The sequence below is a fragment of the Pinus tabuliformis genome, chromosome 9 (genome assembly GCF_031772625.1).
Source record: "Pinus tabuliformis cultivar Carrire ecotype Pingquan chromosome 9, CPIR1, whole genome shotgun sequence".
NCBI classification, from domain to species: domain Eukaryota; kingdom Viridiplantae; phylum Streptophyta; class Pinopsida; order Pinales; family Pinaceae; genus Pinus; species Pinus tabuliformis.
The window spans coordinates 223,611,966-223,756,144 of record NC_142307.1 but is presented as its reverse complement, the minus strand read 5'-3'; the positions used below and the strand labels follow the sequence as shown (position 1 = coordinate 223,756,144).

The 144,179-nt window shown below is 39.5% G+C and overlaps 1 protein-coding gene and 1 long non-coding RNA gene across 2 annotated transcripts; both read left to right on the top strand.

Moving 5' to 3' along the window:
- The first annotated feature begins 51,197 nt into the window (after positions 1–51,197).
- Positions 51,198–74,151, top strand: LOC149147971 (uncharacterized). Its single transcript, XR_016262671.1, has 5 exons — positions 51,198–51,340; positions 51,456–51,637; positions 72,720–72,770; positions 73,311–73,488; positions 73,612–74,151. It is a non-coding gene; the product is annotated as an uncharacterized LOC149147971 (long non-coding RNA).
- A 684-nt stretch (positions 74,152–74,835) lies between these two features.
- LOC149147970 (uncharacterized) lies at positions 74,836–122,520 on the top strand. Its single transcript, XM_089442027.1, has 8 exons — positions 74,836–75,123; positions 104,968–105,089; positions 105,561–105,774; positions 120,931–121,211; positions 121,247–121,256; positions 121,330–121,568; positions 121,650–121,950; positions 122,390–122,520. The coding sequence occupies exons 1-7, from the start codon at positions 74,836–74,838 to the stop codon at positions 121,909–121,911; spliced, it is 1,416 nt and encodes a 471-aa protein (XP_089298153.1). The 3' UTR covers positions 121,912–121,950; positions 122,390–122,520.
- The last annotated feature ends 21,659 nt before the right edge of the window (positions 122,521–144,179 follow it).

Sequence of the window (144,179 nt, the reverse complement as noted above, 5' to 3'; positions counted from 1 at the left end):
TATTAAAAGAATTAGCAAGGCTGCTGCTCTCTTTACTTGCGAGCACTCCACAAGACCAAGCAACCTGGAATTTGAATTATTTTTTGACTGTTAGTTTCATAGGGATGTTTTACGTTTTCATCAAAGTATATGTGTGTAGGGAATTTCACTGAAAAATCAATTAGATTTCAGTAACTTGAGCTTAGGATATGCAGAATTGGTTCTATTTCTTATCTTTTAGTATCCCATTAACCCCATTCTATTTCACAGGACTTGCGTTTTTTTGAGTGAATCAAATCATTGCTATATATATATATATATATATATATATGACATTTAAGAGCGAATCCAAGGATATGTGTATATAAAATATTTACTCAAATACGAATAATAGAGTAAGGTTTCTTTTTATAAGAATAATAGCATCACTAGAAAACAACCAAAAAGATTCTAATTATTGGTAGTTAGCCTCACCAGAAAACAACCAAAGAGATTCCAATTATTGGCAGATATTTTAAGAAAATTCCAATTATATGTTATTTTAAAAAGAGATAATGCTAAGCATATTAAAATATTATCATAAAATGCATATTGCTATTAAAAAAAAGCAATGTGTATCTGTCCAGAGTGCAGTTAGTAGATATTGAAGAAAATCTTGGTGATCTGGATGAATGTAAGTGAGCATTACACTCGGTCTTTGAACCAACCTTGCTCACAATATATTGTAAATGCTCTGCAAATATGGCGTAATCTGAATAAATTATCAAATACAATTTATAGTATTACACCATATTTTTACACCATATTTGCAAAGCATTTACACAGGATAATATGGGCAGTCAGTTCAACATGCAAAGAGGCTTCAAAGGCTAAGTGCAATCCTAGAAATATTAGCCAACTCGCGTCCTCCAATGTGAGTTGTAGAGTTTGTCCTCCAGTTGACGACCATCCTCTGATGTGGAATGCTTGATCATTGCATGAATAGTTACTGATATTCTCATCTATTATTCCTACTCATACATTTTGAACTTACATTTAGTAAATACATTGTTATATTTGGCTAATTAATAGTTAACTTATGTTTGTAAGTTATTTTAATAAATCTTACAGATAACTTAAGTTAAAATATTTGTTTTTTTAATTTATTTTTTAATTAATCTTTAAGAGTGCTAGCCACGGTCTCCTTAAAATTCTACCAATTGAACTAGATGGGTTAGTGTCAATGCCACGGATTCCTTCTAGAATTCCAAGATTTAGCTTTCTAATGAAAATAACATCATATATTTTAGCTTTTTGACTTAAAAAAACATCGTATATTTGTATACACTACATGACTGACCATATAAGCCACGCTACTTTGAAAGAAAGAATGAAACAAGCATTATTGGCAAACTGACCATATAAGCCACACTACTTGAAATAAACAAACAAACAAGCATTATTGGCAGGGACTACAGGCTACATGCAGAACTTGTTTAATGATACATCATGACTATATATATATATATATATATATATATATATATATATATATATATATATATATATATATATACTCATGATGTATCATTAAACAAGTTCGTTCTATAATATCTTACTCGAATGATCTACTCGACCTAGGATTCACCTATACATTAAAAAACTGCGCGAGAAACTTTGCAACAAGAACATAATATGTTAGAACATGCATCGCTCTATTTCATACAAAGCGCCTACTCAAATGATCTACAAAAGCCCTCAAATCATATGCCAAACCTACTTAGTAGGATTCAATTTAAAATGGGGCAGCCATATGCGTCATCAATGCCGTAACTCTGGATGAACCATTGCGCTGCCAATGTCGAAGAGTTAAAGCCAGACGAAATCCAAGGGGAACAAGGAGATCTGCGTCTGGCAAGGGCAGACACTACGAAATGACAACCTCTTACAATAATGCCTACAAACAACTGCCCAGAGAGGAATATGGACTAATGGGGACGACAACCATATGGTCATGTGATAATTGCAATGAAGAATCTTGAATGGGATCTATGAGGGCGCTTGTGCTAAGAAGAAGCCGATTGGACATGCTTGTTTTCCTAAAAGAAGCGGCGACTACATCGTGGCGCTTGAAATGCAGGTTTAGGCAATGCAGGCACTAGCAGATTTCTGGTCAAATTCTAATGCTCAAGCTTCTTGCCATGATAAAATATAAGATCGCCTGATGGGATCATGGGCGGCGCAAGCAGCAGGAGGCGGCGCCAAGAGCAAAGGGCCGCAAGCAGCTACCAAATCCAATTCTTGGGGTTATCTTGATTGGAGTGGTTGCAGTGATGGCAATGGATTAACTCTCGAGAGCGGTTGCAACGGATTAACTATCCACAAGAACACGTGAGGAAAAGTAAACACATTTGATTCACAAGCCATAATTCACGGCTGTTAGGTTGCTGCTCTCTTCAGGCTACCGCTCTCTTTACTTGTGAGCGCTCCACAAGACCAAGCAACCTGGAATTTCAAATATTTCAAAGAGATAGAACAAGTCTGGTGTTGTTTTGAATGTTGGCCGAATGGTGCCAATAGAATGGTCACGGGGATAGTCTGGGGATAGTCTGAGGTTACGGGGAGGATTGCTCTACTTTACGAAATTTGTTATTGGAGCAATCCACTGTAAATAGCCCATTGACTGTATTTTCACTTTTGACTATATGGAAAAGAGCCCAATCTGATAGAGGATTGTGGTGACACAGGTTTTATAGGTTACTGATGTTTGTTTTCTATGAGTATCAATTTACGTTTTTCCATCAATTTATGACTGTGATTTTTTTGTCTTACATATTAAAAAAATTAGGAAGGTTGCTGCTTTCTTTACTTGTGAGCGCAAGCAACCTGGAATTTGAAATATTTTTTTGACTGTTAATTGAAAATTTAGAGACTGGTGTTTGTTTTTCATGCTTGTTAGTTTACGTTTTCAATAAATTTATGACTGTGGAAAGAGCCCAATCTGATAGAGGACTGTGGTGACACGGGTTTTATTGGTTGCTGGTGTTTGTTTTCTATGCGTGCCCATTTACGTTTTCCATCAATTTATGATTGTGAATTTTTTTGTCTTACATATTAAAAGAATTAGCAAGGCTGCTGCTCTCTTTACTTGTGAGCACTCCACAAGACCAAGCAACCTGGAATTTGAATTATTTTTTGACTGTTAATTGAAAATTTAGAGACTGGTGTTTGTTTTTTATGCTTGTTAATTTAAGTTTTCAATAAATTTATGACTGTGTTTTTTTGTGTTATTAAAGCTTGCTCAGGAGCCAGCGATGTGCCTAGTGTATTATAATATGAATATTTTATGTCATAATATTTGTAATTTAATTTCATAACATGAAATTTATATGACTCAGCAGATTATAAATTAGTTATAATATTTCTTTATAATTAATAAATTTTTATTTCATCAAAATAATTATAAATTTGTTAATTGGTTATTATATTTTTTTTTCTTAAGTTTATTCTATTAATATGATACAAAAAAGAAGTTACAGAAAGGCCTGGCCTTAGAAGTTTTGAGCATCATCCATCACATAGTAAGATTGTCTAGCGTTGACTGCCCCAACAGAGGGGAAACTAGTCCAAGAAAGCATAAGAGCCATCGAAAGCATAAGAGCCATCAACCAGAGAGGAAACTAGTCCAAAAAAAGAAAAAAATAGAACATCAAAAAACATTTTGGACATAGCATAGTCCCAACCATGAAACACACTAACTTAACCATAACTGCCTAGTCAACAAGACGAAACATCCAACATCATTTTGGACATAGCATAGTCCCAACCATGAAACACGCTAACTTAACCATAACTGCCTAGTCAACAAGACGAAACATCCAACATCCACCTGGCAAACTCGACACCTGGCTAGTTTTTCCACAATCAGACACGTCTACTTGTCCGGATGGTCATCCTCGTTCGAAGTGCCACGACCATGTGCTAGATGGGCTCCCTCAACACTGCGTGAAGTCTCGCCACGACAACTGCCTGATGCCTGCGTGTTACTAAGCTTACCTTCCTCAGCATGTTGGTTGCCAGCCAACTCTTTACCACGCAGGGTGGCTCTATCTTCGTCTGCTCGTTGATCACCGAGGTTGCACCTGCTCCTGTCGCTTGGTTCTACTTTGTTTCTATTTTGTTCAGCTCATCAGTGTGCTCAACCAGAGGCACTAGCGGCTCAGTTTCTTACGTGAAAGTGATTGTAACGATGGCTATGATGACGGGGCAATTCAGGGAGCTACGATATCGAAATTGCGTGGTATGGGGAACTGGATGCACAGGTAGGGGGAAATTAGCAGTGTGAACCGTCGCTTCACCTCTTCCTGAGCCATGGAGCCAGGCTCTCCCTCATCCGCTGCAGGTGTCTGGGTAACGCCCAGCGAAACTAGGCAGATTGGGGTTGTGGGCTAAGGAAGCAAGGGAGACCAAGTTGGGGCTGGACATTGCAGGTGAGCGAGTGCTTCCACCTTTAGTGCCACCTCTTCTACTTCGCATATGATGGCGGACCATGGTGGGGTTGAAAGCAGGGGAACTAGCAGAGGGGATGGAGGATTAACCACGTGGGGAATGGACTGAGGAAGTGTGGACCTAAGCTAAGTTGCAAGGACTAGTGTGAGAATGGTGGAATCCATTGCCCAGGTCAATGCAGCTTAACAACTAGCATCGGCTGCTTGTTACAGTGCGCACACAAGGCTCTCCAGCCTGCGGAGGACAGACACAGTGAATCAGGGGGGGAGGATTTACAGAATAGTTTGCAGGCTCCATAGTTATGAGAGAACTGGCTCTGTCTCGGCTTGTGCATTCATCAAATGGCGCATGCAGGGTGCCTTGAATGCAATTCAGATTGGCATGGGGGAAGTTGCAGGGGGCCATGTGGCCAGCCCTTCCGCTGCCCTTCCGTCTCATCATCTTAATGGCTTTGGTGATCACCCACATCCCGGTAATTGGTTATTATAAATTAGTTATAATATTTTTTTATAATTAATAATACTTGTTTTCAGCAAAATTACTATATTATAAAGAAATTTTTATTTCATCAAAATAATTATAAATTAGTTGTTATTATATATCATAAGAACTATAAATTGTTAAAGATTAAATTTTATTTCATGTCTTTTATAAAAGTGAAAGGGTTTTAGCTTGAGTGGTTTAGCTAACTATTAGCTTTCATAATCGCATTAAGATATAAGACAATGACATTCACATCTTCTCTTTTTCCTTTTTCCTTTAGAATGTGTTTAAGTAAAGGCTTCACCCTGCCATTGGAGTTGTGTTGTCCACTTAGTGTGTCTAGGGTGAGGTAGCCAATTAGACACTAACAACAAGATCTCAATAAGAATAAGAAGGAGGTTTTCATGCCACATTAGACTCTGTCTTGTGCATAAGATTGCCCACACAGCTTGCCATTAAAGTTGTGTTGTCTACGGTGAGGTAGCCAATTAGACACCTAACAACAAGATTTCAGTAAGAATAAGTAGGGGGTTCTCATGCCACATTAGACTTTGGCTTGTGCCTAAGGTTTCCCACACAACCTGCCATTGGAGTTGTGTTGTCTACCTCTCCTAGCCAACCCTTGTCTACATCTCATATACATCTCATATATTGTTGGCCATGTCAAAAAGAGGTAAAAAGGGACAAAAGTATTTTCCTACTTGAATGGTTGGAATTTATCCACGTCTTATTTGAATATGCCAACTTTATTTGGGATTCAATATTCCTTGCAATTGATATAGCTCTCTTGGGTTTCATTCATATCCATTTACATTGTTCCCCCAATTCCAACTCTAGCAAACATTTGTATCATTTTGTTTTTGATCACTTTGTGGTTATGATCATAGTGACACGCATCAAATGATTTTGGATAGATTATAAGAAGATCAAGTTGAAGCCAAAATATGCATATTTTGAACTTGAAAATTGGTGCAACAATCACTATATATAATAACATTAAGGATTTTCATTTTCCAAAATATCAAACAATATCCCATTTCCATCTTTGGTGCAATTCTCTATGTGGAAGGGTATAACTGTAAAATCATATGATTGGAAACTTAATTTCCATATTGGGTGTAACTAATTGATTAGCATTTATAATGAAATTTAGAAAAAGGTACAACAATCACTATATATAGTAAATGATTTTCACTTTCCAAAATATCAAACATCTCATATTACTCTATAATAATGAATAGAATATTTATGCAATAAACCTATTCAATTATTATTATAATTAATACAATATTCTTGCCATAAATTTATAAAATTATAATTGCATGTTACAATATTTTATATGTTAGAATTCTTCTATAATTTATGCCTTACGGCATTTCCTTTGCAACATTTGATGCAATTGCTAGTTATATTAAAAACGTTTTTAAGAATTTAAGAATTTATATCACGTCCCTTGTAATGTAGGTAAAGAAAGGTGAAGGAGAAGGTATAGTGGGAACAGGGGAAGGTACAGGAGGAAATATGTAAGCTTAAATTTGTAGCATATTCTGCTACATTATTCTACTACAAGAGGAGATATGTAAGGTTAAATTTAACTCATATTCTGTTACATTATTCTACTACTTTATTATATCAGAAGTTTTTTTAAGAATTTATATCACGTGCCTTGTACTTTAGGTACAGAAAGGTGGATGTGAACCTCACAACATTACAATAACATCATTTTCACCGTTTTCGCACAACGTCGTTAGTACAACATCCGTTTAAACCCACTCAAATGCGCAGTCGAATAGAGAAGGGTCCGGTGTTTGCATGGAAAAAGGAGAGAGGAGGATGGGCCGACTTTTTCCTCTTCCGTTTCAGGGGAAGTTATCTCTTAGATATTTACCAAAGCTAGAAAGAGATCCGTCGCAGGAGACGTCTTCTGTTATTCCCTTCTGTAGAGATTGGGGGAAGGTATCCATCTCCTCCTGCTTTCGGAGCCTATCCAGATGGCTAAGGTATGCTTGAATTATCATGACATTTGTTTTAAAGTTTAGAACAAGGAAGGTGAAGGAAGGAGTTGTTTAATATTTTTGGCCTCTTTTGAGACACAACGTCAGTCCTGTTTTGGTTCAAGAGAATTTTTGAAATCTTTTAATATTTTTTCAAGATTTTTTGGTTTTATTTTTCGTTAGGTTCAATGCGCTGGAAAATTATCTCCGGCCATAGCAAAGGTTGATGAAGATTTCACAAGTCACAAGTCCAGTGGGGGCAGGGAAGGCGAAGGAGGAGGTACAGTGGGGCGGGGGAAGAAAGAGGAGGTACAATGGGGCAGGGGAAGGCGAAGGCGAAGGATGAGGTATTTTCAGTTAAATTTAACTCCTATTTTGCTGCATAATTATATTAGAATCATTTTTAAGAATTTAAGAATTTATATCACGTCCCTTGTAATGTAGGTAAAGAAAGGTGAAGGAGAAGGTATAGTGGGAACAGGGGAAGGTCCAGGAGGAAATATGTAAGCTTAAATTTGTAGCATATTCTGCTACATTATTCTACTACAAGAGGAGATATGTAAGGTTAAATTTAACTCATATTCTGTTACATTATTCTACTACATTATTATATCAGAAGTTTTTTTAAGAATTTATATCGCGTGCTTTAGGTACAGAAAGGTGGATGTGAACCTCACAACATTACAACAACATCATTTCCATATTCCTTTTCATCTTCATATTTTCTTGTACATATGGTCAGTCCAAAATCATTAATTTCCTTCATCTCAGGACCTCTATTTGTAGCCAGAACATTTCTAGCACTAATTTCCAGGCCGAGCCTACCTCTTAACAAGCTTGTAACAAAAATTTCTAAATTTCCTACCCAAGCAAGTCTTACATCAGGAATTCTGAGCCAACCAGTCGACAAAATCGCGCACTGTTTCTTCCAGGTAGAAGATCTCTCCATAACTTAGCTTTTTACCGATTTAGAATTTCATTTTGATCTTTCATTTGATTTTTTAGAGAAAACATTTGTTTAAAAATGTGCCCTCGACCCTACGCAGGTTTTGTTCAATTGGGCCCGTGCAAGCTGATAAAATTTTCCACACGAAAAATCACGGCCTGCGTGGAATTATGCAGGGAAAAACCACGCAGTTGCGCCCTGTCTGTAAAAGGGCGGTTGCACAGGCACTGGGGGTTTATTTGTTAACAGATTTTGAGCTAGAAAAAACATAAGATGAGTTTTTAAGATGATTCTAATTGGTTTAAAATGGTCATTTCAGGTCATTTGATTGCTCAAAATGGAGTGGAGGGAAAGAGAGCATGAAGCCAATGATTTGGCAGCTTTGGTAGATCCGACCACCATGCAGCCTATAGGGACTTTTGGTCTCCTGAAACACTGGGTCATTCCTAGGATGAAAGCTCAGGTATATCTGATGATGTGGCTGGTAAAGACCTGGAATGTCCAGGAACAGTGCTTTGTGATTATCGATCATCACCTTACCATTGATGTTGATGACATCTACTTCTTGACTAGGTTGTCTCATAAAGGAGTCAATCTTTCACTATTCAGATCGAGGACAGGGGGAGATACCATTGATGGGTATCTACGATGCTTTTGCACGGGTACACCACCCAAGGATGGAAGAATTGATATTCAGACCATCGAGCTTTTACCCTTAAGGACCATTGCTTTCACTATTTGCAAACTATGTGGCAGTGTTGCCCTTCATCTAGCCAAACGAGCACACATGTAGACAACCGTGGAATGCTGGGAATCCACGGTATACAATTGGTGTGAGGCAGTGGTGGTGAATATGAAGGGCCAGCTAACTAGGTGCAAGAATGGAAAACTAAAGAATTTCGGTTATGGTGCCATTCTTGTTGCTTTTTCCCTAGAGAGGATTCCTATCCTTCGACCACAACAGATCTTAGCAAGCGAGGGGGGTTCCAGGGATCCACTCATGATGAGGTGGGTTGCACTGATGGCACACCATGGAGGTGATGGACCAGTAGTGATGTATACGATAGAGTTTTTTGATTGGTTCGGCCAATAGATTGTTTTGATTGAGGACTTTTCTTATGCCGAGATGGATTACAAAGGTGATCTTGATATCCCACTTCTAGTCGGAACTCAGTTGGGTGATCTAGGTGAGAATTTCTCATTTTTGATATATTTAAAAAAAAAAAAAATATGTGTTTTTGGTCTTCAAAGGCTAATTAACCGAAATGCATGTGCATATGTGGGTCCAACCCGACCAGCTGGGCTAAGACGATACAATGGACGAGATGAGCAGCCTATAATAGCTGCGGCAACGAACCCAAAGGTAGAGGATATCCTGACAGAGTTGGAGCATAACCTTGAGAGGTTGACTTCCAACATCCGAGAGACTGGGACAGATGACATTCCACACGCCTATCAAAGACATGTAGTTGGGGTTCGAGGGCCTCTTAGACGTTTGCTGTGTCGAGTTGTTCATGCTATCGTTTGTTATCATGAGCATCGTCATGCTTAGTTTTTCTAGTTTCTAGGACCACATTTTGAATTTTTGGTGTCAGCATATTTAGAAAATAAAAGGCCACGTGGCCTTATGTCCTCGGATGACATATTTTGTAGACACACACTTTTATACAAACTCTATTTTAATGAAATATCTACTACTTTTTACCTATGTTTATCTCGATCAATGTATGAATGAATATTTTTTTTAATTTACAAATGTTGCAAATGTCTATTTAACACATGATTCGCCAATGCATCTGTCAATGTGTTTAAATATCTTGGAATGTGTTGATATTCGATGTAATCAAATTTCCTTTCCAAGAGACGGACTCGTAAAAATACTCTTAACATGGTTGGACTCCTTACTGTATTGTTGAAGAGATAAATCCCCTCTGCGGACAGAGGCGATCCCACTAGCCCAAAATGGGTCTAGCAACAATCAAATCACGCTACTATGCAAGTTCCTAGTTGCATACTGAAAGTGGATTACGATAACCAACCTGGAGTCCAACGCTAATGTCGAAGAAGAGTTGATACTCCTGTTCCCTTGCTCCGGCAGGTCACAATCCTTGCGATCCCCGCATATGGATACCTGCACAAGCAAAGAACGAAACGAGAACAAGCATAAAATCCACTAAAATACAACTATATTTCAGTCAGAAAGGAAATAAATCAAACATTATCATGATGAACAATGAGATTGGAACCATAACAGTAGTCGTTTATTAATGAATAATAAGCAGAGAAAGATACAACCAAGGTTCTGACATTGAACCTATCCTCTGGCTGGGCGAGCAGCTATGTATGTCTTGCAATAGACCTCCTCTCTCTCAGACTTCCGGCATCATAACCTCCCTATGCTTCAAGACTCTTACTATCACTCAAGACAAGCATAATCACAACTAGCATTACTCAAAAACTAGCTTGTCTAATGCATGAGGACAGACTTTTATAGATGGAGAAGGGAGGAAGATACAATGCACCAGGACACCCATTATGGATTGAAATTATCTCCGAAAAGCCGTTGTGGATAGATTTCAAGGATAGATGATGACTCTCGACCTCTATCAGATGGATTTTATCCTCAAAAGACTTCGTGATCTGAAGGGAAAAAACATATGGGTGCGCGTTTGTCAAAAATCATTACCAAACTTGGTTGGCGCGGGTGTTGTTCTAATACAGAGCGCCAATGGTCGCACCCCCTTTTGAGGATCTCAGTGATTGGCGCGGGTAAGACACTGTGGACCCGCGCCAATGGAAAAAGGGCACTTTTCAGGGATAATTTGCAGAAGGTGTCTTCAGGGAACATGAAGTACATACTCAGGGGAACATAATGCAAGTGTTTTTAGGTTATGTCACTGCTCACAGGTCCCGGAATGCGTCCTCCAACGTACGGAAACAAGGGTGACAGGGACGATGACCAATGGTGACAAATTACTGTGTAATATATGCCCCCTAAAGCATGAGGCCCGAGAGAGAGAGAGGGGTGAAATGATTTACAAGAACACATGTAGCTGCCGCCAAGAATCTGCATTGAGAGATACAACTGATAGCTCATATACATGATGTATGTGGTATGGTCGCAGCCATCCATAAGAGAGTACATGATAATCTAGATCCATAGTATGGACGCAGCCATCTGGTTAGGATCAATGAATTGACTCAGGTATGGTCGCAGCCATCCAGTGAATGAGTCATGTATCAAGAATCACGCCTGGATTACAACAGACACAATCCAGGGTCTTGCGCTCCATCTCGACCCGAACAAAAGTACAAGTTCAAGCATGTGAATATATGAGCTAAAGTCGAACATGCATGAACATCGTCTGATTACCAGTCAATATTGAAAACTGTTAACAGACGCGAGAGGTACCACCAATAATGACAATGGCCCTCAAGGTACTATAGGTACAATCTACGGCGTGCAAATTAGTGATCTGACGTCGAACACCCGTAGAATCATTCGATCGGAAGCCAATGATGAAAACCTCACGTCGAACACGAAGAACTTGCCATTGAGGCATGCAGGCTCCAAGGCACCGGAAGGGAGTCTCTAGATCAACTTCCTGGATAATGAGCTGAAGTCGACAGGAAGTGACTTTGATCAAAGGTGGGCCATAATGTTTCCCACATCATCGACACGAGACAGAGAGATAATGTTGTGAATCAAGATTGTGCGAGCTATCAGAGGGAGGTTGTTTCTTTGCAGAGGTCAACTTCTCTTGAACATATCGGCGGCACGACAGTGGAATTGGTAGTATTTGACATCAATGTATCAGAGGTCATGATGACGAGGCAATGAGCAGATGAGAGGTCAAATAGGAGTACCCAAGTCCACGGAGGCAAGTGAAAAATATGAGATGAGATATCCCCACCCAGACACGAAAGCAGAGAAGTGCCATGTTCAAGAGCGACATACTGCCGACACGACGGTAATTATGGTTCCTTTTTTCCCCCGCCATTTCTGGCGAGTACCCCAATTATTTTTAACAAGCTTGATGGGGATATCATATGCTTGTGGTGCGTCATTTCGACAAAATCCGATGTCATCAGGTTTTAACAAGTCTGACAAGGGAAGAACTCGGCGTCTTTTCATGTTTAGAGAGTTTGAAAAGACAACAGAAAAGGAAACTCCAGGGGTGTCCTTTTCGGTAAAGTTGTGTCTCTCGGGCCCGAAAAAGTATAAAATAATGCCCGAAAGAACCGCCCGACCATTACAATCGAGGAGTACTTTTCATAAATAGTGATTTCGACCTGAAAAAGTAAAAAAGCGATCAAAACCACGTCGTTTCGTAACCATTAACGAGTCTGAAACGACAAAAACCCGGTAATCTTTTTATGTTTTAACGGTCGACAAAAAGAACTTAAAACGACCGCCTCTTATTAACGTTTAACGAGTCAAGAGGAATAACTCGGCAATCTTTTCCTCTTTAAACGGTCAGAAAAGAGCTGAAAGCGGACCTTACAGTAACCTTTTCTCATGTTTTACCGAGCTTGAAAAAGTCGAAAAGGAGCTCATTTCATTGCTTTGAGTTGCACCAACCCCTGTCATCATACAGAAAACAACGTAAAACCCACTTTGACATAAAAATATTCCAAAGATACTCAAAAAATATCATTTCTAATGTATTTTTAGGTCAAAAAATGTTATAAATAGTGAAATGGTAAAAAATAAATTTACTTTTCACTTTTTACCTTGTGAGTTCACCATTGAAGGGTTTTGGGTGCAAATTTCAACTGCTGATTGCGATCAATCCAGGAGATCATTCGAGCCGCCATTTGAAGCAGGTAAGAGGCCTCATCCTTAGCTTTGTTTTCATTCCATTCTTTCAGTTTTTCATCCATAGATTAGTCCTCTGCAAGAGGATTTGCAATTTCATAGGGTTGCGTCATTGGCGCGAGTTTCCCGCTCGGGATCGCGCCAATGGGATTTTCTACCCAAAGGGCGTGACCTTGGCGTGACTGTTTTAGAAACAGTCGCGCCAACCGCGCAACCTAAATTTCCCGCACATTTGACTGTTGAAATTGCAAATTTTCCTCAATATTGGTTTCACCAATGATCTAATGATGAAAAATTCGACTTTATGGTTGCAGGGATTCGTCAGAATGGCTATAGAATGGAGAGAAAGAGAGCATGATGTCGTTGATGCCATGACAATGGAGGATGATGCATGCATGGATGCTTTGAGAGACTGTGGCTTGAAGAAGTTCTTCCTCACCTCATACTTACGTGCACAACCTAAGTTGCTTCGATTTATCATGGATGCTTGGGATACGGAGGATCAGGTATTTTGCCTGAAAGACCAGACATTGGAGTTAGATGTTTCCGATGTCTACTTTATCACTGGTCTATCGCGACGAGGTGCACGGCCCATCCTGACTGGTAGCAGGCCTTCCGGGGAGAAGATGGGGGAGGTGATGGAACGAGTTTGTCCTGGGCCACAGTTTGGATCAAACAGTGCCAAAGTAGATATTATCACGGTTCCCGACCTGGTGATACAAGTGATTTTGTTCACTATCACCCGGACAGCTGGGGTATAGGCGCCCCACGAGGCCAGCAAGAATCATTTGCTGCTGGCAACTGAGTGTCTCCAACCTACACTGTTTGATTGGGCCACGACAGTGACGACAAACATTAAAAGGCAGCTTACCAAGTGTAAGCGTGATGGGAACAAAGTTCGGATACGGATCTATCGTGGTATCTTTCTTCCTGGAGAGACTGCCGATATTCTGGGTACAGGGGGTATAGTGGCAGATCCACTGCCACGGGAGCCGAGGTTGAATCGATGGGCAGAACTCATGCCCAGAGGAGGAGGGGGCCAGCAGATGGCCTGGAGGCCCGAGTTCTTTATCTGGCTCCGTCACCAGATGATCGTCATAGAGGACTGGCCCTATGCGGGCACGGATTTCACTGGAGATCCAGATCTCCCATTGCCTGCAGGAGAGGACTGGGACGAGGAGCTAGGTAAGAACTCTTTGTGTTTTTTACGTTTTTATGTATTTAAGTTTTTTTTGTAATACATGCCTGTCTCTGACAACATCTATATATATGTATGCAGATCTTGGTGCAGAGCGACCAGCTGACTTGCCTCATAACGCACGGAGAGCACAACTTGCAGCCGACCCTCAGGTAGAGGGTGATGCGGGTGACGATCTAGTTCAGAACCTTGAGGCACTTACTCGAGGGATTCCAGATTATGCCAGATTGGCAGACGTGCCTAGAGCGTACCAGAGGCACACGGTGGGAGTATCTACTCGCGTCCATCGTCTGTTGAGACGTTTGGTGCGAGCGGTGACATGCTATCATGAGAATCACCGTGATTAGACGCCTAGGTTTCATTTTTTGCACGTTTTTGAGAGACATATTGCCAACGACTGTATGAGTTTTGGACATGTATTATTTTTTGGATTATGTAATGCGCGTGGCGCAAACATTATGACACACACGTATATATATACATATGCCTATGGTTTATTATTGTGTTTTTCATGTGCTTGCTTGTATACTGTTTTGGTTACAAATTACGCAAATGTCTATCTAATACATGATTGGCCAATGCATCAGATAATGTGTTTAACTGTCGTGGAATATGTTGATATGTGATAAAATCAAAGTTCCTTTCTAACAATCTCACACATAAATACAACCTTAGAATACGATGATCTCTGACGGAATATTGCCCGTTGAGCTGGTGGACGACAAGTTGAGAGTCCAGGTTCACTACCAATGCACGAATGCCGAAATTAATTGCTTCAGCAAGTAGCTCGATTACAACACAGTATTCGGCGACATTGTTAGTAGTACGACCCAAACACACACCCTGACAATCGATCAGCTCGCCATGAGGATCGTAGATCACCCACGCCGCAGAGGACAAGTTGCGAGTACTGCGGCAGGCACCATCAGCGAAACCAACATAAGGTGTATCCGACATCTGCACAAGAAGCGAGAAACAGAATAAGCGGCAGTTACGCCTTTAAAACTGACACACACACACACACAACACACTAGCTAGAGTACATGTATGTACAAACTAAAATGTACCAGCATCACGCATAGTACTTTTTCAGATATAGCCCGTTTCGGGGCTTCCCAAGAGGGTTTCCTTCATAATCAATCAGCTCGTAGGCCCCTTTCTGCAGAACTTTCTTGACAATGTAAGGGCCTAGCCACATAGACTCGAGATTTCCTGCTCCTAGCTTATCTTTTGCCTGATCATAGAGCAGGACTAAGTCTCCCTCAACAAAAGAACACGGACGTACGGTCTGATCGAAGTTAGTCTTGACTCGCTTCTTTTGTGTTTCGATGGCCAAAGAAGCCAGGCGACGAGTCTCATCTAGCCGTTCCAAGTAAAGAAGGCGTTCTTCTAACGGAGTGGTGTTGGGAAGTAGCTCGACAGCTAATTTTAATGAAGGGATTTCACATTCAATTGGAAGGGTAGCCTCTAGTCCATAAACTAACTGAAATGGAGTGAAACCAGTGGCATCCTTCACAGAGGTTCGGTAGGCCCACAAGGCAGGGAACAACATCAAATGCCAGTTAGACTTATGCATGCCAACGGTACGTTTAAGCATCGTAACCAAAATCTTATTGATAGCTTCAACTTGGCCATTGGACTGAGGGTAGTACGGAGTTGAACTATCATGCTGTAAGCCTAGCTGGGTTGTTAATTCCGACATCATATGATTACCAAAATGCTTCCCGTGATCAGTGACGATGGCTTGAGGGACACCGAATCGCGAAATAACATGATTAAATAAAAATTTCCCCGCTGTGTGACCATCTTCAGTTAATGTAGGCATCGCCTCGGCCCATTTAGTAAAATAATCGACGACAACAATAATAAACCCATGCCCCCCGGCCGAGCGAGGGTTACAAGTCATATAATCAATGCCCCATTTGGCAAAAGGGCCGACGGCGACAACAGGGTGCAACGGAGCAGGAGGCACTCGCATCTTCCATTGGAGGAGGAGGAGCAGGAGGAGTTCGGAAGAGGGAGCCGATGAAGCAATAATTTCAACGTAGTTGAGTTCGGCAGGACTCAACGGCATCTGTTCGCCCCAAGAATCTACTTGGTCGGTGGGAGGAATGATCCACGGATCAGAACAAGTAGTAATCATATTAACAGAGGCGACGTTAGGAGGTGGGAGCGGAAAAACACCCATAAGGGCGGGATCTTTGAAAAGTCCGGCTCCCAAACTCTCAGATAATTTCGCGATATGCTCCACAAAAGGGATGTTACCTTCAGAAGAGGAAGCGAAGAAAGATAGCTGGTCTATGGTAACAATCTTCCCTTGATGATGGAAACGGATGATACAAAACAGAGATGAAGCAACAGCTTTCATCGCGTAGATCCAGCTACGTCCGAGAAGGAGGTTGTAGGTAAGAGTAGCATCAACGACTTCAATTTCCATTTCGACCGTCTTCCCTTCTAAAGTGATAGGCAAACGTTGGAGTATACCATAAGGACGAGAGGCTCTTCCATCAAAAGCTTCCAAGGTTGTGGGAGACTGGCTCAGCGTAGGAGATCCAATAGCTTTCCAACAGGCGACAGACATGATGCAAGTTGAAGCACCTTCATCGATGACTCTACGATGAATCGTTTTGGAATCAATAATAACCTGTATAAGGAATGCGATTTGAGGAGGTAGTCTCTCGGTATGTCGTTCTAAGTCAAAAGTAATTAAATCTGAATCGGCCGGGTCTATGCCACCAATAGCGGATAGCAAAGACTTCCTCTGAGAAGGGCAGCTCTGTAGAACTTCTAAAGCGGACATAGCCGACAGAGTCTGCACTAAGTCTTCAACGATATTGTAGTGCTGTGCAGCACAAGCATTTGGGTTGTAAGAAGATTTCCAGAGTACTCCTTTTGGAGGGGGTCGAAGAGGCGTCTCAGTTGTAGGTCTCTCAATGTGGAGCGGACCCGAACTAAACGGAGAAGCACTAGAGGGTATCTCAGGCTCCTTCCCGATAGATGGCGGCTAATCTTTTGTTCGAGTACTGATATTGATAGGTATCGTTCCAGCCATAAACACTTGAGAACCGAAGGAAGAGGGAGGCTGAGATGGGTCAGCCACCATTTGAGTTTTTTGAGTTTGTTGTGAGGGAAAGGGTTCTTTAAGCACCACAGGAGTCCTGGGAGCGCCTTTCAACAAACGACTAACTTCGGACCGCCTCGGGCAGTCCTTGGTATAGTGATCCTCATCACAGATAAGACAAGGATACTTTGGTTTGCGCTTAGCACCGTCCTCGGGTGGAGGTTTAGGGGCTTCCTGCTTAGGTTGATCTGGCTTAGTCTTCACTTTCCCTTTCTTCTTTCCTTTCGAGGCTTTATCTGCCGTGGTGGATTGGACGGCATTGACCTCGGAAGTAACATTCGAAGTGGGTATTACCTGAGAAGTGGGTTCATTCGAAACAGGTGGTTTTTGCTTCCCAGGGTTCGCGGAATTTTTCTTTGAGGATGAACTAACAGTACCAATAATACCGTCAACAGTAGGTGTTGGCAGGGCTTTGGATGTTCCTGGTCTAGGGGCATCAGGCAGATAATCATACAATGTACCTGACTGAGAATAAACCAAGTCAAGGTACTGAGCTCGCGCGATAGCTTGCTCTTCAGTGACACACGCCCCCATGGCGATGTCCCGAGCTATTGGAGGAACGAACGAAGTCATAAACCAATCGGTAAGAAGCTGGTCGGGAATCCAAAATTTGATCATACGTCTACGCCGTCTCCATTCATGAATATGATCAGAGATATGCGTAGCCGTCGTTTGTCTTAAGGATGTGAGGAGGTGTGTGCCCATTTCATAGCGAACGGGCAACTGAAAATGAGTGAGGAATGCCATAGCCAAAGAGTTAAAATCCTGAAAGGATCCGCGATTGAGCTCAATATACCATTTAGCGGCAGAGCCGGTGAGAGTCCTTTGAAAAAGGCGAAGCTGAATTGAATCATCAAGCCATGAATTGGATGAGCACCATAGGTGATAGGTCATGACATGAGCTTGTGGATCCTCGTTAGGCTTACCATCGAATTTTGGACAGTCACCGGGAATTTTCGTTGGAACCGGAGGCCAATATGGATTATGTAGAATAGGATCATTGGTCAACTTAGACACATCCGGTAATTCTAAAGTCGCTAAGAAAGGTAATTGAGGATTAAAGGGCATCTGGGGCTGCTGTTGGGATGGAGCACCAGGGGTCCAACCAACTGGCGGTTGCCCCCAAGGGCTTGGTCCGGACGGATTTGGCCCCATAGGATTTTGTCCATAAGGATTTGGGTTTTACCCCCCAGCACTCCATGGATTACCAATCGGTCCTGCAGAAGCACCATATGGTTGTGGATAATAAGGATTCATCTGCAGTTGTTGGTAATTTTGATACGGGGCAAACAAAGGTTGCCCTTGAGGTTGCTGGTAACCATAGGGTGGCTGGACTCCAAACTGAGTTTGAGGAGTAGGCGGAGGTTGATAAAGCGGTTGGGATTGAACCCCAGCTTGCATTTGAAAACCAGACGGGGGCTGGGGTCCAGCCTGGGGCGAAAAACCAAGTTGAGCAGTACCAGAAAGATGTCCTGTAGGTTGGGCTATCTGGCCGGAAGGATAACCTTGTTGATATTGGGGATGAGCTCCCTGCCCAGAAGGTTGTACCTGCTGGGAATGGAGTTGTTGTTTTTGCACAACTGAAGGTTGTCCTCACGGACCAGATGGCTGAGTGGGCTGGGCAGTTGGTTGGCCTGATTGGATTTGAGGCTGACCGACTTGCCCAGAAGGTTGACTATACTGGACAGTAGGCTGTCCCTGTGGTTGAACAGCTTGTCCAGATATTGGACCATACTGGACATTGGGTTGGATTGGGTTAACAGTTGATTGACCAATTTGTCCAGTAGGATAACCTTGCTGGATACCAGGTTGGGCTTGTTGAACAGAAGACTGACCTGAGTTACCAGAAGGTTGAACATAAGAAGAGAAAAACGGACCACCAGAAGCGAAAGGGTTTCCATGGAAGGATTGCCCTTGTTGGTCTTGAGGAGGTTGTCTTGGAGATTGCGCAGATGAAACTTGACCACCATGAAAAGAGGTGGAGCCCCAATCAATTGACAACGAAACTGATACCTCAACAATTAGTTGAGACGACAAATACGAATCGTATGGCCCCTGTGTTGGGGCATTTGACATGGGATCAAAGACTCCGAATAAGGAAGCTGAAGGACGACTAAAAATAGGAGTCAAAGAGGCTGCACAGACCGTTGGAGCGGTTGTGATTGAGGTAACAGATGTACTGCGATTTTGCGGAGTAAAAGGCTCCGTGGCTGGAAAAGTGAGTGGTGACCAAATAGAACCCGTGAAAGGAGTTCCAGAGGGCATAGTATCCCTTAAAGCTTTATAGCCTGGTGGTAGGTTTGCAATAGTGGGAGTGCTACTGACAAATATAGGGTCCGTTGCGGTGGGAATTTCACCGCTCGTCGCAACGGACTCATCAGTCGTTGTAGGGGACAGATCCTCCATGTCAGAGGAAGGAGGTGGGACTGATACACGAGGAGAAGTATAGTCCCAAAAAGGGACACCGTCCTCAGAAGGTTCCCAAGTAGGGTTCCAATGAAACTGGTAAGTCTCGTCGCCTGGGGCGCGAGAACTAATTGGTTGTATACTCGGAACCACAGGAAGACTCACAACTGGTATCTCGGAAGAAGACGAAATTGGTAATTCCGCCAGGATGAAACTTCACAAAACCTAAGGAATCTATCGAGATAAAATCCCTACTCAAACTAACGCAAACAAAATTTAACCGGGTAAATGTTATCGTGGCCGAATAAATTTTAGGACGCAAAGACACAAATTGACCTTTTCATGTTTTAAGAGTCAAGAAAAGGACAAAAGATGAATCTAGTCTCCTTCGAATGTTTAATGAGCACGAAGTGACAAGACGCTCACAGGCACCTTTTCTTTTAAGGAGTCCGAAAAGGATCAAAAGTGACTACTCTGGAGACTCTAGGCAAAGGGTTTACCAAACAATCCGTAAAACTGCTTATACACCTTGGTAATCAGATGAAAACCAAGGACTTCCTGTACTGCAGTCAATCTTCCCGAATGCTGTGTTCAGTGCATTACGGCTTGTAAGGCGACAGACTCGGCTTCCTATGGATAAAGGATGACAGCCTAGTGGGGTCTCCCGTATATACGCGACGGTACGTGGGAGCTCAGTCTGTACTGGTACTTATTGTCTCTCAGGAGGAATCACCCAATCATCAGCGAGGCAATAGTTAACAGGTTTTACGACGCCGGAACACGTCTCTAGCCTAGACCTCTAGAATATGTGCGTTAGGTTCCAATGCGTTGTTAGGATCATTCGGTTTATTTTACAGTGATCTTCAATTAAGTTTCGGTTTTTTGGTCCTATCGTATGTGATATCTCAAAACTTCCTAAATGCACACTATATGCGAAAATTATATCATTTCGTTCAATGAATTCTAACTACAGGAGAGTTGAGATTTTCAAACAAACAAAATGAACAATAAACAAAGATCCTAATGCAGCTAATAACAAGAAATGAAACTTTTTCTTTTCTTTTCTTTTTAAAAGCAACAAATAACAATAAATGCTAACTAATATAATGCAAAAAGATCTTTTGTTTTTCTCTTTTTAAAATGGCATAATGCATTTAAACAAATTTCAAGAGATATTAACAAGCATAAACAAACAAAATTCACTCCATGCAAAGAGAACCAAATCTGAAACACCAGGATGAACTATCAAAACAAGGAAAAGTGCACAAACCTTCAATGAACCATGTGATCTAAGTTCAAATGAAGTCAAGCAAAATCCAAAAAAGATAGAAGTGAATTGACCGAAGCACATAATAACAAGCTTTAACAACTACTAGACAGGTGCGGAAAACAACCAAAAAGTTGACTGGATAATCAAAAAGCAAAAACTTCCCACAGAAGGCTCAACATGCAAAGCCACTAGATGCTCTAGGGCTGGGATACAAAATCGATAGAAATAAGCAAACAAGTGAAGGATAAAGGTAACAACCAGTCAAACAGAGGTCCAACACACTTCCAGAAGCTGCAAAAGATATACAAAGACAAAAATCTGAGTTTAAAGAGCTTCCAACAAACAAACTGGCAAAATTCCCAGAGCTGGCACGACTGTCAGCCTGCAACTTGCGCTATCAAGGAATTGGCACGAGTTGCTGTTGTGCAACACGCGCCAACTGGCGCGACTGTCAGAGGAAAAAACGCGCCAACCGCGTTTGCTGGCCCAAAAAATAAATAAAGGAACCCAGGGTCTGGTCAATAGTACTGAGACAAATCGAACAGCAGAAAACAACTTCAAAGATGACCCAGAAAGCTCATTCATACAAGCAGGCAAGAAAAAACTAACATGCAAGACAAACTCCAAGCCGTTCGGTTCATAAACCAAACCGGAGATCGACTGAAGTGGCGTTGATCTACTCCGCTAATCCAAAGCAATAGCGTTTTAAAGGCTGCCTGGCCGTGCTTCAGACTCCGTCCAAGGTTTATGAATCAAACAACAAATAGCTCCTCCCTAGTGGAGTCGCCAAATTGTTGAAGAGGTAAATTCCCTCTACGGACAGAGGCGATCCCACTAGCCCAAAATGGGTCTAGCAACAATCAAATCACGCTACTATGCAAGTTCCTAGTTGCATACTGAAAGTGGATTACGATAACCAACCTGGAGTCCAACGCTAATGTCGAAGAAGAGTTGATACTCCCGTTCCCTTGCTCCGGCACGTCACAATCCTTGCGATCCCTGCGTATGGATACCTGCACAAGCAAAGAACGAAACAAGAACAAGCATAAAATCCACTAAAATACAACTATATTTCAGTCAGAAAAGAAATAAATCAAACATTATCATGATGAACAATGAGATTGGAACCATAACAGTAGTCGTTTATTAATGAATAATAAGCAGAGAAAGATACAACCAAGGTTCTGACGTTGAACCTATCCTCTGGCTGGGCGAGCAGTTATGTATGTCTTGCAATAGACCTCCTCTCTCTCAGACTTCCGGCAGCATAACCTCCCTATGCTTCAAGACTCTTACTATCACTCAAGACAAGCATAATCACAACTAGCATTACTAAAAAACTAGCTTGTCTAATGCATGAGGACAAACTTTTATAGATGGAGAAGGGAGGAAGATACAATGCACCAGGACACCCATTGTGGATTGACATTATCTCTGAAAAGCCGCTGTGGATAGATGTCAAGGATAGATGATGACTCTCGACCTCTATCAGATGGATTTTATCCTCAAAAGACTTCGTGATCTGAAGGGAAAAAACATATGGGTGCGCGTTTGTCAAAAATCATTACGAAACTTGGTTGGCGTGGGTGTTTTTCTAAGACAGAGCGCCAATGGTCGCACCCCCCTTTTGAGGATCTCATTGATTGGCGCGGGTAAGACACTGTGGACCCGCGCCAATGGAAAAAGGGCACTTTTCAGGGATAATTTGCAGAATGTGTCTTCAGGGAACATGAAGTACATACTCAGGGAAACATAATGCAAGTGTTTTTAGGTTATGTCACTGCTCACAGGTCCCGGAATGCGTCCTCCAACGTACGGAAACAAGGGTGACAAGGACGGTGACCAATGGTGACAAATTACTGTGTAACATGTATACATACCATTTAAATGTAATACCACAAGCTGTGAATCTAGCGTAACGATCAAAGACCAGATACCACGTGTGATGGGATAAGCTAATAGCTCAATGACTGCGCTATATTCCACTATATTGTTTGTTGTTTAACCGAGACTAGCTCATCACTGGGTGAATAGATAACCCAAGCTGCGAAAGATAAATTCTGGGTACTATGACTAGCGTCATCATCAAAGCCAATGTAAGTTTGAGAGAACATCAACATCTACAAATCAAGTGTAAAAACGAGATAAGCACAAGAAGTAGTAGAAAATGTAAAAAGCATTACCTGTCACACATACCTAAAAAATGGTAAATAATGTACAGATATTCACCAAAAATTTATGCAAAATATTTCTCTAGGTAAATACCATTTCTGGGTTTTCCCAAAGGAATATCATCGTAATCAACCAGCTCATAGGCACCTTTAGCTAATATGCGTTTTGTGATATAAGGGCCATGCCACATGGGCTCAAATTTCCCTGCACCTAACTTGTCATGAGCTTGATCATAAACCAAGACTAGGTCACCTTCTGAATATGAACGAGGATTAATGTTTTGATCATATTGGGCTTTGACACATTTCTGGTGAGCCTCGCTAGCGAGTATGAAATTACGACGATTTTTATCTAAATGAGCTAGATGTACAAAGCGTTCTTCATCCACAGAGGTAGTAGGTAATAATTCGATAGCTAGTTTCAGGGATGGGATTTCACATTCAATAGGTAATACTGCTTCCAAACCATAAACAAGTTGGAAAGGAGTAAAATCGGTCGATGTTTTTACAGTAGTACAGTAAGCCTAGAATGCTAAAAAAAGCATAGAATGTCAGTTTCCTTTATGCATACCAACTATCCGTTTAATCATATTGGTTAAAACTTTATTGACAGCTTCAACCTGACATTAGCTTTTGGATAATACAGAGTAGAGATATCATGGCAAAGGTCGAGTTGTGTGGATATTTCAACCATCATAAAGTTACGAAAATGACTACCATGGTCTGTAACAATAGCTTGTGGGACACCGAATTGAGCAATCACATTATTGAAAATGAAAATTGTTGCAGTTTCATCACCGTATCTATATGTAGGCATCGCCTTAGCCCATTTTGTAAAGTAATCAACTGTAAGGATAATGTATCCATGCCCCCCTGCCGAGTGAGGGTTACATGCGACGAAGTTGATGCCCCATTTGGCGAAAGGACCGATGGCTATGATAGGGTGAACAAGAGCTAGAGGTGCTCACATTTTGCGATCATAGATTTGGCAATTATGGCATTTGCGGACTGTAGTAATGAAACCTTTAAACATTGATGGCCAAAAATAGCCACCACGTAATATCTTTTGGGCAGTAACATACCCAGACATGTGACAGCCACACGCTCCAAAGTGGCAGTTGTTTAATATTTTTTTGGCCTCTTGCAAAGTTAAACAACGTCGGAATATATAATCGACACCACGACGATAAAGAGTGTCACCAATAATATTGTATTGTTGGGATTGGTATCGAATTCAACGATGATCAGTTTTGGATAACTCAGGCCTAAATGTTTGTGTTTGGAGATATATAATGATGTCTCCATACCACAGACGTACTAATAAGAAAGAGAGATTCATCAGCAAAAGAATCTTCTACTACAACTTATATCAATATGAGGAAAATCACACAATAGTTCGATGAAAATCAAAGTTTTCTCTGATTTGGATTTTTCAAATTCCAAATAAAACTCTTGTAAGATAACTATCCACTTGGATTATTGCCCCTCTAGCAATTGTTTAGTGAGAATGTACATCATAGGGTTGCAATATGAAATGACAGTTGTTTTTCAGAGAAGTATATAGTGACAAAATCATTGAACAACTTGCACAGTTGCCAAGGCTAGCTTCTCCACATGTGTGTATTTAATCTCAGTTTTAGTGAGACTCCTACTCAAATAGTAAATCACATGTTTGTTGCTAGAATATTCCTCTTGTACTAACACCATGCCAATGGTGGCATCGGATGCAGCTAAGTACATAAAGTAATCTCGATGATAATCAAGTGGATGTAGTAACGACGCATTGGTCAGTGCATGTTTTAATGCAACAAAAGCTTTATCAGCAAGCTCATCCCAAAAAAATGGAATGCCCTTTTTCAACAATCGAGTAAAACCCTGGGTTAGTTCAGCATAATTGTGGATGAATCTACACAAAAAGTTTGCCTTCCCTTGCAAACTTTGGAGTTGAGTAAGGCTAGAAGGAGTAGGAAAATTCAAAATTGCCTCTACCTTGAGGGGGTCGACACAAATGCCTTCTTTCGAAACGATGATACCTAGAATTCGACCTGATTGCACATAAAACACACATTTGTGCGGATTCAAGTTAATATTGTAGTGTCTGCACCTAATGAAAATTGTTTTAAAGTGTAATGGGTGATCCTGCTTTTCCATTGAATGAGTCGGTAGGTCATCTAAATAAGGCTAGAAAATATGCTTGATATCGTGGAATGCAAAAGACATGGCTCACTGAAAAGTTGTGCCAACATTTTTTAGGCCAAATGGGAGTTTGCGATAAGCAAAAGCTCCCCATGGGCATATAAACGTGGTTTTATATTGATCGGAAAGGAGTATGTTTATTTGATTGTAGCCAGAAAATCCATCCATGAAGGAAAAAATTTCATTTCCAACACAGCCATTGACAATTTGGTCGATATATGGAGTTGGATAATTGTCCTTGGGACAGGCTTTATTAATATCTCGATAATCAACACATACTCAAATAGTTCCTTGTTTTTTATTAAAGGGCACAATATTTGATACCCAATCGGTTAAAGGAATTGGGTAAATAAATCCTGCTTTTAGCAATTTTTCAAGTTCAATTTTGATAGCAGCAGCTTTTCGTGGATGTATAGGACACAATCGTTATCTAACTGGCTTAACATACGGATAAGTTTTTATTTCATGTACAACTATGCTAGGGTCGATTCTTGGCATTTCTTCGTAGGACCAGGAAAAGATGTCACGAAATTCCTGAAATAGGATTTGTAAGTCTGAATCTCTTCTAAGGAACAAGAAGCTCCTATATGAATATCTTCAGTTATCCCGGGTTTCACTGAGATGTCTATAGGTATCGTGGCCGATATGTTCCCTAAATTCTGTTCAGAATTGGAAGAAAGGATAGATTTCGAACATTGAGGATCACTAAGGGTGTCAGATGAAAACATAGACGATAAATTATTCTCAATTTTTTCAAAGGATGGCAAGAAAGTTGAATGATGATGAGTATAGTTCCATGGCATTTCATCCAAGGTCATAACTTACATAATCCCTTCATCAGTTAAAAAACCGTGTTAAAAGGATCGGTAATAAAGATTGGTTCCATACATGACAAATGAGAGTATTCATCAATAATCGTATTCATTTGATTGCTTTTAGACATTGATGAGTTGGAAAAAGACTGAGTTGCCTCATAGGCTAACACAAAACGGTTATGAGGCATTTCATCACCATATAAGATAATTTCTGATTCTGAAGGTACTTTCCACGGATCTCCCGATTCGAAAGTACTTGACGTAATCATGTTAATTTGTGCTTCATTATGAAGGAAAATGGGTGCAGGGAAAGCAAAAGTTCCCATCAAAGATGAGTCTTTGAGGAGACCAAAACCAACTTCTTCATATGGAGTGGTTCATTTTCCAACAAATGGGATACTAACTGTGGAATTAGGGTCTGAGGTACAGTAGGATAATTGGTTTACGTTCACAATTCTTCCTTTGTGAAGAAACATAATCATCCTAAAATATGACGAGACTACTGTCGCCATGGCATAAGTCCAGCTCCGACCAAGCAAAAGGTATAGTCAATTTGAGCATCAATAACCTCAATGTCTATATGTTATGAAACCAGCTCACAAAAAGATAGAAAATATAGATGAATGCCTTATAAATAAGCCTCTTCGAGGGGGCAAGCTCCTTTACATTACACAAATGAACAATTCTTGGATGATACAAATGACAAGACCTCCTTTCTATATATAGGAATCTAAGGGGTCATAATATAATCACAGCCGACATAAAAATAATAATGTCAGGGCACAATAATAACAATAGTGGGCTTCTGTGGGGCACAATAATAACAATATGGGGACTAGATGGGTACAACAATATACTAATGGGGTTGTACTAATAACAATAAGGGGTTACAATAGTAGTATAGGGGCCTAACATGCCCCTCTCCTTCAAAAAGTGTTGTCCTCAACGCTTGAGTAGTTATTGATGCTTCTGTATAGAATTATTTTCCTCCCATGTTGAATCTTCAGCAGGTAAATTCTTCAACTTGATGAGATACTCTGAAATTGATCGATTTCGTAGCTGTCGGGTTCTTATTTCTGTGACTGCTCCAGGTTCCAATATGATTTTTCCTTCCTCTTCAAGTTCTGGCAATATTTTTTGAATTGGCATCTTCTGCAACTTTTGAATGAGTGGCCACACTTCTTCTTCTTTCTTCCATTCATCCCTTTCTTCGTTTATCCAATTTGGTTGGATAATAGAAATAGCACAAAACAATGCTTCCACATCCTCATCCTTTCTTGAGAGTGCATTTGCAACAAAAATTTGCTTCCCTTTTCTATAGATTATGTCAAAGTCATAACCCAACATATTTGTGACCCATTTTTTCTGTTCTTCTAAAGATAATATTTGTTCTAAAAAGTATTTAAGACTATCACGATCCATTTTTACCTTGAAGTGACTTCCCATTGGGTAAGGTCGCCATTTCTTAAGTGCATGTAATATTGCCAACATTTCCTTCTCATAAATAGCTTGCTTGAGATGTAGTCGTAAAAATACCCAATCACCTACATCAAAACATTTTTCACTGCGATGTTGATCTACTTGTTGTTTCCTTCGATTCTGCACCAAAGTGGTGTTATCCTTTAAATGTTGGAGAACTTGTTGTTGATGCTTGATGTGATATTTCACTACTTGAACCTTTTTCTTCTTGATATTTCCTTCTATCTTTAGAGTTTGAGGAGTGGTAACTTCTTCCAATCCTTTACTAGATATGGTCGGATTCATTTCTTGATGCTTGATGTGATCTTTCACTTCTTGAACATTTTTCTTCTTGATATGTCCTTCTATCTTGATAGTTTGAGGAGTGGTAATTCCAGCCAATGCATTACAAGATATGGTTGGATTCATTTCTTCTTTCTCGATGTGATCTTTCACTTCTTGAACCTTTTTCTTCTTGATATGTCCTTCTATCTTGAGAGTTTGAGGAGTGGTAATTCTTGCCAATGCTTTACAAGATATGGTCAGATTCATTTCTTCTTTCTCTGGGATTGGTTCCTAGTGTATATCCTCTTCTTTTGATGTTTCTTGATCCTTTTCTTCCTCCTCTTCAAAATATATGTAAAATAATTTCTTCTCAGCACACTTATGACCTTTAGTGCATTTGCTATCACAATTGTAACAAATCCCTTTTTCTCTTTTTTCTTCCAATTGTTGTGGTGTCACCCTTTGTAGGTTGTGGACGACTAAGAGAAACAACACTTCCATGTTTATAGTTGTGAGGGGTAGAATTCCTTGTTTCCATAATTTTGCTTTCCGCTTTTCTTGCCAACCTGAATGCCTTCTCCAATGGATCAGGTTCCCAAAGACGAACCTCATGTTGAATGTTATCCTTTAAAGTCCTTATGGAGACATCAATCCTCTGCTTCTCTAGAATATCATTTTCCCTTATATTCAATTTTTGAAGTCCTTAATGTGCTCTGCCATTGAACACTTTTGTTTGAGATTTATCAATTAGCTAAAGAAGGTGTTTCTCTTTGTATCCTCATAATGTGATATCATTTCCTCCATGAAAATTGACCACGTGACAAGTGGTTTATAAGAACAAAGCCCTTTATACCATAAAAATTAATTCGGTTCTAATTAAATGCAATACATACCTTTTGTAACAGTGGTACACCATGTAGATCAAAATATTTCTCCATCTGTAGTATCCAATTTACCAGATCCTTGCCATCAAATTTCCTCATCTCGTTTTTTCTTGATTTTAGGAGTTCGATCTTGAAATGACTGTAAATCTGTAATTTAGGATCTCCCAGTTCTAAAATGGCAACCTGTAGTAGTCCTCTATGTCTTCTTTCTAGTGCCACCAGTCTGATCGAAATTGGATTCTCCAAGAAAGAGTTATGCACAATCTCCCAAGATGACCTGATTATACACCTTTTCAGAATAGCGAACTTGTATGATGTGCCACGTGTCACTGTTTTCACCTTCGGATCTGAAAAATACACACAAAAAACTACAGTCCATCCTCTTTCTATAACTTCTTATGAAATTTCAATCTGATCCTCAGAGAGAAAGTTATGACGATTTTCCCAAGGTCACCTGTTTAAGATGTAATTCGGGAGTCTTCAAAAACCCTAAGTTCCTCAAATCATATATCTGAAAATATAGTGAGACAAGATTTGAAATTCGGACCTCAGGTTCAAAATGATTTCAGCTCAAATGGGTTTTTTTGTAGCTTCTGAAACATCGCAGAAAAAAAGTTATAGCTAAACTTCCACGATGACCTGTTTGGAGCAGCGAAACCCTAGAATCCAAAGCTCTGATACCAAATGTTATGAAACCAGCTCAAAAAAAGATAGAAAATATAGATGAACGCCTTAGAAATTAGCCTCTTCGAGGGGGAAACATCCTTTACATTACGCGAATGAACAATTCTTCGATGATACAAATGATAAGACCTTCTTTCTATATATAGGAGTCTAAGGGGTCATAATATAATCAAAGCCGACATAACAATAATACTGTAAGGGCACAATAATAACAATAGTGGGCTTCTATGGGGCACAATAGTAACAATATGGGGACTACATGGGTACAACAATATAATAAGGGGGTTGTACTAATAACAATAAGGGGTTACACTAGTAGTATAGGGGCTTAACACTATAGCAACCATTTTTCCCTCTAATCCAATTGGCAAATCATTTAAAATTCCATATGAATGAAAACCTCTTCCATCGAAGGCTTTCAAAGTCATGGGAGATTGATTGATTGTTGAAGATCCCAAGGCTTTCCAACAGGCAATGGACATAATACATGTCGACGCTCCTTCATCAATAAATGTTCAAAAAACTTGTCGAGTTTTGACGTGAACTGGTATTTGAAAAGCCAGTTGGTGTGGGAGACGCAGGACACGATTTTTGAGATCGAAAACAATCAAATTGGAGTCTTGAGGATCTACTGCTCCTATGGGTGATAATACTTATTTCCTTTGTGGTGGACAAGTTTGCAACACTTCAAGGGTAGACATTGTTGAAGGTGACATAGCTAAATCTTCGACAATGTTATAGTTTTGAGAAACCCTCGCATGAGGATTAAAGGTTGACTTTCGAAGCATACCCTTAGGAGGCAGACAAATTATCATATTAGGGTTTGGTTTTTCAATATGTAACGGTTCAGAAGAAGGAGGAGTAGATGTGGAGGCTTGACCAGGTGAACTGGAGTCATCTCCATATTCAACAGGACTCTTTGACATGTAATCTTTGGATCTCGTTGCTACCATAACTCTAGAAGACATCATCATGATATCTGTTGATGGGGATGAGGAGGATTGGTCATGATAAACCATTTTACTTCTTGGGAAGGAAAAGGATCCTTCAAAACAGCAGGTGTGGGTGAACTTTTGACGAACTTGGAAACTTCGACACAATGTGGGCACTGCTTGGTGTAATGATCTTCCTCACAAATTAAGTAAGGATACTGAGGTTTCCTTTTTTCGTCAGATAGTTAGGTCTTGATTGACTTCTCCATTGAACAACTGTCTTGCTTATTTTTTCCTTTTCCCTTTTTCCTATCTCCAGATTACTTACCCTTGTTGGTAGATGACTCTACGACGTCAATTTCTGAAGTAATTTCAAGAGAAGAATCTTCTTTAGGTGAATCAGGTAGAGCTGAAATCTGAGTTTTCTTAGAATTTTTCTTTTTGTTCTTAGATTTATGGCTGACAGAACCAATCATGCCATCTACGGCATGTGATCTTGTAAGAGTTGGATTAGTTTGACTAGATTGGGGTAAGTATGGGATCTTTTCATACAAAGTACCAGACTGAGTATAAACAAGATCAAGGTATTGAGCATGAGCAATTACCTACTCTTCAGTTACAACACCCCCTTTGGCCACATCTTCAGTTATTACTGGTAAAAGATATTTTAGGAACCATTCGTCTAGAATCTGGTATGGAATGTAAAGTTTAACTAGGCGACGTCTTCGTCTCCATTCGTGAATGTGATATGAGATATGGGTTGACATTGACTGTTTCAAAGAAGTTAAAAGTTCAGTTCCATTATCATATCGAACGGGTAACTGAAAATGGGTCAAAAAAGCTGTAGCAAGGGCATTAAATGTATCGAAGGAAGTGTGCGACAATTCTACATACCATTTGGCTGCTGAACCGGTTAAGGTTCGTTGAAAAAGTTGTAATATAATAGAATAGTCGATTAATGAGTTGGACGTGCACCAAAGATGATAGGTCATAACATGGTTGGATGGATCTTCACTCGACTTACTTTCAAACTTAGGAATATCACTGGGAAACTTAGTAGGAATGGCTGGCCAAAATGGTAAATAAAAAAGTGGATCATTAGTTAGTCGAGAGAGGTCAGGCAAATCCAAAATTGCAATGAAGGGCAACTGGCGGTTAGGATCATGAGGTGGATACTGATAACCCTGAGGTACGAGCCCCGTACCAGGAAGAGGATATCTAGGATATCCTCAGATAGCCTGAGCAGTTGGAATCTACATACCTCCTGGATATCCAGGATGAGCCATACCATATTTTGGTTATATAGGTTGTTGAAACGTATGACCTGGGTATGGTTGATTCTGAAAAGGGAGACCCTGACCCATTTGACCTTGGACGAATTGTCCTTGAAAGGGTTGATTTTGTAAAGGTTGACCTTGGAGAAATTGAGTTTGAAAAGATGGTCCTTGAACAAAATGACTTTGGGGTAAAACTTGGAAAGGTAGCCCTTGAAACGGTACTTTCATATATGGGACGTTAGGTTGTACAACAGGTATTTGGGGTGTTGACGGAATTATAGGAATGGATTGAACACCAGATACCTGAGGTAAAGACTGAACAAGGGGTTGCATAATAACTTGTGATGTAAGTGGGACAATTACCTGCGATACTCCTAGAATGGGAGTTTGAGGCGAACCTGAACTTGGATTCTGAACAGTCGTTGAGACAATAAACTGCACCAATGTTTGAGGAGTACTCAGGCCAGGACGCTGAAGTGGTTGTTGGGTAGGTGTCAATGGATTAACCTGGACAATTGGTTGGACTTGAAAAGGCATACCTTGAAAATGTATTTGTTGTATGGGTTTTCCGAGAGGTTGAACAGGTTGGTACAAAGGCACTTGAGAAGCAACTGGAATTGACTGTTGATTTAACAAAGGGTTCCAGATTTTATTCATTCCAGGGTAATGCATTCCAACGGTGGGTTGAGGCATAACAGGCCGACCAAAATTGGTTTGAGGCATTTGAGCATAATTAAGGTAATTCTCGACAGAGGGTTTCCCCCCAGCTGTGGGGTAAGATCCACCAAAAAGTTGTCCTCCAGGTGGGGGATATGACAGTTTCCCCCCAGGCGGGTAATAACCACCTGTTGGGTTGGTTTGTGGATTACCAACATTACCGAAAATCATATTAATATATTGTTCAAATGTCAAACCTTCATTGGTAGGGTTAATTACACCAGTTGACATGTTTGAAGATGAGTTCGAGGAAGAAGCTCCTGGATAAGCTCCTACGAGAGAGTGATATCCTGGTGGTAGAAAACCACCATATGATGTTGACTATGGAAAAGTAGAAAACATAGATGTATCTGATGAGGTACTTCTAGAAGCCATCATAGACCAGTAAAAACCTTGTATGGTAGAATAAGAAGTCGTGTATCACGGAATACCTTGTCCTAAACAGTTCAAGGGTGTGAAATACCAAGGTTCGGGGTGAAGAGATCTAAACAAAAGCTCTGAGATATCTACAGGTTCACTGGTAGAAACTATGGGTTCTTCCTCTTCGTCTGAAACAAGTTCTTTAATGGCAATGAGACTAGGAGGGAGACTATAAATAATAATGAGTTTCACACGTGGTGAAAGTGGAGGATCTTGAATATGCTTTGTAGCAGATGTATGAATCTCAGGCTTGGAAATATCAAACTCAGGTTCATCAATATCTAGTTCAGAAATGGAGTTTCTATCTGAAAAGTCTCCAATACCTTATTTAGTTTGAACGAGTTTAGTAATTTGTAAATCAGTTACTTCTAACTGTGACAATAATCTCTGAGTTTGACCAAATTCAGTTTCTATTACTTCAAGGTCTAAAATAGTAGATGTTATTGGTTGAATATCTTCAATTCCTCTTACATCAGAATCTATTATAGTAGAAGTTTCAGTTTTTGTTGTAGTTGCTGATCCAGATGATTTAGATTTTTCGACCCTTTCTTTTCTAACTGACTCAGCGTATACTCAAGGGGATCCCCAAGTATCCTACGTGATTGTCTTGGTAATTATGCCACAATGGAAAATTTTCAATTAATCAATTACACAATATCTAAATTACACCTAAAATTTCTAAAAATTAAAAACAACACATAAAGTTACAGGCGCTAAAAATCTAAGAGTTCAAACCATACAAACTCACTCTTCACAGAGACCAATAATTACTTGTTGGTGATGAAATCCAACATCACAGAGATCAAGGTGAAAATATTTATAGAAATGAGTGTTTGGAACTCGTTAACCTGACAACCTACTTAATGAAACAGTCTGGTGCAAGTAACTCTGCTATAAACCATCTCGAGCAAAGATTACCCTCCAAAAAGTCCAAGTGAGTCTAGTCAACGTCTGTTCCAGGTACAACAGGACCTTCCCTCTACCATCACCTTAGGTAGAGCCCTAGGATTATAGTCACTAAGTTTACCAAATACAACAATTTTACCTGGGGGGATAGTCGCATATCGCATGTACATGCAAAGGCAGAGTAATAAGCTCAATCCCCTTGAAGACTCCTCGACATGATCAATTCGAGGTTTACTTTCAAGTCACCCCAAGTATCTTTCGGTACGTTGTAATACGTGCAAACCACTATATCTAGGTCGATGAAGTGGGTACGATCACTTCACCAGATTCGACACGATCTCATGCTTAACTCATGTATAACAAGAGCTTCCTAGAGAAAAATGGAAATAATTGGATTTTATCTCCCTAACTCAAGATTCTATTGTTTGTTTGTAGCTTTAGAAAGTTTACTTACTTCCCTATTCCAAAGCCCTACACTTAAGCTACTGTAGGTGACAAGAGCCCTAAAAAATGTAAAATTCTAGATGAATTTTAATTAACGTCATATTATTAAGTTGTTCTTTACTCAATGGGTGATGAAGGTGAAACGCATGATGCTACGACACGACTCGAAATCTTAATGCACTCTAAAATGCAATAGCAACTTTCAAATTCGATGAAATCCTAATTAGAGAAGAGGAAGAGTTTCTTTGATTTTTTGAGAAATGAAATACAAAAACTCACAACTTTTCCAATTTTCTTAAGCAACCAATTTCACTCTTATGTAATGAAAATGCAGTGAACAAACTATTTTCCAAATTTCCCTAATCATCAAATAAGCCAAAATACTCTTTTTCTCTAATCACTCAAAACTTTCAAGCACATAGAAATCAATCAAGAGAGTTGGAGAAAAGACATTTTCCCCTATGAATGCTTTGATTTAATGATAATAATAGTGCAATTGCAAAAAAAAATTCCAAGATGAAAGCAACAACCTCTTTTATCAAGCAAAAATAACTACAATTCTTTCACAAAAGCACAAGGTCTTAAGAAACCCTAATTTGCAATTCAAAGTGAATTTGACCACAAATAAGCAACAACTAAGGCTTAACCAGTGTATTTGATAGAACAAAATAAGAATATCATAAGCAAAAAAACACTCTATCTTGTTTTGATCAATCAACAAATCAACCAGGAAAAACCCTAAGTAATTCTTTTAAAATAGATATAATTCTAAAAAAACATTAACAAAGCAGTCAACTGAGTTCAGAAGAGACACAACACAATCCAAACAAAGGTAATGACACTTTCAGAAAAACAAATTCAGATTTGGGTTGAAGCAAAAGTAATATTTTCAAAAAAAATTGAGGCTTGCGCGAGTTTACAGTAGAAAATATAGAGCATGCACTCTGTTGCTACGGAAAAAAGGGCACAGAGCTGCACTCTATTAGCAAACAGAAACAATGCAGGGGAAGAAAACTCAAGAAAAATAAAAATTTTGAAAATTCAACCACTCAGACCTAAAAGGCCATTAATTTATAAAGACTCAAGTTTGGATAAATCAGAAAAATCAGAAAACAAAACTAAGAAAAAAACGAGAACAAAGACGCTCTCCAGTATGGTCGCCAATTTGTTACACCGAAAAATCCCTCTTGCGGATAAGAGCGATCTCCCTAGATCCTTGATGGAAACTAGAAACAAGCAAGACAATTGAACTTAATTTTTCCCTAAGTCAAACTCGTTTGAATTATAAGAATTAAAGCTAATGGATGAGCCTCTTACCTCTTTCACGAAATGCTCGATGAAGATCCCTTGTTGTGATTCAATGAAGCTCTTTAATGCTTGATAAGACCTGGAAACATAGACCATAAAAGGATCAAACGCACATGCGATATAATAATCCAAACAACTTAACCTAATGATCAAGGAAATTCAGAATTGAATTTGCCTCAATAAACATTATAAACAATTGTAAACCATTCATCATTCCATTAAGACAAATCAATGGGAGAAAGTGTTCATTTGTATTAATCAAATATTAAGAGGAGCCTTACAAACTTCACCTTGATGCCGTGAGGTCCCTCCCAAATGCCTTCAATCTCCTCCTTAGATGACAATATTTCCAATCTCAAACCAACATCATAAGTTTGTCTTCTTTGAGTTCTGACCTTCTTAATCACTCTACCCTCTAGTCATTTTATAGGACAAGAGGAGGAAGTTTCAGATCCACAAGAGGAGGATGAGACTCCTTCATTGAGGGATTAGGTTACCATGAAAAAAGGGATGGAGATGCATCATCTAAGGGTTATAGTTTGAATAGTCATCACCTGGAAGCTTTCAGTTAGGAAATATTTGACCAACTATGTTTCTAGAATGTACTTTTTATTTTTACTTTCTAAAATTCACCTGCGGGTTTATACGGTAAAGCCAAGAGGTGGATTTTCTCTTCGTTGGTCCTAGTGATTCCGAGATGGAATGCACGGTAAAGCCTAGAGAGTATGTCTCGGTGTAGGACCCAGTGATCACTGGATCAGACTGCAGATGCACAGTAAAGCCTGAGAGAATAGGAGGCACTCAAATTCCTCACGGTGTAGGCAGAGAACTCCGGTGGCATCCACATTGATTGGTGTTTTTGATGTGTTATATGAGTCCCATATTCATGCTTGGAATATGGCATGGGGTTGATTGGCTGAAGAGAGACTTGAATCAGTCAATCTATGGTTGGGTGGAACATGGTAGTCCCATCTCCAGTTGGTTCATTCCATTGATTAATGAGAAATTCATTCCATTGATTTTCATGTGTAAATTTACTGGTGTATACATGAACTTTGATGGCTGATATGTCTATTGTGTTTTTGTCCCTATTATGCTGGTTAGATGTATATTTTATGATAACAAATATGTTTGGATCTCGACATATTTGTACTTGTATTTGAATGGATACAGTATCTATGACCTAATAAGTGATAAGGCAACAGATGGCATGAGGGAACAATGATTCATAACGATTCTCAGATAAGTATGAGATCCCTAGACTTAATCCTGTTGTTTACACTTATAGGCTACATGTTGACAATATGTTTGATGAAATGCATGTCATGGCTAGTAGGGGTTTGGTTAAGGTCTTGATCAACTTATTTCTTTTGCATCCTTGTTTCCTTTTACTTTACTTGATTCTGAGCTTTCATTCCATTTTGGGCAGTGGCCTGGGCTCTGGGCCTGAAAAAGTGGCTTAAATCCCAGGGTCGTGCACAAGAGGCACAAACTATTAGGGATGTTGGTCAAGGTATTCCACGTATCTATGCAGCAGTGGACAATGGGCAAGCAGAACAACATGCATATAACATTGATATAGACAATAAGCTTTGTGATCAATTTATTTCTATTTTGATTAACCCTGGATCTAATTATAGTTATGTTAGTCCTGACTTGGTGGATAAGTGTGGTTTGAATAAGGAATTGCATGTAGAGTCTTGGTTCGTACAATTGGCTACAGGTACAAAGAAGCGAGTTCATCATTGGGTTATAGCTTGTGCATTTGATTTAAATGGTATGCCTACAACAACACATTTGAATGTGTTACCATTGGGATCATACAATATGTTATTGAGAATGGATTGGTTGTATCTACATAGAACCAAGGTTGACCGCTATGACAAAGCTATTGAGTGTGTTGATGACAATGGAGAATCAAGAGTCTTGCAAGGTAAGAAGAAAGACACATAAGTTAGGATGGTGATAACTATGCAAGCAAAGCGTAGCCGTAGGAAAGGGTGCAAGCTATTCGCAGTGCACATTTCTAGTGATAAGGGTAAGGAGGTTGAGGATGTAGATGTGTTGACTAGATATCCAGTGTTGCAGCAGTTTTAGGATGTATTCCCTGAGGACATTAAAGAGTTTCCACCTCTCAGGAAGGCAGACTTTTCTATTGAGTTAGTGTCAGGGGCAGCTCCAACATTGAAAGCACCTTACATGATGAGCACACCTGAATTGTTTGAGTTAAAATTGCAGCTAAAGGAAATGTTGGACAAGGTATACATTAGGCCAAGTGTATCACCTTGGGGCACACCAGTCTTGTTTGTGAGGAATAAAGATGGTACCCTCAGATTATGCATTAGTTACAGGCAGTTGAACAAAGTGACTATCAAGTACATATATCCTTTGTCGAGGATTGATGACTTGTTCGATCAACTGAAGGGAGCAACAATGTTCTCAAAGATTGACTTGAGATCCGAATACCATCAAGTACGCATCAAAGAGGAGGACATATGAAAGATTGCGTTCAAGACCGGGTATGAGCATTATGAGTTTTTTGTTGTTCCATTTAGCTTAACTAATGCTCTAGTTACATTCATGTGTTTGATGAATAGTGTGTTGCATCCGTATTTGGATAAGTTTGTTATTGTGTTCATTGATGATGTACTGGTATATTCTAAATATGAGGAAGAGCATGCCCAACATTTAGCAGTAGAGAGAGCATCAATTGTATGCTAATTTCAGGAAGTGTAATCTCTTTTTGACTGAGGTACATTACTTGGGGCATGTGGTCTCCAAGGACGGAATTGTAGTAGGTCCAAAGAAGATACGGGCCATCATGGAGAAGGTAGCTCCTAAGACTGTGGATGAGGTGAGATCTTTCATGGGTTTGGCAGGATATTATAGGAGGCTCATCAGGGTCTTCTCACAGATTTCTTATCCCATTACATCATTGCAAAGGAAAGGTAAGAAGTTCGAATGGACAAAGGAGTGTGAAGCTAGCTTTGAGCAGCTTAAGCAATTTTTTACACATGCACCAGTACTATAGATTGCAGATTCAGACAAAGATTTTGTGGTATGCGCAGATGCTTGCAAGAGAGCGGTTGGTGGAGCCCTTATGTAGGATGGATAGGTGGTATGTTATGAGTCCCAGAAACTAAACGAGCACGAGCAGAACTACCCGACACGTGATCTTGAGTTAGCATCGATTATACATGCACTGAAGATGTGGAGGCACTATCTTCTTGGCAGGAGGTTTATGCTTATGAGTGATCACATTGGGTTGACGTATTTGTATGACCAACCAAATTTGAATGCCATGTAGGCTAGATGGTTGGCCATGATCAAAGAGTTTGATTTTGAGATTAGGTACATCAAAGGTAAAGAGAACAGGGTGGCAAATACTCTCAATAGACAAGTACATGTACATCACTTGGCAGCTATGAGCTCCTGTGGGACAAACTTGCAAGATAGGATCTTGCAGGCAGTTCAGTAGGATGTCAGGTATATGGAGATTGTGCATAGGTTGTAGCAGGGTGATAGTACAAGTACATGTACATGCACATGTAGTGGTACAGGTACAGGTGGCAGTACAGGTACAGGTATAGGTGCACAGGGCATGGACGATTGTCTTACAATAGATGGATGTGTCAGGTACTAAGACAAGATATATGTATTGGATAGAAGTGAGCTCAAGAAGGTGATATTGAGGGAATTTCATGCGAAACCATATTCAGGCCACCCAGGTTATCAGAAGACACTAACAACAGTGAAGAGATATTACTATTGGCTGAATTTGAAGAGGGATGTAGCAAAGTTTGTGGCTAGATGTTTTGATTCTCAGCGAGTGAAGGCAAAGTGTAAACATCCAAGTGGACTGCTACAACTAATTGTAATTCCAGAATGGAAATGGGAGGTCATTTCCATGGACTTCATCATAGGGTTGCCAAAGACAGTGAATCAACATGATTCCATCATGGTAATTGTGGACATGTTAACAAAGGTTGCACACTTCATTCTGGTGAAGTCTATGTTCTCAGCTAGTGATGTGGCACAGGTGTTCATCAGAGACGTGGTTAGACTACATGGTGTTTCAAAGAAGACTATGTTGGACAAGGATGCGAAGTTCACTTCCAAGTTTTGGAAGGAGTTATTTGTAGATCTTGGTCTACACTAACTATGTCACGAAATGGGTTGAGGCAAAGGCACTAACCAGAGCCACGAAGTTATTGGGCATAGAGTTGGCCTTTAGCACAACTTATCATCCGCAAGCGGATGGGTAGAAAAAGAGGGTCAACATGATATTAAAGGATATGTTGAGGATGTATGTGATGCATCAACAGAGGAAGTGGGAAGAGTATCTCCCTTTGGTAGGGTTCACATACAACAACGATTATCAGGAGTCACTAAGGATGAGTCCTTTTGAGGCATTGTATGGGCGGAGTTGTAACACTCCTATCTGTTGGAGTGATCCAGTTAAAAGGGTATTGATTGGACCAAATATGTTGGCAGACATGGAACATGTAATGTAGGTAATCAAGAAGAATATAAAGGAAGCACAGGATAGGCAAAAGAGTTATGTAGATAGGAACAGGTTGTTCAAGGAGTTCCAGGTTGGGGAACGGGTGTACTTGCACATCAAACCGAAGAAGAGCTCCTTGCGGATTGGCTCATGTGCCAAGCTGGCACCACAATTTTGTGGACCCTTTAGTATCATTGAGAGGATTGGGCTAGTAGCCTATCAACTTGCACTGCCTTCGACAGTGAAAGTCCACGACGTTTTCCATGTATCTTTGCTTAAAAAGTATATTAAGGATGTTGATCATGTAATTGACTGGTCTGTATTGCAGGTGGAACCAGATGGAGAATTCCAACTAAAGCCTTAGTGTATATTACAGAAAAGGTGCTCATTGTCCAGAACCGAACAATCGAGCAAGTTAAAGTGCAATGGAAGCACTTTGGGCCCAATGAAGCTACATAGGAGATGGAAGATTAGATGCGGGCCATGTATCCTTCCTTGTTTGTCGGTTGAGGCAAAGCAACTTGATATGGTGGTTTGGTAATTGCTTATGGTGGTTTGGTATTTGCTTATGGTGGTTTGGTATTTGCTTTATGATGATTTGATATATTATATGTGATGTTTTGATATATGCTTAGACATGGTGTTTAGTATATGTTTTGATATATCTAGAATTTTCACTTGTAGATCAACCTAATATATGCAATGTCCTAAAGCATAATACTTGATCTGCTTCTACCATAAACTTTGCGGAAGCTTAAACAAATATGAGCATCACCAAGCATGAACAAATATAATTGAGAATGAGAAGTAATCAACCATAACACAAAAGATATATCACTAGGGAAAGCACCAGCCTAAAACCCCAACTCTGTATTATCATACAAGTGTAAATCTTGTTCAAGTTACAAAAAGAATTAGCTCTCAAGCTATCCTGATCTCTCTGCACTCAAACAATACAGCTCACAGACTCAATAGACATAGAATATATCTTCCTCAAGCCCTCCAAGCCTCCTATTTCCTTGCGTAGTTTTGATTGGGGTCCAATGATATCACATGTGTGAATTGGCCTCATCACACTCACTGTAACCTCAAGTCCAACTGCGCAATCCATAAGGAATAATATTCCTTCTGCATGTAAGGAATATTCACCAAGGAATATCCTAGCAACTAATAGTACAATGTCCCTCCATCTAATCTCAACTGGGTCTCTGACTGAACTGACATGCATGAGTTATCCATGAGTGAATACTCAGTTATCTAAAATACAGTAGTTACATGCATGCAAGCATTAACTAACTGAACTCTCATTAATTTAACAAACTGTTAAATTAATCTAATTGGACTTGACTAAGTTAAACTAAGTCAACTGATTACAACTCATCCTTATCTCTTTAACTGAAGGTTAAATTCCTCAATTAATGGAGAAACTGTTGCATGTCCTCACATAGACTTCAAGATTGAATTTCCTTAACTAATTAACTCAAGATGAATTAATTAATTAATTTCCAAACTGCTGTTGATATCAAATTCGAATTTTACTTCCTATGTTTAGTCCAGGGACTGACTAAAATAAGAAGGGATCCCGAAATGCTATTTTTAGAAAAGCTATTTTTAGCACTTTCACTTTTCACCCATTGTAGCTAAGACCTCCAATGGCTGAACTGCTATTTATAGCCCAGCTATTTATAACAGTGCTATTTTTAGCAATTTCTATTTTTAGCATTTCTTGTTGCACACTTTTCAACACTCCCTCTCAACAAGAAAGGGATTATCAGCAACCCCGATCCTGTCTCTGTGGAACTCGAACTTGCATTTTGACAATGCCTTTGTCAAAATATCTGCATCCTGTTTCTTGGTCGAAACATACTGCAACATCATGATCCTCTTGATCACACAGTCCCGTAGATGATGGTAACAGATATCTATATGCTTGGACCTATCATGAAACACTGGATTCTCAGAGAGTTTTAAGCAACTCTGATTATCACGGTATATCACTGTTGGATCCATCATCTGACCAAACAATCCCACTAGAATCTTCTGCATACAAATCGCCTCACATGTTGCCTGACTCGCAGCCATGTATTCAGCCTCTGCTGAGCTAAGTGCAACTAATCTCTGTTTCCTGCTATACCAAGAAACTGCAGCTGAACCAAGATTGAAGATTCCCCCGGAAGTGCTCTTCTGGTTTGATGGACTACTTGCCCAATCCGCATCTGTGAAGCCTTGCATCTTCACTCCCTCTATCTGTCTGTACCATAATCCGTACTGTGTAGTGCCTCTGAGATATCTCAACACATGATTTGGTGCCTTCCAAAACAACTCGGTAGGCTGAACCATAGCTTGACTTAGCTGGTTCACCGCAAAGCATAATTCGGTCGTGTGTTCACCAAATACATGAGTGAACCCACCAGCTACTGATAGACAGTAGCGGCTACTACCTCACCTGAAGTAACATCCTCCTTCCTCCAGTTCCCAGCTAGAGGAGTCTGCATGGGCTTGTACTTCTCCATGTGAAAGCACCTGAGTATCTCATTGGCATACTTGCTTTGAGACACAAATACTTCCCCATCTTTCTGCCACACTTCCATGCCTAGAAAGTAGTGCATGAGGCCCATGTCCTTAATCTCGAACTCTCTTGCAAGGTCCTCCTTGCAAGACCGTATCAGTTGGTCATCACCTCTCAAAATCAGATCATCGACATAAAGTACAATAATCAATGGCTTACCTTCTACCATGATGTGGTAAAGGTTCACATCTGCTTCACTCTTGGTGAATCCCAACCCGGTGAAATAGCTGTCGATCCTGGTATACCAAGCACGGGGTGCTTGCTTCAGCCCATACAATGCTCGCTTGAGTCGATAGACATGCAACTCGCGATCGAAGGTCTCAAATACTTCGCGTTGCTCAATGTATACCTCTTCCTCAATCTTCCCATTGAGGAACGTCGTCTTCACATCCATCTGATGGATCTTCTGACCCATCTGAACTGATAGAGCTAGCATCAATCTGATAGATGAGTACCTTGCTATGGGAGCAAGGGTCTCATTGTAGACGATCCCCTCAACCTGTGAGAAACCTCAGGCAACAAACCTTGCCTTGTCTTTCTCAACACTGCCATCAGCTGCCTGCTTTACCTTGTAAAGCCATCGGGAACTAACCACTGACTTGTCCGCAGGTCTAGGGACAACATCCCACACAGTGTTCCACATGATAGAATCGTACTCTTCTACCATTGCATCAACCGAGACTAGTTGCTGCACTGCCTCCTGAAAAGAAGAAGGTTCAGACGCTACACACTCCCCAACCAGGGCCATGTAGCCAGTGTATCTCGCGGGAGATCTCCTCTGTTTGCGCTGAGAGGATGGCTGCCCCACATTCTCTCTTGCATCCTGCATCAATCTGTCAGCTTCCCGTGAACATTTCCGCCCGTCTCTGGAAGACTCTCCAGGAGTGGTGGTCTCCACTACTAGATCCTCTGCATGTGGTTGATCCACATCATCAGGAGGCTCCTCCTCCTTTCAAACTAAAAGTTCCTCATCACCATGCAACTTGAGCTCCCTCTCAAGTGACACTCGCATGGCTCTTTGCTCGTCGAACTTCAGATCCCTGCGCACTATGGTCCTCTGACTGGCAGGTAGAAACACACGATAGTTTTGGGGTGTATCTGTGTACCCCACAAGTATCCCCCACTCAGCTGTTGGGTCTAGCTTCTTCCGAGCATCTTTGCTCGCATGACAGAAAACTGGTGATCCAAAGATGCGGAAGTGACTCACATATGGTCACTTCCCCGAAAAAGCCTCCATAGGTGTCTTCATCCCCAAAATACGATGAGGACTTCTGTTCTAAAGATACACTGCTGTATTGCATGCCTCAACCCACAGATGAAGTGGTAGGCTTTGGTCATGCAACATTGCTCGAGCAGCACCCACAATAGATCTATTCTTCCTTTCAGCCACCCCATTCTGTTGTGGGTTATGAGGTGCCGTCAGTTCCCATTTAATTCCTTTTGCAACACAGAAGTCTTTAAACTGCTGGGAAACATACTCTCCACCATTGTCTCTATGCAAGGCTTTTACTTTCTTCCCAGATTCTTTCTATCCCGAGGCTTTAAACTCACAAAACCCAAAGAAGGTCTGATCCTTCTTTTGCATAAAGTAGATCCAACATCTACAAGAAAAATCATCAATGAAAATAACATAGTACCTTTGTTTAGTAGTGGAGGCTGTAGAGAATGGTCCACATACATCTAAGTGAACTCGCTCTAGGATTGCTCTAGCTCTACTATCCCAATCCTGAAAGGAAGCTTTCGCATACTTACCCAGGGTGCATCCTTTGCATGTATCTGTTTGCTCCAGTTTTCCCTTGGGTAAGCCGGTAGAAATTTGCTGCATGATCTTCAAGGCCCCGTGATGCAAGTGGCCCAGTCTCCTATGCCATAGCTTGCCAACATCTTGGCTTTGCACCACCTCTGCTTTGGAACTCAGTGCAGCATAGTCATCTACCTCCAGCTTGTAGAGATTCTTTACTCGAATCCCTATTCGCTTGGTCTGTCCGGTGCCGATATGCCTCAGGAACACTTTTCCTTTACTAAAGACTACATCATAGCCTTTATCTTCTAGCATAACAATAGACACAAGATTCTTTTTCAAACCTGGTACATATTTAACAGCAGATAGGGTGAGAGGAGCAGCATGCTCCCTCTGAAACACAACTGTACTTTCACTTGAGACACAATATTTTCCATCGTCGCCCATCTCAATCCGCATCTGGAGATCCTTCTCCTCCAATGTACTGAAAAGATTCTTGTCACTCGACATGTGGAAAGAAGCTCCACTGTCCAAGTACTAAACACATCCCACCATGGATGAAACCATGCATGTGATAAGTGAAAAATCCAACTCAAATTGTGAAGCTAATGCATCACCATCAGATCCCTTTGAGGAACCCTTCTTGGATTTCTTCTGTGGGCAATGCATAGCATAATGGCCCACTTCATGACATTGAAAGCATCACACCTTCGACTTGTCAACCTTCTTCCCACCATGAGAAGATTTGGATTGGGACGCCTTCCCTTTCCCTTTCTTAGCTTTACTCGCTAAAGCTAGATTTTCTTCATCATCTTGTTTTGATGAAGATCCATCCCTAGTGCTCCGCCTTATCTCCTCCTGCATTAGGTCCGACCAAAGTCGTTCCCAATTTGGCAGTTTCTCTCTTCCATTAATCGAGTCCTGGTAGCTATGCCAGCTCTTTGGAAGACTGAGGAGTGCTAGGCTCACCATGTCATCATCAACAGTCACAACCCCTACACTTGCAAGCTCATCCTTGCAGGTGGTGAGCTTGTTCAGGAACATAGAGATTGTGTTGCCCTTTTCGCACTTGATCTTGTGAAGTTTGTCCTTTAGTGCCAGCTTACTCTAATCGCTGTTATTATGATAAAGATCCTTCAATGCTTTCCACATCGAAAACGGAGTCTCCTTCCCATGGAAGCTCGAGACAATGTGATCTCGAACTCCCTCCAGGAGGATTCTCCTTGCTCTAGCCACACACTTTTTCCATTCCGCTAGTTGAGTAGCATCGGTCGGCTTTTGGACTTCTTGATCAATGAAGTCCTTGAGACCGTTATCTTCCAATATTGCCTCCATGCGATCCTTCTAGGCTATATAATTCGAATTGCCATCAAGGGCATATTCGAGTCTTAAGCCACTGAATGCCATCGGTGAAATACATGTGATAAGAACTCAATTCAATATTCAGAAACCAAACTTCGTACTTCTCCTGCTTGTATACTGTTCTGATTTGATCACCTTTGCTCCGATACCATGTAGAATTTTCACATGTAGATCAACCTAATATATGCAATGTCCTAAAGCATAATACTTGATCTACTTCTACCATAAACTTTGCGGAAGCTTAAAAAAATATGAGCATCATCAAGCATGAACAAATATAACTGAGAATGAGAAGTAATCAACCATAACATAGAAGATATATCACTGGGGAAAGCACCAGCCTAAAACCCCAACTCTATATTATCATACAAGTGGAAATTTAGTTCAAGTTACAAAAAGAATTAGCTCTCAAGCTATCCTGATCTCTTTGCACTCAAACAATACAGCTCATAGACACAATAGACATAGAATATATCTTCCTCAAGCCCTCCAAGCCTCCTATTTCCTTGCGCAGTTTTAATTGGGGTCCAATGATATCACATGTGTGAATTTGCCTCATCACACTCACTGTAACCTCAGGTCCAACTGCACAATCCATAAGGAATAATATTCCTTCTGCATGTAAGGAATATTCACCAAGGAATATCCTAGCAACTGATACTACATTGTCCCTCCATATGATCTCAAGTGGGTCTCTGATTGAACTGACATGCATGAGTTATCCATGAGTGGACACTCAGTTATCTGAAATACAGTAGTTACATGCATGCAATCATTAACTAACTGAACTCTCATTAATTTAACAAACTATTAAATTAATCTAACTGGACTTGACTAAGTTAAACTAAGTCAACTGATTACAACTCAATATTACAACTCATCCTTACCTCTTTAATTGAAGGTTAAATTCCTCAATTGATGAAGAAATTGTTGCATGTCCTCACATAGACTTCAAGAATGAATTTCCTTAACTAATTAACTCAAGATGAATTAATTAATTAATTTCCAAACTACTGTTGATATCAAATTCGAATTTTACTTCCTATGTTTAGTCTAGGGACTGACTAAATTAAGAAGGGATCCCGAAGTGCTATTTTTAGCACTTTCACTTTTCACCCATTGTAGCTAAGACCTCTAGTGGCTGAACTGCTATTTATAACAGTGCTATTTTTAGCAATTTCTATTTTTAGCATTTCTTGTTGCACACTTTTCAACAATATATGTTTTGGTATATGGTTTGGCATATGTTTTGGTATCTATATTTTTGATGATGTTGTTATATGTACAGTATGGATGTAAATACCGTAATGAGCTATGTTATAAAGCTCCACTATGCGGTACGGGTGTCATGCTATTATGCTATCATGTGGTTATGTTATCATGATGTTATGGTGTTATATGAGTTGGCACTCGGCAGGATGATCATTGTAAATATCGTAATGGGCCGTATTATAAAGCTCCACTATGCGGTATGTTGTCATGATGTTTTTCTCTTGAGAAAATATTTCATTGTAAATACTGCATCGAGCTGTGTTATAAAGCTCCATGAGCAGTATGTCTTCTTTCAACGGGTTGCTGAGGTATATGTGTGATTGAACACCGAGGACGGTGTCCCCCAAGGGGGAGGGTTCTATAACATCCCTAGTGAAAATTTCATGTAATAAAAGTTAAAAACAATAACCACATATGAATGGGACACTTATTCCAAGCTGAATGTTGGGCAAGGCATCCTAGGGGGTGTTCATTTGGTTGTTTATGGCCAAGGAAATTGGCAAAGGCAATGGCTAAGGTTTTGAAAATGCAAAATGGCATTTTTGGCAAAATTATTTATGAAAATAATGGAAACTAGGAGAAAAAGGAGGTGAAAGGTCACAGGTTGCATGTGAGGAGGAAAATGAAGGAAAATAATGGAAAATAATGGAAAATGAAGAAAATAGAGGCCTCATCCATAAAAAGGCTTACAAGGATCAATTGGTAACCTTTTGTTAGTTTAGCTTTGGAGCTCTTTCATTATTCTCTCTCTCTCATACTCTTGGACACTTGTAGTTTTCTTGGATAACTTTGGCATTAGAGCAAGAAAGGCAAAGAAGGCAAGAGGAAGCAAAGATCAAGCAGGGAAAGGTAGGATCAAGCAGCTACCACAAACTTCATTGCAGGTATTGACTTGCATGTGTATTTTCCTTGCTAGATTTGGCATGCATGTGATTGCATGTGTTTCTTTTCTACCATGGCATGGGTTTTGCCAGGTGTGACAGTATTTTCAGCCTAGCCTTGCCATTTCCTGATAGCTTTGATGAGATGGGTTCTCTCATTCGGTTTATGTGGGATGGCTGGATTGGATTCGAAGCTGAGTGGGGTGGATCTTCAAATTGACAAACACATGGTGTAGTGGTCCCTGAACCGGATTGAGGACGCACCAAGCCACTGGCCTAGTAACCCCTGAACTAGACTGTGGGTTGCGGTAAAGCCAGATTGTGTGCCTCGGTGGGCCTAGGAATCCTTGCCGGTGAATGGCGGGATATACGGTAAAGCCAAGAGGTGGATTTTCTCTCCATTGGGCCTAGTGATTCCGGGATGGAATGCATGGTAAAGCCTAGAGAGTATGTCTCGGTGTAGGGCCTAGTGATCCCTGGATTGGACTACGGATGCATGGTAAAGCCCAAGAGAATAAGAGGCACTCAAATTCCTCACGGTGTAGACGGAGGACTCTGGTGGCATCCACATTGATTGATGTTTTTGATGTGTTCTATGAGTCCCACATTCATGCTTGGAATATGGCACAAAGGTGATTTGCTAAAGAGAGACTTGGCTTATCCAATCTATGGTCAGGTGGAACCTGGTAGTCACATCTTCGGTTGGTTCATTACATTAATTAATGAGAAATTCATTCCATTGATTTTCATGTGTAAATTTACTAGTGTATATATGGATTTTGATGACTGATATATCTATTGTATTTCTGTCCCTATTATGTTGGTTAGATGTATATTTTATGACAACAACTATGTTTGGCTCTTAGCATGTTTGTACTTGTCTTTGAATGGATATGGTATCTATGACCTAATAAGTGATAAGGCAACTAATGGCATGAGGGAACAATGGTTCGTAGCGATTCTCAGTTAAGTATGAGATCCCTACATTTAATTCTGTTGTTTACACCTATAGGTTACATGTTGACAATATGTTTGATGAAATGTCTGTCATGGCTAGTAGGGGTCTGGTTAAGGTCTTGATCAACTTATTGCTTTTGCATCATTGTTTCCCTGTACTTTACTTGATTATGAGCTTTCATTCCATTCTGGGCAGTGGCCTGGGCTCTGGGCCTGAAAAAGTGGCTTAAATCCTGGGGTCGCTGGCACAAATTTGGCAACTTTAGTTCACAGTCGTTGGTAGGTAGGCCTATGAGAGCGACTTTAGGTCTCTGGTCGCTCCCTTGCCCATAGCATGAGAGCGACTATGGCCTCGAGGTCCAGAACAACAGTGGGACCCAGGGACATGCTATCTAAGTGGTTGACTTGTCTCTTGAGGGTTCTGTTGATGATGTTGGATGAATGTGTGTGATGTTTCGTCGATTCCACTTTCTTAAGGTTACCTAGGAGGTCGAATTTGATCATAGTAGCCTCTCGTCTCATGTTTACCTCAGTTGGCATGGTTATTTGGGTGGATGTGGGAGGAGGGTGTTACACATGACTGATGGTCAGCTGAGATAGTCTATAACATTATTGGGGTTACCATTATTTTACTTGATGTTCAAATGGAACTGTTGCAGATATGTGGACCATTTCTGATGGCGATCGTTATATAACTTCCCTTGTGTTTGTATCAACTGCAGGGGTCGGTGGTCTATGTGGATGACCGTTTCCTTCTCCAAAATGTAATGATTACATTGTCAGTAGTACTGCATAATAAAATACATCTCTTTATCAAAAGTGGGATAGGTTTAGACTGTATCTGAAAGTGTCTCATTGTGATATGCCACCGGATGCCCCTGCTGGGTAAGAATTGCACCAATAACATAGTCGGAGATGTCTATCTCAATTTCAAATGGTTGTTGTAGGTATGGTAATGTGAAAACTGGTGCAGAGCAGAGACGATGCTTCAACTCGAAAAATTCCTTCTATTGGGATTTAGACCAAAAGAACTTTGCTTTCTCTTCGCCCTTGGTGACTTGACTCAAAGGCCAAGTGATATGAGAGAATCCCAACATGAACCTACGATAGAAATTGACAAGACCCAGAAAGTTGCGAAGCTCTGTTAGAGTGGTTGGGGATGGCCAATCTCAAATAACTTGTATCTTGGCTGGGTCCACATGCACACCCCTCTCATTAATGATGTGCCCCATAGTTGACCAAATTTGTTGAGAAGTTGCACATGTGATGCATGGTAGGCAAGTCTTTATGCTTTAGCGAACCCCATAGAAATACAAGACAAAACAACAACACAACAATTGAGTTAGACATGTCTACTCATTCATTATGTTAAGGGTTACAGTAAGATTACACATCAAGTTTGTTCTGAGGCTTTCATAAGTCATTTGTACTCTTCAACCTTTGTCTAGAGAATGAAGTTCCAAGTATATTCTTGCATCAACCAACTATTATGTCCTATGCTTATGTTTTCTCGTTTCTTGATGACAATGCTCTTAATATTTTTCATTGCGTCTCTTCAAGGTATAGTTTTTGTGCTTTGAAGCTATCTTCACCATAATATCACTCTCTATTGATGTTAGTTTGACCATAACCCTTTTGCACTTTGAACCAACACAATCTCCATCTTCCTTCATATGTTTATAATCCTCGTCTTCATATCTTGGCAAACTAGTGTACTCCTTATTCTTGTTGTAATAGTCTATCTCCATCATTTCTTGGTTCAGCTTCACTGCCACACGTCTGCTTCTTTGACTTCCAACACATGACCTTTTAACTTTGTTCACCACCCCACAATTTGTCCTCTTGTGCATACATTTCTCGACACCAACCATCCATTTGCATCTTTGCATTACCATTTTCCTGTTCTCTGACATCTACAACTCTCCTCGTGCATTCTCTACATGTATCTAATTAGAAATTCATTACAATGCTTTTACACCAACTTGCAATGATTCACTTAAACAAAAAAATAATCCATATAAAATAAAAAAAAATTATCTATAAAAATTAAACTATAATAAAATACAAAACTTAATTTTACCGACCAAAATTTATCAACAATAAACATCAACTTCATCATTTAAATTTTATATTAATAAAAATAATTTTTACAATTACATAAATAATCTATATATATATATATATATATATAATAATAATATATATATGAAAATCGACCTTGTATAATATAATATATAATTATTTTTTGAATTAATCAAAATAAATGTAAATTTAAAAAACATTCATTGTTATGTAAATATTCCAAATAAAAAATAAATATCTCAACGTTAACAAGAAGATTGGAATGATGACCAGGGACACAAACAGCGCGGCAGCGCCTAACGAGCCATATATCAAGTATTAAATGCATCTGGAGATGCACGCGAAATAGCTCGTTAACACGCAAAATACCTTTTTTTATTTAATGACAAATTTTGTATGTCGCGTGCATCTCCGGATGCATTTAATACTTGATATATGACTCGTTAGACGTTGCCCAAACAGCACACAGCACACACCTTCCACTAGCGAGTGGACGGCATGAATATATACGCTACCAAAACCTTAGTATTTTCAATTTAAATATAAAATAGTTGTCAGCGAAAGAGTGTGATCTGACATTAACCGCAGAATTTGCACTTTTTCCTGCCCTTTCCTGGTATTGTCTCATTCCAAAACATGCTTTTCCAAAACATGCTTTTGAAATATCTTCACGAAGGTGGCGTGCGCTTACGGGAAGAGCGATCTGTTCTCTCTACTTCCATTTTCCTGTGCGATTCCGGGCGCCCAATTTGCTTCATTGTGTGTTCGAAGGTAGCATCTTCACAGCTTTTTTGATTGCTTCTTCATCTTTTGCCATCAGATACTCGCAAACCATAGTTGCAGGGGAATAAATTGTGCTCTTTTTATCGTTGGTTTTTCTGATCAGGTCTCTGGTTTTGCTACGGGTGTTTTCGAGCATATCAGAAGGAAGCATGGGTGATATTTCAGAAATTGGGAATGAAGATGCTGCTGCTCCCAAGTTGCCAATACCGGGGAAGAGGAATGCGTTAATAACGAGTGCACTTCCTTATGTGAACAATGTTCCGCATCTCGGAAATCTGATAGGAAGTAAGTTTTTCTCTTTTTTCCTTATCATTATACTCAGGGTAGCTATTTTAATGTCAAACAGGAAAGGCGGCCTGTCATGATATTAAATGCACCTATTTGCCTTTTAATTGAGAAATGCGAAACGAAGCGAGAAATGGGTTGAACATATGAAATTGGAATAATCGAGTTTGTTACAAGAAACATTTTAGCGTTTTTGTTGATACTCACGCAAACATAATTAAATTTCTCAACCATCGATTTTTCTTCGGGGTAAATTATTCAAATTTGTAAAATTAAAAGGAGATATCATAATCACAGTGTAACGAAATCCAAGTCGGGCCATGCTCAACAGCAGCATGATTCACATTCATAACAGGAATTTTGGAAAAATGCAAATTATCTAAACGCTCTCTATTTGGTTCATAAACGAGAAATCAGCTCACAAACAGACTGATGTACGGAATCCATCTTTGTTCCAGAACAGTAGTATTAATATGACTGCGGCCTTCTAACGTCTTTTCTGCATTCACCTGCAATCCCTTTAAAGACAAGTAATCGTCACCATCGTCCCGAGAACTTCCATAATCCCACACTCTACTGGGTGCAAAATGGTGGTCTGCTTGTTATCGTGTTATTAAGGCAAAGGTTTAAGCGAACATTTCAAATCTTGAACCTTTTGCGAGGTTAGGCGACTGCTCTTCACAGAATAGATAAAGTGACGCTCAGTCCAATTTAGCTAACATGTTGATGAACAAGTGACATGCGTAAGGAAATGGATATGTTTTGGTTGAAACTTTAATGATAGAAATTTGAACCAGGGCTTTTTCTATTGGCTGTTTCTTGTAGACCAGAAACCTGCAAAAAATGGATAGCAGAAATGTTGTTCATCTCTCCAAATATGGGTTTCCCCTCCAAAAACGACAAATAAATGTTAGAAATGGATTTCTGGTGAAGTTTTGGTTTTGGGATCTTTTTGCCGGAAACGGCCTCCTCAGGGCATGGTTTCTGGTAACAATGTAAGTACTGTGCATTTCAGCTCTAGTAATAGTGATTGGAACTTATGGACATAAAAGCATGTTATAGATTTTTTTTTTCCATGGGGTGTTTGTTCAAGCTGTGCTTTTTATGATATTGTGTATGATTGAATTTGTTTTGTTTTCTTTTCAAAGACATGGTTATCATTTGTATTAGAAAATAAAGCTGGAGACCGGGCCAAAACCCTTACATTTTGCATCTTCCATCTGAGTACTGCTACATATTACTGCCCACAAAAAGAAGCTTCTGGGCCTAGAACAAAATTTACCCAAAATTCTGTGGTATAATCTACTGTAAACCTGACAAAAAAACCCCAGAAACAGTTGATATTTACATAGCATAGTAAAAGTTGAAAGTCAGAAGAGATCCAACTTGTCCATAGCTGCAAAGCCCAGGTCCTGATGCGCTCCTAATGCTTCACTTGGTACGGTGCTTTTTCTGAGGCTGATCCTCACTAGCTCCAGCTGCGATCTCCACTGAATTTGCTCCCATGCTGACCAGACTGTTAATTTCTGCCAACCTTACATTCATTATGGCCATATCAGTGTGCAGTTCCAACTGCAATTTGTCCATCTTGCTCTGGAGGAGTTCCAGTTTGTTGGCCATCAGCAATTGAAATGCCAACCTGTCCTTCTCCTTCACGACAACCCTGTTTAACTGAGCCTGCATAACACCTTCAAGGGATTCAAATAACTTCTCCAGGAGACTGTTTAACCTGACCAGCTCTCCTTCACGGGACGATTCCCTGGAAATCTCCGTATGAAGGCCCCTCATAGTTTCACAATTAATGCCAAGCAACAGAGCTCTTAACAGCCGAGATTGACACAGCGACAAATGATGAGGTCAAAGAGGCTTGCCATCTTCCCATATAAATATAACCCGACCCTGAATGTGCCCACATGAGTCATAAAATTCCAAACATTCCACTTCCAGGCTTTGAGTACTGAACATTCCTTGGGCTGCCAACCTACAGATACGGTTAGGGTGCAACAATGGATTCATTTGATGAGAAATTAGATGCCCGAGTTTTTCCAGATTGCCGATCTTCCAAAGGGGAGAGCCTTTAAATCTTGCGAATCAAGGTTCGCATTCCACCTGCAATGAATGAAGGCATCTTGCTTATTACAGATGGAGAATGTGTGAGCTCCTCGAGTCCTTCCCCTGTCACATCCAGGCCACAAATTTAATATCAACCATCCTTCCATGTCTACTCTTAATGAACTGACAGTCATCCACCAGTTATGCGATATGAAATCTACACCCATCGCCATGGGAACCAGCGCCGTTATGCTGAGACATGATTCAGCCTTAATGTGGCTAGTGTTCAATAATATGTTTTGGAATATCATGATATATGAGGGATGCTTAAAATTACATCATTTATTTCTATGGTTCCTTGGGATAGGGATGCTCCTTTTTGGCCATTTGATCTGCATTGGTGTTCATTTGCCTCTATACATGAAAAAACTCAATGTGCTCGAATTGCTGTGATATCTTTGAAGAACTGAGGGGAGATCTGGATTCAATTTTTTCTGAGCTTTAATGACTTGTCGAATTACGATCAAGGAGTCACCAAACACTGAGATTTTGGAAAATTTTCTTTCGGTGGCCCCACAAAGCTAGATATTCCGCCTGGTTAATGGAGGTGACCCCCAGGCCCCAAGCATAGTGGATATTTATTTGTTCATTGGGGCAAAAAATTGCCCCTCCCACTCCTGCCACCCGCCATGATTGAATTTGTTTTCTTCTGATTGTTTATCTGCTATTTTTTTACAAGAATGGTTACAAATTACAATTGTATTAGAATAAAGGCTTCGGCTGTACTGTACAGCTATGTAATACAAAATTTGAACTGTCTTGGCTAAAGCCATTCTGACAAAACTACAATGAAATTCCAGTTCTCTTTTACCCCCCATCCTATTTTATGACTACTAGTTCCAACATGGTATGAATATTTACTTTTACATACTACTGTAAAAGTAATACAAAGCAACAGTACATAAGCTACCTGATCAAGGATTAAAGAGATAGGTCTACTGTCTCAGCTTCTATTGTCTTTTTCTCCATGGAGTTCATTCCACTGTTGCCATCCTCTACTTTTATTTTCTTGTAGGGGTCTTATTTGCATCCATAACAGCGTTCATAGTCACCTGAAGAGAGGCATTTTCCATTGCAGCTGTGGCAGGCTGAGCACCTTTGTCAACTGGGATGCTCAGGTATTAGATAATCTTGTCAACCTTTGAGTCAAGGAACCACAGGGAATCCTCCAATTCATACTGCTTTTGTTGTGAAGCGTGCATGAAAACGTTTACTTCCATCATTCCCCTGTCTATTTCCCTATGTTCTACTAGCCACCTTCCGTTCCAGTTATCTTCTAGTCGCTGCATTTGATTGACAAGATTCAATTGCCTCCCTTGCCTCTTACTTCCTTCTCACACCAACAAATTCCTCATTTGACCTATGTTAGGTCGGATAGTACACATCCTGACATACAGTGATAGTGCACCACAGATTTCGTGAATTTGCAGGGAATGGGGATTTCCATGAATGTAATGATCCAGCTAACTGGCACCAGATTAGAGCCATAACCCTTGCCTGCTTGCTAAAATCTCTGCGATGGTTCACTTGAAAGTTAAAACGATCCCAAGGTGTTGAGGGGGCTGGATTCCCAACTTGACAATAGGGTCAGATCCAATGAGCCCCAATTAAACTCTTTCTTGTTTTAAGTAAAATGATCCTCTGGGGTAAAGGTCTGGCTACCTGTTTGATGGACTTTAACTTTTAGTCATTCCCTTTTGGTGATTTGATTGTTCTTTTCCGTCCTTTCTTTTCTTTTTTAAGTTTATTAACTATTCTAAAGAAGTCAATCTTTACTCCGATGATTACACCATGTGAGGGATAGCCCGCTACAGTGGCTTAAAACAGACAACAAATTTAAAAGGAAAACTCCACAACATAATCAGCTAGAAGATGACTAACTAGGTGAGCTGTGGAGATTATCTAACTTAATGCAAAAAATATTCATATGAGATATACACAGAATTAATCCTATAGCATACCACATATTAAATTTAATGAAGTTTGAATCATTCACGTAAATTTTAGATGCAAAGAAAGAATAATCAGAACTTACTAGATGAGTTAGACATATCAAGTTCTGCATGTAGAGCAATCCACTAGACAATATATCCACACTAGACTCAATAAACCCCTGGCCCCCGAGGAGCTTCTTAATTAACTTTTCAAAATAATTCTACAGTTTCTTCAGATTTCAGGACAATAAAACCTTCTCAACCAAAAAGCCCCTTTAACAATGGGCAAAACATCCATTTATTTCCCTACATTTGCTAAAAATAGAACTTTTAGTAGAAACAGAAACTGATAAAAGTAAACAGTAGTTGAGTTAAGGTAACTCAGGTGATTTGGGTGTCCCATGGTTTGCCTCTTCGCCATCAAAGATGACCCATTGTTTAAACAACTCTTCACACTTCTTACTGTGAGGGAACTTGTGTTGATCCATCGGTAAACTCAAGTTCTCTTCTTTGGCACTGTATCCCTGAGTGTAAGCTTCTATTTTGGGAATTAAATGTTCCAGCCCATCATTCGGTCTAATGTAGTTCACAGAAACTTCTGTATATGCTTGCATTCAATTGACATCACTTGCTTGATTTCATCTTCTTGTTGGTTGGCACTTCACTTGAACTTTGTCGAAATTGCTTCAATGGGCTGAAAGTCATCAGGTGAGTTGAAAACAGGTAAGTGAAGATTAGTCATCATTCTATTAATTCTTTCCCAGGTTTTCTGACATGCCGACCACTCTTCATCCATGATCAGGGTTGGTTCTTCTGTTAAAGCAACCCAATACTTTGTGGCTGCACACATCCTATTCAGGTTATCCTCATGCAATTGAAGAATGTCGTGATCCTCATCTCCTTTAGCCTTTTCAATTTCTGCAATAAAATCGGTCTAGTTCAACACTCTGGCCCCTGTTTCCTTCCATTGGAGTATCTCTTTGTGCTCAAATGACAACTGAAGTGTTCCCTCCTGGAAATCTACATTTTTTGCAAAAATATATTGACATTTTCTGTACTTCTGATGTTCCTCCAGTAGATATTCTACAAAATTGGCAGCGTCTATAGCTCCCTTATAATATTGTACTTGGTTTTGGACTGATGCTGCATATTCCGATTCTTTTTCCTGCTTCTTTGCTTTGTCTAATGAGGCATGAGAGATGTCAAGACTCAAGATCAACTGAAACAAGCTTAGTCATTTTGGCTCTTTTAGCATCAAATAAAACTTCTTCTGAAGTGCAAAGTATGCCGCTGTTTATGGTTATTTTCCCTATTGTTTGTGTCCTCCTGACTATGGATTGTCCCTTGCGATCATAAGCAATAAACTCAACATATGCAACTACATCAGCTGATTGGGGGATTGGTTGCTCTCCCCATTACAAAATGTTTTCTAGGTTTCCTGGTGTATGAAGATGTTCCATCACTAGCACTTGTTCTTTATCCATTGCTTGGACCTCTTTTAAAATTGCTTCCTGGGTGAAGGTTTGCTTGTTGGTAGAGACCTTCAGTTCTCCTTGTTGACTGAGGTTTGTGAAAAATCGGAAACCCAATTCCCTACTGCAATGACGATTAGATTTCTCCTACTTGTTAATTTCTGAATCAAGTTATTTACAGTGTTACACAGTAAGCATCGAAATAAAATCTACTGCAATTTTCACAACATAAAATACTGCGGAAACAAGTACTGAGCAAGAAGGAAATAACACACACACAATTGATTCCATTGTTTTTGGACAATGTCCCTGGAAAAACCAAATGTGGGAAAACCAGTGCAGCAGTTGAGGGTTTTAATTATTATGCAGAAGTTTTTGAATACAGTCTTTGGATGCCTTATTGGCTATCTGATACAGAGAATTTGACTGGCAGAGAATTAGTGAGAAATACCTCACACTATCACTGGAGATCCAACATCGATCCAGCCACTGAATTGCTAGCCCCAAGCTGCCTTTGTGCAGTCACTGCGCTGCTCTGCGTCACAACTAATAGGGACTGCGTCACTCCCTCTGTCTGATCGATCTGTTGGCTGGATCAGTGTTGCACGAAACATCCCCCCCAAGGATCCAAACTGGGACCTGCGACCCATACGGATCCGTGGGGGATACACCATCGGATCCGCGGTTCGGAATTTCGAAACCGCAGATCGGATCGGCGAAGACGGTTCCTGGAAATTCGGAACCGTGCCAGCCCCGAACTGTGGATCTGATGACGGATCCTCCTTGGATCCACGACGGATAGGTCATAGATCCCAAGCAGATCCGAAGGGAGACAGGCGGTTCCACAGGGTTTCACAGGGTTCTAATGTTAAATTTTTAACATTACCATGAAATGATTCAGGATGTTTGAGAGTGGTTTCAGCCTCATTGGACTTCATATGGAGAAAATAGAATCTCATATACTATTCAAAATTCAACAAACTTAATAGTTTTCAGGAATTCAGGATCAATGGGATTGTGGCATTTCATTAGATTATATCATGTATGAAGGTATGCGATTAGCATGTAATCAAGAGCACCAAGCCCTATATGTACCCTAGTTTTGGTGGTGTTAATTGTTGAACTCCTTTGTCACGCCCTTAGCAAAAAATTACCTTTCAATCAAGTCAAAATCATCGATCAAGCATGTTAAGCTTTTTCTACCATATTTTAAGTCTTGGATTAGGTAGTTTGATCAAAATTGGGCAATGTTGACTAATATCCCTAGACAATCGAGGTAGAGGCAAAGGCTAGACAAGAGGAGAAGAATCTAGATTCTAGATGGTTGATGCTCGAATAATTAATCATTAATGTACAATGGATGCTATATCTATCTTGATTTATGTAAAAATATGCATGCTTCCATATCTTCTACAACTAATTTGGTATTTTGGATGTTTTTTTAATATAAATGAAAAAAAATATAATTTTATATATATATATATAGTAGACGCTTCTGAGATGCTTCGCTTCCTAGAATTTTGGGACCTGCTTCCAAAAAACATCCGCGTTTCGTCCCCGCTTCGTGCACATTGGGCTGGATGCTCTATCCTCTGGCCCTTTGGTCTCACACTCCGGTTCTTGGCATTGGATTTGATTTGCTCCTCAGCAAATTTACGAATCTCCTCAAGGCCTCTGCGCTGCCTCAACATGGCTTTACGCTGCCCAGCGTGGCTCTACATTGCCTCTCCCAGATCTTTCTCTGCCTCCTCTGAAATGTATCCCCAGATCAGGGAACTCTCGAACCGGAAAACTATCCCTGCCCCTCACTGCAAGAAATCTCCTCGATGACTTCTCCTGCAACTGTTGCACTACTTTCTTGAGAAATTGATCTCTTGATCTCACTCGATGTATTTTCCAATTGTCCATCAAGCCTCTTCTTATAATCTTTTCGTTGATCAATCAACGACCCATATTAGATTCTAATCAATGGCTCAAATCATCTTGGCTTGATCCTCGTCTTCTTCTAGAAGATTCACACCCAGTTTAATTAATACACTTTAATTATTTTAATTTCCTAAGTTTAGACTTAGGCATCCATTAAAAATAATTAATAATTTTAATTAAACCTCTTTTGGGTGGAATTTCGCAAAATGATTTATGGGTATTGTGGAAGGCATGTGTCCTAGCCTCCCTGCAAAATCTTAAGGCTAGAGCACATCCGATGCTACCAGAAATCAACAAGGTTTACTTCTTGAGAGCCTTGCAATGGTGGAATGCCCTAGGTATTGTTACCCACCAAAAGTGGGTAACCCATAGGAGAAATTTTTTCTCTTCATTTGTCAACAAGTTAGCCAGCAACCCTATGATGGTCCATAGATAACTTTACATGGAGCTCTTCACTTATGCTTCAGTCAATGCTCTCTCCCAACTAAAATTCTTCTTGAAGGAAGGTGGGTCATTTATCAAAAGGAACATTAACCATTTTTGCAATCATGTTCCTTCATTTAATGTTTTGGGGCATACCAATATGGATCACAAGCCAAGCTGTAAGATTGACTGCTCTTGATTGTAATGTTGTTCCCATACTTCACTTGGGAGGTTATTGTTTTCCCCTAGTCCAATATGATCTCCCTTGAGGTCCTTCCTTCAAGAGGGGTGCTAATATGATGGACTGATTGAAGTAGCATGCCCAAGGTAATCCATACTTACCACCTTCCATGTTTCCTTTATTATTCACATCCATTCTTTGGTTGATTGTCATTTGTAATTGGCATTGACAACTTATATCCTTAGCTATGAGTCACGGATTGAAACTTTTCCCTAAGAGGTTGATGCAGTTGAAAGAATGATTAAAGCATATGAAATCACAATTAAAGAAAAGAAAAATGCAAAAGATGGTTGGGACTTAGTAAGCATATGGGAAAAAGACTAGCATGAGCTCTAGCCCCTTATTGGCCATTACCTAGTTCCTTAGCATATCAATGCTCCATCATAAAGGAACCCTTGAATGTCCCAACCTTGATGAGCGAAAAACTACTATGTCTTTAAGGGGTGTTGGAAAAACATAAAGCAAGCTTGGTCTCCTAAGTTATGTAAGAAAGAAAGATAAATTACTAAAGTAAAACTAAAATGCACACTAGTGGGGTGGAGAAAGTAGACTGAGGAAAGGGGTATCTCATGCCTCCATGATTTCTCCCTCTTCTCATTATAGTACTTAGAGATGTTGGATGCCCTCTAGCTGGTAGCATGGCTATGGCCATCTTCCTTGAAGTATTCCTTACTCCATCACCACCATTATCATATGCACATATGGATTGATCGGTTTACCTGTGAAATGTCCTTCCCCTTAGGGATTGGAAGCACCTAATAGGGCTGAAGGTATAATCATATCCAACACAAGTCTGGTAACTTGCTTACGATTCCTAAGAAAGACATTAGAAGGTAGGGTTTGTGTGAACTATTTTTGTGCCCCTAACATTGAATATGGTTCACAATGATACTTTAATTTAGGTTTTTATTCTTGATGATGTTGATCTCACTCGATCTTGAGGGTATGTTTTAGGTGGTTCATCACTCATGCAACAAAAATTCTTTCAAGGGAGACTTGACACTTATCCAACACCATTTAGAGGACATTTTTCCCATCCTTGAGAGCGGATATGACATTGTAACCCCAATAGCGCCTTCTTGAGATGGACGTTGGGCTTTAAGGAGCCTCTACATGGTTGTACCCCTCTTGCTACACCCCTAGAGGTTGAAACGTTGTACCAGGAATCCAAGGCATTGGCTTATTTGATGATGTGCCCAGATGGACCTGTTGTCGCTCAGATTGTACAAGCATAGTGCAACAATGACTCAGGTCACCCTGATCCTCGATCTCTCCGTTCTAGCTGTCTCCCAACAACATGCTATGGGGGGTAGTCCCTATGGAAGATGGAAATGCAATATTTATTGGCAACCAACAAGTCCGTGAGACACGATTGAATGGCCTAGTCACTTGGCTGATTATAGCAAGTTGAAGGATTAGATTAAATTATTTATCAGATCAGTGCCTTATGGAGTCAATTGCTTGCTTTAGATCAATTAAATACCAGGTGACCAGATGAAAAACCACTACTTAGATGCTTCACTATCTTATATGCTATGCAAATCGTATGATGTAGGTGAGATGCAACAATCTTGATTGATATTAATTACATGCCTAGCTAAGTGTATCCCTTGATCCTTATCTATTTCGAGGCTAGTCTCAAAAGTAAGTGGTAAAGAGAAGTCAATGCGAAGCAAGCAAAGACTTGGTTAACGATACCTCCCCTTGAAATATAACATACCCGGTTGCCTCCGACGTTGCAAAGACTGTGGCTCTAACGGCTGCAAGGTCACTGTTTTAACCACTAGAGAGGGTCTAGCGTTCGCAAGCAAGAGATGAAGGGTGTTCCTATCTTTCTATCAACCAAGCTTATGCTTGGAGGTAAGTTTAATTAATGCAAGACTAGGCCTAGGATGCGAATACAAAATTGATTTGAGTGATCTTGAGTTAAGATTGTTTATGTTCTTAAGTACTTAGTTATGATTTATCTTATGACAAAGAGCACTTAATAATAAATGAAAGACAATCTTAAACACAAGATAAAGTGCTCAATTACTAATGCCCACCAGATGTATCAAATCTAACCAAGAGGTAATTGCTCAAGAAATGAGATAAATGCTCTTAACAACAAATCACCAATATGCCAAGGATAAAATTATCACCCACAATAGATTTTAACCATGAAACAATAATGACAATGATGGCAAGCAAAAGAGATTAGAGCACTTATCCAAAATGCTACTTAAAACAATTAACCAAGGTTTTCTTCAACACTTACAAGAATGAAAAAGATATTAATGACAATAACTCAAGCTAAGATACCGGATTCGTCCAAAACCCTTGACGAATCGCAAATCGAGCGAATCCGACACGATTCTCTGCGGATTCGTGTATTTCTTTTATACATTGAAAACACATAAAATACATTGAAAATTGCCTGAGCGTGGACCTGAAATTTTATAAAAGATCACTTATAGCGCCATCGGGTCCGGCTCATCGGGTTGCACACATGACTTAAATGAAAGTCCTGCCCCTTTGGTTGCGCCGATAGCGAAATGCTGATTTGAGACCTGCTGATGCGATATCCACCGATGCGATGGATTTTGGCCTTATACTTGGAAAACATTGCAAATATGGGAAAAAGGCCGCTGGCGGAACTGAAAAATATACACTGGAGCGTATATAACCGTCGGGTCGGGTTATCGCATCGACAATATGTATGTGCAAAAGGCCCCGCCCCTTTGAAAACGCCGATAGCGATATGCCGATGCGATCATCGGCGATCGCATATCGCAAGATATAAAGGCCTCGACCTCTTTGTAAGTCCTTCATTGCGACACCGTCGATCCGATCATCGGCGATCGCTGATCGGCGGGGTCTTGCACCGCTGCCACTGCCTATTTGCGCCGATTGCGATTTGCCGACGCGATCTGGACCGTTGATCGGCTAGATCCAATGGCTGTTGTGAATTCGGACCTTTAAGCCTGCGATTTGGGTTTTTGATGGTTTTCGAGTGTTTTTTGCCTCCCGATAGTGTATTTCCTCCCTCCTAAGGGCTTTTCTTTTGCAACCATTTCGATCGGTGGAAGGCTTTTAACCGAAATTTGAGGATTTCAACAACAACAATGGATCCTTTGGCATGAATTTAGGTGTGTTTGTAGACTTTGAGAGCGTTTAGAATCCATTTTTGATCCTTTTGCATAGCAGAGCTAACAAGACTTACAAAGACAAGCTACAAGGCAGCCAGCCAACTCTGGAAAAACTACTTGCCTCAAAGCCTAAGATGTTGAAAAATCAGCCCCAAGGCTCCAAGGGAGCCCACCAGAAACATAAATAATGAAGGTCATCTCCTGGAATTGTAGAGGTATGGGGAGTAAAGTTAAGGAAGAAGCCATGAGAAGCTTAATAAGAATAGAAACTCCAGACATACTTCTCGTCCAGGAGACTAAGCTGGAAGACATAGTCTTCCTGCAAGCAAGCAAGAAACTTTGGTTTAAAAGTGAAGCAAGAGCAACCTCTGCCTGGGGCGCCTCGGGAGGGATTGGCACTCTATGGAACACCAACAAATTTGCAGTCATCTTTGAGGCTAGTAATACTCATTGGTTGCTGCTGAAAATGTAGAATCTGGATACCAAGGAAATCTTTTGTCTTTTCAATGTATACTCTCCAGTCAATGTTGGGGAAAAAAAGGATTGCTGGGATTCTATAAGGCACCAAGCAGACTTGATAAACCTGTAAAATATAATTATTGTTGGAGATCTCAACCTCACTCTTCATTCGTCCGAAAAAAGCGGAGGCAGCGCAGTCCGAGATCCGGCAAGGGAATGGGCGGAGGATCTTATGCAGGACTGGGACTTGCTGGATATCAAACCTTCTTCTGGTAAGTACTCTTGGTCTAACAAAAGAGTCGGCCCAGGTCATATTGCTGTCAGATTAGATAGATTTTTCATTCAAAGCTCCTTTCTGTTACTAGGTTTAGAACCCAGAATGCACATTCTTGCTAGCAGTGTCTCGGACCATAAGCCCTTAAAGCTAGAGCTCCTAGCCCATCTAGATCTGGGTCCTATTCCCTTTAGATTTAGTCCTCTCTGGGTCAAGGAGCCAAACTTCATGCAATCAGTCAAGGATTGTTGGAGCCAGCCTGTCAAAGGATCTCCTTTCTTCATCTAGGAGGAAAAGCTGCGAAGGGTAAAAGGAGTTCTAAAACGTTGGGCCAAAACCCTGTCCAACCCTGTTACAGAAAGGAAAGCCATCAAAGCCTCTCTTGCCTCTCATCAAATTCATATGGAGAACGCTTTAGTCACTGAGGAGCTGTTAGATCAAGAGGCTCATCTACAACAGTGCTTTCATAAGGCCTGCTTAGCTAAAGAAGAATACTGGAGATTAAAATCTCGAAATATCTGGCTCAAAGCAGGGGACAAGAACACTGCTTTTTCCCACAAACAAACCCAGGCCAGGAAATGCTTCAACACTATTTCTGAGATTAAGAAGGATAACGACATTCACAAGGATTTTGCAGATATTAAGAAATCAACCTTTTCTCACTTCCAAAACTTGTATAGTGATGATAAGGATCTGCTCCAATACTCAGATCTGTTAGACATTATTCCTTCAGCAATTTCCCCTCATATGAACGAGATCCTTGAGGCCAAAGTCTCTAAAGATGAAGTTAAAAAGGTCCTTTTTGATATGGATTCGAACAAGGCCCCTGGGCCAGATGGCTTCTCTGCCAGGTTTCTCCAAGTTTATTGGTCGATTGTTGAAAAGGATCTTCTCAAAATGGTTCAAAAGTCTCAAAATACATAGAAAATAGGAGGCAGCACAAACTCTGCTTTTTTAGCCCTCATACCCAAGGAAAAAGGCACCAACAACTTCAGTAGATTCCGTCCAATTTTCTTATGCAATACTGGGCACAAGTTAATCACCAAAGTAATTGCAAATAGACTGAAGCTCATTCTTCCCAAAATAATTCCGGAGAATCAAGGAGGCTTCATCCAAGGAAGGCAGATCGTGGACAACTTCACTCTCGTTCAAGAGGCAATCCATTCAAGTCTTCTTCGAAAAGAACAAGGTATGGTGATTAAACTTGATTTAGCAAATGCCTTTGATCGAGTAAATCATAGTTTTCTTTTAAAAGTCATGAGCAAGTTTGGTTTTGGAGCAAACTTCATCAAATGGATCCAGGCATGCATCTTGGAGCCATGAATTGCTCTTCTTGTAAATGGAAGAGCCACTGATTTTTTCAAAGCTTCGAGAGGACTTAGGCAGGAGTGTCCTCTTTCCCCTCTGCTATTTGTCATCCAAGCCTTTGTTCTTAGCTTCCTATTAGACAAAAAGATGCAAGATCAAGATATTAATGGGTTGTGTATTGCAAGAGGGGTCAAAAACATAAATCATGACTTATTTGCAGACGACACTCTACTTTTGGGTACTGCCTCTCTTTCCTCTGCCTCTAAATTTAAAGCAGTTCTGGATGAATTCAGTGAGGCCACAGGCAACGTTGTAAATAAGAACAAATGTCACATCTTCAGTTGGAACACTTTGCCCAGATTGCTCTCTGCTATTTCTAGATGTTTGGGTTTTGCAGCCTCCTCTTCTTGAACCTCTTTCAAATACTTGGGCCTTCCTGTTTTTCATAAGAGACTTACAAGCAAAGACTGGCTCCCTCAGCTTGAAAAATTCAAGACTAGGAACCAAGCTTGGGGTTACTCCTGGCTCAACACTGCTGGCAAATCTGTCCTAATAAAATCTGTGCTCACCAGCCTCCCTCTATTTCAATTTGGTGGGCTTCTTGCTCCGGCAATCATATTAAAAAAATGGAAGAGTTCATGCGGAGGTTCTTTTGGAAGGGCGGAAAACAGAACGAAAACAAGCTTCCCCTTATCAGCTGGGAAACAATCTCCAAGCCACTGTGGGAGGGTGGTTTGAAGTTCAAAAATCTCTATCAGCAGAATGTGGCTATGGAAGCTAAGACTATCTAGAGGATCATTGCACCCAAGCCGGGCTGGGCCCAACTAGCTCTCTGGAAATAGTATTTCAGAGGTCCTCGTTCAAGCTATTTAGGCAATGTGATTCATTTGCCTAACTCGTCTTTCCTTAAACTATATGTTAAAGCTGCTCCCTTAATCAATGCGCACTTCTACTGGATCCCAGGAAATGGCAAAAAGATCAACATCTGGACTGATAAAATCATGAATATGGACCCAATTGAAGATAGAGCCTCCATTAGAGCGTTGTGATGCTGGATGGATAGAGAGGGGCTGAGTTCGCTGTGGGATATTTTGCTTTGGTGCGATTCTGTTTGGGCAGGTTGGAAACGTATTGAGGTGCTGGCTCATCTGCTCAATGAATGGATCACGTTGCTTGATCTTCTTCACGGCTTGGTGCCCACGCACATGAGGAAAAGAGATTCGAAAGGCTGGGGGCCGAATGACAGAGGCTATGCTGTCTCCATGGGATATGCCAAGCTGAATGAGAGGCCATACGTCCCCCTCGATCCAGCACCATGGCAGGGTGTCTAGCGTTTTCCCTCATGGCCCAAAGTTGACTTCTTTGCTTGGCTTCTCTGCCATGGCAAAATCCTAACGTATGACATGTTGCAGAGGAAAGGGTTCCACGGTCTCTCCATCTACTCGCTGTGCAAAGAAAATGTAGAGACAACAGTCCATTTAATCCTTGAATGCAACTTCTCTAAGCAGTTCTGGTTCTCCTTTATTCACAATTTGGATCCCAACTTTTCGCTTCCTTGTTCCACTGCTGATCTTTTTTCTAATTGGGCAATCAGATATCCTGGCCCAACTCCTAAAAATCAGGTAATCAAAATTGCATGGGCTGTTCTTCCAAAGGTTATTTGTTGGCAGATATGGCTAGAACAAAACAGAAGAATTTTCAGAAATACTAATCAGAATGACAAGGTCTTAGAAATCAAGTTTAAATGTCATTTAAAGGAGTGCTTGACTGATATAAAAGATGATTTTAATCTCAGCCAACAGGACATCGCTTGGGGATCATTCCTTGACTTGCAATTTCAACTAGCAGTTAGAAACGCCCCTTCCCTTAAAGACTGGCAAATAAGGAAATCTGAAACGGATTTTCAAGACTGGCTCAAATCGCACTCAAGGCACTCTCTCTTTTTTGATGGGGTAGCAAAGGGCACTCCGGGCAAAGCTGGTGCAGGAGTTGTTGTTGTAAATCCATTTGGGGAAAAAATTCATTCCTATGCTTGGGGGCTTGGACATTCATCCAGCATTCAAGCTGAGGCTTTGGCCCTCTTCCAAGGCCTCAAGATCTTCAAATATTTAAATATAAGTGAAGCTAATGTTATAGGTGACTCCTAGATCATTATAAACACAATGATTTCCAACTCCCCAACTTTGGATCTTAAACTAGCAAGGCTGATATCCAGAATCAAGGGCTTGGAAAACGCTTTTCAGAAGTGGAATTACTACCATGTGCTGAGAACTCATAATAAAGAGGCGGACATTGAAGCCAACAAAGCTGCCCTCCTCTCCACCGGGGTCAAGATGAAAGACGAAGAAGAATCATGGGAACCCATCCCTTAAGCTGATTACTGCCATGTTTTACTGCTTGCTCTTAAATAAATTTGTTTGTATCTTCAAGTGGGGAAAAATTTCTGAAATTGAAACTATAGATTCCTTATCAAGGAAGAAGTCTTCAAGTTTTAGCTGCATTTTCATTCTTAGCAGGGAAATGCAACAGGAAACAGACATCCTCAATGTAATCAGACTTTCGGCATTCAGGCCAAGATGAATATAAATACTCCATAATCGTTTCTGTCAAAAAAAAAACACATAAACAATTAACAATACACGAACACCATATTTTACCCTAGAATCCCTTACGAGAAAATTGAATAATATATCTACTATTTTCCATGGCTTAAAAGAATCCAAACTAGCCAAAGTGAGCCCTCCAATCAATTCAGGAATATTACAATAGAGAATCCTCAATATTTTAACAACTTCATCACATATAATCGACAGGCTCTAAGACCATGGGCCACAAAAGTCATGTGCTCACATTTATGATTTGTTTTAGCTTTATTATTACTTAGTATACGAGCAAATGATATAATCGAGTAAAAAACATAGTAAATTACTCCATAATGGCTTTCCTCATCATTTTTAATACATAGTATATGAGCAAATGATGTAATCGAGTAAAAAACATAGTAATTTACTCCATAATGGCTTTCCTCATCATTTTTAATACTAATAAAAATCTTCGCTATATCCCTGGCAACTTTGTAAAAATATTCTCTTAGTAAGAAGTCAAAGAAAACTTCATATGGATGATCTAATTAAATACTTTCTTTTCAATATTTATCTAGTTTCTAAAATTTCTTATAACATGCTACAGCCTTACGGCGTTTCCGTTGCAACATGTGGTGCAATTGCTAGTTAGGCCGATAGGCCTTCCAATGCATCAACTTCTTCGTCAACACTTTCATTCTCTTATTAACATCTGTCAAGCATCCCTCGATCATTCATGCACGTCTTTTTATTCAAAATGGCATCATATTGCAAAATATAGAAATAACTAAAAAATAGTTGCAAAAAATCTGTTGCACAGAAAGCCAGAGAAACCGGGCTTGCCAATGTCACTGTTGAATATGGCGGGCATCTATGGGTTTTTGGTTTTCTTGTTTTGTAATTGAATTCTGTTTTTTGCTTGGCAGATTGATTGGGGTTATCATATATTGTGAATTCTGGTAGAGGAGAATTGTCTGGCTAACATTAAGTACCGAGAGAAAATTGTTGGGAAAGCAGCATCTCAAATGGGGAGGTTATATTTGGTTCAGTTAAGTGGGCGGATTTACTGCTACTGATCATGGCATAGCCATCTTGCAAATATTGATCAGATCCTGTCCAAGGTAGGTGGCGTGATCGTTTTTGTTGCATTATGACTGGGATGCTTTTTAGCTTGGTTTTCAGTTTTTGCCAGAGTTTTATGTTAGGGCAATGCCGGGCCTATCTGAAGTGCATGCTTGTGCTTTTGCTCCAGATTTTTATTGTTTTACAGTGTGCTGCGAGGAAGTAGTCCCATACATTATTCGGATTACCTATTTTGTGGTTTGTTGAAAAAGGACAGTAAAGAATGTTTGATACACAACACAATTTCACAATCAAATTTATGTCAAAACAGGGCATTATTGGTTCACTGATGATGTTGAGTTGTTGTGCCATCCACAAAAGCTCCATTATCACGGTGGTAGATGGCATGCGTTTGAAAATGATGAGGTTGGTTGCAAGTCATGGGTGATTATAGCGGAATGTATCTCTGGTGATTATGGGCGATTGATCACAAGGAAGTGCACTCCTTTTTGTGCAGTTCCTGAAGCATGTTTCTTGAATCAGTTCCAAAAAGAGTGCAACATTATGTTAATATTCAATGCTCAGCTGAGTTGAAATTGGAGACTTGAGCTTTTGATGTTCCACATTATTCTGTCAAATGGCTATTTTCATCTACTTCCACCACAACTGAGTGATGACGAAACCAACATGTAAATGCAAGGCTGGCATGGATTCGGAGGCAAGAGAAGTTAGACTATAGTCCACGGGACTATCGATAAACTGCTCTTGGTGAACAAGTCAAAATTTGACCAGCTTTCAAACTATTTATTTATTTATTTTCAATTTTCTGGATGAGTATGGTATGGCTAGAAAATTTACACTTTTTTCTCTAGACAAATCACTGCTCTTTGTGACTATGACACATGGACAATATTTGCTACAATCCCAATTTAGGGTTATTTGCATGATGATCTAGTGTCTTAATACCCTTGATTGTGCTTGCAATAACAGTGGAAACTCTAGGGTAAGTCTTTCATAAAATGTAGTGACTAGCAAGGGAATGCCGTTCTTGAAAGTCTTCACTTGTATGGGATGATGGTTTTGGGAGGGGTGTGGGTTTTAAGCATATTTAGAAATAATAGGGCCCAGATGGGAGGATGCGGTTGATGGTTTTTTGAGGGGGTGGGTTATAAGCATATTTGACATAAGAGAGTCCGGATTCTCTTTAGGATGACAAAATAAGTTTCCCTTTTGATGCCATTTTTCTCAATGTTAATGGCAGTTGAAGGGTTGGTTGGGCAACCATTTGGGAATTAGGGGATGCCCCCATATCTCAGATTTCGGAGGATGCCCAGGACAATGACTTTCTTTCCAACTTGTTATATTAATATGGAAAGAATTACCAAAGATTACTTATTCCAGCTTAACAACTATCATTCCATTCTTATTTCTTGCGGTGAAGGAGGATGAAATGAATTAATATGGTAACCAATTCCTTCAAGCCCTTTTCCCGGTAAAAAATAATTATATGATATGTTTTTGAAATAACACACAATGGAAACTGCTCTCCCAAGAGCATAAAAGTATAGATGAATGGCAAGTGGTCATGGACTTCTTTGATATACATTGCTGATTTTCTACTCTCAGCTTGAAATCTGTCCCCCATTTTGGATGTAAGACCCAAAAAGAAACAGGTTTTCTTTGGGGTGCTTACATCTTTCATCTGTTGATCCTCTTCTTGTGAAGGAGTTGAAAGATCTTGTTATACTTCGGTAGCTTTTTGAGAAAGATTGACTTGGAATGTGTTGGCATGTGGCATCTAGCATTGCTATGTGCAGCTGCAAACTTTGACCCTTTGGTTTGAACTGCACCGGTGGTTGATCTGTGAGTCTCTTTCCCCCCTTCCAAGTTGCTTCCATGCAACTGAGCCTTTTGAGGTCTCTTTGGTTTCAGAACAGTTTGGGCTGTGTGGTCCACCAAGAGCTTTGTTTGCAGTAGTCTTTTTTGCTGGCTCCCTTAGAGCTTTTGAAGACTTATTCCTTCATTCCTACCAATCTGAGGAAGCTGCTGCTTGTTTTTTAAGTTATGGATGATAATTTTTTTTCCTATAAGCTTTGAGAATGCTGCCCAACAATTTATGTTGATTTGGGCACATATGTGCCAAATGGTTTCCTACCTGTGAAAATGTGTTGAAGCTCATGGTCCAAAGTTTTATGTAAGTCCTAATCATCTTGCTATCCAGCAACCCCCTTTTTAACACTATCTCATTCTTTATCTCTACGGTTCAGAGGAAAAACCAATATTAAGTGCCCTCTCAAGATAGTTGAATAAGCCATTTTGCACTTTCTAGTTTTGTTTATTCCATTTGCACATAGTCCCAAGTTTCAACCAATGGCTAAATGCCCATGATTAAATAGATCAAATCTGGACTTCGAAGATTGTCAGTAGGATATGTAAGACTGTAAGTGGCTATGGCTTTAATACAATCACCGGGGCTTTGTGCACATGAAGGCCCAATGCTTTTAGGTGCCGAGATAGCTTCCTTTTTTCTTCAGAGGCCACCAGGTATTCTATTTGAGAGGCCCCTATGTTAGTTGTGGCCCTTTTAGCAACCATTTCAATCAACTGTTATTTCTCACTAAAAATGTAAATATAAAAAACTGCAACCATTTCAATCAACTGTTATTTCTCACTAAAAATGTAAATATAAAAAACTGAAAATGTTGCTGGAAATTGCTAAATATTATTGCTTTCTAAAGCCATACCTCCAAGATAACACTGCATATGAAACCTGAAATGTAAAATTCTTAATGTTGTATTATTGTACCCAAGCATGGGTTTGAGAGTGCAGGGAGATATTGAAAAGTGGCTAAACAAAGAATCCATGAATGTTCATGATTGAGACAGGGCATTGGTAATCCAAGCATTGTCCAATTTTACCATCTCAGCTATGAATTTCTTCAAGCCCTTACTTTGCACAATTACAACACATTATCTATTTTGATAGATTTCCCAAAAAAACATGGACCGACAATAAGTAGTTAAGTTGTTTTCATTTATTTCATGCAGTTGGCCTTGAATTCAGAATTATTTAAGTCTTCAATGTTTTCATCATTCGATATGCTGTTGTTGCCCAGTCACATGAATGAGATTGTTCCTTCTTTCAGTGATCACCCAAATCTGTAACTGCAGTAGTGCCATATTTTGGGAGAGGGTTCAGACACTTTAATATCAGAAATGATAAATAAGCGAGTGGGGTTCTTTGTTCAAAGAGTAATAGAGTACAAGGGTTGCTGGGCTTCCCCAACTTGATAGTATGCATTCTCATGCAATGTCTCCTAAGGTTGCTTGACCTTTTTATTTCATGTATAAAAATATAGATTCTTTCCTGGAAGTACAGGTACTTTGCCTATCTTTTTTTCTTCCGAGGAAAGGAATCAGCTTCCCTCTTAGTCCAAGGGCTAGAGTGAGCTTGCTGATACCTATGGTACCAGGCCAGGCCATAGGTATACTCACTTAAGGGTTCACAAGGTTCAAAACCAGTACAACAATATTCATAGGCACAAGTCCATTACAACAATATTTGTCAAGGCATTATAGCTCATCATGTCACTAATGGGGAAGATAATAGCCATTTCGCCCAACCACACTAGATAACACAATTGACAGCTACTTTACCTACCTATTACTAATATAATTACTAATAACGTATCACAAATTCACAACTTATTATCAATATTTGACCACTTAGAGTTTTTATGCCTACTATTCTCTCTGAACGCTGCCATAGAAAGTCCTAATGTTCAAGTTGAATTTCTGAAAGCAGCAGGAAACCCTAGAAAGATCCTTGTATTAATTACTAGTTTAAATTGTTGATAGATTGTTTCTAACATTTTCGATGTCTTCCGTGCTTTTCTAGGCAAGGATGGAATGAGCCTTAGCAAGTGATCTGGCATTTTGTGAAGAAATAATTGTAACTAACATCAACGTATTGCTAAATCGACCTAAGATGCAGCGTTGCATATGCATTAAGATTTCAGCTAATACACATTGTTGTTTTATGTGGGTGTGATAATAAACATTTCAAGCTTGCGGATTACAATTTTGCCATACGTGAATTTTTTCCTGTTTTTGTCTGTAGTTTAAGACAAACTCACTATTTATTGTTTTTTATTTTGCCAGACATTTCACTGTAGGGCCTAGGCATGGGAAGGCATATCTCTTTAATACTGTGTAAGTTCCCTTTGGATAAGCTAGCCCTGTTTTTCTCTGCAACTGGTTATCAGTTTGTTCTACTAATTATTGAAACTGGTCGATGGGAAATTACTTACATCTATATCAGGTTAAGATGTATACAACTTCATATCAAAATTTATTGCTGACATCCCCATGAATAATGTTTTGAGTTGTTATTCAGAATTTCATGCTTATTACTCATGAGCTATGCCTAAAAATGTATCAGTTTACTAAGTACTGCAATAAAATAAAACAAAACCATTTAATGATTTTCTGGGGTGCTTATTAGTAGCCTTCATTACTTTACTAGAGTTCATTATTTTTTCAGTTAAGTGCTTTGAAAATTGACCAGATTGGCTCAAAAATAAGTGTCTACCTGTTAAGTTAAACTGTTTTGGAAGTAGAAACACACGTATGTGCATTTGTATTTCAAAAACAATGGGAATTAGGTGTAGAAAATCTATTCAAGTTGAATTTACATGACATCAATGTTTGATTTAGTTTTACTTCAATTGATCTCAAACACTGGTTATGTAGTATCTCCTTGACTACGATCTGGATCCTGTGAAGGCTACGACAACCTCTCGACACGAGGTTCCTAAAGTGCAGAGAGAAATAGAGATTGATGTCATGTCGCAGACGCAAGATGTTGATGATGCTATGCTGGCCAGGCAGTCACGTATGAAATACGAGCTAAGGGAAACCCCTCGACTTCGTAAGTAGTTCTCTCTCTGTTTACTGTTGTATATTTTCGGTTGTATGGAGGTTTAAACACTTGCTCATATAAATCTCAGACTCCACTGTACCAATTTAAATTTTAAACCTTTTTTTTCGTCAGATTTCTCTGGATTTACCTCAATTAAACCCCGAAGGTCAAGTAGAAAACATATGTCAAAAAACTTTGGTGGAAACTCTACTACGGAGTAGATGTAATCAATCACCAATTCTCTGCTACCATTTTTAATGCTTTATAAGCCCAAAATAACATATTTTATTCTGAATATGCTAAAATTAAATGTGAATTGGGAATTCCCAGCAGAATGATGATAATGGGCTTTTTTTTCTCCAAGGAAAAACCTGTAAGGTAACCCAAGGGATGCATGGCATCTCTAATAAACTTGTTGGTGTAGATTAGTGCATCTAGCTCAGAGATTTGAACTTGGTACCTGCTGACAGGAAACTAGAATAATGACGATGCATCGCACTGCAAATCCTAATTAAAAGGAGAGTATCTCTTATATATACTAATCTCACAATCAACCCACGTACCATTTACTTGCACAAATGATCCTTTACATTGGCTAAAGGGTCGTAACAGTTGATCAATGTTTACTCATTCAAGACTTTAACAAATGATAGCATTGAACTACCATTATACATCGTGCATTCTAATTAGTGTATACATTTCAAGATGTTGCTTTAGACTCCCTTGACTTGCTATATAGAAAAACACCTATGCTACAAAGTGCATTTAACTGCTATATAGATGATATTTGGATTCAATATGTTTGGATTATATTGAAGTTCTAGGTTATGCTGGACTTGAATTGTAATTTAGTGGCTCAAATTTTCTCAACAGTCACATGTGAACCATATGGATTGTTATTATTACAAAATTTTGAATGATTGATTGGATTTTATTATATAAATAATTGAGAGAAACCAAGAATAATAATTTGTATAATTTTGATTAAGGATTTATTTTATTTTGGGCAATTTATTGACTAGGTTTAGTTTGAATGATTGAATTATTATAATATTTACTATTTTGAACCAAAATACAATTCTTTCAATTTAACATTTCTATCGGCCTCTCTTTGCACCTTTTTAGGTAATTGCTAGTAGAAATACAGTTTTTCCAAAATTAATGTCCATGTGTTCATCTAATTTCGTGAATTCATATGGGCCGTAATCCTCTCAGTTTTGTTAAACCCCAGTGAATTTATCACGGTTGGGAGAAATTAGATTAGGATATTGGGAGCCCGTATTAACCCTAGCTTCTCTGTTCCACACTCTTTTCTCCTTTTTGTCTGCATTTCGATCCCTTTGCCCTGCTGCGGAAATGTTCAAAAACATGTTACTAGAGTACGCCCAGAAGAATTCTTTGCTTTTGCCAGTTTACACCACCGTAAATGAAGGCCAAGACCATCTTCCTGAGTTCAAGTGCAGTGTGACAGTGAACGACGCACGATATGATTCGCCCCCAGGATTTAAATATAAGAAGGAAGCAGAGAATGCCGCCGGATGTGATTCGCCTCCAGGATTTAAATATAAGAAGGAAGCAGAGAACGCCGCCGCTCAGGTAGCGGTTGAAGATTTGCATAAGCTGGGGTTGGATATCCACTTTAAAGTAAGATTGACTTCCACCCAAATGCCTAAAATGTTTTCTAGGGCCATGGAATATGCTGTATTTGATTTATGCGATTTCCTTCTATTTTTCTCCGAAAACACTGCGACAGAAGTTTGAGACTGTATCCAGCTTGTTGCTGTGTAGTATATTAACGAATATGTCTTAAATCATTACCCAGTAACCCAATCAACGTTGAGTTTGATTGTGTTCAACTTGGGTTAGGTATACAAACACCTGAACAAAATCACTATAAGGAGAGCTTAAAGCCATTCATTAAATTTCTATTGGTCGATCTATTTTTGATGGAAGATGCATGGAATATTTTATTGATTATATTATTGATTTTATTTCTTGTTCATCCAAGGGTCAACCACAAAGTTAATAGCTTGGTAATAGTTAACTTTATAGTTATCCAAGAAAATTGACCATCTATTGGACAAAGGTTTTTAAAGTAAATTTTGGTTTTTCATTGTGTAAATATTATAAGTTTTGGAGTTTTTAATTGTGGCTTAATAATTTTTTTTAATTGTAATATTTTGTTATTTAAAATATCTTTTTTTTTTTTATTATATATATATATATATATATACATATACATTCACCATCATTTCTAAAAATTTACAATTTAAATTTGTGATTTCAACAAATCTCTTCAAATTCTCAACAAATTAAACTAAAAAATATATCTACAAAATATTCAAAAATTCCCCCAAAATTTTTAACAAATTTAATTAAAAATATGAAAAAACTTGTAACAAACAAACTATGACAATAATTTCATTTCAATGGGCACAAACAGAAAAGGAGATATTTTTGAATGCTATTGAATTAGAGGAATAAATAATTGTTGTGAAAGACGATAGGGACCGAAATGTTAATTGGGTTAAAATATATTACACATAAACGTAATGCGGAATTCTATCTCTCGCTCCTTTGCACGGTTGGTATATGGCTTTACATGTACATCCCTTCATTTCATTATCTATAAACTTACTCCCTCTATCCCTATTCCTTTTACAAAGTCGTCCAAATTTGTCGCCATCTATCCATATTCCTTTTACAAAACCACCTACCATCGAAGTATCTTCCTCCAAATTCATCGCCAGATTGGCACTCTTCGTAGTTCCTTTGCCATAAAAAAGCTAAACCAAACCAAATCCAAATGTGTCTTGACGCAATTTGGGGGGGGAGGAGGGGGGCTTAACCTCTCGGAAGAAGAGCACGGGCCAGAGCCTCCAACTCTTCGCTATTTTCTCTCGTTTTGTCAAGATTTCTGTATCTTTAGAGGACCTCCATTTGTGGCGAGGAATTATCATTCAGAGACACGGAAAATTCACAGTCCATGGAATTAGCGAAACCACAGGCGTTCTCCTGCTTCACACTAAGGACTCGAGGGTTATATGGCTGGGGGATCATATGGTAGCATGCAGGGAGCTGATGTGGATGTTGCCTATACGATGAAGCAGACATGACATGATAAATTGCGGAGGCCGATGCTGATCCGGATGACACATGGCTCACGAGCTGTGCTTGCATTAATGCCAACCCCACCTGCAAACTTGCAGCCTGTAATACATTGATGACACATATCTTGAGTCCTGAGACACCTTCAGGACCGATTTCTAAAAATATAAAGAACAAAAAATGCATCTGCAAGAAAATTTTGCAAATATAAAAAACAAAAAATGCATGTGCAGACGCTATCGACATGTACACATTGTATAAACTTTCTCAAAAAGCAGTGAACATTTAAGTTACCTATTGCTGCATGGCGTAAATGTGTGCAACGAAACCATAGACAAGATGTCGGAATCGTGCCTCTTCCATTATTTTCATACCAAACTTGTATAGAGGGCAGGAATGACCGAGGTGACAAAAAATTCCTCTGTGCAGATCCATAATTAGTTCCTCGTCCGTATTGGCACGCAGGTCTATGGTCATTGACATTGTCTGTATTTGGATGCAGGGATATGGTCATTGGCATACCATGTTTATTTATGGTGGAAGGGATGACGGCGATGTCACATCGACCGGAGAATCAGCTAGAGAATGGCGATCGGGAATCTCAAAAAGTAGCATTATAGACTACTCCCTTCTCAAATTTGACTGTTTTTGCTACCAGTATTTACAATTTTAACAAAAAAATTTGACGATTTTGTAAATTTCTTACCTATATATAATGGTCAAATCACCCATTGACAGGTAATTTGCCCGTCAAATTCATTTTGTACCTCAATAGACAATGCCAACTCCAAAGTGTAATGAAGGCATCATAAATGAGACGTGTAACATCACTGGAGTACCTTTTCCTGGAAAAGGACTTATCGTGACATTCACCATACATGATAAAGTATGAATAATATAATTTAGTAGACGTAGGAATTTTATAATAATTAAAAGTGAGACGTACAAACCCATCATTATGTATTCTCATTGTCCGTATTTAGCAAAGGCTTCAAATTTGTTTAGAAAATAAGAGATGCAACATGGGAGCCTCCTTCCAACTAGATACACGTTAAGCAACAATAAATGGTCCTAACGAGAAGGAGCTAGACAATATGCAATGTCTGTAGTAGGAGTAAACATGTCATGTAGATAACATGCAAGTTGGAGGTGGCCATTGATGGCATCAAGCAAAATGATAGTGTATGAAGGAAGATTGTTATAACCCTTAACACATTTTCTTTCTATGGATAAGAGGAAGTTATTGTTGCAGAACCAGCACCAAAGGTGCCATCGCAATTGGAAACTTTCCCTCTGTGTAGTTTATGCACATATGGAGGAAGGACCAACCCACCTTGATCTAACTCCTCCTTCCTCTAAGTACTCAAATTTAGGTGATTCTAAAGAAGGTATCTATGCAAATTAAATTTATTTGGGTTTAAGCAAGCTTTACAAAATATTTCATGATGTTTTTCTTCTAAGATACTCACTCAACACTGCACTCACCCATTTCAAACAGTGTTTCCAAAACGTGACGAAGAAAGAAAAATCATATTTGAGCCTAAAGCAGTCACAGAAACAAGAACTCGACAGCTACATATTCGATTAATTTTAGAGTATCTCGTTAAGTGGAAGAAATTACCTGTTGAAGATTCTGCATGGGAGGATGAGAATTTTATACATAAGATTCCAGATCTTTTGAAGCATTGAGGACAACAATTTTTTAAAGGAGAGAAGCATTTTAGTGGAATCCTTATTGTTATTGTTGTGCCCATGTATCACCCACGTTGTTATTGTTGTGCCCCATAGAATCCCATCATTTTTATTGTTGTACCCTTAATTATTATTAATATGTAGGCTTTGATTATATTGTGACCCCTTAGACTACTATATATACAAAGGAAGTCTTATCATTTGTATCATCAAGAATTTTTCATCTATGTAATGTAAATGAGGTTTCCCCCTAAAAAATGATATGTTTAAGTCATTGATCTATCTTTTATTCTATTTTGTGAGTTGGTTGCATAGCACAATGAGCTCGTATTTCCCATACTTTCAAGAAAACATGGTCACCAACTCTAAATTCTTTGTTTATATTATTCTTATCTACATATATTTTCTTCCTATCTTAGGAAACCTTTAAGTTCTATTTGATTTTCACCATTTTCTCTTCCATTTCTTTGAGAAAACCTAGCCCAACAATGGCCCCATCAACTGAATGACTCAACTCTAAATTCTTTGTTTATATTGTTCTTATCTACATATATTTTCTTCCTATCCTAGGAAACCTTTAAGTTCTATTTGATTTTCACCATTTTCTCTACCATTTCTTTGAGAAAACCTAGCCCAACAATGGCCCCATCAACTGAATGACCCGACTCATAGGTGCATTTCATTTTCTATCATACAAGGCCTTTAATGGACTCATCTTCAAAGATCATTGACACCCATTGTTATATGCAATCTCCACCAAGTTCAAATACTCCTACCACTTTCATGGTTTATTCATCAAATAAATCCTCAACATATCTTCAATCATCTAATTAAGTCTCTCCATTTACCCATCTCAGGTTGGATAATATGTTGTACTACAATTCAAATTTGTTCAAAATTCCTTGAATAAACCTATCCAAAAGTTTGATGTAAATTTGGGATCCTTGTCCAAAATAGTTCCCTAGGGATACCATGCAGCCTTGCAATTTCCTTCATATATATTTCAACAATATTTATTGTCTTGTACGTTGATTTCATTATAATAAAATGGGAAACTTTAGTGAGCTTATCCTCCACTAGCATGATAGAATCATGTTGCCTCATATTCGTGGGAAAATTTGTAATAAAATTAATAGAAACAATTCCCCTTTCAACTCAAGAATGGCTATTAGCTATAGAAATCTAGCTATATTTCTATGTTCAAACTTAAATTTGTGGCATTCTAAAACCTAGAAATATAATCAACTATCCAAAAATATTAACCTTTAATAGAAACAATTCAAATTTGTTCAAAATTCCTTGAATAAACCTATCCAAAAGTTTGATGTAAATTTGGGATCCCTGTCCAAAATAATTCCCTAGGGACACCATGTAGCCTTGCAATTTTCTTCATATATATTTCAACCATGTAGCCTTGCAATTTCCTTCATATATATTTCAGGTGATTTGGGTGTCCCATGGTTTGCCTCTTCGCCATCAAAGATGACCCATTGTTTAAACAACTCTTCAAACTTCTTGCTGTGAGGGAACTTGTGTTGATCCATCGGTAAACTCAAGTTCTCTTCATTGGCACTGTATCCCTGAGTGTAAGCTTCTATTTTGGGAATTAAATGTTCCAGCCCATCATTCGGTCTAATGTAGTTCACAGGAACTTCTGTATATGCTTGCATTCAATTGACATCACTTGCTTGATTTCATCTTCTTGTTGGTTGGCACTTCACTTGAACTTTGTCGAAATTGCTTCAATGGGCTGAAAGTCATCAGGTGAGTTGAAAACAGGTAAGTGAAGATTAGTCATCATTCTATTAATTCTTTCCCAGGTTTTCTGACATGCCGACCACTCTTCATCCATGATCAGGGTTGGTTCTTCTGTTAAAGCAACCCAATACTTTGTGGCTGCACACATCCTATTCAGGTTATCCTCATGCAATTGAAGAATGTCGTGATCCTCTCCTTTAGCCTTTTCAATTTCTGCAATAAAATCGGTCTAGTTCAACACTCTGGCCCCTGTTTCCTTCCATTGGAGTATCTCTTTGTGCTCAAATGACAACTGAAGTGTTCCCTCCTGGAAATCTACATTTTTTGCAAAAATATATTGACATTTTCTGTACTTCTGATGTTCCTCCAGTAGATATTCTACAAAATTGGCAGCGTCTATAGCTCCCTTATAATATTGTACTTGGTTTTGGACTGATGCTGCATATTCCGATTCCTTTTCCTGCTTCTTTGCTTTGTCTAATGAGGCATGAGAGATGTCAAGACCAGCTGAAACAAGCTTAGTCATTTTGGGTCTTTTAGCATCAAATAAAACTTCTCCTGAAGTGCAGAGTATGCCGCTGTTTATGGTTATTTTCCCTATTGTTTGTGTCCTCCTGACTATGGATTGTCCCTTGCGATCATAAGCAATAAACTCAACATATGCAACTACATCAGCTGATTGGGGGATTGGTTGCTCTCCCCATTACAAAATGTTTTCCAGGTTTCCTGTTGTATGAAGATGTTCCATCACTAGCACTTGTTCTTTATCCATTGCTTGGACCTCTTTTAAAATTGCTTCCTGGGTGAAGGTTTGCTTGTTGGTAGAGACCTTCAGTTCTCCTTGTTGACTGAGGTTTGTGAAAAATCGGAAACCCAATTCCCTACTGCAGTGACGATTAGATTTCTCCTACTTGTTAATTTCTGAATCAAGTTATTTACAGTGTTACACAGTAAGCATCGAAATAAAATCTACTGCAGTTTTCACAACATAAAATACCGCGGAAACAAGTACTGAGCAAGAAGGAAATAGCACACACACAATTGATTCCATTGTTTTTGGACAATGTCCCTGGAAAAACCCAATGTGGGAAAACCAGTGCAGCAGCTGAGGGTTTTAATTATTATGCAGAAGTTTTTGAATACAGTCTTTGGATGCCTTACTGGCTATCTGATACAGAGAATTTGACTGGCAGAGAATTAGTGAGAAATACCTCACACTATCACTGGAGATCCAACATCGATCCAGCCACTGAATTGCTAGCCCCAAGCTGCCTTTGTGCAGTCACTGCGCTGCTCTGCGTCACAACTAATAGGGACTGCGTCACTCCCTCTGTCTGATCGATCTGTTGGCTGGATCAGTGTTGCACGAAACATCCCCCCCAAGGATCCAAACTGGGACCTGCGACCCATATGGATCCGTTGGGGATACATCGTCGGGTCCGCGGTTCGGAATTTTGAAACCGCAGATCGGATCGGCGAAGACGGTTCTTGGAAATTCGGAACCGTGCCAGCCCGAACTGTGGATCTGATGACGGAGCCTCCTTGGATCCACGGCGGATAGGTCATAGATCCCAAGCAGATCCGAAGGGAGACAGGCGGTTCCACAAGGTTTCACAGGGTTCTAATGTTAAATTTTTAACATTACCATGAAATGACTCAGGATGTTTGAGAGTGGTTTCAGCCTCATTGGACTTCATATGGAGAAAATAGAATCTCATATACTATTCAAAATTCAACAAACTTAATAGTTTTCAGGAATTCAGGATCAATGGGATTGTAGCATTTCATTAGATTATATCATGTATGAAGGTATGCGATTAGCATGTAATCAAGAGCACCAAGCCCTATATGTACCCTAGTGTTGGTGGTCTTAATTGTTGAACTCCTTTGTCACGCCCTTAGCAAAAAATTACCTTTCAATCAAGTCAAAATCATCGATCAAGCATGTTAAGCTTTTTCTACCATATTTTAAGTCTTGGATTAGGTAGTTTGATCAAAATTGGGCAATGTTGACTAATATCCCTAGACAATCGAGGTAGAGGCAAAGGCTAGACAAGAGGAGAAGAATCTAGATTCTAGATGGTTGATGCATCTAAATGGTTGATGCTCAAATAATTAATCATTAATGTACAATGGATGCTATATCTATCTTGATTTATGTAAAAATATGCATGCTTCCGTATCTTCTACAACTAATTTGGTATTTAGGATGTTTTTTTAATATAAATGAAAAAAAATATAATTTTATATATATATATAGTAGACGCTTCTGAGATGCTTCGCTTCCTATAATTTTGGGACCTGCTTCCAAAAAACATCCGCGTTTCGTCCCCGCTTCGTGCACATTGGGCTGGATGCTCTATCCTCTGGCCCTTTGGTCTCACACTCCAGTTCCTGGCATTGGATTTGATTTGCTCCTCAGCAAATTTACGAATCTCCTCAAGGCCTCTGCGGCTGCCTCAACATGGCTTTACGCTGCCTAGCGTGGCTCTACATTGCCTCTCCCAGATCTTTCTCTGCCTCCTCTGAAATGTATCCCCAGATCAGGGAACTCTCGAACCGGAAAACTATCCCTGCCCCTCACTGCAAGAAATCTCCTCGATGACTTCTCCTGCAACTGTTGCACTACTCTCTTGAGAAATTGCTCTCTTGATCTCACTCGATGTATTTTCCAATTGTCCATCAAGCCTCTTCTTATAATCTTTTCGTTGATCAATCAACGACCCATATTAGATTCTAATCAATGGCTCAAATCATCTTGGCTTGATCCTCGTCTTCTTCTCGAAGATTCACACCCAGTTTAATTAATACACTTTAATTATTTTAATTTCCTAAGTTTAGACTTAGGCATCCATTAAAAATAATTAATAATTTTAATTAAACCTCTTTCGGGTGGAATTTCGCAAAATGATTTATGGGTATTGTGGAATGCATGTGTCCTAGCCTCCCTGCAAAATCTTAAGGCTAGAGCACATCCGATGCTACCAGAAATCAACAAGGTTTACTTCTTGAGAGCCTTGCAATGGTGGAATGCCCTAGGTACTGTTACCCACCAAAAGTGGGTAACCCATAGGAGAAATTTTTTCTCTTCATTTGTCAACAAGTTAGCCAGCAACCCTATGATGGTCCATAGATAACTTTACATGGAGCTCTTCACTTATGCTTCAGTCAATGCTCTCTCCCAACTAAAATTCTTCTTGAAGGAAGGTGGGTCATTTATCAAAAGGAACATTAACCATTTTTGCAATCATGTTCCTTCATTTAATGTTTTGGGGCATACCAATATGGATCACAAGCCAAGCTGTAAGATTGACTACTCTTGATTGTAATGTTGTTCCCATACTTCACTTGGGAGGTTATTGTTTTCCCCTAGTCCAATGTGATCTCCCTTGAGGTCCTTCCTTCAAGAGGGGTGCTAATATGATGGACTGATTGAAGTAGCATGCCCAAGGTAATCCATACTTACCACCTTCCATGTTTCCTTTATTATTCACATCCATTCTTTGGTTGATTGTTATTTGTAATTGGCATTGACAACTTATATCCTTAGCTATGAGTCACGGATTGAAACTTTTCCCTAAGAGGTTGATGCAGTTGAAAGAATGATTAAAGCATATGAAATCACAATTAAAGAAAAGAAAAATGCAAAAGATGGTTGGGACTTAGTAAGCATATGGGAAAAAGACTAGCATGAGCTCTAGCCCCTTATTGGCCATTACCTAGTTCCTTAGCATATCAATGCTCCATCATAAAGGAACCCTTGAATGTCCCAACCTTGATGAGCGAAAAACTACTATGTCTTTAAGGGGTGTTGGAAAAACATAAAGCAAGCTTGGTCTCCTAAGTTATGTAAGAAAGAAAGATAAATTACTAAAGTAAAACTAAAAGGCACACTAGTGGGGTGGAGAAAGTAGATTGAGGAAAGGGGTATCTCATGCCTCCATGATTTCTCCCTCTTCTCATTATAGTACTTAGAGATGTTGGATGCCCTCTAGCTGGTAGCATGGCTATGGCCATCTTCCTTGAAGTATTCCTTACTCCATCACCACCATTATCATATGCACATATGGATTGATCGGTTTACCTGTGAAATGTCCTTCCCCTTAGGGATTGGTAGCACCTAATAGGGCTGAAGGTATAATCATATCCAACACAAGTCTGGTAACTTGCTTACGATTCCTAAGAAAGACATTAGAACGTAGGGTTTGTGTGAACTATTTTTGTGCCCCTAACATTGAATATGGTTCACAATGATACTTTAATTTAGGTTTTTATTCTTGATGATGTTGATCTCACTCGATCTTGAGGGTATGTTTTAGGTGGTTCATCACTCATGCAACAAAAATTCTTTCAAGGGAGACTTGACACTTATCCAACACCATTTAGAGGACATTTTTCCCATCCTTGAGAGCGGATATGACATTGTAGCCCCAATAGCGCCTTCCTGAGATGGACGTTGGGCTTTAAGGAGCCTCTACATGGTTGTACCCCTCTTGCTACACCCCTAGAGGTTGAAACGTTGTACCAGGAATCCAAGGCATTGGCTTATTTGATGATGTGCCCAGATGGACCTGTTGTCGCTCAGATTGTACAAGCATAGTGCAACAATGACTCAGGTCACCCTGATCCTCGATCTCTCCGTTCTAGCTGTCTCCCAACAACATGCTATGGGGGGTTAGTCCCTATGGAAGATGGAAATGCAATATTTATTGGCAACCAACAAGTCCGTGAGACACGATTGAATGGCCTAGTCACTTGGCTGATTATAGCAAGTTGAAGGATTAGATTAAATTATTTATCAGATCAGTGCCTTATGGAGTCAATTGCTTGCTTTAGATCAATTAAATACCAGGTGACCAGATGAACAACCACTACTTAGATGCTTCACTATCTTATATGCTATGCAAATCGTATGATGTAGGTGAGATGCAACAATCTTGATTGAAATTAATTACATGCCTAGCTATGTGTATCCCTTGATCCTTATCTATTTCGAGGCTAGTCTCAAAAGTAAGTGGTAAAGAGAAGTTAATGCGAAGCAAGCAAAGACTTGGTTAACGATACCTCCCCTTGAAATCTAACATACCCGGTGCCTCCGACGTTGCAGAGACTGTGGCTCTAATGGCTTCAAGGGCACTGTCTTAACCACTAGAGAGGGTCTAGCGTTCGCAAGCAAGAGATGAAGGGTGTTCCTATCTTTCTATCAACCAAGCTTATGCTTGGAGGTAAGTTTAATTAATGCAAGACTAGGCCTAGGATGCGAATACAAAATTGATTTGAGTGATCTTGAGTTAAGATTGTTTATGTTCTTAAGTACTTAGTTATGATTTATCTTATGACAAAGAGCACTTAATAATAAATGAAAGACAATCTTAAACACAAGATAAAGTGCTCAATTACTAATGCCCACCAGATGTATCAAATCTAACCAAGAGGTAATTGCTCAAGAAATGAGATAAATGCTCTTAACAACAAATCACCAATATGCCAAGGATAAAATTATCACCCACAATAGATTTTAACCATGAAACAATAATGACAATGATGGCAAGCAAAAGAGATTAGAGCACTTATCCAAAATGCTACTTAAAACAATTAACCAAGGTTTTCTTCAACACTTACAAGAATGAAAAGGATATTAATGACAATAACTGAAGCTAAGATACCAGATTCGTCCAAAACCCTTGACGAATCGCAAATCGAGCGAAGCCGACACGATTCTCTGCGGATTCGTGTCCAAACTTCAGGACACGTCGTGTCCGGTAACGTGTCTTGAATTTCCAGTGCATGTCGTGATTTTTATGACGTGTCTTGTTTTTCGGACTCGTTTCTAGGACTCGGAACTGCTGCTAGGTTAAAGGGGCGTGTCTGCTCGGTTGACGGCTCATTTTGCAAGTCAGTTGGCAAGGGATTATGCTGTTGTAGCGAGGAGCGGACTCTCAGCAAGGAGAATCGACCACCCAACATCCACAGTCTACCAGCAATGAGGTAAGTAGTCCACCAGATAACTTCTAACTTCTGAGGTAAGTAGTCCACCAGATAACGCAGTTCTGAGTTTAATAGTTTATACCAGCAATGAAGGCTCCAGCGTCCTATCTCTTTGTATCAGCGGTGCCAGTTATACTGGTTATTTGGGCTACTGAGTGGTAGTTTGCCTCGTGCCTACAATTGTTGGGAGGCCTTTTCATAAATCTCTTTGACCACTGGTGTTTACCATGTATGAGAAACATTATCAGATCCAAAACTTATCTTGAAGGTGGTGCTATGCATTTCTATGCTGAGGATGGACACAATCACTGCTAAATTGATAATATATATATCACTTCTAATATATTAGAGCTCGACATAATCACTGCGAATTTCCAGTGCGTGTCAAGAATCACTGCTAAAGTTGTTTTCCTAGTGTACTTTTAGTCTAGTTTTCGTTTAGGTGCTAGGAAGCTATTCTAACTTTTTGTCTCACTGCTTTAATGTTTAACTTAGAAGCGGTCAAACTAGCTTGTATTGTGAACTCAACTTATAACATTGTGTAACCTTGTAATTCATCAGTTAATGAATCCATGTTTCATATAAAAATAAATAGAATCGATTGCATTGTGTAACCCTGTAATTTATCAGTTACATGAATCCATGTTTCATATAAAAAAAGATTCGATATCTTTTGATAGTGACTAATTAGTAGGTTGTCAATTGTACATTCGTGTACATAGAATCGATTGCATTGTGTAACCCTGTATCATTATAGTGATAACTGCACAAAAATAAAAATGCTGAGCAGCCTGCTAGAAGGCAAGTTCGAGAAAGGCTTGACCACTATGACGAAAAAGTAGCCGTGCAGGAACAACACCAACTACAAAATTCCAATGAGATTGCAATTTTATTGAATGACAGATGTTTGTACAAGCCATAAGTTCACCTGCTTGAAAATTATAAAATCTATCAAAATAACTTATCATGGATTCTTCTTTGTGAAGCATAGAACCAACCCTAATCAAATCATAGACTTCTAAGAGTAAATGAGGAGCGGATTAATAAACTCAGCCCCTCATCAGTCTGACATTATGCACAGAAATGTGTCTCCTTGTTCTGCGTCCAAATACACTAGGCAACTCTTCAACTCAGTCCCATACTGAAGTGCGTTCACCCAGCTATACACAGGAAGAATGTGGCCCTCCTTATGGTCACAAACTCATCCTCTTTATGGTGTGAACTCAACCTCTTTATGGTGTGAACTTGGCCAGCTTAAGACATGTAATTATGTGCTTGCAATTTTTTTCTACGTTTTCATTAAGTGTTGTCAATGTAATACATTGAAATTTGAAATAAATATAAGAAGAGCACCTACAACAGTGTGTTTATAAACTGTTTGATTCAAACAGTCTATAAACACACTGCTGTAGGTGCTCTTCTTGTATTTATTTCTATAAACTATAAGAAAAGAAAATATTTATGCTTTTTAAAGTTTTATAATTTTTATGGACTTTTTATTGTTATATTTTTAAAACAAAACTTAAAATTAAAATCTAAACTAAAACTAAAGCAAATAAAGATCTAACTAAGAAAAATAAAATGAAACTCGAATATATCTAAACCCCAAACTAAATTAAAATGGATAAAAAAAATGGAAAACGAAAACATAACCCAAAATCTTATTATTCTTTTTATTTAATTTAAATTCTAAACTATTCAAATCTAAAACCTAAAGTAAATAACGCTAAAACAAAAATTATAATCCTAATACTAAAATAAAACAAAAAAAATACGTTACCCTTACTTACGTATAGCAGAACAGAAAATCGAGTGATTTGTTTTGATTGCAACTGCAGGTTTGAGGGCGGCGGCTGAAGAAATCGATCAAGGCAAACGGAGGAGATCCGCAGCTCGATGATGGACGCAATGGTTGCAGCGTGGAGGGATTGCGGGAAAGAGCAGATAAACGTGGGCGGCGGTGTGAGGAATGCAGATGTGTTTTTTATTTTTTTTGCAAATGATCGATGGTAGAAGGAAGAGATAGTGGTATTGAAGATTTGGACGTGATTGCTGCAAGAGAGGCGTAGAAGGAAATGCGGTGAGGTTGAGGTGGGTTTGCTGGACGTGGATGCGGGTTGATTGAGTTTCAAGGTGCGGGCAGGTAATGAGCAACGAAGGGAGAATGGCTAGTGCTGCAGCTTGAACAGTGCACACTGAAACAAAATTTCAAAATCCTTCTGCATAAAAGAAACCCTCCGGGTAGCAGCAGAAAACCCTTGAAGTTCTTCAAAGATTGTAAAAAAATTTAAATCAATCTGCTTCAGATTGCCTGGTGGAGATCCTGAGAAAAATTTCAAAACCTGTACTTGCAACCTGCAAATGGAAAACAAAAATCCAGAAAATATATGCAAAGATTAAAAATAAAACCCTACAAATCAGCTACGAATTTACAATATTTACATATCTAAGGCTCTTTAGCAGCCAAATTTGTCAATAATCCACAGTTATATTTTCAGAATTTAGTTTTAATGTGAGACACTTCAGAGATCCCTGCATGCATTCATAAGAAAATTCAAATGATAAGCCCGAGATCAAGAACTGGCTGGGCTCTTTCAGCAAACACAATCCGGGAGTTGGCTGGTTCAGCCGAGAACTTCCCCTAACGCCCGGTAATCTAAAAAAAAGGATTTCCTGCATAGCTTAAAATCAACCATTAACATGGAGGGAGAAAACAATAGTGAAACCCAGATCAAATGGAGATACCTGCCACTATATTTCAGAATCTAAACTATCATTCAAACCCCAAAGATCATACAAGATACCTGTGCCTAGATCAATCTTCATTAAGCTATCATCAATGGTTGAAAATAAAATTATGCAAAAAAATAAAACAATCTTACCCCATTTTCAGAAGAGTAACACTAGCAAGATTTTTAACGCCAAAGTCTTTCTTTATTGCACAAAAAAAAATGACTACAAGAGAGATTTCTTTAGCACTAGACTCTTAGATCTAATCTCATCTCAAATGACCCCTCGCACCCTATTTAAAGGAAAAAATCCTAACGGCTAGTTTGAGTGATCCATGTCAAAATGATCTCGACCGTCGATGAGGATCAAGAGATCTCTTAATCTCATCCGTCGAATTTTTTCATGCATTAAAAAATGATAATTCTGCATTTATTTACTCAAGAATATTATTATTTTATTATTTTTAAGTTTTTACTTTATTATTATTATTATTATTATTTTATTTTTTAAAATTATTATTATTATTATTTTTTTTAATTTTTAAATATTTTTTTTTTTTAATTTTTAATTTATTTATTTTATATATATATTCCTTTTTATTGTTTTTTATCTTTTCAATTTTTTTTTTAATTTCTTTTTAAATGGATCCTCGAACTTAGCCTTTGGAAAAATCACCTAGGACCTAGGACTTAGGACTTATGAGGGGATTAAAACATTTTCTAACCCTCAAGACACTTTACATCATGACTTTTACAATTTTACATCTCAAAGGGGAAACCCCATTTGACATAGACCCTCATAGAACACCCAGTTCTGCGACCAAATATATAATCTAGCAGATCAACACACTAGGATTTCTCTAAGATTCTAATGACAAAATTCATTTCGGCTTTGGGGTTAGGCTGAAGGAAAACTTTGTCGATCATGGATCGGTGAGACAAAAAGCCTTCCGGAATGTAGATTATCACTAGAAAATTAGGTCCACCTAGGCAATTTACATACATGACTCAACTCTGTTAAGATTATTTACAATTTACACATGCAGACTGGGTTTACAACATAAATTTATCAAGTCGACGATGATTATCGAATGGCACAAACACATCAATCAAGCGTTATCCCTTTTGCGAAAAAAGGGGGTGTACAACTATGGGTAGTTGACAAGTAGTGGTCAACAATCCACATAAATCAGTATGAACAAGTTCAAGAGGCTTACTAGTTGATCCTTCCTTTTCAGGGAAGTGCACTTTGGTTTGCTTACCAAATTGACATGATTTTCATATCGTATTTTCTGGGATGTTAATATTAGGAAGATCACGAACAACCTGGCATCTGCATGCTTGTCTTATTTGAGAGAAGCTTAGATGCCCCAATCTTCTATGTGATAGCCAATGTTCATCATTTTTTCTTAGATAGCACTGTTGTTGTCCTCTCTTGAGTATGTATAAGTTGTTTGGAGTTCTTATGCCTTTGATCACGTTTTCTCTTGTATCAAGCTCACGAACAATACATCTATTTGATCGAAATATTACTTCATTTCCTTGATGACACATTTGTCTGACACTCAACAGGTTATGCTTTAGACCATCAACATAACTAACATTCCGAGCTTTAACTTTTTATTTTAAGAGAACAAAACCTTTACCTTTTATGACAGAATGAGTGTCATTTCCAAATGAGACCTTCCTTTCTTTTTCTAAGGCATTATATGAATAAATTTTTTCTTTGTCACCTGTCATGTGTTTTGAGAATCCACTGTCAATGTACCATTGATTTTCTTGTGCTTATGCATACAAGGCTATACCACATCTTTCTGTTTGTGGTTATTTCTTTCTCTATATTTTGGGACTTAGTGAAGTTTGCGCCTTCTGAGATGTTTGCCGAAATTTACTCCTGCATTCAGATTCTTCATGACCAAAGTTGTTATAGATAGAGCATTCTATTTCATTTTCAAGAAGAGAAAAGTTATTGTAGGTCCGTTTCATGATCCCTGTCGCATTCCTTTGATTTCGTGCTTCTCTAGTCATGATGGTCTTGTAAGCAACACATTGAGCAGCTTTGTGTCCAAAGTTATGACATGAAAAACATTGGCCATTAAAGAAGTTCCTGCGATTATCGAAACTACTGACCTGATGATTGTAGTTTATATTGATATTCCTTCTTGAAGCAGATTGAGTATGATTTACCTGAGGTTGGTTGTAGCTTCTGTTGATCTTTGAAGTAAATTGAGATTGATTTACCTAGTGATCTGCTTTTTGCCTTTGCAGATGATTGTCAAACTGTTCACTGCTCTTTGCTGCATCAAGATAGCATTTAGTGGAGGTTGACGACTTCTGTGCTTGAGATCATTGTTTTACGAAACGGCCGTACCGAAACGGAAACGGCCGTTTCGTTCCGAGTCAAAAAAAAAATTTGCGAAACGGCCTTTGACCCGGCTCGGTTGACCGGGTCAGCTATGACCCGGTCAACCCGGCCGGGTCCCGTCAAAAAACGGCCGAGTCAATAGCAGACCGGCTGGGCAGCGATTTAAGTTAAAAAAAATTACTTTTTTGCTGATTTGGAGCTGAGGATGTGTGAAGATTAGTTGACAAGTTCTTAGCAGTAGAAGAAGTTGCAGATTGCAAGCTTGATTGAAGACACCAGTGACTCTTCCTCATTTAGGACATCAGTGACCTTGATCTTGATATAACAATAACCATGACAGTGACATTGATACGCACCAGTAATCTTGTTATATTACAGTGACCCTGTGGCAGAATCCTTACAGTGATGTTATCTCTATGACAATGATAGCAGAGTTGAGCTGAATCATTGCAAGCTACTAGGGTTGAGCACAATTCTTAATTCAGAATTTGGATTGGCTTGCTAGTAAAGGAGTTAAGAGTGATGTGTGACAGTCCCCTGTATAGCAATAACCTTGATATGGCAGTGATAGTTGGGCAGTGTGTGCAATGATAGTAGCATGTTTGATGTGGCAATAATCTAGCATAACGGTGACATTGATGTTGGATAGTGAAACTTGCTGATTGTCGGATTGACATGATTGATGACAGCGATATGTGATTGACGGTGATGATGACTGTAATGAAAATAGTGAGATTATGATAGTCCCTTCTTGACAGTAGTGTGCAAGCAACAATAACATGAGTGGAGGTGGCATAACAGAAACAGTGGCAGCAGTAGCAGCAACAAAGGACAGTTGGAGCAGTGGTAGCAGGGGCAGTATGAGGCTTGAGCTTAATGAGTCAAAGAAGGAAGTGGATCACCTCAAAAGCATGTTGCAAGAGGCAAACAATAAGGAAAGCACCTTGACAAACTAGCTCAAGGAAAAGGACCTTTTTAAAATATTTAAAATTATGTTTTTTTATAAAAAAAATAAATATTTAATGTATTTTTTACAACGACCGAGTCATTGAAATCGAGCCGGCCGAGTCATTGCCGTTTCCGTTTCCGTTTCCGAGTCGATCCTCGGCCGAGTCCGAATCCGAGTCCGTTTTGTAAAACATTGCTTGAGATGCTTCTTCAGTATATCAAAGACTTGTCTTTATCAGAGGAGAACGTTGCACTTTGTAATTTCATTTAGTGTTTCTGATCCTTTAGCAAATCTAAGATTGAGAGCTTTTGTTTTCTCAATATCCTTTCTTAGACCCACAATTTCACATTCTAGTTTTTCATTATGTTTTTCTCTTTCAGCAAGTTGGAATGTCAAATTTTCTATAATCATATTCTTTTCTTCTAAATAGATTTTGAGTTTAGATATTTCTTCATAAAGGTCATCTTCATCTAAAGCATCCAAGAAATCATCATCTTCGAAAGCCATCATAAGTCTATAGTCATTACTATTTTCATCTTCATCACTAATTGATAAACCATCACTGCTTCATGCGTATAATAGCTCTTCTTACTTACACTTTGTTTTCTATTCCATTTAGCTGATTCCTTACCTTTATCAAGCTTATCTTTATGAGGACATTTGGCAGCATAATGACCGACTCTTCCACAAGCAAAGTATTTGAAAGGTAGTTTACCTCTGAATCTTCCGGAACTTCGTTGAAGGTTCTTGACAAAGTTTGCTTCTTCCTCTCCTTCTGAAATATGTCCTGATTCATTGAGTTCTTCTCTTCCTGAAGCTTTAATTGTGGCTTCTCTCATATCTGACGGACCTCCTTTTCTCATTTCGAAAGCAGTTAAGATTTCGTGCAGCTGTGTCATAGTAATAGTCTGAAGATCCTACTTTTCTTCTATGGAAGATACTTTTGATTCAAACTTAGTAGACAAGGATCTTAAAACCTTTTCAACTAAAGTAACTTCTTTTATCTCTTCACCCAAATTCTTCATGCAATTAACAATCTCATCTATACGTAAGAAGTAACTAGTTATCATCATTGTGCATGTTGAGAGTTTCATATTGAATTATGAGAGTTTGCAGTTTTGCACGCTTTACTTGAGTGTCTTCTTCATAGCTTAGAACGATCTTGTCCCATATTTTTTTGGCGGATTTGAGCTGCATAACTTTGACAATTTCTGATTGTGACAGACTCCCTAATAATGTATTGACAGCCTTGGCATTGGTTTCATATTGCTTTTTACCTGCTGCATTTGTAGGAATTGCTGATGGAAATGTATATCCTCCTTCTACGATTTCCCATACATCTGTTCCAAGAGATTGAAGATAGGCTGTGGTTCTTACCTTCCAATAAACGAAGTGGCTCCCATCAAAGATTGGTGGTCTGATGGATCCCTCTCTTTCATGGTTACTCATGATGATGGATCTTCCTTCAAGCGATCAAGTTTCTTTTGAAGGACCTGCTCTGATACCAATTGTTGGTGATAATACTGAGGGGGGGGGAATCAGTATTATCAAGTCAATAATTTTTCAGGTCCATAATCAGATTCATATACGCTACTTCAGTTAATGGAACTCGCGTGTATACACAATTGTCTTTAAGGTAACTAGCGTATATCCTACAAACTTATGATTCAATTAATTCATCATATGTTGATCTTTAATCAATGCATCAAAACCATATAAACAGTAACCAGGTGCAGTAAAAACAGAACAGACAGTCACACAAATGAACACAAGATATAAGGTGGAAACCCAATGTGGCTGAAAACCACCTGTTGTAATCGTCTCTATCTTTTTTTTGAATTGGAAACTTCTTTTTACAATTTTTGTACTGGTGCAGTCTTATACCAGTAGATAGGCTTCCACCTGCAGAAGGCTACAACATTCTCTAATTCTCCAGCTTCTTCTGGAAGGGAGCTACAACCCCCTAGCTCTTGTACTAGTTGATATGTTTACTAGTACGTAGGTGCTAGTCTATAGAAGGCTACAACCTTCTCTTTTCTTCCAAGGACCACATTTCATAAATTTTCAGACTGGATCCATCAATAGCATCATTCAATCATCAAATCAACCAATCTCCTTTGCACCAACCACAACTGAATCAACCAATCACTTTGAAAACCCTTCTATCTAATCTTTTAGAATGCTGTAACCAGAATACAGTAACTAGAATCCAGAACACTGCAACAACAAATAGAAGAAGCTAAAACATATTTTATGAGGTATACGCTACTTCAATGTGTCAAACCTGTGTGCATACGCACTTTTCTCAAGACGAACCTGCGTACAAACCTGCAAAACAAATTTAAGATGTATACGTTGTTTTGATATGCAGAGCTAGCATGTATACTCGTCTTTTCTAAAGTGAACCTGCGTACAGATCTGTAAATGATGATTTAAACTTTACAACAATTCCAGACTTCAGTTATACCCAAATCATCATATTTACAGACTACAACATGCACTAGTTATTCAGATAAATGATCAAATCACAGAAAGATACTTCTCTTCAAGCCTTTAGATCTTGACCCATCATTAGATATTATCCTTTATCAAGCGCTAAGGTTCATCCTTGGTTCAGATCCAGCTATGCACCATAACCCAATAACATGTATACTAGATCTTGCTCTTTGTTAGGTATTCAATACTTGAGTACCTTTGCCTAATGATCTTCTCCTCCTTTTATAGTCTTAGGCCTTACTCAATACCATGGAACAAAAACCACTTAGGACCGATACCTTGGACAAAATACCTGCGGTCAACAATTCGGACCAGATACCTTGGACCAATACCATGGACCAAATACCACAGACCAAAACTTAGTTTTCCAACATTTACGCGCCTTTCCTGTTGTGAAAGTGCATGTTAACGTTATACGCTCTTTTTGGTCTGATAACCCGCGTGTACACGCGCCTTGGTCAGTGGGGAACCTATGTGATCTATCATATGAGTGAGTTGCTATCAAGGACAACACCTGTGTCATAGTGACAAATCCGTGTCATAATGCCAACAGGTTGCATCTTAAGTTATAGCTCCGAGATTTGCAGTTGCAGCTCAAACCTAACTTTGTCGATTTCTACTTGTGACTCCTTTAATGCAACGGTGAGCTTCTGAATCTTATCCATAAGGGCAACTTCTGCCTTAATTTGGAGCTCGGGGAGCTCAATACAGGCTTGTTGATGAGCACTAATATTGCAGCAAAAATGCTGCAACTCCTGGGGCTACCAGCTTTACCTTATCAACCCGGGGTTCGTACAAACTTGGAGGTGATAGTGATGTATACACAAGTAAAAGTGATGGTTCTTCCTTTTATCACTGTTCAGCTGGCAAGAGACCACTAGGGTTTTCAAGCCAAACTTCTATTGATTCAGAAGAAGCTTGATTACGTGATAAAAAAAAAAGAGGAATCTACTCTTGGGGAGAGCTTATCTACTGAAATAATGAAAAAGACTGAAATTCAATGCTAAGACACACCATTCCATAACTAACTTCTAAGAAACTATGCTTTACAACAATGTTAAGCTAACATGGATGAAATGCTACTGTCCTAAGCATGGAATTTCAAAACATCAAACATGACTACTGTGCATGTAAAGGACTAAATTAAATCTATTTTTGTCTTTTTATTTTTACCATGAAAAATCAAGTGTGAGAACTAATCTCTTTTTGTGATGTGGCAGGTGGCTTAGGGATGTTGGTGGATGGTTGGAAGGTTTGGGAGACCTTTTGTGGCTTCCTAGAGGTTCTCCCTCAATTCGGCCTCAAGAAAGGCCACTACAGGAAAACCTACAGGATGTACTAGAAACCTACAAGATTTCCTTTATTTCTACAAGATACAACCGAGAGAAAAACGATGGGTGTTGGAGGTGATGGAAGGCTTAGAGAAGGCAGTTGATGGGTGGAATGGAGTGAGAAAATTCCTAGTATTAGTCAAAATTCAAAACCAAGGTTAGGAGATGGTTGGATTTGCTCAACATGCTTGGAGGCATTTCTATGTAAAATGATGAAATTGGTGAAGGTCTGGGTGAAATCAAAATAATTATGGTTGGATGAAGTTGGAAGGTGGTGCCTTGCTATGAGATCTCTTTCTACTTCTGAAATACCTACTCTGCATCAATCATGTGTAATTGCCAAAAGGTCATGTAAACAAAAAGAATTCTAATAATCTAGAAAAGTAGAATTTAATGAGCTAGCTGTCTACTTCATGCATGAGGAAAATTGTTGAATAAAATGGAATCATGGATGAGATATACTATAAGAATTAATATGGAAGAGATGAAAATTAACCTACACTTGCAAGACTCATCAAATGATGGTTCAAGTATAGTAAACTCTAAATCTTATGAGAAAATGGAAATATGTCTTTTTGGGGCTGCATAAGTGTCTTTTTCTCAATTCATGATCCCTGAAGGAAGAGGTGATGCCAAGACACCTACTGACAGCTTTCTAGTGCTCCTTTTATCCCTTCTAAACTGCTACTGAAGTAAAGCACAAATGGAAGCAAACAATAAACAACTATCAAATCCACACTACTTGCAATGAAATACTTCTAAAGGCAATTTAACCATGAACCTATGAAACTAAGCTAAGCATACAGATACAAGAAGAGGAGCCTTTACTTCTAGGATTGGGCCCTAACCCAAGAGCTTCAACCCTCTGAGTTAACTTAGTGCTGGATCAAGAAAAAGATTATTCTTATTATCAAAATAGAAAATTACATCAAGCTCTTCCACAAGTCTGGAGCTCGAAAATAACTAGAGTTCTTATAGTCAAAATTCAAATCCTGAAGTCCCCAACGACTTCCATAAATCTATGGAGGCTCGGCTCCCAAACTCGAGATGAACTAACTCTTTGTCTATCACTTGCTCAACTACCTTTTGATCTTCATGACTTGGTTTCTTACACTCTGAGCTGGTATGATTAATGGAGGAATATTCGAATGGGGGAGGAGTAAATGAGGAGGATTTACCTCCTACAATCTCTCTCCCTTATCCCATTCAAGTTTCAAACCTTAGTCTTGCCAAAATTCCTTCATTTCCTCTTCCAAGCCTCCATTCAATGCATATTAGTCCACTAGGTATAATATCTCACTTTAACTCATCTCATTAAACAAAATATAATTAAGGTCCATATAATTACCCAATGATGAGGCTCATCATCACCCCCCTACTGAAAGTGTTGCTCATCTTCTGAGCAACTCAATCAATATCCGTGTCTTTCATAGCTCTAGTGGCCTCCTTGTCATCCCATGCCTTTGTTGTGGTTTCATCTTCTTGTGCATAGAATCCTACCTTATTTTCTACCTCCTCCCACTGATTTCTTTCTTCCTCTTCCTTCCTTCTAACATCCCCAAGAGCAGTGGGGACTGAGCCTCATGCCAATCGAATTGACTCTGAGCCTTTGGATGGATTTCTTGTACATGGGTGTCATGTTCAGTGCTTCTCTCATCCTTTGAGGAGAGTGGTACTCTCTGATCTTCAAACTATATGGAAATGTATTCCATCTCCTTAGGCAAGCTTGCACGCTGTCAACACCTAACAATCTGAACATGTCCTCAAAATGTGTTATTGCTTGCTCTTGGGCAACAAGATACTGGGGTGCAAGTTGAGGATCATTTGTAATTAAGTTATGTGTATTGATGAGAGCCATTGGATTAGATTGCTCAACTCTGATCATAAGAGGCTTTGTTTGTTCCCTTGCCATATCTTCTTCATTTATGCAGCCCTTGCTTCCTCATGGTTCATCCATGATGCGAAACCATCAACTGTAAATCCCCTAGCTTTGCATTAGGGTCCCATACATTCATATATTTCAAGGCCATGTTATGCAAGTAGAACTCACACATCTTGGCCCTATCTTCCAATGCGCTTTCATCACAAAGATCAATGAACTGTCTATAATCTTGGAATGGCATAGTGCCACTCTATGCTAGGGTCTTGATTTGGAACTGCAGCCATTGTTCCTTAAGGTATAGTGCATAGGACTTAGCCGACATCCTACACTGGATTGCTTCCAAAGAGAGATTGGACATGGATGCCAATTGATTCTCTCTTTCTTACAACTGTCCTTTCAACCATGCATTTTCTGCCTCTAACTGATTTTTTATTATGGGCTTTCTGCCTCTCAAGCTACTTAGTTCTCTACCCATCTCTTTAAGCTTCTCCTCCATGTGACCAATGTCCTCCACTCCCTTCGACTTGGCAATCTACTTCCATCTATGAGTTCTGGCTCTCTCTTTCTCAAGCTCAAAGAATAATGGAATGGCAAATTTTTGTGGAATGACCCTGCCCCCCTCAATAAATATGTAGTATGAGTCAAGGTTAGGTTGGGGACTAGTTTCACCTAGCTCCTCTCTTTTATTTTCTTGATGTATACTTCCCTCCTTATCCATTTTTTGAGTTTCCTATAGGTTTAGCAGAGTCTTCTATAGGACTACCTCTACTTCATGTAGGTCCTGTTGTTTATCCTGTAGGATGTCTTTTCCTTTGGATGATGTAGATCTAGTTACAGGCCTTCTCACATAGGTGATAGGAAACTTAGGGGAGGTTTGTGTTGAGGATCCTTCTACTTGATTTTTTATAGGAGGAGCCATTTTCTCCTACTATTTAGGTGAGTCCTCAATAACAATGGGAACCTTGGTTGGAGTTTGGGGTTTCCCCTACACCTTTATGCTTGTATCTATTAGTGATTGCAGAAAGAAGTATTGTATGCTAAGCCTGTGGTGAGGAGGTGTTTTTGCTCCAAACCTCAATTCTTAAAGAAGCCTAAAGTATGATATGGTAGGCTTGTTCTCCTTACTCCATTCTTGTCCTCAATGGGCTCCTCTCCCTCTAAAATGAATTTATTCTTGGTATTCTGGCTATCTCCCTTGTCTTCCTTTCTCCAAGGAAATCCTAGGGGAAGTGTCGTAATTCTGTGTATGAGTTCAGGGATGAGCTATATGGAGAGGCCTCTCCCCACAATAGTGGCATGGGCTCTAGTCAGTGGAATGAGGGAGAGAAAAATCTTGGGCTACTTCATCATCATACCCCCTCAACTTCTCAATATACCCCATCCAATTATGCCTCGTGAATATTTCTAACATAGGGGGGTGTTGGTGAATTCTCATAGTGTTAATGGTCTCCCTTCTATTAAACCCCCTTGTCATTTAGTCTGGTGAATTTTGAGGAGCAGAGACGATTGATACAAATTTTAGTGCAAAAGGAAATGGGACTGAAATAATTGTGGAGACAATTCCCTTACACAGTTGTCAAATTCACTCAAACTAGGAGATTTTCTGTTCTATTCACTTGGAAAAATGGAAGGAAATGTAAAGCCTGCCTCCTCATGTTGTTTGTTGTAGCCAACCCCTGTGTTTTCCCCTCAAAAACTTCTCTCGGCCAATCCTGTAGATTGTTTGACTGTAGCCTGTAGGATTCCTGTGTGATCATTAGGATTTCCTATGTAATCTTGTAGGAAGTCCTGCACAGGAGAAAGATGGAATTTTTCTCTTCTGTAGGTTCCTTGGGTATGAGAGCGACTTTGCTAAAGTGAGCCTCGAGGAGATGAATGCATGAGTGCATGGGGATGAACAATTATTTCCTCTTATGGTCGAGTTGAGTGAGGTGGTGTGCTAGTAGCCGAGGTTCATTTTTCTATTTTTGGACCATTGGTCCCCACTACCACCTCATCATTCTCCTCTCCTCATAATAAACTCCCACTTCGAGCATCCGTAGCCTTAACTGCTTTCATCCTCCTCCTCTTTTTTGTTGACTTGACTGTTGCCACCTGTGGGAGGATCAACTATTTTGTTATTGCTGACTGAACGAAGGTGGCCAAGTTAACTGGCCACCTTTCTCTTATAATCCAACTTGCTCACAACCTTTACATCTTTTAACTACATTATGCAAATGAGAGAGTGAAGCGAGATACTCACCTATGGTGATAATAGCTTGTTGCAGTTTGTTGAAGACCTGAGGTGCTTGTTGTGTGTTGGTTGTCTGTTATTTCTCCTTCCATTTTTTTTATTGTCCTTTGATGATTCCCTTGATGTGTAGGTACCTGGTGTTGAAGATGATGGTGTTTCTGTTGTTCTGGAGCTTCTTCTGCCCTTGGATATTTATGCTGGAAGCTTGCTGCAACTCATGATTTTTTTCTATGGGATAGGTTGCAACAAGATTTCCTACAGGATGTCCTGTGGCTACTTCTCCCTCAGAATTTTTAATCGTTTCCTCTGCTGAGACTTTGACAATGATGACATGGATAGAGAGGAGGTCTTGGAGTGTGAATAATGAGAAATACACTTAGGTGTTGTTCCCTTCTACTCTCTGTTTCTTTCTCCTCTGTGTTTTCTCTTTAAAACTGTGAATTTTTTTTTTGAAAACTAATTTTTTAATGATAAATGCAGGGGTGATCAAGGTGGAGAGAGGTATGGTAATGAAGTTGTGATCACCAGCCAACACCCTTTTGCAAAGTACCCTGCACAATGAAAGCTCAGAATCCAAACACGATCTATTCGTCCCCATAGTGTGTGAACTTGGAGACCAAGGGCTAGTGTACCTGTAGACCTGTATTCAAACTTAAAAGGTGAATTGTTAGATCATAAGAGATTTAGATCTGTAGATCTAAACCCAACACGTAAGGCAAGATATTTGCACCAATAGATGTTCTGTCATGCAACAAATGAAATAAAAATTATAAAGCGCATATAATATAGAGCATGAAAAATTACTAGCACATGCCACATATCAACAGATAAAAGAACACCATGAATTGAAACCCCAAAGTCTTTCTATTATGAGAAATACATTTCCAGCAGAGCAAGGCTTAGTATATGCATTACAGATTACATCATCCAAAGATGAGATGAGGAGTTTGATTGCTTCCTTATATAGAAAATGAGAGAATGAAACCCCTCCTGGTGGAAATGACGACTAGTTGGATTGATCCTTGTCAAAATAATATTTTTTGTTGATCTTCTTTTGAAAATAACTTGATCTCCACCGTTGATTTTTTATTTTTGAGGGAAAATTCGAATTTATCTTAAAACCCCCTTTGTATTAATCCAAAAATAATATTTTGGACTAATATCCTCAAAAAATTCACTTTGACTTAACCACCAAGGCTCTTAAAAAATCCATTTTTCTTTTGGTGGAGGACCCCAAAAAATTAATTCTTCTTTGACCCACGAGTTTTTGATTATTTTCCACCTGGAGAGAATTTAATTTCTCTCAAATTATTTTTTGACTTAGAATTAATTATTGCTTTGGCTTAGGATTTTTATTCAACTTTGCCAGAAAAATTAATTAATTGACTAGAGGGGATTAATAATTTTTTCCACCCTCAAATATTTTAGCCATGGTGTCTAACTATGAGTAACCATGTACTAAAATATTTTTTACGTCAAAACATTACAAAATAATTTAACCCTTAGAAGAGGAAATACACATTTAGACATAGACCCTCAAGATACTACCAAATTCTGTGACACAATATGATCTAGTATGAAACCGAGTGTGTCTATAATAAAATAATTTAGCCATAGTGTCTAAATATGAGTGACCATGCACCAAAATATTCCTAAACACACTTTTACATTTATTCGATAAACACTAGGACTCATCTAAGACCTCGTCAAAGAATTCCATCCTAGCTTTGGGGTTATAAGTGGGAGAAAAACTTTGCCGATTATCCGTGTTTACAAACACACATAATTTGGGGAGCTTAATTGGATGAAACAATTTGAGAAGCATCATAGGCTTACCTAGGTGTTATTACATGGCTTAATGGTGATACTAGCATCATTTACAATAAATTTTGCGGACATTCGGTTTACAATAATGAAATTGGATGCTGAATGGTGGTAATGATCCTTGAAAAATTTGTCTGGTGCTTTGTACTCTGCATCTTGTACTGTTGACAAAGTGTGGTCAATAGGGGCATTGCACATCTGTTTGCCTTTTGATTTCTTGATTGAGGAGGAGACATCTTCAGAAAGTTTGGAGGCCTTATTCCTTGATTTTGCCATTTGTGTTCTTAGGAGCTACCTACCAGTTGTTAGGCTGAGACTGAAGGTACTGACTTTGATACCAATTGTTGGAAATACTAAGAGGGGTTGAATCAATATTTCTTTTTAGTTGTTAAATTATGCCAATTAAGATCATTAATTTAAACTAGGACAGGTGATGTACCACAAACGAATAATTTTATTAATAACAATGATGAGGACTCCGATCCTCTGACAAAAACTCAGGTTCATGTACAAATGAAACCTATAACTCCTTTAGGGCTCCAAACCTAGATCAAGACTCCAATCTTCAATTACAGACTAGGCACCAACTTGTATAATCCAAGCTCCAACTCGGTCTACTTGAGGACACCAGTCCCCTCAACAGTTCAGGCTCCGACCTGGTTTTCCAGAAGGCTCCAACCTGTGTGAGGACTCCAATCCTCTAGGGCTCCAACCCTCTTAATCTGCTTCAATCCTTCAAGGTGGTTTAAATGTTGCTTCAAGACTTCCAATATCTTCTTCAACAAGTCCTGAATGATATCTCCCACAAAGTCTTCAAAGAATGTCTCCAAGAGTGTCCTCACTGCTGCTCCAAGTCTTCTTTGAGTAAATTCTAGAGATTGCTCCAACAGATGTCTTAAAGGGGTCATCAAGATCAGTCTCAACAGGTTCTCCCAATCAATTTCATGTCTCCAGAATACTTCATTGGGGGCATTCTGTGCTTTTGAGTTACATAACTGATTTAATTCATCCCAGATTTCTTTTAAACTCTTAGCCAAGTTGAGATGATGTAATCACATATCAAGGATTCCTAGTCTGATGATGGATTTAGCTTTATCAATCCTTTTAGTCCATTAGACAAGTTTGAAGTTTAAATGTTATCTTGTTGTGGGGGCTTTTGTTCCAAGTTCTAACCCACTGACAATGCTCCATATATTTAAATTCAGTAAGTATAGTTTTATAATTTGATTTTCTTGGTTTGAAAGTTTGTTTCGTTGAACTTTCCTAACATATGTTTCTCCATTTTCATGAAGAAAACAAAATCCATTTGCATGAATAAAACAAAATCCATTTTCATGAAGAAAACAAAAGGAACTTTCCTACTGGATATGTCTGAGAGCTTCAGGGAAACAAAAATAATAAATACATCCAGGTCTGCCTGCCATGCCAATATTGGTGCTGCCACAATATCTGTGTTTTCTTGAGTGGATGACTATGGCTCCCTCCACGCCTGTGTATGGGTGTCTTTCTCTGCTGCTGGATGGTCTTCTTGATTTTTGACAGAAATTTAGTCCACCGATAGCTGTTCAAAAGATTTGCAACATCTGTGTTTTTGTGGCAAGATACATGCCATTATTTTTCTGCTAATGATATATGTTAGGAGAAACGGTTGTCTGAATGAAGATTTGCCCTAACGGATGCTTTATTTATAGAGCAATGTATGTGCAGGGATTGAGTTGTTACCATATTTACATTTCGTGGCTTTTGAAATCCTTGTAATCTGGGTATCCTTACTGAAGTCATTTCATTCAGGATTTTTGTTTTTGCGCTAGCTAGTTGTCTGCTGGTTGCTTTGATTTCATGGGTCAACTGATTTGCGAGCTATGTGTTGTACTGTAAACCTGTGCTCTGCAATCACTTGAAAATCTCTGTTTTTTTTGGTCAGTTCAAAATTCGCTTGCTGCTGTCTAAAACAATCCACATAAATTTAGTCCATCTATATCTGTGTAAAAAATCTGCAACATCTGTGTTTTTGTGGCAAGATATGTGCTATGATTTTTCTGCTAATGGTATATTTTATGAGAAAAGTTTGTCTGAGTGAAGATTTTCCCTAATCGGCGCTTTATTTATAAATCATTGTATGTGCAGGGATTGAATTGTTTCCATATTTACATTTCATGGCTTTTAAAATCCTTGCTATCTGGGTGTCCTTATTGAAGGCATTTCAAGTAGGATTTTTGTTTTTGCACTAGCCAGTTGTCCGCTGGCTGCTCTGATTTCATGGGCCAACAAATTTGCGAGCTATGTGTTGGACTCTAAACCTATGCTTTGTAATGGCTTCAAAACCTCTGTTCTTTTTGGTCAGTTCACACTTCGCTCGCTGCTGTCTAAAAAAATCTTTACTTCCTTGTGTTAAAGCAATTGCCTGTTACAGGTCAGAGATAAGATCATTTAGATGTCTACTGATATGTGCCCCAGCACAAGATTGAGAGAGGCTTCTCAGTGAGCATGTGTTGGGTTTGAGAGAGTGTAGTGAAGCTGGTGATTAGTTTGGTATTTTCTCAATTGGGCCATTATCCCAGGATGGGAACCAAAGTAAGTTCCGTGATTAATTTATTAATGAAAAATTGTTGATTGGGCATAAATCTGTTTGTGTGACTCAGATTGAGTGATTTTGCTTCTACCAAATATTTTGGTTAAGAACTTCGCTGTGTATTTGTTCAATTAATAATTGCTGGGAACTGAATACTGGGTGCTAGGTTTGGGAAATTCTAGCATGGTACTAGAGCACCTACTCAATCGATCTCGGAATTATAGCTGTTGAGTTCATATCAGATTGTCGAAGCCAAGTTGGCTTGAACCATATGAACGGATATTTGATTAGCGACAAGAATTTTTTTTTCAGTGCGGAGAGATTTATTTGATTTTAGTATTTTTTGGGCAATTTTGAGTCAGAAAAAGGTACAATAAAAAAATAAAGGAAAATAAGGGTGGGAATTTTTTTATATTTTTTCTTTTGAAAAAAAATAAAAAATAACAAAGGGGTGGGAGCTCGTGGTGGTTGGCCGACAGCCCGACCCAGCCAACCGCCCCTAGGGCAACGAGTAGGTTGGACCACAACACAACACTACCACCCATCGGGTTGCGGCTGCAGATAAGCACTCAGACAGGTAAGACACGCACAAGGGGTGTCGACAGAGCTGGGCATGAGGGTGGAGCAGATTGCGCAGAGGCAGCTGTGGAGATTCAGGCAGAGTCTGAGAAGGCAACAAACAGGTTGGTGGCCGACAAGGTTGTTGGGCCACCAAATCAGCTACAAAGCAGAGTGCGAGGTTAGCAGCTAAGTGGTCAACAAGCCAGCCTCCAAGTATAGGGGATCATAGGAGTTGACCAGACGCGAAGTGTTGGATGGCGACATGGAGCAACGATTGGTTGCACAAACCCAGTTTGTAGAGAGAAAGGACTAGTCGCAGAGCTAGCAGTGTTAGGTCAAGAGCTAGGAAGCTGTTGGCAAGTAGTCGCTAGACTGCGGTGTCGGGAGTTGAGAAGTTGACACTGTAAGAGGAAACGCTGTGGAGTTTAAGCAATTGTAGACAACGTGAAAAGAAGATAGGGTGTGGCAGTGACAGGCAATGGCAACACGATAGCGTTGGTAGGTGTTTGTAGACTGCAACAACTGACAAACTAACTCTTGGTTAGTTTGACAAGGATGACTATGGGGTTACATTATGAGGACATGTTGGACAGGGCGAGAAATTTCAACCCATGGAAGGAATATATTGTTCTGCGATTGGAGGAGCAGGAGTTGTGGGAAATTGTGGAGAAGCTTGTCCCAATTGCGGCGGATCCTACTCATTTGGTTGAGTTTAAAAAGAAGAACGTGAAGGCTAAGAGAATAATCCTGGACTCCATTAGAGACCTTGTTATACCTCATGTGACAGGGAAGAAGTATGCCTTTGAGGTTTGGGCATCCTTAAGCAAGTTGTACCAGAGTACAAACCAAAACAGAAAGAAGGTGTTGAAGGAGAAACTGAGAAAACACCAAGCTGTCTGAAACTGACATATTTGCATCATACCTAATCATGATGACTCAGATTAGAAATGACTTGGGAGCAATGGGGTAAACTATTGGTAGTGAAGAGTTGGTCAGATTAGCCTTGAGTGGCTTTCATTCAAAATGAGATGCCTTTATATATGGGATTGTTGCATGGGAAATCTACCCAGTTAGGATAGATTGTGGGATGATTTTGTATAGGAAGAGACAAAGATGTTCCAAAATTACAAAGCCAACATGGTGAAAAGGATGATGAGGAGAATTTTTCTCTTGTTGTAAAGGAAAAAGGAAAAGTAAAGGGAAGTGGGGGATCTGCTTCCATGAAGGATATGAGCAAAGTGAAGTACTTTGCATGTCACAAGACTGATCACTATGCGAGCTAGTGTCCATACAAGAAGAAGAAGGAGGATCAGGTGGTTGCATCAACATTAAGTGAGATTGATGACTTACGAAGAAATTTGAGAAGAAATTTCTCTAGTTGCTTGTGTTTCTAACAGTGAGATTGTTGTGTATGAGGACAGTGGGTTATGGCTAGTGGAAAATAGAGTGTTCAGTCACATGACGAGGATGAGGTCAATGTTTTGCAGTGTTTTAGAGATGGCTCAAATTGTAGTGTGTTAAGTGGGACTAGTACCATGCATGCAACGAAGGGGATTGGATTTGTCAGATTCCAGCTAGAGTCAAGAGGATTTTTGGAGGTGACAAAGATATTATTTGTTCCAGGGTTGATGGTACATGTGATTTTAGTATCAGCCTTGGAAGATGCTGGATATAGAGTTTTGTTCCTAGATGGACAAGTGCTTCTATATTCAAAGGGAGTGACCTTGGATGCAGTTGTAGTGCTTGGCATCAGACAGGGGCAGTCATATAGGTTTCTGGGACAACCTGTGGGTATATCCGAGGGGATCTTGGATATAGGATCAATGTCATTTGTTGAGAGGGAGCAAGTGGCAAGGAAGAGTGATTCTTCAGGTACTGTTAGGAGACTCAACTGGTATGATATGACATTGTTAGATGCTCAAGAGAAGGATCCTAGTAGCATGGTTGGAAGGTGGAGGTCGTCATATTAGATTCTGAAGTAGGCAGCATGATGTCTTCTACTTTAGAGGGAGCAGCTACAACAACAGATGGTGTGGTGATGTTAGAGACAGATTCAGGTGTAGGAGGTTCTTCCAAAAGTATCTCCCTCGCTAAGAGGGAATTTTGAGCCTTGTAGCTCAAATGATGTTTCTAGTCATGTGTTTTGACTAGAAAGACCTTGAATTTTCTCTTTAGGAGCTTGCATGCGATATGCAGAGTGTGCAAGTGAGTTGCACGCATGTGAATGTATTGCATGTGACATGTGCATTTAAAGAAAGCTAAATTTATGATTTGTACTTGAGTTCAAGTAGAAAAAGCTAAAGATAAGATAGTTAACTAATGTAAAGTCACTTATCTTCAGTTAACTTGACGAGCTAATCTTGGCCATCAATCTTAGCTTAGGAAAGTTATAAATCAAGCCTAAAGTGAGGAACTAAGAGAGGAGCTAAGACACAACAATAGCACAAGGTTGAGAGAGGCTTCTTAGTGAGCATGTGTTTGGGTCCGAGAGAGTGTAGTGAGACTAGTGATCAGTTTTGTATTTTCTTAGTTGGGCCATTTACCTAGGACGGGAACGCAAGTAAGTTTAGTGGGTTATTGAAATTCTAACTCTTATTGCCATGGTCATGGTGATCATCGCTAAAGTCATTGGATGTTCATTTCCTTGTGCACATCCTCATTGCTATGGGCACAATGATCACCATTGAAGTCACCGGGATGAGTTCATTGCCCATAGTCTAATTTTCCCCTTAAAATGTTTTTCTAAAAGCAAACTTTAATTAATCGAATTGAACTTTGAAACTTGGACTTGCCTTTTTGATAATTTCTTTCCATGGAATTGCCATGATCACAACCCTTGAAGCTTCTCTACTCTGGAACATATTTCTTTCAGTCTTCACACAATAGTGGTATTGGTCTAATGCCATGACTCTAGTTATACACATGCTACAAGAGATGTGGAATATAAACTTTTTATTTATTTGAGTCACTTTGAGTTGAGTTCGATATCATTATATTCATGTGGTTGTTAGGTGGGCTACCCACTTTTCCCTAACTACCTAGACCTTAATGACAATTCCTTACTTAATATTAGACACACTAACATGTCTTTATTGACTTGACATTGTTGACCTTCTGGATAGCAGAGTTGCCAAGCAAGACACATTGTCATATGTGGACTAGGAAACAATGATAAATATAGGCAATCATCTCATAGATCGAGTTGGAAGAATCCAATTGCATGGTACAACTTATTGCAGAGTGTAAGGGCACCATGGGCATGTGGACTACAACAACGACAATTCAATGCAGAGGAAAAAAGGCCCAGTTGCAGGGTACAACTTATTACAGAGTGGAAGGACACTATTGTTAGTTTTGGTAGAATCGGAAGTGCTCTAGCCTTGAAAATTGGTGGAGAGGCTAAGGCGCATGAGTTATAAAGAACCAAAAAATCGTTTGGTGAGATTTTCCACGGATTGTATTTTATTAAAATAATTAATATTTTTAACGGGATTCCTAAGTTTAAACTTAGGGAAATTAAAATATTAATGGATATTAATCAAAATATGGGTGAGAATGATCTAAAAGGCAGATCAAGTCATGTTTTAATCTTAGCCGTTGATTAGAGACTTAATCTCGGCCGTTGAAGACTCATCAGGAAAAGTATAAAATGGAGGCTTGGGGTTTATTTGGAAATACACATAGAGGGAGAGAATTGATCCAGAGTTCGATTTCTGGGGCTAGGAAATTGAGAAATTCAAACTAAGTGATCATTCTGTAGCAGAGGGGCAGTGAGAATCCGAAAGGACTTTCCAGAGAATACTAACAAAGAGGTGGAGAGAGCTGACGCAGAAAAGCTGCCTGTTACGCAGAATCCAGAACTGCCGGAACAACCGAAACTGCCAGAACAACTGGGAGAGTTGACGCAGATGACAGAGAAGGTGACTCAAGGCTGATGCAGAGGCAACACAAAAATCGCTGGAGTTAGCCAGCCTTGTCCCGGATTAGCCAAAATTTTGCCGGGTGAAGTGAGATAAAACTCACTCTGATTTTCTGCCAATATTTTCTCTGTAAAGGATTGCTATATGATCATCGTAGATTTGTATTAAGATATTTCTCCTGCATAATAATAATCCCTCAGAGCTGTTGCAATGGTTTTCCCGCATTGGGTTTTTACGGGGACTATTGTGTCAAAAAATAAGTGTGTCCTATGTATCTTGTTCTTTGCTCTATTTTCTGTTTCATGAGATCAAATTTAATTAGTGTAGGCTGCAGAAGTAATTTGCTTCAGTATTCAAAAGAATAACTTGATGAATATAGTTTAAAAATCAAGTAGGTGAAATAGATTCAGATTTGCTGCTGTTGGAAATACTAAGAGGGGAGGTGAATTAGTATTTCTTTTCAATTGTTACTTTTACCAGTTAGATCACTTATATTTATAACACAACATGAACAATAGAAATAAATGCTTTTATTAATATATTCTTTCCAATGAATCAAGTACAATATAGGTAGGGCTCCAATCCTAGATGAAGACACTGATCTTCAATCTCCCAGGCTCCAACCTGTTGCCAAGCACCAACTTGGACCTTAGTGAGGCTCCGACCTCTAGGGCACTGACCCCATCTTCTCAAGGCACCAACCTTGCGTTTAGAGGCTCCAACCCCTAGGGCACTAACCCTTCTCTGGTATAGGCTCCGACCTGGTTTCATGAGAACACCAATCCTCTAGGGCTCCAACCCTATTCTCCAAGGCACCAACCTTGTCTTTTCGAGGCTCCAACCTCTTGGGCTCCAACCCACTGCAATACATCGTCAAGATATGTTTGGTAGTAACTCACGGTTCCCAAAATCTTCTTCACCGAGCCCTGTCAATCTTCAACTCACTATAGTCTTCCACTCTACATCATTAATGACAACCTTATCTTCTTAGAAGGTATCGCCACTGCTCTTCATGTCACCCAAACAAAATCTCCAAGGTTATTCCATGACGACTTCAGCAATACATCATGGTCAACAATGTCTCCAAGAATGCTTTCAAGATCAACTACTACAAGGTATCTTCACTGCTTCAAAATATTCTCAAATAGTTAAGTTTCTTTTACAAATCTTCAAGCTATGCTTCAAGAAGGTTTTCGACAGGCTGCCCCAAGTACTCTCTGCAATCTTAGATCTTCAATGTGACTCAACAAGGCCTTTAATCAATTCTTCAAAGGCTTCTTCAAGAGGACTGCTACAAGTTTAATAATTGCTCCAATGCCCAAAGGCTGCTCTCAAGTCTGCACATCAATTATTCAATAAGCTTCTTTAAGAATCCCCTAAAAAATATGCTCAAAAGTGTCAACAAATTTGCTTCACAAGAGGTCAATTATGTCTGCCCCAAATCTAAATAGATCTGCTCATAAGGTAGGCTTGTAGGTCACTTTTATTGCTATAATTGTTGTTGCTGGTTAGAGCTAGTAACCTACTGCTACAACCCTTTTAAACCTGCCCTACCAGTCCTTCCACAGCTGCAGCCTTGCTCCAAGATGATGTTGTTTCTACTCACTGCTCCTAGAAGACCCTACAACCTTGTTTCAAGGCCTTTCAACCGTTTCCCAACAGGCTGTAGTAGCTTGGCCTTCCTCCTACAGTTGTACCACCCTACAACAGCTCCAAAACGCCCACAAGAAACTCACACTTCTCCATTGCTGTAGTCCAAGCCTTTCTGTTCACTGTTTGCTGTGATAGTCCACAACATAGATAAGCTATAGGATTGTAATCTGAACTGAATTCTGAGGTAAGGGGACTGTCCCGAGCTCCAAAACTGTGCTTCCAAGAGACTGATCACAGTCCAAGCTTGAGTTAGTCTCCAACAGGTGACTTTCCTTCAAATCCGAGCCCTGAAACACATCTCCACAGGTAACCTTTTAGTCCTCCTCGGCCTCTGTCCCGCTTCTCTACCTTTTGTCTGAATTCTGTGTCTTCTGCTACAAATAGATCACCAAGTTAGATAATTTGAATGAGGAACTTAAACTCCAATATATACTAGTTTTTACCCTTTAATGAATAGACACGTCAGTTGGGCTGGAGGGCCGAATGACCATGGGGAAGCCGACTTGTATGTTTTCATTAAACATTAAATATATGTATTTTGAATCGATATTTTTTGTGTGCTGCCTTTGCTAGAATAATTGACACGTAGGTTAATCACAACACCTATTTTTCTTCATCTTGGGGACACCGAGATTAACCTTTTTCCACTGTCCAACCTAATATGTATTTTTTTATATGTTCAACATAGTTTACGACATATTCAAGAGAACATGTCAATCTTTGATCTGCCATGTGATGCACATGCATTATATATGTTAAAGATGGACCATATAAAACACCATGCAAAAAAGGCTTTGTCTGCCATGTCAGTGTTGTATCCCATCTGCCATCCGTCTGCCATGTGAGTGATGTCTAACACCATCTTGCTAAATCCTCCTTACACAGAAAACTAAGGGCTCTGATACCAAACTTGATCTAAATGGGAAAATTAGTTTTGATGTGCTAAATTCCTCTTCAGAATATGTAAAAGTGCTTAAGAATTCACGAGGTTAATTGCAAGTTTTAACATGAGATTTTGAGTGTTTTTTTATGTAAATTGCATGTACAATTTAACATAAACAAATGACTGAACAACAACATATAACATACATGAACATCACCAAAACAGTATCACGATAACACATGATGAAAGAGTTCACCCTGCCTAGGCTACATCTCCTTGGTCTAGCTTCCAATGACTTAACCCTCCCTATTATGCTCAAAAGTGTGAATACACCAGTTTATAATGCTCGAATAGCTCTGAAACCTATTCCAATGGCTCCAAAATGCCCAAAAATGCATGTATAGCCTCTTTTTGCTCCTGATTTGGTAAAAAACTGAAGAAGATATGGCTTCCCCAAGTCTTTCTGCTAATCGCACCTTAATTTCTCCAAAATTCGGTACCATCCTACAAATTCATCTCCAATTCCGCTAACTAAGCGTCAATTTTTCCTAATTCCAGGTGAAATTGTCATACAAAGTAATTGCCCTATAAGGCCTTAATTCCGAAATTTTCGGACATATGGGGGGCCACGAACCCGGGGCTAAGGCTAACGACCCGCCCCCGTCGATCGAGCCCCCACTTCGCTTCGCCATGGTTGTATAGGGTGTGTCAATTTCATGAGCTGACACAGCTATGTGTGACAACATGAGTTAGAGGCAAACTCGGTTTTGTGCGACGAGTCATGCAAACTATGCAATGAGTTGTGTGGTTTGGTCTTATGCAACGAGCTGTGCGGACCCGTGCTTGGTTTTATGCAATAGTTGGCAACATTAGTTAAAGGCAACGAGTCGACATGGTGGGCGAGTCAACACGGCGGTCAGAAAATCGAAAAGGTGAAATCGGCTAAGTGTTGGGCAGATGGGCGGTTGTGGAGAGTTTATATGGTTGGGCTGACGTGTGGATAGGAAAACATATGGTTGCGCTGATGTGAACAAGTGGTGTGACATGATGGAAGCGTGGTCAGCTTGGAGGAGGGTCGAGCCCCTCATACACATGGGCGTCGTATATATAGAGGAGGGAAACTTGGAGAGAAGGCACAATCCAAGTGAACTCAAGCAAGTGAGAAATCCATCAAAGGAAGGGCGAACAAGCAAGAGGATAAGGCACAGGCGGGCATAAGACAAGGTCGAGGTTCGAAGCATCCACAACTAGAAATTTTGAAGAACTGCAGGTGTGGGCGCCTTGACACGGACATCATAGGTGCACATGACCTGGCAGGCGGACGCAGGTTGAGCGCACGGACTCAGCGGGTGAGTGCGGGCGCGTCGACCCAGACAGGCAAGCATACATGAACTGATGAGCAAACACGAGTGCAGAGTGGGCGTGACGACACAGAGTTGGGCACACACGACCCGAAGGGTAGACGCAAATAGGTTGGGCGCGCGGACACGAAGGTTGGGCGACCCGACAAGGTGGAGGCTGCAGGGCGAGAGTTGGGCACGCAAACACGATAGGTGTTACCCTGACTCGATGGGCAACCCGACCCGGTGGGAAACCCAACACGATGGGTAGCTGAGCTGCAAAATTAAGGCAAGTTGCAGGGTGACTTGTGGACTTTGTTGAAGGGAAATTTGAGGTTTCCACTCAAAGGGGAAATTGTCTAAGTGAGTTTGCAATGTAGTACCACCTTACTCCATCATATTCATATGGTACTTTTGGGATCAGCGTTTGATATCAGTGATTAGCTTCATCTTTCAGCATCATCAGACATGTACTTGTTTGATCGTGATCAAATGATCCATTATGTAATTTCTAGTCTTTTATACTTGTATACTTAGTGGATCCACTTGTGCTCGATATGCGGACATGCTTTACTTTCTCTGAGCATGGGTATGCTTGCTTTAGACAATGTTTATTTCTGATCTCCTTTTGTGGCTTGGCAGGCTGAACTCTAGTGAAGTCCTTCTCAGTTTTCGACAAGTTTGCTTTCCATGCACTTAATACATTTCAGCCATCATGTACCCCTTATGACCTCATATATTAGGGGGAATTTGTTATAGCTCCAAATCTCACTCTTGATGTTTGTGATGCTACACTCATGGCCTAGGACAACCCCTCCTCCTAGACCTGGTCCAAATACTTAAAAAACAGTGTTTTACTCCCTATACGCAACATTCCCCTGAGGTAAATGCATGGGTACGTGGGTCTGCGATATACCCAACCCACATATATGAATTAAAATTCTTAAAAAAATTAAATCTCCTTAGTTTCGAGCCAAGATCACAGGTTTTACCTGTTGATGTTCGTGCCCATGGTCTAACTGTTCCCAATGAATTCCCAACTAAAAAACTACTTTGGGAGAAGTATAAAAAGGTTTCAATGGGAAGGCCTAAAGGAGGAGAGAAGAGAGAGAAAAATCACTTTGTGGAGATTATCCCTGACCAGGTCTGAAGATCTTTTTGCTTCCAACACTTCCCCCCATTATAGGAAACCCTTGTTTCCTTGAGCTTTGATGTTATTTCACTAGTTGAGATACTTAGGTATGAGTCATGGAAGGAGTTTGTTGAAGGTTTGAGATTATATGAATCTGGAGGATGGTTCTGCTTGGAGCCTGCAAGGGAAAGACTTAGGTGAAATCATTCCTTACTGTATTTTAGTTATCTACAATAAAAGAAACACTTGTCTTGTTCCTGATATTAATATTCTTCATGCTTATGATATTAATGTTATGATTTGTATATGAATAGTTGTTTTAATTATATAACTAACTTCCTTTCAATATGCTATGAAGTTAATTTCTTTTTGATGCTTGGTCCATATAATGTTATGCTTCTTTGAATTGGTTGTTTTGCAGGTTAAAGGATCGAAAGGAACTCTAAGAGAGTTAGGACACTGGCTGGATCTACTCGAATGAAGGATCCCAAGGTGCACCTCTCTTCGCATAGTTTGCTTATATTAGTATCATGGTTGTGTGGAATGTTTGTTTTTCATTGTAGATAACCCCTGCTCTGCTAGGGTATTGACACAAGAGCCTAGGGGACTTTGTTCCTCAATAGTGACTTAAAGCTAATCTGCTTCCTAATTGTTTGTTTCTGCTTCCCAGCTCTCTGGATCTCCTACCTATGTCCGCTGGAATTCCACTGCTTTGCGTCATCATCACTATAATGCTTCACAGAGAGGTGGCCACTTGTTTCCTCATGAACTGAGTGTTAATTCTCTTTGAAAGGTCATTATATCCATTGCTCCAAGATTTCCCCTGAAACTAATTCCTATGCCAACTCATCAGTCATGCTAGATCTCAATTCTAATCCACCTCAGCTTATTTCCCTATCGAATCCTATCACCCATCGGATTGCTTCTCTCTCATTGATCTGGGGCTTCCAGAACCTACGTTCTCCGTCCATATCGCGCGGTTGAGTAGCATGACCTTTACCGACAAGATGTGAGCGATTTTCTCTCTCATCCGCTAGACACGTGTCACCTAGTGTATGGCATCGGGTGGGACTTAGTCGAACCCATTTACCGCTTGAAGCCCTTCTGATATCTTGTCGGTTTTAGTGCAGGAGCTGGCTTTTGACGGAATCGACGATTTCTGTATAGTTTAATGCTTTTCCTGGTGACCAAGTGCTTGGGGCTTTCTTTCACTGAGGGGGATGCCCTGCGATAGGCGATTAGCGCTTTAGCATATCAGAAACTGCCTCTGTTTTTGGATTTAACCTCCTGTTTGTCAATTTGTGCTAGTGCGCAGTCGCCATGGGCCATCGGTCTGTGTGCTTTGACCGAGGGTCCTCATTGTTCCGTGCTAACAACAAATTACCATTGTTCAGAGGTAATTTCTGACAAGCTTCAACATCCATAATACTTTGATACTTCGGTATGAATTTTACAAAGTTTAGGCAACTTTAAGAGTTTTTAAGGATCCAATTAGGATCACGGCCTTCCCACTGAGAAAGCTTTTGGACCACCAAAAGTTGGTTTTCAAGCATCGACTAAGTGAGGGTATAGTTGTCTCACTTGTCCAATCTCCATCAATTTTGCACCACTTGGCTTTGAACCTTTGAGTCCAATCTTGAGGTACTCAACATCTCCCCTGCATGTCGTCCTCACCTTCCTGTCCAAAACTATGTCTTCCTACCATTCATTGAGATATTCAAGTAACAGATCATCAATAGAAGGCAATTGACTCTACTCTTAGGGATCTTCAATTAATGAAGGTTCAAATAGTGTTAAGCTATTTGAAATAACCACTGAGTAGATGTGCATGTAAGATGGTAAATGAAGGCTAAAAGCGTTCTCAACAATTTTCTCAATTATTTTGAAAGGTCCACACTTTATTAGCTTTAGCTTTTTACATTCACCTTGCATTCTGTCTATGTTGATATACAACCAGACTTGATCACCAACTTGGAAACTATGCTACATCCAATGCTTGTCATGCCTTGCCTTGTATTTGGCTTGGCTCTTTTCCAGATATTCCTGTACTGCCTAGTGAATCTCTTGGATTTTTTCAATGAACTTGGTTTCCTTGTACACATCACTGTGTCCATCAACTGTTATGTCTTTACCAAAGAAAAAATCCAAGGGATACCTTGGTGTGAAACCAAAACAGGTCTCAAAAGTAGATCACTGTGTAGAATAATGTTTTGCTCGGTTGTAAGCATGTTCCACATAACAAAAATGTTCATCGCAAAGTATGGATGCTTGCCACAATAGCCCCTGAGCAACTAGATCACTGTCTTGTTGACCACTTCTATTTGGCCATCTGTTTGTGGATGAAAGGTTGTACTTTTCTTCAATTTGGTGTCCATCGGTTCCCACAGACTTGACCAAAACTTCCCAACAAATTGAGTGTCTTGATTAGATACAATGGAAGTGGGTAATCCAAAATGCACCCATACATGCTGAAAGAACAACTTTGCGGTTTGTTCAACTGTAATCTATTTATTACAAGGTAGAAAAATACACATTTTACTGAACCTATCCACAACAACATATAAATAGTCATGACCTTTCCTAGATTTAGGGAGTCCTCCAACAAAGTCCATGGAAACACTTTCCCAAGGATGAGAAGGAACTGGTAGTGGAGTGTGCAAGCCTAGTTTTCTATTTTTAGGCTTGCTTTTAGCACACATGGTACACCCTCTTACATATCTAGAAACTATCTCATTCATTTTTGGCCAATAACAAAATCTTTATAGCTGTGCAACCATTTTACTTACCCCAAAGTGGCCTGATATTAAAGAAGTGTGTGCTTCTCAAATTATCTTTACTCTTTCAGTTTGTGGAATGCAGAGCTTCCCACAATGATACAATAGTTGGTTCTTAATGTGATAATCCAATTCTTCTACTCATCTGCGTTGAGTTAAAGTTGCATATACATCTTTAAAATCTATATCCTCAGCATATTGTTCAATGTAGCTCTCATGCAATACTAAGTTATGCTTAAGTATAGTACATGCATTTATAATTGGTCTGGATAACATATCTGCAACTTTATTGTGTATGCCCTTTTTATATTTAATGACTAAATGAAACTATTGTAGAAAACCCATCCATATATAGTGTCTTGATTGTTGCAACTTAGTTTGAGAGTGTAGATATTGAAGTGGTTGATGATCAGTATGTATAACTGTCTCTTTTCCCATTAAGTAATGTTTCCACTTTTTCACACTCTGTGCTAATGCATACAATTCTTTATCATATGTGGGATAGTTAATTACTGCAGAATTAAATGTCTTAGAATGATAACATATGGGTTTACCGTGTTGTATCAACACTACTCCCATGGCGTAGTCACTGGCATCCATTTGGATCTCAAATGGTCTTTGAAGATCGGGTAGTGCTAGTACTTGTGTCATACTAATCTTTTCTTTCAAGGTGTCGAAGGCTTTCTGTTGTTTTCCTCCCGACTGAAACACCTTGTTCAATCCTATTAACGCATGTAAGGGAGCTGCAATTAAGGAAAAGTTAGAAATGAACTTTCTCCAATATTGTGTTGCTCCTAAGAAGCTTCTAAATTCTGTAGCAGATTTGGGTTTAGGCCAGTTTACAATGATTGCCACCTTAGAGGGATCTATCTTCAATTCACCACCCCCTACTATATGTCCCAAATAATTCAAAGATGTTTTTCCAAATTCACATTTTGAGAATTTAACATAAAGTTTTTCTCTTTTCAAAACATCTAGTGTCTGGTTAATATGCTTTAAATGTTCTTCCCATGTTTTTCTAGATAGAAGAATGTCATCCAGATATACAATAACAAAATCATCAAGAAAAGGTCTGAGTACATCATTCATTATTCTCATGAAAGTAGCTAGAGAATTAGTTAAGCCAAAAGTCATAACCAGCCACTCATACAATCCCTGCTTTGTTTTGAAAGTAGTCTTCCATGCATCTTGTTCTGCACCTCTGACCTAATGATATCCACTATGCAAGCCTAACTTGGAAAAATAAACAACTTCCTTTAACTAATCTAATAGATCATCTATGTGAGGAAGGGGATGATGATTTTTTATTGTTTTTTTATTCAGTGCTCGGTAATCAATGCACATTCTCCACAAGCCATCTTTATTTTTCACCAAAATGATGGGAGACCCACATGGTGATGTGCTAGGTCTGATGAACCCCTTCTTGAGCAACTCCTGCACCTGATTCTTGATTTCTACATTCTCTAAAGTGAACAACCTGTACATTCTAATCTTAGTCAATGGAGAATCTTGCTAGAAATTAATATCATGCACTATTTCCCTTTTGGGTGGCAGACCTTTAGGGTCTTGAAACAAGATATCATATTCTGAAACAACTTTTCTAAATCAACTTGCTCTTTAGCATCATAGCCCTCAAATACATTGGTTTTATCAGGTTTCTTTTCCTTTACAACCATCAATAAAAATTGTTTTCATGAATTTACAATTCATTTCATTTGCCCTGAGTTTATGAGAGTATAATTATTCTTGAGCTTATGAGCTCTTACAATATATTCGATTCCATCTTTAATGAGGAGATACTTGTTCTCAACTCTATAGAAAATAGCTTTTCTATCATACAAGTAGGGACTTCCCAAAAAAATTCGACATATATCCAAAGGAACTATATCTAACTCAACCTCATCTACAAACGCTGACCCAAAAGAAAACTTAAGTTTACATTGTCTAGTCATTTGTAGTTTTGCTTTATCACTTAACCAGCCTAATGGGTATGGTTTCTTGTGAGTTGTAGTGAGTAATCCAAACTTCTTTACAATTGCTTCAGAAGTTAAATTTACTTGTGAGCCACTATCAAACAAAGTATCAACCTTTTGATGTTTGGAAATAACTCAAATATGGAAAATCTCATATCTTTTTCTCTCATTTTCTTCAGTGTTAGTTTATTGTGCAGAATTACTAGTAGATGCTTCAGAATTTTTACCTTTTATACCTATGGCTGCAATGGTTGTTTCATCTCCTGAGTCCTACCCCTAATATTTCTAAGTAGCTGCAAGAGTCCGAAAAGAAAACTTAAGTTTACATTGTCTAGTCACTTGTAGTTGTGCTTTATCACTTAACCATTATTAGTTTCTTTTTCAAAATTCTTTCCTTTCCTTTGGGAAAGTAAACAATCTCCTGTGTCCTAGCACTCTTAAGTTAATATGTTTTTACTTTGAAAGATATTAATTTTTTTTTATTAAACTTTTGGAATAAATTTTTAACGTTGCTTTGGTGTGCATATATCAAGTTGATAATGATGTCGATGTCAGAATCATCTTAGTTGATGTGCATATATATCAATGTCGATGTTGGAATCATCTTAGTTGATGTGCATATATCAAGTTGATAATGATGTCGATGTCGGAATCATCTTAATTGATTTGTTAGCATCATCCATATCATATCAAATCTTTGATCTTTGAACAAAAATATACAGTCACATTAAGAGCATTCTGTGCAATATTAGAAATTTAGATGATTCTGTTACAGTGAGTATGGTTAAAGCCACAGGGTTCCACTCGGGGATCGATGGCTGACGAATTTGAGTCTGGTTACTTGTTTCCGGCCGTGGAACCCTGGGACCACTGTATGCTCTCGCCAATGAACTGAACCTTCGTCTATCTATTAAATGACATCTTGGTCCCCACCATTTTTGTCTGTTTATGTCTTCAGACAACACACCTGGCATCAGTGGATCAGGACATTAATGTTTTGTTTAGGGACAGATGGAGTCTTACAATTTCTGAACTGAATGCAGACATCATTTAGTGCGTATCGGATTAGATTTTTCACTAATTGATCTGTCATTTTCCCGGAACGTGAATTTTCGTCCTATGGTGTCGGATTGTTTATCGGTGAGTGAACGACAGCGCAATAAATTCCCTATTATAATTTTCTTCCACGCATTTTTGTTCTGGGACATGCGATTTGAGAGGCAAGACACCTGTCTTTCTTAGCCTGTGGTTTGTCTTTTCCGCTACTCACTTTTGTCCATCTCTGTTCTGTCGGAAGGAGGTTTTTCTCAGTTTAGCTATGTTTTCGTTTCGAAATCGTATGACCGTCCCTCTGCTAAAAAAACTAAAAACTGTATGTCTTCCGAGTTTACGTCTCTCCCCTTTGGTTTGCCTCTATTCCGTCGGAAGGAGGTTTCCCTCAGTCTAGCTATGTTTTGGTATAGACATCTTTTGGTCCCTCTGCTAAAAAACCAAAATCTGCATGTCTTTTGAGTTTTTGTCTGTCTGTTGGAGCTCTCCGGATCTAGTTCGGCGGGCGGTAGCGGTAATGGTGAGCTGCGGGGGACTACGGGCCGGAAAATGAGGTATGTCGTCTGAAAGAAATCTGCTAGTAGCATCCCTGTTTTAGTTTTGAAAGCAAAGGATTACTTGTGGTTTGATACAAATTCAGGTGGCTGTTTTATCATATCTGAATGGTCTGTAAAGTAATATGTCTTATCTCCTGTTTGAATTTATTATCACCCGGCTTAAAATCTCTGTGAAAGATATCAGTTCATTTAAAATCCCCTGTATAAATCTCTGTCGAAACTTTAGATGCAGAATAGGTGGATGGTGGTATTCATGCAGTGGTTGTCTGTGTTGTTGTTTGGATATATTTTAATTTACTGTTTTGAATCCATCTTGGTCTTTCCCGGATCTGGGTCATCTACCTAGCAACTTGCTACAAGCATACATCCTTCTCTCGGCTCTCTGATTCAAGTCGGGTTTACGTGTCTAGCCGGTAAGTGTCCACTACCTTCCGGTTTTGTGGGTTGAGGTTTAGGCGGGAGGAAGACTCCAGAAGAGAGACTGACATGACGTGGAACTGCTTTCGCATGCTCCACCGGCCATCGATTTTTAAATGAGCTAGATGTAATGATGTAATGAGTTCCATTTGATCAGAGGTCAAGTGGTGAACAAGTCTTAGCATGTATCCTCGAACACTCGAGACCTTTGTCAATCTGGTAAAGAGTTTGTTCATTCGTTACCAAACCTAATGAGTTTGAATATGTTGGAGGATTGTAAATTTGTTTGTCTTATTTTTGATGACCAAGCAGGAGACAAAACTACTCAAGAACGTGCTCAGCGAGTTTGCTGTAAAAAAGAACATTCCACTTCCTACTTATCAATTTACAAAGGAAGGAATCGCACACTGCCCAACTTTTACGGCAACTGTAGAGATTAACGGGGAGTCGTACACCGGAGCTCCTGGAAACAATAAGAAGGAGGCCGCAAGAAACGCTGCATATGAAGCAATCCGATCAATTCGCACCCAAGATTGTGAGTTGCTGTAGATAGAAAACAAATTATTTGCATTCTCCTTAGTTATCTCTATGTAATTTGTAATATTGTTAGTTTCCTTCTCTCCATTGTGCTATTTAGATTTGTTGATGCCACTGATCCATTAGATTCTCTTTTCAGGCAATTCTTTTCCACAGATTGAACTTCATGATGAAACCAAACAAAACAATGATTCTAAGCAGGAATTCAAGGTCACCAATGCTGTATCAAAGCTACCTACTGATAACAGTACATCTAATAATCAACTATTGGTAGAAACGGGTTCTCATTCAGCTGAAAATACAGAAAAGTTGAATGTTAAGGATGTTCCTACTGTTCCAGAAAAGATAAATGTGGAGAACCCCATGTGAAGTTGGAGGGGCTTCAGAAAAATCAATGGTGAAGGATTCGGGTGAAGTTGAAAATGGTAAGCCAAGTATAAATGATGCAAAGAAAAGCCTCAACAGGATCCTATACTGGTCGAACAACATGGATTGAAAGAGGAAATGACAGACCTCATTCAAAATAAGGAACATGGATTTAAGCAGCTTGAAGGGATGCAACAAGGCAGTCAAGAGGTTGTTTTAACAGAATCGATTGTCAAGAGGATTAGAAGTGAACATGAGGATGCTGAACATATGTCTGAGAGAAAGAAAAAACTTAAAAAGAAGAACAAGGCCAAAGTGAGGAAGAGCGATGGCACAGCTTGACGCAGCCAAGAGAGTTCATTTTCAGTCTGCCTGGCATTGGTACGTGACAATACAAAATTTATTCATATTTTACAAATCTCTGATTTTATTTTAACTCTTGTTATATTTCCTTAGATTGGATTTTATAACTCATAAGTCTGTTGGCCTGCTCTCATAATTTCCTTAGATTGGATTTTATAACTCATAAGTCTGTTGGCCTGCTCTCATAATTGAAAGAATAAAGTAAAACAACTTTTACATTATGTCAATGGCCTTTATGTTTTAAAATTTTGAAAATATCTAGGAGATGTTTCCTAGTAGTTTTACATATACGTTTTCATGTTGAAAACCTTTCTGATTCCTTGTTTGTCACATGCAATTTATTTTGGAATTTGAAAGCTGCAATCACAATAAACATGCTGAAAGATTTTCAAAAATAAGCACAAATGACTACAAGTGAAACTTTGGCCAAAATAATCGGCCGGGCGACTTGATACAGGCTGGGAACTTGATGTAAAGACGAAAACGTGGTGGGTGAAAACCTGAGAACTGGACGGGTTTCTACGTTGTGCCTCCGAGGATAGGATTGGAAGAACATAATTTGTATGGACGTCTTGATGTAAGGTATGACGGTTTTACCATACTATTTTGCTTCTTCTAGTCAAAATTGTATACCATAGTGTTTGCATTCCACAAATTGGCCTTTTATTCCGTTTGTGTCTGTCCTCTGAGTTTTTTTCCTATCAGGATTTAGTTTTCGTCTTCACAAAATTTAGAGGATTCATGCTTTTCTGTAAAAATTTCACAAATTGCATGTCTTAAGTTCCCTATCTTCGAACCATCCATAGTCCATCATTTCTGGTTTTGGCTATCTGAAATTTGTATTATTTCCCGTCCATGCCAAGGTTTCAAGTTCAGAATAGGGAAATATTGGTGTAATTGCAATGGATGTTATTGCTGCTGCATGGTTTTCTAAATTATAGTCAGAACGATATGGAATACCCTGTATTATGTCAAACCTCGGACCGGAATACTTTGTCTTTGTGTCTACAATTCATTTAGTAAGGCTCACAACAGGTAAATCCTACACTATGCCTTCTCTCAAAGAGTTCATGGAGTCCCTTACTTTTGAGCAAGATAAACTCATTGGCATGGGGAAAATCAAACCTCCAAAAGCGCATGCACTTGCTGTGCATGATGGTAGCGATAATACTCCCAATGAGATTTGGAAAAAGGTTGAAGAACTCTACAGGAAACAAGATGAGATGAAAGGACATCTGCTCGGAGTGGAGCTGCTGTCATTGGATCCACGAAACTATGACAGAATTCAAGACTTCTTCACCAAATATAATGATCTATTGCTGCAACTCAAGTGTTGTGGAATTGACAAATCCAAGGAGGAGAGTCGCCAAGTTCTCTCTATTATGTCAAAGCTCGGACCAAAATACTTTGTCTTTGTGTCTACATATCATTTAGTAAGGCTCACAACAGGTAAATCCTACACTATGCATTCTCTTAAAGAGTTCATGGAGTCCCTTACTTTTGAGCAAGATAAACTCATTGGCATGGGGAAAATCAAACCTCCAAAAGTGCATGCACTTGCTGTGCATGATGGTAGTGACAATAAAAATCACAGATCTGATTCAAAACAGAAAAATCAGCGGCAAAAAGACAAGGGAAAAGCACATTCCCGTCCAAAGAAGGAAGGGTACACCAAGCCCTTCAATGACTCCTCCGGCTCCAGAAATGAGAAAGGGAAGAAAGGAGACAAATGCACCTACTGTCACTGAGGATTCTATCCAGAATACTCCTACATGAAGAAACAAATTGACCAAATGGCAGAAATCCTTCAGAAGCACAAACTTGGGGACCACATCCCTCAGGGCGCCAAGAAGAAAACTGAGGATCCACTGCACGGGAAAGGTAAAAAATTTCATGCTTTAGTTGCAATTAATTCTTCTCCTGATGCATGGATTATAGATTTTGGTGCATCACATCATATGGCTGCTGCAAAGGAAGTCTATTCCTCTTTCGATGCATGCAAAGGACCTCCCATCCTCATGGGAGATGACTCACCTATTGAGGTCACTGGAAAAGGTAGAGTGGAACTTTTACACGGAAGCTTTGAAGATGTGCTTCATGTTCCAAAACTTTCGGTAAACCTGCTTTCAGTTTTTTAGATCACTCATTCCGGCACCAGAAAGAGAGTGGAATTCACTCCAGATTCAATGAACATATATGACCTACATAACAGCTCCAAAATTGCAACCGGTGAGGTAAACAATGGAGCCAGACTGTATACATTTTCTGAATTTATTGAATATGAATCCTCCTTATTGCTTACACATGCTGATGATGGTAGTAGGCTTTGGCACAAGAGGTTTGGTCACTTAAATTACAGGTATATGCAGCAGCTAAGCAAGTATGAGATGGTGGAAAGCTTGGCAAATATCAATTTCTCCAAAGGAGTTTGTGAAGGGTGTGTCCTTGGCAAACATCCTAGAGAAAAGTTTGACATCGGCAAGATTCACAAAGCATCCTCTCCTCTAGATCTGATCCATAGTGATCTCATGGGGCCTTTTCCTCATCCTTCCATCAACAAAGCAAGTTATGTGCTTACATTTATTGATGATTTCTCACGGTATACTTGGGTGTATCTTCTCAAGGATAAATATGAAGTTTTTGTGCACTTTGAAGATTTCTATGCAGTAGTTAAGACACAGTGAGAGAGAAAGATCAAAGCCCTTCGTACAGATAATGGGGGGGAATATGTTAACATAACACTTCAGAACCTTTGCCTTGAGTCCAGCATACAGTTGCAGTACACAGTTCCATACACTCTGCAGCAAAACAGAGTTGCTGAGAGAATGAACCAATCTCTCAAAGAGATGGCTTCCTGCATGTTGAATGCTAAGTCACTGCCTCATAAGTTATGGGCTAAAGCACTTAATTGTGCTAACTACATCCAGAACAGATCTCCTCATAGGTCTGTCAAGGATCAGACCCCCTTTGAGGCTTGGAGCGGCACTAAACCAGAGGTCACCCACTTCCGTGTTTTTGGCTCCCGAGCATGGGCGAGGATCCCCTCTAAAAAGAGGAAAGCTCTTGATCCATAGAGCATTGAGTGCATCTTTGTTGGATACCCTGATGGTGTGAAGGGATACCGACTCCTGATTTCCTCTACAGACAAGCTCATCATTGAGCGAAGTGTCAAATTTGAGGAAAGTCTCTTGCATGCACCTCAATTGCCGCATGCAGACCTCTTTTACTTGCTATTTTACCTTGATTTCACCACGATTTTACTTTCTACTAGCCTTATTGGATATATCTATTCCTTTGTTGCCATTCCTTTGAACACATGTGCCACATCATCATGCATAGAAGAAATATCTCCAATGCCCTAAAGGAACCTTGGAATATGGCACCTAGGTTTTGTTCCTATAATTTTGTAGACTACTTTTGATGTATTGCAAACAAAATTATGTTAAGTTTTGCCCCTATTTTTCCACCTGAAACCCCATTGTGCAATTAGACCAAGTTTGACTATTTGTTTTTTATTAATGCCTTCACATTTTTGAAAATTTTCAACATGACATGTCATCTTCTCTTCATTCTAAACATTTTGAGACCAAGTTGACTTTTTGACTTCCAAGATCAAATGCATAGGAAAACATGAACTTCCTTGGTAAATGTGAACTGTTGAATTTGTGAGAATGGCATGTGCACATTGTTTGAGGAATATTGCACCATGGTAAAGGCCACATAATGACTCAATGACATAGACCATGTGATAAGGCATAGGTGCATCATGACGCAGGTTGGAGTAGTCCATACACGGGTTATCACTCCTACATAACCAAGGATTCCACAAACCATGAGTCCCAGTGAAATCCATCTAGGAACATAATGCAGTTTGACTAGCTATGGTGGACAATCACAATGCCTAAGACACCTAAATACAAAGACTCACATGGTTTTTGTAAGGATTTGACTTGTGATTTTAGGCTTACAATGGTGATAATTGTTAGGATATTCCGACACATAGGAAATAGTTAAGTTCAACTTGGTCTAGTATAGAGTTAGGTAAAGTGTGTTTCTTTACCGTTGTACATTTTGTAACTTACAATCCGACGGTCACAATATGTAGTGATCCGACGGTTCACTCTCTCCTCGGTATTACCGACACTTGATCCGTGGCTTGACACCCGATTGGTCCATGAGTTCTATTTAAAGCGCATGGAGGGTCATTGTTCGGGTAATCCGTGCATGAGAGAAGCTTATGTAAATTTTCATTCTTTGATTAATAAATTGCCTGTAGTAGCCACGTTGGCGCAGGCCGTGGACTGTTTCCCTCTTTGAGGGTTTTAACCACGTCAAAAATACTGGTGTATTGATCTGTGATCTGGTTGTGAGCGGTGTCCTTTTGGTGTTCTTTCTGAGGAACTTACCCTGTAAATTCCTACATGGTATCAGAGCTATTTGAGGGCCACGTCCGTTGGTGATCCAAATCTGAAGCCGGTAGAACTGCATGCGGCTGTCGTTTCCTAGATCTACTGTTTCTGACTGCTTTCGGGCCGAGAGGACTGCTCTGTTGTGTTCGGAGCATCTGTTCCAGTGAGGAACCCCTTTCGTTTCACGCGAAAAGGTTTCCGGTAGCCCTGGCTGCGTCATTTTTAAGATCTGGAGGTATACAGTGTTTATTTGTAGTTTACTGTTATTTTCTCTCTGCTTATTTCAGTTTCAGTTTATTTAGCTTTTTTTTCTAACCGGATCTATACCTTTCATTTCTGCGTATGCTCTTTGCCCTGCGACTCTGTGCGATCTGGGCAAATCAGGAACAGAAAGGAAGGATTTTTCTCATGCGTATGCTCTTTTCCCTGCGCCTTAGGGTGATCTCCGAAAATCAGAAACATTGAGAAAAATATTTAGTTTCCGGCCAAAGCTAACTTTGAGCCGCAAGGTTCGTTTTTTGAAAATATCTAGTTTTTTGGCTAAAGCTAACTTCGAGCCATAAGGTTTGTTTTCTTTGCATGTCCGTGTTGGGTTTTGTGTTTTATGTTTTGTAGGGAAAAAGAGCTTTCTGAAGGCAAGCACGCAAACCAAGGCCCCCCTCTCTCTCTCTCAAATTTTTTTTGTATAGATCAATTGGTTCAAAGCTATTTTAAGAGAGTAGAGGTCTTGGGTTCAAGTCTCCATTTTTGTGGGGGCGGATTTTTTCATTCCCGCACATTGGCGCACTTTGCCGGCAACTTCAACAAGTTTTTTTCAAAAAGCCATAACTTCTTCATCCGGAAGCCTTTTTCAGAGTCGTTTTTTTTAAAACAGCCTAATTTTTCGAGATCTATCCATTGGAACACTTACTTTCAGCATTTTCAGCTTCAGTTTAAAAAAAAAAATGGAAAGTCCATGCCAAGTCATTCTTGACAGCACTAACTACTTCCAATGGATAGCCTACATGGAAGATTTACTTAGAAGTAAAGGTCTCTACAGAATAGCCACAGGCCAAGAGAAGAAACCAAAAGATGAAGACAAGGCTGCAAAATGGGAAAATAGGCAAGATCAAGCACGTGGTTTGATAGGGATGTCTATTTCTCCTGATCTTAGATTCCATATTGCAGAACTTGAAACTCTTCATGAAGCATTGGAACAAATCACTAAAGTTTTTGGGATTAAAAATGAAATTAGAGCCCATCAACTTGAAAATGAGTTGCTTACATTGGATCCTAATAATTTTTCTTGCATTGAAGATTTCTTGTCCAAATTCAAGACCCTTAGATATCTCTTGGAAGGTGTTAAGGTTAAGAAAGAAGATAGTAACCTTATTTATTCCATCCTTACTAAGTTGGGACTAGCCTACTCTGTATTTGTTTCCACCTTCCATTCTACAAGGGAAGCTTTCATTTGTCAGGGAAAAGACTACAAGGCCCCTTCCTTTGACTCTTTTTGTGATTCTTTAATAAGAGAACAAGAAAAACTCTTACACCTTGGTCTTTTTAATCTTGGAAACTCTTCCAAGAAAGCGTTAGCCGCCCAGCGGCAACCAAATTCAAAGAATCCTAAGAAGTCATATCCTAAAAAGAATGGTCCTAAACCAAACAAGGGTCCTAAGCAAACTCACCCTCAAAATGAAAGATCATTTCAACAAAATGATAAGACCAATAAAAACAAATGGAAGAAGACTAATAGACATTGTAGGCTTTTCACAGGTTGAAGGCATTGACTACACTGAAACCTTCTCCCCTGTTGCCAAAATGAACTCTATCCGCCTTGTTCTTTCCCTTGCTGCCTCCTTAAAATGGGAAGTCCATCAGATGGATGTTAAATCTGCCTTCTTGCATGGGGACTTGCATGAATAAATCTATATGGAACAACCCATTGGCTTCATACAAACAGACTCCAGCCTTGTGTGTCGACTTAAGAAATCCCTTTATGGTCTCAAACAAGCTCCTCGGGCTTGGTATGCCAAAATGGATAGCTTTCTTTTAGAATCTGGCTTTTCTAGGTGTCATTTTGACAATATTGTCTACACCAAGAAAGTGGGCAACTCTCTTATCATCCTTGTTCTTTATGTTGATGATCTTATCCTTACTGGTAGTGATCCCAACCTTATAAACCATGTGAAGTCTAGCCTTAAAAGGAAATTTGAAATGACAGACTTAGGACACTTACACTATTTTCTCGGTCTTCAAATCTTGCAATCCAAGGAGGGTATTTCCCTTTCCCAGTCCAAGTATGCTTGTGATATTCTTCGTCATTTTCACATGGAAGACTGTAAGCCAGCCCCTTCTCCCTTTCAGTCTGGAGTCAAACTTTCAGTCTCTTGTACTTCTCCTGAAGTTGATGCTACCTTATACCGTCAACTTGTAGGAAAACTCTTGTATTTAACCCATACTCGTCCTGACCTTTCCTTTGCTGTTGGCCTTGTTGCTCGGTTCATGCAAAACCCCCGTGAAAGTCATTGGAAAGTAGCTAAAAGAATACTTCGTTATGTTCGAGGTACAGTTCAGTTTGGGATTCATTACAGTGCCGAAGCATCTCCTCTATTGGTTGGTTTCACTGATTCCGATTGGGCTGGTGACCCTGATGATTGGAAGTCTACTGCCGATTATGTCTTCACTCTTGGTTCAGGACCTATTACATGGGCTTGTAAGAAACAGGCCGCCATTTCTCTTTCGTCAGCAGAAGCAGAGTATCGTGGTGCCGTGGAAGCTAGTAAGGAAGCCTTGTGGCTTCGTCAGATCCTATCAGAGTTTGGCTTTGAGCAGCAGCATCCAACCACACTTTGGTGTGATAATCAAAGTGCCATTCAGCTATGAAAAGATCCAGTCCAGCATCAGCGCAGCAAACACATTGAACTACACATGCACTTCATCAGAAAGCTCATTCATGACCGTGTTCTTGAAGTGCAATATTGTTCAACAGATGATCAGGTTGCAGACATCTTCACAAAGGCTCTCACAGAGGCGAAGTTCACTAAACTTCGATATATGCTTGGAGTTCAGGAAGTTGTCACTAAGGGGGGATAGGCTCTAGTGCCTCCTTCCTTTTCCTATTGTGTCATATTTGTAAATCCTTCAATCCTATCCCAAGTTGTTCTTAAGGGGGGATGTTAGGATATTTTGACACATAGGAAATAGTTAAGTTCAACTTGGTCTAGTATAGAGTTAGGTAAAGTGTGTTTCTTTACCGTTGTACATTTTGTAACTTACAATCCGACGGTCACGATATGTAGTGATCCGACGGTTCACTCTCTCCTCGGTATTACCGACACTTGATCCGTGGCTTGACACCCGATTGGTCCATGAGTTCTATTTAAAGTGCATGGAGGGTCATTGTTCGGGTAATCCGTGCATGAGAGAAGCTTATGTAAATTTTCATTCTTTGATTAATAAATTGCCTGTAGTAGCCACGTTGGCGCAGGTCGTGGACTGTTTCCCTCTTTGAGGGTTTTAACCACGTCAAAAATACTGGTGTATTGATCTGTGATCTGGTTGTGAGCGGTGTCCTTTTGGTGTTCTTTCTGAGGAACTTACCCTGTAAATTCCTACAGGAAGCAACTTTACTTTGAGATTGTTCTCAATAACCTAGAAGATTTTTCAATCTGATTTGATTAATACTAAAGGTTTTAAATCTTCAATGAATAATAAATATTAAGGGATTTGGACTTCTGTGATCCATAACATTGTTTAGATAATCTTCGGCAAAATCACATAACCAATCTTTTGTCGACGTGTTTCGAACCAACCAGTGTGGTTCATCGTCAGGACAAGTTGAAGAACCAATCCGGCTTAGCTTGTTTAAATAGAGTGTGCAGAGACTCCAACGGCTATATTGCCAATGTCTAATTTTGACCTAATGATCCTAGTCAAACCTCTAATATTCTTGTTATATTTAATTATTATTATTATTATTTACCTGATTTAGCTTTTAATTATTATTATTATTATTTACCTGATTTAGCTTTTTTAAAATATAACAAGAATATTAGAGGTTTGACTAGGATCATTAGGTCAAAATTAGACGTTGGCCATATAGCCGTTGGAGTTTCTGCACACTCTATTTTAACAAGCTAAGCCGGATTGGTTCTTCAACTTGTCCTGACGATGAACCACACTGGTTGGTTCGAAACGCGTCGACAAAAGATTGGTTATGTGATTTTGCCGAAGATTATCTAAACAAATAATAAATATATCTGGGGTAATTAGTTTTTTGGTGCAGGATCTCTACCTAAAAAGGTTGAACAATTGAAGCATGCTTGGATTGGTGGATATATATTTGATTAGGAGAGATAAAGTATCTTGTGGCGACAAGATGCTTAGGAGGACATATGGCCGACCTATTTGTTGATGTCTAGATCCGGAAGCAGGGAGGGTGGCATTGGTCTTAGAGCTCCAACCTTGGATATGCACGTAGATCCCTGGGTTGGTGTTAGAGCTTAAAAGCCTCATGGTACCTAGAGTGGCTAAAGCTCGAGTACACCTTAGTCCCACCCGATTAGAGTACCATGATCAAGTTTTTAATATGTAGCACTGTGTGTGCTATAACTCTTCATACAACATATTATTTTGAGATCTTCCATGTACCTCTGTATATATGAATACCTCCTTAGTTAAGAGGGAGTGTTGAAAAATGTAACTATTGTTGGTCTTCATAATTGTATTTGAGTCATAATGTAACGTATTTGCCAAAAGAAAGAAAAATAAATTTTATTGTAAAAAAAATTGACTTATTAAAGCATGTGTTTCATGCTTGGGTCAATGGTTATTAGGTCAAAGCCTCCATTATAGGCTTCTACAGTTTATGTCAGGAGTCCTTGTCCTTGTCATCATGTAAAAGACCCTTCTTGGGCTTTACCTATCAAAGAAGAAAGTTATTTTAATATAAATTAGGTCTTGTAGGTCTCCTCCACCATGTTGACTTGAACCTGCACAAGTCAACCTAATTAAGAGGCAGGACACTATATATAGTTAGCGACTTGACCTCATTTGGAGCACATACACAAGTTCGATTTGCAGCTGCCGGAGAAAGGAAAAATGTGCGAAATTGAAGGAAGAAAGAGGAATGCCCTAGCGATGAAGTTTGAAGATCATTTTCTCTCTCTTTTGACTCACATGTGCGAATTTAGAAGTTGCTGGGGAGGCTGAAATTTCAAATCTGCAGTAGGGTCGAAATTCTAGAAGCTGGGGGCCAAAATTATGGATTGTTGTTGGGTTGAAGTTGTTGGACAAGAAGAGACTACTGAAGTTTGCTAAATCATATTGTAAGGCTGACTTGGTGGAGGAGGAAGGTCTTTTGGTCAGGTCTAAGGTCTTGATTTGTCTCAATTTGATTTGAATATATTAATGGAAGAGTTTGACTGGGTTTTCCCCTAGAGAGAGATTTTAGCCCTTTCTAGGGGCCTATATTTGGTGTCGTTGATCTTCATGTTTTGATTTGATAATTGCTTGATGAAAAGTAAATAAAAGAAGAACAAAAAGAGAAGTTAATAAGACAACAAGAACATCACAAGTAATTATCAATAGAAGAAAATATTTCTACCTTTCTAATATTCGAACACTTGTTTTGTCTTAAGTGATGGCATGCTGCTCCAGTGATGGGGCTTTTTTTTTGGGCTCTATCTGATTAGAATAACCCTTATTCAGAAGGTTAGGTTGGTCTCCCCTAGCCAATCAATCAATTGAGCATCCCTTCTTCAGTGCCCTTCGTCTAGAGGTTGAGTTGCTGAACTGTTGATCAAAGTAGAAGTCTTGGTTAGGTTCATTCTCTGCTTTGTTATCATGTCTTCATCACTTGAATCCCTATATCATAATGCAACTCTCCTCCATTTTAGTGGCTATTTTTTTGTACATTAATGATCACTTGCTCTATTTTGCAGTCCCTGGTTTTGTGGTTTGATTTCCCACAATAGAACCCTTTTTTCCTTTATTATTTGATATGAACATTGTTTGTTATCACATAATTATATATAGAATATATGGAATATGAAAATATCCATCATATATATATATATATATATATATATATATATATATAAGTTGCACGAAACAGGGAAACGGGTACGAGTTTCTGAAACGGGAAGCGATACGAAACGCGACCTCCCCAAATTTTGGAAACGGGGAAACGCATATATATATATATATATATATATATATATATATACATATTGAAAATAGTTATATAGATATATATATATGTGCAATCATAAAGCATAAATGATACATTACACTTAAACATTAAGATTTAATTTACATCACATTTACTCATGAATGATCACATAATGAAAATAAAAATATCAGAATATCCAAAAGCAACCTTTATTATATATCCAAATCTCAAAATCAGCCTTTATTTATATTAATATATGAGGCTGTAAGTACAATAAAGACGATAAGGCTGCAAGAGAGAGATCCAAATCAAGATTTTCTGCTTCCACATCCCATTCTTTAGAAGGACCACTGTTGTATTGGGATTCTCCTCCTACATAGTCGAACGACCTTAGTGCTCTTGATTAAATACACGTTTCAAATTCATACCCTAGTACCCTACATGATCTTGATTATTGGGAGTTTCCCCTGCATAGAGGGCTTGGTTCTCTTGATTAAATACAAGTTCCATACCTTAGTACATGATAAAATCCAATGGAAACATTGCAATCCCCCCAATCCTGAAATCCTGAAAAACAAATAAGTCTGTTGTATTTTGAGTGAGATCTAAAATTCTACTTTCTCCATATGAAATCCAATGAGGGCGAAACCACTCTCAAACATCCCGAGTCATTTCATGGTAATGTTAAAAATTTAAGTAAAAGGATGAAAATGAAAAATAAAGGAGAATATCACTTTTACTTTAAGAATTTAACATTACCATGAACTGCATATCAACACTAGGGCAAAAATTCACTTTTATAACTTTAGACACACATCTAGAAGCAACAAAAAGTCACTAACATACCCTAAAAGTAAATTAAAAAACAAATTAAAAAAAAAAAAAAAAAAAAAAACATAAGTTAATGAGCAAACGTGGGTCATACAGCCCTGAAACGCGTTTCTGGCCGTACTGGCCACGTTTCCGTTTCGGGAAACGTGGCAGTACGGCCGGAAACGCGTTTCACGGCCGTACCAAACGCGTTTCCACGTTTCGTACCCGTTTCCGTACGGAAACGGACCTCTATACCACGTTTCCTGCAACATATATATATATCTATATATATATATATATAATGTTTGAGTAGACATGATCTGATTGAATACAATGATGGGCCATGTATAAATATTAGGAAGGATGCCTTTTCATAAATAATCACGTCTTTTAGGACATGTCCTTTCATTATACTAATTATCATTATTATTTATGAACTATCTATTTATATATTTATGCTTATAACATTGCCTTAACCTTTCGAAATGATTTGTACTCTAAGCATATTGATGAAAAGACATGTTACCTTTTTCTTTGTCTTGTAATATATTTGCATCTTTCTGAATTCTTGGAGCTGTTTGTTGGAAACACTTGGGGGGGTGAATCAATATTTCACCTTTTTTTTTACAATTTAGTATCAAAAGTATTAACCAATAACATCACATGAAGAGATACACAAAAATAGTATTAACAATTTATTTATATTACAAGGGAAGCTACAACTTTCGATTTACCAACTACTACTGGAGGGAGCTACAACCCCTGGTTTACCAACATTCACTGGAAGGAGGCGACAACCTCTTGAAGGAAGCCACAATTTCCTTGCCTAGCGCCACCCTACCACCCTTAACAATAAAAGATAAAACAAAACTCTTGGGGTTCTCATACCAGGGACAATGACGCAATTACAACAATACTCGACAATTTCAATAATCAAACAATCTAATCACTGTCCTCTTACTTGACCACGGTTGCTCATCAACTACCGTTTCGTTGTATCATTTGTCAATGAACTTATACCCATGCAAGTTCACGTCCTCAGGCTTCTTTTTCAAACACAACTTAATGTGCCTTTGGTATGCGCTTTGACTAGCTTCTAATTGTGTTAAACATAAATGGAATGTAAACAACTAATGTGGAAGATAAGAATTAGTTTTCATATATTATTGACATGATATACATTTATAGTACATGGTGTGACCCTTGGATTCATGTTCCAAGTGGTCTCTTCGGCTCCAGTCGCTGTTCACATTCCACACCAACCCATAGAGTATTAGGTGTCCAACATTCCCCCCTTAATCCGAAGGGGTATGTATGAGTCCAAGAAGAGAGCTGTAATACAAAATGTGCAAAAAATGCATGGCAACACTAGGCTGAATGTGCTCTCTGAAATGTTGGTATAAGGTGATGGTTTAAGGATGACCACCAACACTGGAACGCTTAGTGCAGTTCCCGAAACTCTTCCAAGTTTGGCATGAAGCTGAGGTCTTCTGCTAGAGGAAGTGCTCCTAATGTTTTGAAGAGGGAAACCTTCAACCTTGAAAGGGAGGTCTCACCCCGCATAAAAAGGGAGAACCTCAACCTGAAAAGGGAGGTATCAACCTATGATGGTTTAAGGATGGCCACCAACCGAAGGCATGCTCAAGGGCATCTTTGTCTCTTGCTACAACTTTGAATCTGGTATGGCAGGTTGTGGCTCAGGCTCACTTGGTGTGGCTTTGAAGCTCGTAGATGACCATCACTTCCCCCCTGTTAGATACAAGTTGACATGATGGAGAAAACTCAACTGCAAGACTGTTCAATACTCTAGAACAAGTTTTGACATATGACTGAAATATCTTCTTGGCTGTTGATGCCCATTGCCAAGAAGTAATCCATCAAAGATGAATCTTTGTTCTTGCGGGAGGCTTGTTTTTGAGGCATTTGTTTGAAGAATGAGTGGTTTTATGACAATGCTCACATGGATGAAGATAAAAAACAATGATCTTTCATATGGCCAACTCGGTAATAGTGTTGGCATTTAACAACTTTTGGCTGCGAATGTGGAGGAGTAGAATCTAGAACATGTGAAGGTGAACCTTCATGAAGAAAACTAATGCTCTGAAATTTGATGGGCTTTGAGTAGTCTAGAATATGAAATGACATGTCCTTGTCATATCCAAGACCATTTTTGTGCTTGTTATGGACAAGCTCTTCCCAAGGTCTAATGATGGGCTTGGGAAGTGCAGACTGAACTTCTGCATTTGTATGTAACTTTGTTGCTTCATTGGGCACTGGATCTGAATCAACTGTAACATTATTGACTCGCTGTTTATGGGAGTCTATTTCAATGTCTAGAATAGAAACAGGTTCAAAATGATGACTCCATTGTTGTAATTCTTCCTGTTGAAGTTGAGATTCAAGTTGCAAAAAATCAATTTTGTCATGTGCATTTCGCAAACAGGTTTGAATATCAAAAAGAGTGTCCTTGCTAATTTTAATTGGGCTTTCAGTTGTAGACACGACCAGAGTGCTTAATAACTCTGATAACCCATGAATCTTCACCATTATTCAAATAACTCAAATCAACAAATGGAGAGATGTCCGTTTCTCAAGGGTGCATATACTGAGCACAAATCTTTATGTTGTGATGGCCTAATGCTGAGTGATGCAATGCTAGCCAACAAGATTCACCATTATTCAAATAACTCAAATCAACAAATGGAGAGATGTCAGTTTCTCAAGGGTGCATATACTGAGCACAATTCTTTATGTTGTGATGGCCTAATGTTGAGTGATGCAATGCTAGCCAACAAACTAGCTTAGGATAGTCAAAACATAACCTTTGTCTGATTCTTTTAAAGTTACCTTTTTAATGTTGAAATAAGTATCCCTCTTGTGAAAAGCTTCCCATCTCTCTTGCTCCCAACACAACTTTATAAACAATATAGAATAGCTCGAATTCACAACAAATTATTTGTGCCAATAAATCTTCACGGCCATTTCCATTTCCATGCAGTAAATAAAAGTCAGAAAACCAAAAAGGAAGGTTTTGGCACCGTAAAGGTGATATCCATAGACCCATCAATCTATAAACGCGAAGGATGCAAGACATAAAACAACTTTACCTTCTCACCAAAAAGGAATCGCAGCACCAATGACCAAACTAGAATGGCTTGAGGCATTCTACATATGTTAACATTTGAAAGCCCATTGGTCAAAGTATAAGCAATAATCACCGCAAACTATAGCTCCTCCAAACTGAAATTAATACTGAAGAATCCACACCGAAGGAAAGGCTAGTTGCTGAAGAAGTAGCAGAAAAAATGGCATCAACACCAGAAAAATGTGACTCTTAGAAGCAAAGAGAAGAAGAAAACCCCATGGAGCAAAACTCCGCTGCCGAAGGCTCCTCATATTAAATCTCCACTGCCTTTGTCTACGGTAGCATGCAACAGCTGCCTGTGCGTAGCGCCCGTGAATTTCCCGAATGGAGACAGTTTTGTCCTTTTGCAACCGCCCGTGCCAACAAATTACAGACCAATTAGGGCACTCGCTCTCCTAACTCCGCCCAACACGCAAGCGGTCATCCTCGCCCCCGTCCCGCAGGCACAAAAGGTCTCAATCATCTCCGCGCCGTATTCCTTCCAAATCCCATGTAGGAGAATATCTACCCCCGCGGATATTGAACACTTCCACAATTCGGACTCTAGAAGGTCTTTTTGGGCTTCATGGTGGCGTTGAGCTAATCGATCTATGGTCATAAGATCTCCGATGAATACCACGAATCCCCATCCGTAAAGGGCATCATCCAAATTCTGGGGATTATAGATGTGTGGATTGATGAAACACTGCTCGTCCAGTAGCCCGTGCGGTATGGAAATCCCGCTTTCTGGCAATGGGCATCTTCAACATATTTACCCAGTATGGTTATCAATCCAACATAGAGGAAAAATTATATTGGCTTCTCTTAGACAAAAAAATTTAGCGAAGCGTTAGGATAGAACTGACAAGCACAAAGATGCCATAAAACCACTCGCTCAAACAAGATTGAGCAGGTTAGGAACATACCAACTTTGATACCATGTTAAACATACATGGAATGTAAACAGCTAATGTGGAAGATAAGCATTAGTTTTCATATATTATTGACATGATATACATTTATGGTTCATGGTGTGACCCTTGGATTAATATTCCAAGTGGTTTTCTTGGACTCTGGTGGCTGTTCACATTCCACACCAACCCATAGAGGATTAGGTGTCCAAAAAATTGCCTAAAACTCAACTTCTTACCAACCCAATGCGCTGTCATATATGATCATGCTGTTTTCACAAATAGCTGCTATCAACAACTTCAGGTCTGCCCCTTTGTCATATCCAATATGCAAGCTGCTGTATCTTTAACTTTTAATATACATTCTGTAAAGATTTTCAGGAGTACATAGTCCAAAAGAAGGAATCTAATTCATGCTTAATAACTGCTTAAAATATCTTTAACATAGTCCTCAATAAATAATGAGAACAACCCTAACTTGATTTGATGTTACCTCTGAACAAACTGTTTAGGATAAGTCATAGGACGGGCCTTGGTCTTCTTCAGGAGAGCCTCAGATTCTGCTTCAATAGTTAAGATCTATGCCTTAGATTGGAACTCAGACTTCTGCCTCAGAATTCAGATCACTTCCTCAGAAATTTGTATTGTTGGAAATATTGAGTGGGGGAGCATGTGAATAAATGTTTCTTTTCAGATTTTAAATTATGCCAGCTAAGATCATTAATTTAAACAAGAACACAAGATGTACCACAAAAGAATAATTTTACTAATAACAATGATGAGGACTCCAATCCTCTGATAAAAACTCAGGTTCCAATTTTTACAGATAAAACCTATAACTCCTTCAGGGCTCCAACCCTAGATGAAGATTCCAATCTTCAGTTACAAACTAGGCTCCAACCTATATAATCCAAGCTCCAACTTGGCCTACTTGAGGATTCCAATCCTCTCAACAATTCAGGCTCCGACTTGGTTTTGCACAAGGCTCCAACCTTGTGTGAGGACTCCAATCCTCTAGGACTCCGACCCTCTTAATCTGCTTCAATCCTTCAAGGTGGTTTCAATGTTGCTTCAAGACTTCCAATATCTTCTTCAAAAGTTCTGAATCATATCTCCCACAAAGACTTCAAAGAATGTCTCTAAGAATGTCCTCAATGTTGCACCAAGTCTTCTTCAAGTCAATTCTAGAAGCTGCTCCAGCAGATGTCTTCAAGGGGTCATCAAGATCAGTTGAAACAGGTTCTCCCAATCAATTTCATGTCTCAAAAATTGTTAAATTTGGACAACTAGGTCCAAACTCCATGTTCTGATGCTCAGATTAAGAGGCTAATATTTTTGTTGGATTCCTCTTTCTGAGAGGTGTAAAATCCATATAAAAATAGTCTTAATCCGATGAACAGAACTTATATTTTGAATTTATTATTCTTAATAAATTATATGTGCAAGGTCAGCCAATTTTGTAATGTAGGCTCACATGCCCAACAGATGTGTCACACACCCTCATTGATGGATATATATACAGGAAAAGTTGGAGAGAATTTGATCACAACACAACTCACATCTTCCTCTCTCATCCTAAAAAGTACGAGCTACCTGGAGGACGAATTTCAGCCACACGTGGGAAGGACGAAGAGGATTTTTCTGCTGCTAGGGTTTCTGCTGCTAGGATTTCGCAGAAGTTTGACCAGCGTTGACTTTGGTCAACGCTTGGTCCAAACAAGCTGAAAACTTGTGGGAGGTTCGATTTTTGAAGGCCGTACTACCTGGCACAAAATTCGAGGTCAAAGGGTTGACCGTTTTGCTACTGCGTTGACTTTTAGCTTGCTTCCCCTGCGTTGACTTTTCAGGACAGCGTTGACTTTTGTAGAACTGACTTGGGTTGACTCATCTACTGGTTGGAGGGTTGTTGTGACACATGTTGGGCTGGCTGACCAAAGGAGATTTTGCTGGTTGAAGCATCCTGTTGACCGCCGAAACGAACACATACATTTTTCTTGTTTCTGATTTGTCTTCTGTAAGATCTGCTTATATGTTCTATCTGCATTTTGCTTATCTACTTGTATGATTGCTGTGAGAAAAGTGAAATTGCTCTTAGCATAGAACATCTCCAAAACTTTACATGGTATCGGAGCTGAGGTGAAGACAAACTCTATCTATAGCAATCATCATCGAAGGAAATGGATTCCTCTAAGCTTGAATTCAGGGAGAATGACAAGCTGACTGGAAGTGATGACTTCCATGCCTGGAAGATGTTATTAGATCTCAAATTAGAAGATCATGATCTCCTAGATCATGTGACAGGGAAGATTCAAGAACCTCCATCAAATGCCTCTGCTGCTGTTAAACACAAGTATAAGAAGGGAGAAATCAGAGCAAAGCTGCTGATCAGGGAATCCATAAATAAGAGTCTGGTTGCCTACATATCTGAACTAGGCACATCCAAGGAGATGTATGACAAACTGATACTTATGTTCCGAGTAAACAATGTGAACCAAGTGCTATTCCTCAAGAACAAGTTGAAGAATATGAAGAAGGGCCGAGATGAGTCTATTCAAACTTTCTTTATGAAATTGACCGAAACCAGGAACAATCTGCTAGCTATTGGGGAGACAATAACTGATCGTGAGATGGTTCTCACCGCACTTGGAGGACTTCCATATGAATGGCAAGTATTCACAACTACCATTCTCAACAATAATACCATCCCTAACTTTGATGAGCTTCTGTCTAGATGTATGCAAGAAGAAACAAGGATGAAGGAATTTGATAATGAAAGAAATGCTGCCTATGTTGCTCATTCCCGAAAGAAGAACTCTGGTGGTTCCAAGGACAAAGGAAGGACTAAGACTCAAAAGAAGAAGGGTAAATGTTTCACCTGCCATAGGACTGGACACTATGCTAGAGAATGCCCCTTCCAAAAGAATTCTCCCGATAGTGACGCCAACAACAACAACCGAAGGAATGGGAATCGAAGAAATGACAAATCCAAAGGAAAGAGGAAGGCTCACTTTGAAGGAAACAATCCACCTTCTAAAAGGACCAGAAATACCAGGTATGAGGAGTCTAATGTTGTTAATAAAAGAAATGAGTATATTCTAATATCTGCTCTCTTAGCTGCATCTCCGCCCGACACTATGGATGTCTGGCTAATCGATAGTGGTGCCTCAAGACACATCACCGGATTCAAGGCAGCACTTTCTGACATGGTTGAAAGGGATACTAATCTAGAAATTATCCTTGGGGATAATGCCACTTATCCTGTGAAAGGGACCGGGACTGTGACCCTCCCCTTGTCTCAAGGACAAGTCCTCCATCTACAAGATGTACTCTATGTACCCAAATTGAAGAAAAACCTTGTGTCTGTATCTGCCATGGAAGACAAAGGTTTCAATGTAACTTTCTCTGATGGAAAGGTACTCATGTGGAAGAAGAGCTTCAAGGAAGCTATCTCAATTGGTTTTAGAGTTGGTACACTCTACCAGGTTGGAGGGAGTCCGTTGGGAGCTATGACTTGTGATACTATCCGTCAAACCAAACTATGGCACCGAAGATTTGGACACCTTCATTACAAGGCTCTTCCCGAAGCAAGGAAGGTGGTGACAGGGATGCCTGATTTTGGAAATAATCATAAAGGTGTATGTAAGGGCTGTGCTGAAGGAAAACATACAAGGGGACCTTTCCCCTCAAGTGTCACAAAGACATCTGAGATATTGCAACTGGTCCATTCTGATCTTTCCAGTATGTTGCCTGTAACATCCCTGGGGGGATGTTCTTACTATATGACATTTACTGATGACTTCTCTCGCAAAACCTGGATATACTTCTTGAAGAAGAAGGATGAGGCTTTCATGTGGTTCCGTACCTTCAAAGCCTTGGTGGAAAATATGGCCGGAAAGAAGATCAAGATTTTGAGGACTGACAATGGCACTGAATATGAGTCAAATGAGTTCAAAGACTTTTGCAGAGAAGCTGGCATTAAGAGGGAGACTACCACTGCATATACTCCTGAGCAGAATGGTGTTGCTGAACGCAAGAATAGGACTATTGTGGAAGCTGCCCGTGCCATGCTATGTGACCAGGGTCTTCCAAACTGCTGTGTACATTCAAAACCGATGCCCTCATTCCGCTTTGGACTCCAAAACTCCCGAAGAGGTTTTCTCTGGTAAGAAACCTGATGTCTCACATTTTAGAATTTTTGGATGTCCTGTCTATTTTCATGTGCCGAAAGAAAAGAGAAGTAAGCTGGATGCTACTGGGAAGAAAGGAATGTTTGTGGGCTACAGTGAGACTTCTAAGGCATATAGAGTCTATGTACCTGGTCAAAGGGAAGTAGAGATAAGCCATGATGTCACTTTTGACGAAGATGCTTCCCTGAAGAAAGTAGTAGATCTTCCTAGATCTGAAGAAAACCATGAAGAAAGTCCTGGAAATCTGGAAGAACCCCAGGATGAGACTATGCCTGATGTTGAAGGGCCAATGGACCCTATTGATCCTTCCCCTTCTCTAGGAAAGAGGCCATCATGGCTCAGGGACACCCTCGAAGATGCTGAGGGTCATGCTGCCCCAAGGGGAACATTCCGAGAAAGCAAGAAGCCGTGTAGATACCAAGGGTATCTAGCTGCCATGAGTACTATTATACAATCTGAACCTGGATCTTTTGAGGAAGCCATCAAGCATCAAGTCTGGAAGGATGCTATGCATGAAGAATATGAGGCTATTATGAAGAATGATGTCTGGGATGTGGTCCCAAGACCGAAGGACAAATCTGTTGTCACCGCTAAATGGCTCTACAAGATTAAACATGGATCTGATGGGAGTGCTGAAAAGTTTAAGGCAAGATTTGTTGCCCGTGGCTTCTCTCAAAAGGAAGGAATTGACTATGACGATATATTTGCACCTGTGGCTCGATATACCACCATCCGATCCATCATAGCCCTTGCTGCTACGCAAGGATGGAGTCTTCATCAGATGGATGTCAAGACCGCTTTTATGCATGGTGCAATAAAGGAAGAGGTGTATGAAGAACAACCTCTGGGATTTGAAGTTCAAGATCGAGACACTTATGTCTGCAGGTTGAAGAAAGCCCTCTATGGGTTAAAGCAAGCACCCAGAGCTTGGTATGAGAGGATGGATAGTTACTTGATGAAGCTGGGCTTCACTCGAAGCAATGCTGATCCAAACCTTTACTTTAAGGTTGAGGAAGGAAAGCCTCTCATTCTAGTGCTATATGTGGACGACCTCTTCCTGACAGGTGATGACCCTCTCATTCATCAATGTAAGAGGGAGCTTGCTGCTGGGTTCGAGATGAAAGACCTAGGACTGATGCACTATTTCCTAGGCCTGGAGGTCTGGCAGAGACCTGGAGAGATTTTCCTTTCTCAAGGAAAGTATATTGTGAAGCTTCTGGAAAGATTTGGGATGGTGGACTGTAAGTCCGTGTCGACACCAATGGAACTCAACTTTAAGAAGTTGAGTGGCAGCGCTGCAGGGCCTATCTTGGCCAATCCTACTGAGTATCGTCAACTCATAGGAGCTTTGATGTTCTTAGTGAACACCCGTCCGGACATATGTTTTGCAGTGAATACTTTGAGTCAACAGATGGTTGAGCCTCATCATTTTCACTGGGTTGGTGCCAAGAATCTTTTGAGATATCTTCGGGGCACGATAAACCATGGGCTGAGATACACTGCCGGGAGTGTGATACTCCGGGGATATACTGATGCCGATTGGGCTGGAAGTGTGGTGGATCGTAAGAGCACATCTGGATGCTGTTTCAATCTTGGTTTTGCTTCGATCTCATGGATGAGCAGGAAGCAAAAGTCGGTGGCTTTGAGCACCGCGGAGGCCGAATACATTGCTGCTAGTATGGCCTGTTGTGAAGCAGTTTGGTTGAGGAAGCTCTTTAGTGAGCTGTTCCAACATGTGCTAGATACCACTGTAATACTCTGTGATAATCAAAGTGGGATTCGTATGACTGAGAATCTTGTGTTCCACGACCGATCCAAGCATATTGATATCAGGTACCACTTTATCCGGGATATGGTACAGCGAGGCGCCGTAAGGCTCGATCATATAGGAACTGATGATCAGGTCGCGGATATTCTCACTAAGCGCCTGGGGAAGGTCAAGTTCCTAACCTTCCGTGAGAGTCTTGGTGTCGTGGAAAGACCCTATGATGTGGGTCCTGTTGGACAATGAGCTCTGGGAGCTCTGGGGGGCTTTGGGGATAGCTTCTCGGAGCTATAAGCACTCATAATGCTTCTGCCCCACCCTTGTGATTATTGAGCTGGTTCGCCACTCATTTAATCTGTGCCCCGTATGCATCCTACCCATTGAGTTCAGGGCTCATGGGAAGTACCTCTCATTTGGCCAATGAGGTGTGGAAAAGCTAGAGACTATTAGCAAAGACTGATGGACGCATCAGAGATTGCCGTACTCTCTATCTAGGATGGCATGGTCCAACCACTTGATCTGGGATCAAGATTTGTGAGGTCTGGGACCTCTGGACTGATTATGTCAGTCAGGGAATGATGTCTTTGTGACTGACCCACTTCTGTTCTGAAATAAAGAAGCCAGCAAAGCAAGTTTCGGCGGGATGACTCACGATGTTAATTGCACTAATAGATGGAGTTCTCCCTAGTTGAGAGGGAGTGTTAAATTTGGACAACTAGGTCCAAAATCCATGTTCTGATGCTCAGATTAAGAGGCTAATATTTTTGTTGGATTCCTCTTTCTGAGAGGTGTAAAATCCATATAAAAATAGTCTTAATCTGATGAGCAGAACTTATATTTTGAATTTATTATTCTTAATAAATTATATGTGCAAGGTCAGCCAG

Coding starts and splice junctions, on each gene's coding strand:
- LOC149147970 (XM_089442027.1), top strand. CDS start 74,836: ATGTTCAAAAACATGTTACTAGAGTACGCCCAGAAGAATTCTTTGCTT. Junction 75,124..104,967: donor GGTTGGATATCCACTTTAAA/GTAAGATTGACT, acceptor TTGCGGCTGCAG/ATAAGCACTCAGACAGGTAA. Junction 105,775..120,930: donor GGAAGAAGTATGCCTTTGAG/GTTTGGGCATCC, acceptor TGAGTTTGAATA/TGTTGGAGGATTGTAAATTT.